This window comes from Passer montanus, unplaced genomic scaffold (assembly GCF_014805655.1).
Source record: "Passer montanus isolate IOZ18808 unplaced genomic scaffold, ASM1480565v1 scaffold40, whole genome shotgun sequence".
Taxonomy (NCBI): Eukaryota; Metazoa; Chordata; class Aves; order Passeriformes; family Passeridae; genus Passer; species Passer montanus.
Genome location: NW_024368819.1, coordinates 3,237,436 through 3,368,499, shown reverse-complemented (window position 1 = coordinate 3,368,499; position 131,064 = coordinate 3,237,436). Strand labels below are relative to the sequence as shown.

Here is a 131,064-nt window from a genome sequence, read left to right as displayed (position 1 = left end):
ACGGGTTTCCAACACATCAGTGCTTTCACTTCACCCTGCCTGCCAAACGTGGCTCCCTGAGGGCAAGCATGTGGAGTCTGGCAGGAAGGTGAAGCATCCTCTTGGCTAACGAGGATGCGCCCTCTGCTGACATAAGAAATTTGTGTATCAGATTTGATCAGGATTTAGGTTTGATACCGACGGCTCCCAAAGCTGTCAAATAGGCACAAATGGATTAGACCCGTGCATTACATAAAGCACTGACCACAAAATGCTTTCTACAATCATCTTTTACTTGCTGCAGAACGTTTTTGGTTTTATTTGGGAAAAGACAAGGCAAACCCATAGTTTTTTATAAATACCAGAGTCACAATCCCTCTTCCCCATATGGAAGAAAGTGGGGATATATAGGAAGCAATAAGAGACTGCTTCATGGTGTCTTGAAGCAGCCTCTTGTGTTCTTCCAAGCACAAGATTCCAGGTCACTTTTGCAGCTAAGCTCATTCAGATAAATGTTGATTGAGCCCAGGGTGACTCCATCTGTCACCTTTACCAAGCATAAAGATCCCTAAACAGGGACTTTTTTCACAGACAGAAATTCCTGTTCTCCATATGACTCTGTCTCAGCCTTTACTCTGAAGGAAGTCTTACTCAGAAGTCTGACCAGGTCTGTGATAGAGGATCAGAGGGTTAGCAGAGCCCTCAGAGACCTTTCCTAGACATTCCTCACTGATGCCTGTTTGGTGGTATTCTCACAGATGAGACTCCACTCCTTCCTTGGTTATCTGTATCAATGTTTCACTATCCCAACTGCTGGGTGTTTTTCTTCAATGTCTGAATGGAGATTTTCCTTTTCCGGGTCTTTCTCAATGAGTTGCTGCTCAAATGACACATCCAGTCTCTCTACAGGCAGAGCACCTGTCTGTGCCACCTGTTTCAGGTTAAACACTTTAACCTGAAACATTCTGGTTATGTCGTGGTGCATTCTTTCCAAAGCATACCTTTTTGTGATGATTTAATCTATCACTATGTTGTTTGGGGTTCCTAAAACCTGCAGTCTCAGTACATTGTTCCTTTGCTCGTATAAGTCATACTGTTGTAAGGATCTTATTGCTGTTAGAGGCACTAGTTGCTGATGAAGCCAATCATCCATCAGTTTGCAAATGAAAGACTCCATGTATTCTCTGGCTGTGAAGCATACTTGAATTCAACAAACAGATTTTAAAATTATTAGAGACAGAAACTCAGACCTAACAAAACTTCATGGTCCTTGAAACTAAAACTAAAAATTTACCACTAAAAAGTGATCAAAAACCTTGTCTAACATTTACAGTAGAAAATTTGCCTACCAGGTCTAAGACTTGGAATGAACTGAAGATGCTCTGGATTCCCAGAGCAGTGATGATCTAACTGGATTTCTGAGTTATATTTCTTTGGAGGTTCTCTTCATCCCCCATAAGTCTTAAAAGGATGTTTGATGGACTGAGTAGCTTGTAGAATCCTCCAGTACAATGTCTTTTTTGGTCACTAATTATTTTTGCTTTAAGAAGGTGAATAGTTTCCTTCCCTTTCATTTCTGTGGTTCTATCTTCATGAAAAGATACTTTTTTTCCTTTTCTCCAATTAGATAAACCAAAAATACTAGTCACAGACAACAGTAACTCTTAAAGTGTAATTTGGAAGTCAAATTATCCCTTTATTATCTGCCTTGAGGACATAATGCTTCAGAGCTTGGAGCTGTGATTAAAGATCAAGAACAGGATCACAGTTATCTCTTCCTTCTGTCTCTACTTTGCTTCCACCACCTCGGGTCTGAGGAAAGGAAGCCCCATCCCGAGCTGGAAGGCTTTATGGGGAACAAAGGCAAAAGAACCTGCCAGGATTTCCCTCCCTGCAGGCATCCTTTGTGCAGGTTTTCCTGCACACCTGCTCCTGCTGACTCAGTGTTTGTGCTGAGTCAGGATGACAGGGCCCTACACAATAAATTGGTGATATGAGATGACCAAGGACAGGTACTCCTCAATAGAATATCTATATATCCCTATACTAACAAATGGTTTAATGAAAACAGGATGCTGACTCCGCAATTTCACAAAAGCTCTTTTTTCTCACTTACCTGCATGAAAAGCCTTTGGAGGTATGAAATGTAAATCTAAACACAGTGGCACCTAGCCAAAGGCTCCAGAATTTACCACTACTTCTTATGCTACTCAGTGTCAAAACACAAAATAACTTCCATGTAATGTTAGCTAAAGGCAACCACTTTTATAACACTTCTCTATATTGTTTCTATTTCATCCTCAAAGCTCAGCTGGTCCTTTTGCTGTTCCACTTTACAAGTCTGGTACAATCCTGTTCTTTAATGCTGAGGTTTGGTTTCATTTACCACACACCACTGCAGCGAAACCAGCACTTCATCCCCCTCAGACAGAAACATGCTGATGTGGCTGAATCATTCATGCGAGGCAAAATGGTCCTTAAACACACAGTAGCTGTGGCAGGTGCAAGGGAGTGTGGACTGTGGATGTGGGTCTTTGTCCAGCCATTCCTAAAGAGCAGCACCAGGCACAAGAGAGAGGAAGAGCTGCATTTCTTTTACCTCTCCACAAAGGGGAGGAAGATCTTTGTCAGAAAGAGAAGATAACCTGCAGTGTGGAAATCTGCTATAACTTACTATGTCCTCTTCATTTCTGTCTCAAGTAGGTAAAGGTGCATGATGTCAGATGAGCAGAATTTGTCACAATATCACAATCTGCAGCAGAGCTGAATATGTTAGCTCAGTTTACACTTCTTGTACAGGAGAATTTACTGCTGCATTTCTTCAGAAAATTCTTCTTTATTTCTGCTACTTCAGAATACAAGTTCCTGCAAGCACTTGAAAAAAAATTGATCAACGACATTTATCTAAGCAATAAATGCTTAGCAAGAGCAATAAATCTAAGCAAGAGGGACTAAGACATGTTTATACCAAAAATTGGAACCATACAGCAGCTGCAAGGAAGGCAAAATTCTCAGTTACACCCACTCCATTGCTCCACAAGCCCTTGCAGAGATTGTTCTAACATGTTTGCTGCACTGTAAATGCCACAAACCACCTAATCTGCTGCAAAAACACATGACCTATCCATAAATATATGTCACTACAGCAAATCAAGCTGCATTTGCAGGGGAAATTATAACAAATGTTTTATGTTCAAAATGATTGTCTGTATGGGAAAGATGATACACTGAAGTGATTTCCAAACAAGATAAAGACTGTCCAGCTGATATTTTGGTAAAAAAACACTTCTCATTCTGCACAGAGGCAGAGGGCTCAAAAGAATCAAAGTTTTAAATTGAGAGCTGGCAGGTGCAAGCCTTAGCACAATTCCCTACCTACAGAATCACACATATGGCTATTTTTAGAGCATGAGAGATTGTGGTTTTGCATGCCCTTCTTGGAAAGAAACCCCAAACCACAACATTTCCAAATTTAGCACTGTGTTAAGAAATTAATCAAAGAGGGGCAAGCATAAAAACGCTAATACAGATATCACATGTCACCTTAGAATCTAAATGCTGTGGTTTGGCCACCTTAAATGAACCATCCTGTTCTGCCTCAAGGTACATTTTTCAAATTTAATGATTGTTAATTCTTTGCAGCAGGATTAATGCATTAGTGAGAAGGTCTGCATAAATGTTAATACTTGAAAGCTTTGACATATCATGCCTAGAGAGATCATATTGAGTAGGTGCAATCAAGAGACCAAACACATCTCTCCAAAATGTTTTCTAGATAATTTAGACCTGCATAAAGTATAGGTCATGGTTCATCTGCATGTTATCTCAGCTTTCATTGAATACATCCACCCTCACCTCTCTCCTACAGTGGCTCCCCATCAGTGACACATGCAGGTTATGCTGGTGCAGCAGGGAAGGTCTGTGCACAAGAAAGAGGTCTTGGAGGATGCAGCTTGTATGGAGCTCACACATCTTGCAGGATGTGTGAGACTTTCATAGTCTTAGGGAGAAAAGGAGGTATAGAACTGCTGGGTATGAGTCACTCACCACTCCCTTCAAAAGCACTGAGGCATCTGCCAGGGCACAGGTGAGTGCTCCAATCTTCCTACTCAAGGGAAGGGAATTAGCTTAATGTACCTTGCTGACTCCACACAACAGACTGGAGCTGTTTCCCTCAGCTGCCAGGGGAACGAAAAGTAGATTTGAAGGACTGAAAAAAACCAAACCGAAACACAGACACACACAAAAAGAACCCAAAGACCCCCCACCCCGTCCCAACAAACAAACAAAAAACCAGAAAAAGTTTTGTAGTTTAGAAATATATTAAATATTGTAGCCCCACCCCTCAAATATAGGTGTAGAGAATGGAGGAATTGACACAACTTTATCTTTTTGTTCCCAGAAGCAAATTGCTGCTGTGGCTTAAGAGAAATAGGACTTTGTCCTAAGTCTATGATGATTTATTTAGCTTTGAATCTTGTAAATGTCAGCATGTTTACTCTGTGCTCCTGGAAAAACCACACTAACTCTTCTTCCTTCAGATATTTTGCTTCCTACAGAAGATCAAGTGATTAACATCAGGTAATGTAGCAGCCTGAGATCTGGGACCCATACAAGATCCCCATGGGGACTGGAAGGGCTTGTTTTCTCTAGCCAGGGCCCATCCCACAGCATCAAGCACCTCCATCCTTGGGCTGAGGTCAAGCCAGGTACTCAACATGCAGGGCGAGGTCAGGAGCATCCATGGGTGGAGATGTCTGTGGTGGAGCTGGAGAACAGCTGCCCTGAGCATAATTCAGGAAGGATATGGGAACCAATACTAAACTAAAAATAAACCATGGGCAGTCTCAGGTGATGCTGGTCAGGGCCATCAAGGTGGGCAGCAACAAAACTAATCTCCCAGAAGGACTTAGCAAAGGCAACCCCTCCCTTGATCTATACTGATAAAGGGCATCTGGTGGGATCAGATAAGTAAATGTATTAACACAAGTGAAATTATTAGATCAATCAAAAGAAAGTCATTGCCTAAATTAAGAATTTCTTCTTCAGAAATGTTCTACTCTCACCATGCTACACTTGCATATGGTAAGACAGTTGCTATGCATACACATTCCATAATATGATGCTTTTTTATTTATCCCTCATGTTTTCCCAATACTGGTCAGGGATAAAGTCCCAATCTGAGCTGTGTCCATAGAAAGATAATCATTCAGGCAGAAATGATGAGAGAAAAAAAACCCTCTCGTTATAGATCTGACCTCTCATGTACTTAGGAAGCTAATTGCAATCAATGTCTTCAGCTACACACAATTTACTACAACATATTATGTCTGGCCCATGAAGCATATAAATCTGATCCCTGGCCATTACTCTTCACACACCACTTTAAGTGATGGTATCAGATCCTCCACAGGTTAGGCCTCTGTGATTTCATATGGAATTACATTTAAACTTACAGAAAGGGCATTCACTGCCAGCAAAACTGCCAAGAAGCCACAAAATACAGCAGTTTTTGCAGAATACAGTGCAAAATGAGTGATGAAAAGAGATAAGGAGAAATGCACCAGGGCTGGGTATTGTTAATTTTTGTTTTGTTTGTTTAGTATTTTTGCAGAGCTCCACAGTTCTGAGAGGCAGAGATCATATCCTGCCCCTATCTTTGTGGAAACCTGAATGGCTGAACACATTATAAAGTCTGTAGTTAGGCCTCTGTGATTTCATATGGAATTACATTGAAACTTACAGAAAGGGCATTTACTGCCAGCAAAACTGCCAACAAGCCACAAAATGCAGCAGTTTCTGTAGAATGCAATGCAAAATGAGATTTCTCTTGTAGTGATGAAAAGAGATAAGGAGAAATTCACCAGGGGTGGGTGTTGTTTGTTTATTTTTGTTTGTTTGTTTAGTATTTTTGCAGAGATACACAGTTCTGAGAGGCAGGGATCATATTCTGCCCCTATATTTGTGGAAAACTGAATGGCTGAACACATTATAAAACCTGTGTTTAGCTGGACCCTAAGCAAGGGATATTCAGTAGGATTTGGTGTTTTTTTTTTTTCCAGAGTTTTTCAGCAGAATGTATTGTTTTGCTTAAAGTTCATAATAAAAGTAAATCACTGAATGCATGCATAAGAAAATGCAGCTGGGCAATGCTGTATCTACAATTTACTTTGTTTACATTACACCACCACATGTACATCCCAGGCTTAGAGAAACAAAGAACAGGTTAGGTCCAGTGCAACATGGATTAACCTAGATTCTCCTAACAAAGCCATTAACTATGCCATAATGTCCAGGCAAAAAAAATTACTTGTGGCCCAAAAAAATTACTTGTGTCAGACATAAGGGTGCTACAGTTTTAACAGCAAACAAGAACGAATAAAAAAGAATTGAAAAGAGGCACAAACCTGCCTGGGTTAAAAGTAATCTCTTTAGAGATGGGAATGAGACAGGCTGAGAGTTGAATTATGGTAAATTGTTCAGTTTCAAAGATCTTTGTTGTTGAACAAAGAGCACCAGCCATGTGTAAACAGTAGTATTGGACTTCAAGACAAGAGTCTGGTTTTATAGTGCAGTTACAGTGTAGGGGGTTTTTTTTCTATTTAAATAAGAGGATTGCCATGAAGTGATTAAAATAATCCCAAGAGAAACCTTGGCCTGCTGATGTTGACTGTTGACCTCAGGGAGCAAGACAGTGACCCTCAGTCCAGGCACGATGACTCTGACAGTCAAGAAAGCGACCCTCAGCCCAGGCATGGTGACCCAACAAAACCTTTTGCTGCACCGGGAGAGAGAAGAACCAGAAAACCACATCTTTGCTGCCCGCCCTCCCCTCTCTCTCGGGCAGCTCTGGCTCCTCCGTGCTGCCACACAGATGTTTCAGCCCACCCCAGAGGGCTCGATCCACCCTCGGGAGGCCTTTCCAGGATGGGATATTGGAGGGTGGTTTGGCGGTCTCCCCCCAGGTGAGGGGTCGGGGAGTGGTTTGGGGAATAGTTTTAGTATAGCATTGTAATATAATATAATATCCTGATACAATAAATCAGCCTTCTGAAACATGGAGTCAAGATTCTCATCTCTTCTCTCATCCTGGGACCCTTGAAAACAACCTTAGGGAGGCTCCCCTTAGGTGACGGGTTGGGGGGTAGTTTGGGGGAGCTCCCCCCTAGTGAGCTGTCGGAGGGTGATTTGGGGGGCTCCCCTCAGATGAGGGGGTCGGGGGTGGTTTTGGGGGGCTCCCCTCAGATGAGGGGGTCGGGGGTGGTTTTGGGGGGCTCCCCTCAGATGAGGGGGTCGGGGGTGGTTTTGGGGGGCTCCCCTCAGATGAGGGGCTCGGGGGGTAATTGGGGGGGCTCCCCCTAGATGAGGGCTCGGGGGTGGTTTGGGGGCTCCCCTCAGATGACGGGTCAGGGGTGGTTTCGGGGGGCTCCCCCCACATGAGGGCTCGGGGGTGGTTTGGGGGCTCCCCTCAGATGACGGGTCAGGGGTGGTTTCGGGGGGCTCCCCCCACATGAGGGCTCGGGGGTGGTTTGGGGGCTCCCCTCAGCCGGGACCCCAGGCGGAGCCCGCGGGCCCTGCCGGCCCTTGCCGCTGTCCGCGCCCGTGGTGCTGAACGGCGGAGCCCGGCCCGGGCCCGTCTCGTTTCCTCCGGGGCGAACTGCGGGATTAAGGCTGCAGTAATCGGGGCCGGATTAACTCCCTGGAAACCGGCAGCAATCTGAGCAGCTGCAAATGTCCCCCAAACCGGGATATGGGGCGGGGTGATGAAGTGGAGGCGAGGGGGGAGAAGAGGGGGGAAAGACATCAACCTCCCAGATGCTACGCCGCGATTAATGGGAGGGAAAATAACCAAGTGTCTCATCCGCTGCTTTTGGGAAGGGCTGGGCTGGCTGGAATCCGGCAGCCCGACCTCTTCCTTCTCCCTCCTCCTCCTCCTCCCCCTCGCTCCCGGCCAGCCGCCTTTCCTCGGAGGGGCGAGACGCGCGCAGAGCCCGCAGGCCCCTCCGGCCGCAAGCGATGGGCGACATCCCCGGCCTCGTGAAAATCAGCGTCTCGCTCAAAATCCAGCCCAACGACGGGGCCGTGTATTTCAAGGTGGACGGGCAGCGCTTCGGTCAGAACCGCACCATCAAGCTGCTGACAGGGGCCAAGTACAAGATCGAGGTGTCCCTCCGACCCGGCACCGTCCAGGCCACGTAAGTGCGGCTGCCCTCCTCAGGGCGGCTCCCCCGGCCCTGCTCTCCCTCCCCGCTGCTTTATTTTTAGGCGTTTAATGTTTTTTCCTGGCAGGCTGACAGCGCGGGGTTTCCGTGATTTCTCCCTCCCCGCCCTTTTCCTTCGGTGGCCCCGTTTCTGGGTCCCTCTCCAGCTGTCCCCTGTGCTCCGCCTGGCTGGCCGGGGATGAGGCCACGGCTGGGAATCGCTGCCTGCCCTCTCGCTCCCCACCTTCTCCCGGAGATTGTTCAAGCCCAGCTCCTTGTCTCCCTCCTTCCCCGCGGCTTTCGCTGGAGGAAGAAGCCCCACCTACACAATGCCCAAGCCTCGCTGCGGCGTGGCAGAGCAGAGACAGGGACCAGATGGGGAACCAGCTCTGGGTGGAGGGGCAGCCCCGCCGAAGAGATTCGACCAGCCTCTCCCTGCCCATTCGAAATCAGATCCCGCCTGCCTCTCCTTTCTACTCCTTCCCTGGGTGACTGCAGAGCCCTGGCATATTTCAGTAGCCCCAATGAGTCAGCAGCACATGCAGGTCTGCTAAAACCCCTGAGGCTTTTCCCCAGCACAGAGGCTACCAGGTTGCAAACCCGTGTGCTGGCTCCAAACTGCCAAGGAAGGGGGAATTTGGGGCTATGAAAGGCTTGATCCTGTCTTTTTGTAGGACCATGGGCATCGGTGGTGTTAATGTCCCACTGGAAGAAAAATCACGGGATGCACAAGTGGCCTCTTACACAGGGATCTACGACACAGAAGGGGTGCCCCATACCAAAAGTGGGGAGAGACAGCCCATCCAAGTCAACATGCAGGTATGTGGTTCTCCAAGCCTGGCATGACAGGATGTGGGAGGGCAGCAGGGGGTTAACTCCCAGAGAGAGCGTGGTGAAATATTCCAGGGCAAAGTCTGGTCACAGCTGCTGCCTTCCTCTTTGCTTTATGTCACTAAGGTTGCTGGCCAGAACATAGCTGGAAAATACAAATCCTGCTGCCTTCTCTCCCAAGAAAACAGCAAGGGCCAGGAGGAGGAATAAGGTTTTCTAGAGATTTGCAAAACCCTTTGGGGTGCTGCAGCAGGAAGAATTGTGAGCTGATCCCACCCCTTCTATAGGACATCCTATACATATCAGGCAGCTCCCATCGAGGTTCTTGGCTAGAAATCCAATCCCTTGGCATACAGGGACTCTCTTTTGCCTGGCAGCACCAATTTTTTTTGGCACAGAGCATGCCCCAAGCACAAGGGGTGATGGCTCTCCCCTTCTATCTGTCACCTGAGGACTTGCCACAGACTAGAAGCATGCAGGAGGACACCCAAGGCTGTCTTCTCTCTTTTCCCATATGTTTCCATCAAGTGCACCCACAAACCTAAGTTTCATATTTAGCGGCTCTTCACCCCAGTCTTAAAGAGAGGCTCCATGACCCCAAAGTGAGATGACAAAAGCTCCAGCCCACAAGACAGCAGAGCTGCCAGAAGACATGAAGAGCAGCAGGCAGATTTTCACAGCACTCTTTCAGTGGTATGCTCAGTTTTGGCAGGTTTTTTTTTCCTTCTCCTGATTATAGCTATGAGGGATTCCTGCTGTTTATTCCATGTCCTCTCTACCAAAAAAAGGAATCAAGGCAGTAAACCATCTTCATCTGAAGCTCTCTTAAGAGTCTGTTCCAGCTTAAACAAGCCCACCAGATTTCAGAATTTTATGACATTTGCTTACTGCGCACAAGATTTCATATTGCTCTTCAGTATTTTTTTTCTAGAATCATAGTTCAGCATAGTAATCCCCTTCTGCATAAGAACTGTAACATCTCCATCTGGTGTTTCTAATAATTACAGTGTGCCTAACTTAATTTTGGAGACCCACATCACATTACTATTTCATAGTCTTAGGTTATTAAGACTAATATGGAGTATTATGTTAATCACTTTTATATACAGCCACCTCCTTTTAAAACCCAGGAAAACCAAACACAGTATTATTTCACAACAAGCTGAACATAGCTGCTGGATACCACTGTTGATCATTGTAGTTATAGTTCACTTTGCACCAGGAGGAGGAAGGACAGCATTCCCAAAAAAGCCATCTGCTTTGACTAAGCCATCCCTGTTTGCTGGTCACCTTTACCCTTAAGTGCAGCACTGATGTGAACTCTGAAAATCTAGAAGTTTAACTTTTCCTTTGGAGAAAACCAAGTCAAATTATGAATGAAATGTAAGGGGGGGTCTGACTTTCAGTTACAAGCTCTGACATGGTTTGTTGCAGCATCAGAATGAGTAGCCACAATATTTGCCCAAAGAGCTGCTTTTACAGATCAGATCCTGGGATATTAACCATGAAGCTAATAAGATTTTCAAGCATTAAGCAGGTCCTTAATTCCTTTTAGGAATGGATCTTGATAGATAGGTTCATCAGTACAGAATTAGATACCCACAAATGATACTTTTAAGTATTAAATATAGGCAACTCAACAGGGATTTACATGTTTAACTCATCATTTAGCTGCTTAGCCAAGCACAGCTGTAATAGATTTAGGGAACAAGCCTCAGATACCCCAGTCTGAAAACTGCTTTGGATTCCTACTTCCTGAATCTTCAAAACTGAGCTTGTTGCAAACAGCTTTAAATTTTCCTATTTCCTTCAACTATGAGGAACTTCTGCCTCCACTTCCTTTTCTAGAACAGACAAAATCCTGATGCCTCCTATGGCGATAAGGACACTATTTTAGGCACAAAAACTAAATTCACATTAGAAATACATTGTGAGATCAGTCCTGCAGTCAAAAACAAGTCTGATACAGCCAATCTAGTGTCTGAATGACTTAAAGTCCATTAAAATCTATAAGAACTTATTATCTGCTTTGAAACTTTAAACAAATAATTCTTTGTGTTGCTGCTTTAACTGGCTAGTAGACATCTGACCCATGACAGCCAGAGTTTATACATCTTAAACAGCAATCCTGTTTCTGAATTCCAGACTCTGATTATATGTTTCTGTTACCTGACTGGTCAATCATGCACACTATCCAGAAACTGCTAAACTGTCTGGCAAATGGTGCAAACTAAGTTAGAAGCCTGCCTTTGGGCCTCATTTTATTCTTGATCAGACTAGTCTAAGATTGAATAAAGAAGCTAGAACTGTATCCACAGTATAACTATAAAATCATTTCAGCATGCAAATGTAGCGGGAGTGATTAAATAACTATTTACTCCTACAGCACCAGATGACAGAGAAGAGCAGACAGGGAAATACACTTAACCTGAAGCCTGAGCTGCAAAGAGCAGGGCTATTCTTCCTCCTGTAAGCTCAGTGGAGTTGGCAGGATTCAACTGTAGGAGCTGTGGGAATTCAGGGGAGCTCTGAGGATGCAGAATGTTCATTATTCCACAGAGCTTCTGCATGTGCTAACTACCAGGCTGGAGGAGCCACATGGTAGTAGAAAAGCTCTGCTATTAATTTTTTCCTTCTCCTGGAAACCCAGAGCAGTCAAACTGCTCAGGGTAGCTCAGCAAACTGGGTCACTGAAGGAAAATTAAATTTGTTTTCTTCATCTATCTTTTTGAAATTCAGATCCTTCATACATGAATGAAATGAAATTATACTCTTGTGTCATATCACCTTCTACAAATGCTACTAGAAATGCCTTTTCTTCCTTAGTTTCCACACTGAGGGTGGCTGATTGTCCTCTCTGATAAATTTTGTGGGCTGTGCACAGTAATATCCAATGTGCTTAACCTTTACTGTCTTGCATTATGAGTGTAACAGGACTACTATCAAAGATGATTGATTAAAAAAAAATCCTTAATTAAGGTTTTAGTTGCTGCAAGAGATAAAATAGCCTGTACATCTGATTCTTTCTTAGTCAAAGGAAGTGGCAGAAATGTTTCAGTTACTCCTTCAAGGTAACACTGTAATTGGAGCCGAATAAAACCCCTCCACTTACAGCACACAGCAACTTCTGCTATTATCAAGGCTAAATTTAACTTACCACGATGGGTGGAGGGAAAGTTTAAAGTAATGGCTGGTACACAGCAGCACCTCACAAACCACATCTTGAATTTCAAAAAAAACAACAGTTGTGTCCTTCTGAAAAATCTGGATACAGAAGACTCTGCTTGTAAATCAGGAACAATTTCTCTGTAAAAGGGCTTTGATACTGACTTTGCAAGTGTGATTATAGCAGGCAGATGATCAAAGATCAGCTCCCAGGCACATGATAAGAATGGAAAACAGTCAAGTGAAGAAGCTGTCATTAAAGTGAGTGATGGAAATACTGAAAGGGAAAAAATACTGAAGAATGGTGCCATTCAGTAGTATTAAATTCACTATCTAGTATCTTCCAACAACATAACACAATCAAAAAGCCATACTGGCTTAGGACCAATTGCAATACATACAGGCTTCACACCCACACTTGAGATTCTCTGCTATGTCTTAAGGCATAGGAACTCAAATTTTCCATTACCATTAAAACTGAAATCAGAATTTATGCTTGAAAGCCTCACTGAGGTTTTTCTGCCGTTGTACAGGTGTCTAGGAATGACTTAAAAAAAATATTTTTCAGAATTTTTTATTATAGCCATAGAACTTTTATTTCAGCCACAGTCTCATTCACTTCAAAGCTGCATGCACAGACAATTTAAAGTCAATGTCTCACTACTTTGCTGTATTAGACACTTATCTGCTAAACGGGCTGAGTATCTCTTTATTACCTATTACTCAGCTGCTGTAGCTATGATATTGTATGGAAAATCCTCTGCTAGGATTTTTCCCTCCTGAGAGCTGAGGGCCTCAGGAAAGAAATGTAAACAATAACTATCGGCTGCTGTGGAATGCAGCAGGTGCATCTTCCATTGCTCCATGTGGATTGTTTTCAATTGATGACCAATCTCAGCCAGCTGTGCCCAGGCTATGAGCAGTCACAAGATTTTGTTATGCATTCTATTCTATTCTTGTTCTTTGTAGCCTTCTGAGCATCTTTTTTCTCTGTTCTTTTAGTATAGTTTTAATGTAGTATTTTAATATAATATATAACATAATAAATCAGCCTTCTGAGAAAATGGAGTCAAGCCTCGTGTCCCCACACATGGAGTATCCACCGCAACAAGCTGCACTATCACAATCCAACTAGCCGTTACAGATATCCACGCAGAAATTCTCTTGCTGAAGTCTCATTTAAAATGTGGAATAGAATCCCAGGAAAGTAGTAAGTGGTGTGCAAGAGCAGCACATCTCAGGCAATACAGTACAAATACTAGACTCCAAAATACAGACAAAATTAAAGTTTCAGACTGAGGAAAAGAAGCATCTTCCCAATCCGAACTGCAGCCTCTAGGTAAGGTATAAAGGTAAAGTGATGGTCTGTATCACTGCAGATCACTGGTACATGATCTACAGTGTATACAAGCTGTGTCATCTTAAGAAAGATTATGGCTTTGATTCTTGTTGTTAGTAACATTTAGCCATGTGGCAACTTGTATATTTTTCCTCCCTCGCCTATCCCAAATGTGAGTACAAGAGGACAGTACATGCAGGATCTGAGCCTTCAGGTATTATGTATGACTAAACATTTCTGATTGCTAGAGCAGGTTTCACAGGTCTTCAGTTTATTGATCTGAGGAACAATGATCCTTATACCAGGTGTTTTATGTTCTGCAGCTTCACAAGTGTTATTTCTCAGGATGAGAGAGAAACCAACCAAATAATCAGCTCACTAACACTGGTATTCCCTCTTCCTCGCAGTTTAATGACATTGGCGTTTTTGAGACAGTCTGGCAAGTCAAATTCTACAACTACCACAAGCGGGATCATTGCCAGTGGGGAAACAGCTTTGGCAGTATTGAGTACGAATGCAAACCAAACGAAACACGCAGCCTCATGTGGATCAATAAAGAGACCTTCCACTGAAGAGATGGGACACCAATACTGCTGGACAATATCCCTAAAGAAAAATCTACCTTTTTAAACCAGCAAGAAGCCTTAACAAAGGCATACTGTAACACTGCTTTGTCCATAAGGTTCCAGCAACTACATTGTATATACAGGTGGTGCCACTAAAATGTTTGCCTATTACTGTTTATTTAAGTTTACCATGGCATCTGCAACATTCTTTATCTGTCACCCTGAGAATACTGAAAGGTTCATGGTAAAGGATTGTCTGATAGCTTGGTAGGAAGTCATATCATAATACTGTTGTAAGTATTTGGATTATTCTGACTAGATGTAACAACTTTTGTGAAGTGTTTTGCTTCATTGCTTAGAATTTGGATTAACATCACATTGGTGATTTCTGTATTTACATTTGTGTTTGCTCCAAAATCGGTGTGTTCCTTCAAGCATTTTGTTGTACTGTCCTCCCTGTGGACACCAAAAATTAAAAATATGGTTACTTGTAGGTTTAGCTAAATGGCAGCTAATGCACTGTTGGTATTGTGCTTTCATACCAAGGGATTTGGGAACTCATTCTCCCTTTTGTTAAGTGCTGTAAGATATTCTGTGAAGTTTGCTAATTTACCAAATCTCCTAAAGAGGATTCTTTTATGTTAAGTTTCCCAGTCTTTGAAATAGCATTAGGAAATGGTGTAAAACATGATGAAAAAAAAGCAATAAATCAGTTGTGTTATCCAAGACATATAACAACGTGGCTAAGACCTATCTTAAGATCATATAGTATCCTTGAGAGATACAGCAGCTATACTTAATTTATTTCCTAGAGAAAGAGTTCTGATATTAAACTCCATTTTTATTTTAATGGCACATTGCTGAGATCAGTTAAATCTTACAAATCAACATTTTCAAGCCTGACCACTGTATTCATTGGCAAGATTTCTGACCAACAAGCACTCAGTAGTGTGAAGGGTGCAGATCCCAGTGCATGTTTATACATGCACTACAGTCTTTCAAATAAAGATAAGCATGCAAGCATTTGAATAGTTATAACTAAAGGTGCTTCATAAACACTACATCAGTGTTTAACACAAACAGACTACACAAAACAGATATATCTTTTATTTCTGTAAAGACAGGGAAGCAAGGAAACAACTACACTTGTCCTGTCCCCAGCTTGGTTTGAAGTAAGCTGTCAGTTCCTGCATATCTGTTATTCCCTTTGTGAATAATTTGTAAATTGTATATGTAAATGGTAAACATGACTTTTGATCTTTGTAATAAAGGACTTAAACAATTTCTTCTCTACTATGGCCATCTAAATGAGCTGAAAACACTGTATTAAAAAAGGCAGTGGTTTTAGAGAATCAGACAGTAGAGGGTATGTAGCCAGTGCTTTCTGAGAATGCAGTCCAAAGTACCTTCTGTTCTTCACCCAAAACTACTGTTTCTAAGAAACACAGATCCAGTGTGCTAAAATGCAGATGGTTAATGTGATAACACTCACAAGAACTTATTAATATGCAGTTTGTTCCAGTAATATAGTGTGAAAAGTAATGATTTAAGACAGAATTGAATTAGCAAAGAAATACTTTCTTCCACTGAATTATTAATCAAAAAGCTTTACTAGTTTTCTAGCTTTACTAGATTTCTACAGCCAGAAGAACTGACAGCGGCACTGAGGTAATGCAGCTGTGGAACAGTGCTAGCCAGCTGCACCTCCATTCTAAGGCAACATTATATGGGCAAGTTTTACTGAAATGAAAATCTAGAAATAATCTTCTCCATTAACTTCTTTCCTAGACTTTTCCTAGCAAGAATTCTTCAAAATGAAAAAACTGACCAAATTGAAATCTGCATTTCAGGCAGAAGCACTACTGCCAGCATTTTAGCAGAAGTTTCCAGATAACATGCTTTAATGATTCTAGACTTCCAGCTGTGAAAGCTGTGAATCAGTTCTGTCTCTACATTGCCAGAAAAGTGATTTGATTCTCCAATAATTTGCATACTTTGGTTTATTTTGTTTCTACGTGTGAACACATATGTACACTGGCACACATGTGACACATAAATTCACAGACTTCTGTCCTAGTGAAAAACATGTAAGACCCACAGTGTCCTAGCTCTTCAGCATTTAAAAATGCTGCAATGAATAAATCCAGCCAATCCTGGCACAGGAGGATTGTTATTCTCAGCCAGCTGGAAGTGTACCCTTTCTAAGACAAATTCTCATGCCCACATTAATGCCAAATAGGGCATTTTCACTTGCAACCTAGCAGGTCCTGTAGCAACTCAGTTGAGAGGATGCTCAAGAAAAAGGCTGCAGATTGAGCGAGCTGCTTTTTAGAGGAAGGAGAGAACAGCAAGAGCAACTTTTGTACAGGTCCCATATCCTAAGACTGAACATTGCTGCCCAGGATTGCAGCACCCCTTTCATAGACAGAAGCAGGGATAGAAAGGATGAGAATTGGTTAATCACTTCTCTGGGGAAGGTGTAAATAGCATTTATCAGCTCCTATATCCTTCTCCCTTGGGTGAGGTTTAAGCACATAGAAATGTGATTTGCATTATCTTAAATAGAAGATTATTCATGTGATGTTCATTGAGTATCCATACCACCAGCTCTGATACTCCAGACATGTAAAGCAAAATAGTCCTATTAACTTCCTCTTGCTCATCAAGTGCTTTGCTAACAAAGTAAACATTTGCTCCTAGTAAAGGAGACCCAAGACTTCAGCCGTTCCCTGAAAGTAATGTTTTGAATTTCATCCAGGACAACTCTGTTAAATATTCATAGAATTTGAGTCACTACAAAACTGTTGCTGTGACAGTTTGATGCATTATTCAATCAGCAGCACTTAAATCTCCAGACAAGTTTGTTCTTTACACAGATTTTTCTAATTAATATTTCCATTTTTATACAGAACTCAGTACTATAATTCAGGACACAATACACTAGGATCAAATATATATGTCAGAAAATGCTGACAATGTGTCAATCCAGCTGAAACCAGAAAGCACTCATAGCTGGAGATTTTATAAATAAAAGACATCAAGATTTTTGTCATGAAGTGTCCAGCTGTCATTTTCACAAGAAAAATGAAACAAACATTCCAAATCTTTGTGTCACTTTTTCATCTACGTTTAGAGGTAGCAGATAGCTCTTTGATACTGCTGAGTAACAGAATTCAAAAGCAAGTTATTAGTCATGACTATTACAGTTGTGATCCTGCACAGGGCTTTGTATTAGATCATTAGATTTTTCACAACGCTTTGTGTTTAGTGCAGCTACTACAGACTTTGGTATCTCCTACCATCTGACTGTGTATGAAACAGAAATAATACACCTCAAGTCTCACTTGCTCTACTTTCACATGGTAAAGAGGTTTTACTGGCTTCAGCTGAAGCTCTGTCCATTGGTTTGCAGCTGCAATGACCCTTACTGATTCCAGACTAGCAAAGAATCAGAAGACCTCATTTATATAATTATTTGTATAAAAGATGTGAACACAACTTCTGTGCAATAAAGGTGTAAGTTTTGTAATACAAGGCTTTTGCATGCCAGGAGAGGTTCTTTTTTGCTTGGTTAAGAGCACTGCCCTTACTTGCTGTGTAAAATTTTAATGTATGTGCTGTGTGTTCCATTCTTCTAAATCCTCATGCAAAGCTTTGATTAAATAAGGATGTGGCATGTTGTAAATGCTAACCTCTTTCTGAGTTCTGAAACAAATGCTATGACTTTCAAAATTCAAAGCAGTGAGCATTGCCTTAATAGCTGTGTCAACCCTGAAGCACAAAGCAGCAGTATAATGAGTCTTTCAACATTGATGTTTTGCCTTAACAAAGCTCACAAGCAATGACTTGCAAAGTCCTCTTTAGTGTAGCTGATCCAGACCTTTGGCCAGGAAAGACACCCACTCCTGCCCATAGGCCTTCCCTGCTGCATGCTTGGCAGCTGTCACCAGCATTCCTTGGATCACTTCCCTTTCCCCCTCTCCCTGATACCAGGATTTAAGGCTTCAAATCCCTATAAGCCTTGGCTTTCAGCTTTAGGAAAACAAGGTGGCATCAAGCTGGGAAGAGACAAACCAGTTCTCTCTGCATTGTTTGTCTGTGTCTATCATAAGGTGTTGTGAGTTATCCCACTGCAGTCATTGGAGTTTGTTACCTTTTGACCCACAGTGAATTGCACTATGAGCACATAGACAAACAGATCTCCATTGGAGACATGGCTTACAAGCAATGACGGACAGCCTGACCATCAATTTTTATGATAAAAATTATTAAATTTTAAGAAACAATTCATGGCAGTACATCTGCATTGACCAGGTGTAAGGCTCTGATATTCTGTTTGTCATCACTCAGACAAACTTGAGTCTTGATGCTGCAATCTATGCACAAGTGCTTTGCACACTCTCTGCAACACCTTCGTTCCCCTCCCCCAGAGAACAGCACTCCTACTTCCTTTATTCCAATAGTGAGGAACAGCCTGGTTCCCATCTAGGATCTGCAGCCTTTGAACAATCCTGGGAGAAGAAATTACAAACTATTAGTGCATAATGATGAAGGCAAGAACTACATGACTGTGCTGGTGGTTAACTGGACCTTCTGCTCATTCTCAGCATAGTAAAGACAAGGTTGGGAGCCTGCTGTTACAGGAGTGACTGTGACAACACTGTCAGTAATGTCCACATGAAACTACAGTATATGTACTATGGGGACCAAATGCTCTCAGAAGTTTGAACTGAATCTTTATGAGTTTAATGTGAACCCCAGAGGGTCTGCAAACAAGTAGCAGTAGTGCAATATCACAACATACACTCTTTCCTGACTGTGATGGATGGCATTCTTCTGCTCACTAAGTTGCCATGCCAACAGATTCACCTCAGGCACTTCCACATTTCAGACTTACTGGAGAGAACAAGCTGTGGCCAATTGTGTGCATAGAATATATAGTCTGAGTTGGTGCTTTTTAAAATTTGTTGGGTGTTGGAGTTTTTTTTTTAATTAACTGTATAATTTTCACTTCTGGCTTCTGAGACATCTCTGGCTAAATACTACGCTACAGGTAAGCTGAGCAAATGTAGGAAACACCAGGGTACGAAAATACAACTGCAGTCATCCCTGTTCTGCATGGAAACTATATGACTATCCTCCAAAGATTTAAAAAGCATTAAAACAAACAAAGTCCCAAATGCACTACTGCTACAAAGTCCCACCAAAACATATGGAGTAAACATGAGAAACAAATTTGCCCTAATATGTTAAAATGTGAATGAACTTCCTTTGCTTAAAAGAGAACTGTAAGAATTTAGACCTAACCATTTTAATACAGATTAAGTATAACTTAAAGAAGTTGAGGAAACACTTCCAGAGAGGTTGTTTGTTATAAATACAGTGAAAATATTTCCTCTACAGATCATTTACCCTCTCTTAGAAAATATATTCCTTTTTCTCCAGGAAGCAAGAACTAACATTTTGCACCTGGGAACAGGTAGAGAATCAGATGTACAATGAACTAACAGAGCTGAAAATTTCCTTGAAGGGTTGGGTTTTATTTCTTTTAATAAAAGCAGCTATCAATTTTGACTTCTTTCTGCTTCAGCCCTGTAAATCCAGCAGCAGCCCTCAAACACAAATAAGTAAGCAAAGAAGGAATGCTGCCATATACTTATCTCCAGAACAGAGAGATTATCTGATCAGCACAAGAAAGGGAGATCATTTGCCACTTTGCAGTCTGCCTATAGCCTTTATTGTCAGAGAACCATGACTAGGACAGCTAAGTACACAATTTTTTCCTTATACTGTATTCTACAAATCCATGAGGAACCATACCTCATATGTCTCATAATCAGAGACACCAGCTTCTGTCCAGATATCAAAGGGAAAACACTGGAATGGCATGGGCTTGGAGTCACACTACAAGAAACAGACAGGAGAATCTCAGAGTGTGCTTTTGACCCACAGGCACTGGGGGAGAACAGCCACTAGGAGTCTCCATATGAAAATATAACATTAGCAGAGAACTCCCAGAAAATCTCTTTTGGTAGTCTTCATTTCAGTCACCTTTAATACTTCCCAGTTCTGCTAGAAAGACAGTTCCTAACCTCAAAAATCTCCTACTGAACTCCCCGTGGTTTTTATTGGTAAGTAGCTTTAAGCTTCTGGCTCACTAAGCTCAGTGTCAGTAGCTTTCCACAGATTTCATACTAATCTCAAACTTCTCAGGTTTCACATCCTGTCATTGCTTATCTACATCCCCTCTCTCTCATCTTTCATCCATAATGGAGAGACAGAAAAGCCTTTCTCTTCTCTCAGCATTTGCTGTTCAATCTATCACTCATTTTCCTTGAAGGCTCTGGACTAAGTGGCAATTTCCAAAATATAAGACCCTCAGTCATTCAGGAACTTTTAATGTAATAATCCAAGAGGGTGGGAGAAGCAGCACTATATTCCATAGGATGGAATGAGCAAGGAACCCCTTATACCTCCAACAGAGAGGGCATAGCAACTGAATACATCAGTACCCTGTGGAGCAGCACTCCTCAAAACATTAGAGGAAGTACTCCAAGTAGAAGTTGGAGTACATGCTGCTCATGTACTCCAACAACACTCAAGCTAGTTTTATACTACTCAACAAAGAATTTCAATTGAGGAGAAAAAAGGGTGGAATCAGTTTTAGCCCATCTCCTTCTTGCCACCTGGGCTTTTATTAAAATCTTACAGAAATGAAAAATTAAATGAGACAATGGTCTTTAGGATGCAGTGGAAAAAAGTAGGCTGACTGTCAAATCTCAGACCAGCTCTGAGTTACCTGTTGTTTAACCCCTTTAACGCAGAATTCCTGGAAGGAGGACAAGGCTTTAATGCAATCTGCAATAGGTGATACAAACCAGTGCTTTAAATTACTTCAAAACCAGCAGAATGTCTCTGAAATAGTTTCAACCATAATCTACAATTTTTCAAACAAGACTTCATTTAAAGTGAGCAGGTACAAATTCCAGTCACGTGTAAATGTCCATTTCTGGTAAGTTTTCTCCTCTGTATGGTTATCATTATTTCAATTCCCACAGCTCCACTAAAAGAAAATTAAGTGCTGAGGATTCAGAGATTTAAAGCCACTCCTTCCAGGTCACAGTTGCTCTGCAGAAATCACTGCCATGTGAATACTAAAAACAGTAAAACTTTTATTCACTTTTGTTTTCTTAGTGTGTCATGGTGAACCATGGGACTTATAGAGATTTATATAGATTAACTTTCCTGTCAATCTCCTGTGGATTCCCTGGTGTTATAACATTACAGTTCAACTCATGATGCAGCCCCTCTATCATTAGGGAAACTAATTTCATCCCGTGTACTGTGTTCAGATTCATAATTGCATAACTAAAGCAACTCAGTAGTCGAATTTCATTTAAAAAGTTTAATATTGGGGGTGGAGGGGTGCAGAGGAAGGAGAAGAGCAAGACAAAGTGTGCTCAACACAAGCTTCAATTTCTTAAGAAACCAGACAAAAATTGCTGTACGGAAAAAAGCAGCAATCAGAAATACTCCAGCCACTCAGTAGATGGAGCTACTAACAGGAAATATAGAACTGTATAATTAGTTAGGTTGTAAAAGACCTTTAAGATCATCGAGTCCAATTGTTAACTCTGCCAAGTGCACTGCTGAACCATGTCCCCAAATGCCACATCCACACATCTTAATCCCTCCAGGTACAGTGACTCATATGTACCAGGAAGGAGCTTTCAATCCTAGGAGCCACTAGTGATCTGTAAGCCACATGTGAAAGCCTCCCCATCCCCATTTGAGCTGCACAAACCACTTCCCCTCCCACACAAACTCCAGCCTTGCAGAACCCAGTGCAAGTACTTCTGTGTGAAAGGGACTCCCCTCTGCTATTGCTGATTTTCTGTAATCTAAACTGGCACCTGAAGAGCAGCAGCCAGCGAGTGCTCTGTGGTCCAGAAGGAGATCAGAGAGGACCAAGGGAGCTCACACAGCACTGAACCTCACTGATAAGGCACTTCTGCCAACATCTCTCATGACCCTGACTTGAGCCTTTGTTACATGGGGCCTCATGAGAATCTCTGCTTGCCCACAAGTTTGGGAACTTGCATTTCTTTGCAAGCACAATCATTAGGACTGCTCACCCAATCTATAACATCTTAACAGCTCTCATAAATGAAGATAATACTACCTTAACACAGAAACCATTCCCTACTTCAAAGATGACTCCAAACTCTATCAAAACAAGCAGGTACACCATAACGTTTTAAAGACAGAACCAAATCTCACTTCACCATTCCATACCATTGCTAATCTCATGTTTTTGTAATCAAAGTTATGCTGCTATGTGCCACAAACTAGAACCCAGCTCTCTTTGAACAAGATGACAATTTACCATTTGGCCAATGCACACGATTCCAATACCCAAATAAGTTTTTTGCAGTGGGTCAGAGCACTCAGTGCTGTCTCAGTCCGCTCTAGCTGGCAATGAATTGGAATTGGTAAAATTCAAACTCCACTGGAATACTAAAGATCCATCTCCCCCTCCCCAAAAGAGCTTCATTCTCAGGGGAATAACATTAGCATTTATGGAAGCAAATGCCTCAGGGTTTTGTTAATGTGCTAATGAGCTAGAGCCTTCTACCTTCAGATCACAAGCATGAATCATATTCAGCTCAAAGGTAAAAATACTGTTTCTAGCAGGAATTTTATATCAAGTTCTACTTCCAGCCCCTCCATCACAATTTCATCTTTATGCTTCCTATGCTGTTTTATTTTCCAAGTCACACAAGGCTTTGAGCTCAAGGACCACCAATCACAAGATTCAAAACCATTTTAATACAGATCTTCTAGATATACAGATTATCAAACTTTAAAAAAAAAGGAAATGAAAACTACTTTTTTAAAAAGTAAGCTCTACAAACTCAAATTGATATAAATGTCCAAAACACTATGTTTTTTCAGCAAAGAGCTGAAAGAAAGCAAAATGTGAAAACATATCAGCTGCTTTAGATCCCTTTAACACTACAGAGTCCACAGTGGCCACATTATAGTATTTAAATGATGCAGTTTTACTTACAGCAAACAGTTATTTCTAAAACTGTATCTCAGTTATAAATCATACAAAACATGAAAAATTTACTTTGAGAAAAACAATAACAGGGAGCAGGGTTTTGCAGTCCAGTATTTTCAAAGTCCCACAGTGCTTGTAACCCTTTCTCCTGCTAATTTAAAATCACGGTGTGATGCCCTTGTGGTTGCTCCTTGTCACAGCAGAGGTTCATGTCTTCCACAGGAGGGAGCTTTTCTCTTGCTAAGATGACACTCTGTCGCAGTTCTCAATTTGGAAATGTGTAGGAGCTCTAAACATGCTGGAGTGCCCCACGCCTGACAGCTTCCACACAGGATTACCAAAGAAGATTCAAAAACTGAAAAAAAGGAAAAATAAAAGGCCCATAAAATGAAAGAGCAAGCATTTACAAGCTAACCTCTTTTGCACCCTTGTTTATGTCACACTATTACTATCCCCTAATGCAATTACTTACATAGTGGAAAAATCTGAGCACATCAAGACATCAAGTCCAACACCATTTAAATCCAGATGTATCTGATGTATATAAATATCACTCATGTGGCTAAAGGTATCAGCTATGCAGATAGTAGTATAAGAGGAACAATAAATCACAATAATATGGAGAACTTAACATCTGGCCTAATGACTGAAAATAATATTTGAATACTTGAAAATATATTTTACACAACACAAAAAGAAGGAATCCTCTCTTTGGTCAACTATTTATGAAGCCAGTAAGTGACAGTCAGTTTTTACTAGGGTCAACCTCAATGGCTACTTTTTCCAGAAAAACAGCTCTGAGCTGCAATTTCCATCAAGGCAACACTGTGCTATCATCACATTCCCCAGCTGCTACTTCCAGAACTGTTTCCTTAGCAAAAAAAAACCACCACCACCACCAACAACAACAAAACAAAAAAAAACAACAAAAAAAACCAAAAAAAACCACCAAAACAACAACAACAAAAAAAATCACAAAATGCGTAAGAGTAAGACGTAAGAGTGATGCTTAAACTGTCCAGTTTTAGAGATGAGAGAGTTTCATATTCTCTGCTGTCTAAGTTTCGTCCAGTGGGTAAATCCTACTTCTGATGTGTATAGCTAACTCCTATCATTGGCACTGGGAATAACACACGTACACAAAGGGGACAAGGAGTCCTTGAGGCCTGTTGTAGTATCAAACTGCAAAATATCAGGGGAAACATATGTGATGGGTGATAAGCCTGGGCATCATTTTCTGTGTTGAAGAGTGTATTATGGGTTTGCACATTCAGAGAACTAGAGACAGCATACCCACCCTGTTTCCAGGTTTGCAGGAACTTCAAGAAACCATTCTGCCCTGAATAAGCAAGTGCTGTATATTTACAGATCTATACACACAGATCTAATCCCAGATCAAAACTGTGTGGAGCAAAATGCAGTAGAAAAGGTAAGACAAAATACAACTTCTGCTCCAAAGGTCTTCCATGCTGCTCAGAACCCCTTCCTCCTATTGAAGAAATTAGTGAAAAACAATATTACAAATCTTCCTTGTCTTCAAATGCTTGCTACTATTTCAAAGCCAACTATGATATAATCATGCAGGCTATGTTTTGGCTTACACATAATCAACACCTAGTAAAAACAGATTCAGCTGCAAGTTGTGGTCAGCTCCACAGAAGGCTAAAGGTCAAGTCAGAAAAGCCAGTTCTGACTGATAACTTTGTAATGTTAAATTTTCATTAATCAAACCCTTATCTAAAATATCTGCAATATGCAGACCACATCAGATCACACTCTTGAGGAAATTTTTCAGAACAAAACTGTTCCTATTCACCAGTAATTAACCCTGAAAAATTATCATGCTATATGGTAAATGTAAATCTAAAAAAATAAAATAAAATAATGAAACAAAACAAACCAGATAGCATAGTTTGAAAAGAGTCTGCAAGGCAATCAGAATCTTGTTTGTTTAACATTAATAAGTCCCAGAGGGAAAAGGGACAGCTGTGTAAAGCCACCTTAGCTGTCCCTTTTTTGTCATCATAATTACATCTGTTGCTGATGTTCCATACAATGAAATGTCTGAAGAGTCTTTTCAAAGTTCAGGCTGAATACAGATAAAGCTTGGACATAGAAAGCAGATTAAAGAGCATCCTCAGTGATACATTTTGAAAGGTAGCCAAGGTCATCTTGGAAAATCTCCTTAGATCCAGTAAAAATCTTTACTGAGGGACACTGTGTATCAGCACTCACTTGACTTACTGTGACTGCAAGGACTTAAAGTGAACTTGACATCAAGATTCCCACTAGGACTTGCAGTCACTTAATGGCAATAATTACATTCATTCTATGACTTCTGTTCAATTTCTTTAAGTAGGGGTTTTGATTGTTTGTGGTGGGGTTTTTTTTTGGTTTGGTTTTTTTTTTTCCTTGCATTTGAAAAGAAATTATGGAGTTTTTAAAGATTCTGAAAACAGTCATTGTTTTACAACTTGAAACTGCAACTGAGAAACACAAAATGCTGAAGTCTACTCTAAGATAAAAAGCCCAAGGACAGAATATAAGGTAGCTAATTAGAACTTGCCTGGGAAACAAGAATTACTTGGTTTCATGTAAGTTCCAATATTATAAACTGATCCACAATGTTTTAACCAAAACTAGATACCCAGATATGTAGTTTGAATTTCAGAGTTGCTAAGCATTTACATCCTTTACTTGACTTGAAAGAAAAAAGAACATTAGAAGCTGTAAGAAACAGAAAAAAATTTGGAGCATTCTGAAAAAGGAAAATTGTCTCTTGCTATTTAAAGCATTACCTGATACTAAAGATTCTTCAAAAATTACTTTTCAAATAAGGACTGGAAAAACACATGCCAACTAAAACCTTAACTAAAAACCTTTTTCATTTTCAAGCAGATCTAATGAAAATGAAATATATATACACACACAAAGAGTCAACTGGAATTTCGGGATGCTTAATTTGTTTGATCTAGAAGGCAGAAATTTTGTGACATAAATTTTTTTTTTCTGTGAAAACCTTTTTTGATTTAAAGAGCTCTGTAAGTAGTATTTCATAACTAAGACTGTATATAACTAAGTAAATTATATAAACTACTTATCTCTATCATACCTGTAAAGTTACTATGGCTTATAGACATAAATGATCTACATCAAGTGTGATATTTTTTTCATTCAAAGTATTACTTTCTAACAAGAGGAAGGGTTAAAATAATCATTTGGCTCTCTAAGATTTTATTTCCCTCAATCCTTTCTTATTCTAAATTAGTGAAAATAAACTGTAGGGTACAATCCTTTCTAAACTACATATCTACTTAAACCTGAACATTAACGGGTCCCAGATCTTTTATTCCAGTATGGTTCCTTTTTGTGCTACTCTTGCATAGGAGGCATACCAGGATTTTGACTGGAGAGTTGAACCACAGTCTACAGAGGACACGAGTGCCTGGCAAAAAAAGAAGCAAGCACAGAAAAACAAAATGGTTACGAGGACTCTTCTGCTTCAGTTAGATTTCTCTTTGAAGGTGAAACCTGAACTTGGGCAACTACAGCGCCTCCAGCTCAGAAGCAAAACAAACACATTGTTTTGGAAGCTCACTTCTGTGGAAAATGAAATACTCATGATCCCTGGATATTATTGCAACATACACTCAGCTTCACTGAATTAATGAAATAATTTTAAAAGTTTTACAATCCAAAATGGCTTTCCTTAAGGTATTTGGCCTGTCTGATAAAAGAGACTTATAACAGTCTATGTGACGCACTGCCATTTCTGAGTAATTTGTATCTGTGAAATAGCAATGGACACAAAAGTGTTCATACTTTCAATACTTTGAGTACAGCAAATAAGAGCAGGAGACTGCAAAACTGCATGCATTTTGGGAGTTTGTGAGAAAAGTTAAGCCTGGAAAAAAGGAGTGTGTGTGGGAAGGTGTTTTAAGATTTTTTATTTCTCATCATCCTACTCTGATTCAATTGCTAATAAATTAAATTGGTTTTCCCAAGCTGAATCTTTTTCCCTGTGGCAGTAACTGGTGAGTGATCTCTTTCTGCCCTTACTGCAATCCATGAGCCTTTGGTTATATTTTTCTCTCCTCTGTCCAAATGAGGATGGCTGCAAATAAACTTTTGGTGGGCACCTGGTGTTCAGCCAGAGTAAAGCCATCACAATAAGAATAAGAATTATTTCAAATTAGTTTTCATCGTGTCTATAAAGAGAAATAATACTAAAACAAAAACAGATCAGCAAAAATTGACAATAGAAAAAAGAATTTACTCCAGGTATGAGAAAAATGTTTCAGGCCCCACCCAGATTCACTGAGATTTGAGAGCACACAACCCATACTGAGTCAGGCCAAAACTCAATTACATTTCCAATCCTAATAGTGTTCTATGAACTTTTGCATATGTATTTGCAATACCTCACAAAGATAGTATGATCATATCCCCAAATACCAGCTTCAAAATCAACTTTTCAGAAAAAGAAAAAAATATATGTTTATAACACCAGAAATAAAGAAATTTGGTTTCCTGCACACTAATATTCTGTATTTGATTGACTAGTCTTTAAAAAGTTGAGAATTCCAGCTGAAGCTTTCATACCAGTGGGACAATAAGGTGTTGGTCCTCTATGGATTTTTGGTGTTTAACAAAAGATATAAACCTATCTCTTTCCTCATATAAAGATACTACAAAACTCCTTCTCCTCTGCTCTGTGGTCTGTTTTTACACAGAAAATGTAGTATTTTGGAGAATTTTGCTTGTCAAATGCAGCTGATCATCACTGCATATACCTCATTACTTAAAGCTAGCTAAAAAAGGCTTGTCAAAATGTCAGTGGTAGCCCTTCCCCACCTATGGTTTTTGGGTTTTTTAAAGCTCAAAAACTGGCATTCACACCAGAAAAAAATGAATCTATCTACACAAATTTAAAACAAAAAAGAGGGCTATAGGTGTGGGTGTCTTACCCTGAAGAGCTAAGTCATAATGAAAGCTCCATCGCAGCTCATTTGTAGTATACTGAAACCCTCATCTGGGAGGACCACATTTAGCCTTTAGCCAGGTCCTCAAGAGTTCTAGCAGCATTCTTTTCATGAGCAGTGCCAGAAATTTAATGTGCATGGGGTTTTTAGGAGGCTCCTCACTCTGGCTGATAGATGAAAACCTTGCACCATTCCAACACCACATATGGACAGCAGCAGACTCCAGTTTTCTTACATCTATGTTCTTTTTAAACAGTACTCAGAACATGCACAAGTTGTTTTTATTAGAGCTGCAGTCAAGAACACATCAGCTATAATGAAACGGTAAAATTTAAATGCTGCCAAAAATATTTGGCTTTGGTCTCCAGTCAATTTGAGCTTTTGCCCAACATCCACTTGCTCTCTAGTCCCATAGAGAGCTGCTCCTCACACAGTCCTAAGTTTATTTTGTTTTTCAATAGCTCTTCACTATGCAGCTGCGCAGTAGTAAACATGACCTCAACATTGAGTGGAAGTTTGGCAACAACTTGATTGCAAATGTAATCTACAACAGCCATGGAAGTTAGCCAAGCCAAAAGCAGAGTTACAGCTCTTAAAAACTCAGGCTATAAATGGCTATACAATATCACACTTCACACTGCTGTTTGCAAGTGTGCTTACCCGCTGTACAGTGCTACACCTGCAAATCATTTCTCTGTTTGCAAATACTGCAGAATTAATGCTGATGCCCCAGGAGCTGATTGTCTCCAAATCAGGTAACAGCAAATGAAGAGTAATAAATCAGTAGTATTGTTTGAAACACGCGTTGTTAAACAAGTGTGCAAGTCCCCATGGGATCAGGACCTTGGATGGAGAAGTGATGATCTAAAGTGCACTGGAAAAATACAATGGCAGCATATTTTTTAAGGCTCAAAATGATGGCCTGGTTAATGTAATAGATAAAAATTAAATGCCTTCATCAAGTTTTTAGGATAAATGTTTTAAAGTCTGAGTTTTAAAGTCTGAGTTTCTAAAGCTTTGTAGTTACAAAACACATTGCCATATTTTATAAGATGGAGGGAGGATCAGAAGCATGAATACATTTGAGATTTACTTACAAACAGGCTACAGAAGTAGCTAGTACTACTCTTGATGCTTTTAAAATGAAAGCTGAAGTAAAAAGATGAAGTTTCTCTGACAGCAATTGTCTAGGTACATATAAAAAGAAGATGAAAATAAAGAGATGCAATTAAGTTAATTGCAACAGAATCTCTGAAGTGAACATTCTGAAGAAATTCTCTGGCCAGCTGTCAGAGGTCAGCATATGGAAGAGACACCACAAGTCAATCCTGACAGCATCTTCCATTCTCAAAACAGCACCAAGTAGATACTTGGCTCAGGGATATACTTCCAAAGTCTTCCAAAGCACTTCAAGTTAATATCCGTTAGACAATTTCCTCACTTAAACTGGCTTAACTCCCAACCCAACAATTTTTCAACAATTTCAGCTACAGCATAGTCAGGCCCTAAACAAGTGGCCTCCAGGGCAGCTTTGTAATCAGCTTAATTTGTAGCTGTCTCTCCATACTTATCACATGTTCCTGACTCTCCCCAGTGCCTCACTAGTGGCCATACAATCACATGCTTGAGCAGATCAGAAGGATGATTTGGTGCACACTAATTTCCAGGGAGGTTAATTTTCAGACACATTAACTCCCAGGATTCTGCCATGATTGCAGCCCGGGGAATAGAAATAATGGCACAAGGTCAAAAAGGTGTAGCAGGGATTAGCTGTGCCTCAACGAAATGTGAAACTGTATTTTCATGCAGAAGTTCAGGCCCTGGCTCACTACAGCATTTGCAACCCTGCTCAGCAAAGCACACTGACTTGAGGCCTCAGTTACTATGGTGATAACCATGGAATAAATGTTTATACATAACTAGTTAAATTATCCCTTCAAGAAAGCAGTCGTCCTTCTCACAGGCAGCTACTCATATTTTTTAAATTAAATAGATGTAAAAACAAATTAAAATTTTAAAGCTTAAGAATCACTACTATACATCCACAAGTTAATGAAAATTCAAATCTATAGCAAGAAATTTAAAAAAAAAATTAGTCTATGAGAAACCCATCTCTTCTGAAAACTACACTGTAAATGCCCTACAAAATAAGCTAATGCTTGGTTTTAAACATTTTAGGGTTTTGCTTAAGAAAAACAGCAATGAATAATAAAACTATCTTCTTGTTTAACAAAACTTAAAAAATACTTACTGAATGAAAAACTAACGTATGAATCCTTTTCATCTGTGCAATCACTAAATTAAGTCAATCCCACTTATAAAATATAAGCAGTACTTTCTAACTGTAAGCTTACTGCAAAAGCCATATGCTGATATAAACAATTTAGTCAAAATGCTCAGTCCATAAACTCATGAGTAGCTTACTTCCTTTTTCAAAAGACTATGAATCAGCAATTACTGTAGAACCATCTGCCACAAAGATGAATATTCTTCTCACAGTTTTGGAGAACTCTTTGCCAAAATATTTACGTGTAACTTGAGGGTTTTTTTTGATTAAGAAAATACAGTCCTAAAATGTGAACACTAATCATACTACTTAGGATATAAAATGGCCTTAAATTAAAGGAATACTAAATTCAGAGTAGACAAGATGATTTCTTAGGATCAATGACTATAAAAAAATAACAGCAAAACTTAACCAAACACTGAATTCTTCCCTGAAGAAAAACAAATAATTGACAAAATGCAGTAGAAACACTGCCAGCTGATGAGCTGTTTCTTTCTTCCCACTATGATACCATCTGTTGCCAGCTCTTGCCTATCCACATGCACTACACTCCTCTCTCAGCCGGACCCTGATCCAATCCTGGTCTCAAGTGTGATAATGAAATCAAGCTTTATCCACCCAATGGGCACCAATAACTGACTGGTGGTTAGAGATGGAGTTTTGGTGACAGTGGGCAAATAAAGAGGCTTCTAGTCCCAGTCACCTAACACAGCTCTTATCTTCTACAGAAATTTTACTCATTTTCCAGTCTGCCAACATAACTGCATGTGTATTCTCCCCCCAGCCCAACTGCTTGATAAAATAATTTTAGAAAAACTTCAGCTACCTGAAGTGTTTAAGCTAAGAGGGATAATATTTTAAGGACTGAGTTAGGAAGCAGATATGTGCAGGTTCATACAAGCAGATCCTACATGGGAAACTCCCAGTAAAGAGGGCAAAACCAATGGTATATTCCCTTTTCCTGCAGCATGGCAGGAGCCAACACACACACCTGCTATCTACCCACATACTGCAACCTACTGCTAAGGAATAGTGAGTTCCTAACCCTAATAAACTCACAGAGTAACATTTAGTTGTCCTTTAGATGTAGGCTGTAAGTTCCTCCAAGGCAAAGAGCTTCTTCAGTGCCCTGCACTTGTTGACACACAAGATATAAAGGGAAGATGTACAGCTGATCATGAAGAAGCAGAACATAATTTTGACTTGCTCTAAGAATAGGCCAAATGCCTTCCTCCAGTTTGCATGCAAATGTATTACTGAAGACAATGCAGGTATTTGAGGGAAGCAACTCAGCTTAGAATCTGATTATCTCTTCAGAAACCACCCAAATTTTAAAATACCTTCTTAAACACCAAGGTTTACTGCTTTAGCATCAAGAGAGTTTTAAGCGACAAACAGTTACATATTTATATAAGCCATCTTTGTTTCAATTGAGTGTTTAGCTGCAGGAAGCTGTGTGTTATTGCAAAAGGCAGTAACTAGACAACTAAGTCAAACTAAATGTCCTTTTATCATTAAAAAGATGTGTTACTATTAATTCACAAAATATTCATTTACAATATAATCCATAGCAAGGAACCAAACATCCTCAAACACAGACACTAGAGCTGTTGGTTGTGCTGATTGACTATTATGCAGTAAAGCAATTTCAAAGTGGGGGTTCTTTTATTGATACCTTTAATATTTTGAGTTGTTTCCAACTTCTATGGCACACAGTCTTAAGGATCCTGTTTTCATTTAACCATGAAACAGTAAAGACAGTAAAAAGTTTAGCTGAATACCTTTACTGTGGTTCCACTGTCAATTTAGGTTGCAGCACAAAAAAAAAAAAAGAAAATAAAAGGAAAAAAAAAGGCAAAGAAGGAGCAGCTTTTAAGATTTGTCTTGCTTTTAATACCAGAAATTTCATTAGTGAGTTGGTAACTTCTATGCAGATACAGAAGTTTAGCTAACACTGATGACATTGCATTTTGAAACTTTTAGAAGTCATTAAGAATCCTTTTGTTCTTTCCATTTTTCCTCTACAAAAAAAGTATTTAGGGTAGACATATCAAGCAAGGTTGAATTTACCATATTTTAGTATAATGTACTTTCCAGTAAGTTAAATATGGATATTATGTAAATAACAATGCATATATAAACACACTATGCATTCGTATGAGAATTTCTGTATCCTCCACCTATTGCATTTCAAAAAGGACATTTCAAAAAAGGGCCTAAAGTCTACACATCCACCTGAGATACCTACTGTGTAAAGTCACATAGAAAATGAATGACAAATCTGTTGTTAAAAATCCTGTATTTCAGCTCACTGGTGTAAACTGAGTATCAGTGGAGGTATTCCCAAAATGACATCCAGAAGAGCATGTGCACTAGAAAACTTGTCTTAGACATCAGGATTGCCATTTACCAACCTCACTGATGCTTAACTAATGGATTTGTTCATACTTGTAGCAAAAAATCAATGTGGTCATGACCAAGATTTGGCATCCCAAGCTCTACAAGAAACTTAATAATCAAGTGCTTAGTGATCCCATAAACCAGAAGAGAAATAACACAGCAGAAGCTAAACCTTGTGCAGATAACAATGTCTGGACCTCTTCTCTGGTCTTTATCCAACAGCAGCAGGCCACAGCACTTTAAACAGTTGAGGACACATTTGATCAAGGTGTCATTCATGATTCACAACCACCTGGGGACAATTAAGGATGCTGTGAAGTCTACACATTAGCTCTAAGGGACTGGGCGAGAGAGGCTGCCCACAGCAACAGCTTTTCACTCAGAGATGCAGCATGCTTCCAGCTCAGCCTCACTGCTCAGTGAAACTAGATTCACTCCCAGTGAAATTCCTGGGAAACTGGTTTTATATCTTAACTGGAAGTTATCCACAGAGTCACCCTAACCCAAACTCTCTCAAAATATAAATATCCTAAATCTGTCATGAGATACACAGGAGAAGCCTCAAAGCTGGCTACTCATGAATGTAGATCTTGAGCAAATACTTAAACTGGCTACTGTGATGCCAAGAACTGAGTACTTTAAGCTTTCATCATATCCTACAGCATACATCTACTCATGTATGCATTCAGTCAGAATGAACACCCATATGTTCAGAACAAGATAAACAACCATCATCACTAACAAATTAACCATTTTAGCAGCAAAATGTGTGCTGTCTGTTACTGAAATACCAATAAACCAAAGGATTTACACTGTGAGGCTAGTTCTTCCTTAATGATTATGCAAAATAGATACATAATTGAACACTGTAAAAACAAGATATATTCTTAAAAGGGGAGTTCTGACTGCTTCAGCAATGCATGATTTTTATCTTAACACCACAAACTTTGCTGGCTTTATACATTCACTGCTCGTTTTTAGCACCTTCAGGGACCTCGATCATGTAGCAGCATTTCCTCTTTAACAAGTCCATTTGCAGAGTCACTCAGATTTGCAGGAACTGGGAGGCTCTGAGAACAACACAGCTCATATCTGGGGAAGTTTTTTGTTTTGTTTTTAAAACACTGCTTACTCCACACAGCTATTTCTTACTTCCCAGGGTTTGCAACAGCTTTAGGGTATACCCAACGATTTTTGAGTGTTGAAAACCAGGTTATACTGAAATTTATTTCTCTGTAGAATTAATCTAAAATTGCTCTATTTATTGCACTCAGAACAGCAGTGCTTAAAGCTAACAGCCCACACAAGAAGGGCTGCAGGTGGTTCAACATTAAATGTAGATCTTAATTTACATCTGTGAGAAAAAGTGGAATCCTTCATACACACCAGAGAATTCTATCACTGTGCCAGATGTGGGCATATCTGGTGTGCTATCCATATAGACTGACCTGGTCAGGAGAGGCAGATTGGGTTTCACCACCAAGAGGATTACAGATTACTCCTTCACCCTAACAGCATCCCTTCTCTCGTCCCTGACCTTAGGCTAAATCCAGTGCTAACTGCTGCTGCATTTGATCAGCAAAAAGACTGGGTATGTAGTCCCAGGTATTCAGACATTAATTAGTCCCTTCCATCCCAGAGTATGATTATAGGATGCAGACACAGAGAATGAAAGCTTTCAGCTGCCTGCTCCTGAGGTCTTGGTTTAACTACTGCTAGAGCTGAAGAGGTCATATCCAGCAGCACAAGAGAGTATTGATAACCGGTGTTTATTCTTTGCCACAGATGTCAGAATCGGGCAGTAGCATGTTGCCTCACTGTGCCATGATGTTATTGCTCAGAATGGTTTCTATTTGCAAGAGGGACATAACATAAACATTTCCCAGACACATCCTACACTTTTAGCTCAGGGGAGGTAGCAAAATACTCCTGTGAGCACAAGTCAGCGAGAAAACTGCAAATTATGTTGACCAAAAAGCCACTACAGTGCTGTTTCTTCTAGTCCAAAATTGGTGTGAGCTATAACAGGAAAAAGACTGACTGCAATCCCACTGAGGTTTGTCAGAATGGCAGTAGCACCTCATCCACAGGCTGTGCTTACCCTGGGAACACTGGGTCCCAGGGGTCCAGCAGAACTGGATATACCTCAGTAAATCTTTTTCAGTTCTAACCCATGGAGTCACAGCATTAGTAACATGCTTATTACAACAAGCTTTGAACAAGCTTCCATATTTTTTTTTTAATACAGGGATTTACATGCAGCACAAAGGTCTCATGGTATTGTGAGGTTCAAATGCATACCTTACTTTCCTGGGCATTAGCTCTCCTCTGCAAATTTACCAGCTGTTCCTAAATCTGCAGAAGGAGTCATATGGCAACTTCAACTGAATGGGAAAAGACGAACCTGAAGTTCTTTAAAAGATAATACAATGTTTTTTCAGCAGAGTCTCATCCCATGAGTACTATCCTGAAACTATATCTGCACTATTTATTTTTTCTTACACTGTTCTCTTAAGCCTCTTTTTGGTTATTTATGCATAAACACATGATCCAAGGTCATGGAACATCCAAAATGTTCCATTGCATTCCCTACCAGCTGAAAAGCATTAGAATCATTACTGGTCTTACTGTTCCTGCCACAGACAAGGCTTACAGAAGTGGGTTTTTTGAAACTAGATTTCATATTGAAGACAATCTGGAGTATCTCTTCTCATATAAACATGCTGCTTAAACTAGGAACAGTACATTTAAGGGTATTATCAGCCAGTGGAAAATTGTTTGGGCTTCAGCAAAATTCCAGTGGTGGTACTTTACAGTACAAAATCTGAAATTGTTTTCAGCCTGCAAAGCAGCCTGCAAAATAAAATGCACAATTTTCAGCGAGCAGTATTCTTCCCTATTGAGAGAGGAAAAAAAATAGCACTGTATGACTAAGACACCCAAAAATTCATGGTATTTACTTAGGAACCTCACTGTCATTATGCATACATTTTGTCTGCAGGGAGACAGAATCGGGGGGAATTTTGATAGGAAAATAAGAGACAATGTCTTTATTCTAACTTTTGAAATCTTCTCTGGAAACATTGCAGCTCCCTTCAGGAATGGAAAATTTCTATTTTTTTCTTGTGGGAGAGTTCAGAAACAGCAGGATGGATCAGAAGCTGATATTAAATCAAGTTATAAATCAATTCCACACCAGAAACTTGATGGTACTTTGCCAAATAAGTAGGAGGCAGAAGCACCATGACTTAACACTGTTCCAGGGTAAAAAGCTGCACACCATCCCTGGCAAGCGCCCCTTTTAATTAGACAGTCTTCTGTGAGATGAAGGCCCAAGGACTTAAATCACTCAAAATCTGCAGATTAACAGGGATTAACAGCAAGTCCCGCCAATTTTTAATTCCTGTAATAGATTCTTTAACTTCAGTGCAAAGCAAGAGCTCCCAGTAGCTTTAGTGACACAAACACACTTGCAAAAATGTTGCAGTCTGATACCTGCAGTCTATTACTTACCTCTAAGGAGGAAGAGGATGCCAGGGAGCTAAACCTATTTATGATTCCTTGGGTAACTATACCATGCTACAAGCGCAAAGAGCAAACATAAAACCTAGAAAGTCTAAATGCTTGGGATTCAGGACCTGAACCTGCTTTATGTGAACAAAACACAGACTCCCCATCCAGCAGCTTGAGTGCAATTTCACTTTCTACTGAAATTTCCACACACCACCAAAGAGCTGAGGGGATTTTCTAGTGCTGTGCTGCAGGTGCATAATACCTGCATAATACCATTAAAAGAAAAAGGTGGTATCCAATGTTGATCCAAACACTGACAGACAGGCACAGTTGATAGGCCAGGTGTTTTTCACCTTGAGAAAAGAATATCACCTTATGAATTCCCTGGGAAAGGAAAAAATCCCATCCTGTGGCAAACATATCTTATTGGCATAGGGGTTTATACTCCCTCAATGACAAATGACACAGTCCTCAGTCTGCACTCCCAAGAGTCTCTGCATGGAACACCAGCTCTGAGCAGAGAATTCCACACACAGGTGACTCTTTTACTGTGGTCTCATTGCCTCAGCTAAAGGGCTCTGAACATTTACATTAATATATGTGATCATGCTGCGTCATGTTTTCCTTGAAAGCTCTAACATGCTACTTAATTTTTCATACTGCTGACAGCACTGCAAATGAAAACAGATTACATGAGCACAGAGATCATGACAGTACAAGCTGTAGAATCAATGCACAAGTAAGATAGATGCAATTTAACATATCACACCACAGACAGCATTTGTTAATGCCATTGTTTTTGTCCTCCATAACAACAAAAAGAGGGTAATAGACACAGCACCTTGCACTAATTAACTCCCTACAATACATACGGATATGCTAAAATGTACTGCACAGGAAAATATGTATGCTGATTAGTTTTGAAAGTGTCAGGTTACTAACATGTATTCAAAATTTGTCCCCAGCTCAAACTGTTAGAGGATCAGCAACAAAGCAGTTCCCTACTTCTCTCTTTACTACAAGAAAGTCAATGAACAAATAAAGACCTTTTGGCATAGTTTCAGTTCAGATTGTTGTTTTGCCATTAATCATTGGTCTAGTTTACTGCCTGAGTCATCACCTTCAGAATTTGCACTGGCCCAAACCTGAACCAGTCAGCCAATGCATGACCAGTGATAAAACAGTAATTCAAGAGATTCTGCAATATTGGAGTTAGATACATTAATAGCTCACTAACAACCTGTGCAGCCCAGTCTCTACAGCCTTAGTCAGTTACTGCAGGAAGGTAAGAACTTCACAAGTCAGACTGATACACATATATCTCTAGCAGAATTAAGCAAAATAAGTGAGACTTCACAAAAGTTGTAAACAAGCACATAAGTGGGGAAAAAAAATTAAACACTACTCCAGCACTTGCTTCCATTTCTTGCAAGGTCTTTGAGCAGTCAGCCCATAACAACTCCCCAAAACAAATGTCTTCAGGAAAAAAGCAGCCAATTATACCAAACCCAGCTACAGCTGGATGCCATCAGGAGTTCTTAAAAACTGCTAGGCAAACAAGAGCACTGCATGAAAGTATTACACTAACAGCAGAGTCTCTGGAAAAATACAACCTTTTAGTCTCAATCTTTCTTGCAAATTGTTTCCATATTGTTCTGCAGAGAGTTATCTGGTAATGTGATTATTATAGGCACAGAGACAAAGATAAAAAGAATAATTTTTATCCTCAGTTCATCCTAGCCAGAACTGGCAGTAAGTTTAGGAAATCAGAAGGTTACTCTTCATAACGCAGTTAAGAAAAAAACAAAAAGTTTATTGTAATGATTTTCAGTTTGTGGCTTCAAGTCCTTGGGGGCTGTTAATGACAAACAAGAGCTGAAAACAAATAATCCTACTATCAGGTCATTTAATTCACAGCACCTTGGGCAGCGAGATACACAGATCAGAAGCATTAACAAGCACTGTTTCAGTAAATGCACATATGCAAGAGACAACCATACATCTGCATCCCTTCTAGCAATTTGAAATCCAGAATCCCACAGTGACACAAAATAAACCAATGGGTAACTAAAACTCACCCTATGATCTACAGCTTCACAAGGCTTCTGTACCCCACAGCATTCTTCTGGTCTTTCATTAGATCAGTTTTTTCAGCTGTGCCTTACTGGAACTGAGAAGTATCATCTCTCTTTCCTCCCAAGCCTTGGCACTTTATACATGCTCTCACAAATATGCCAGAAAAATAAGGACAGGTTCCCTTCGATTTCTTTCACCTGAAAAGACCGATGTAGGAGTAAGAGAGATATATGATGAGAGGCACATTATCCTTCCAACCATTTGTCAGTTCTCGTCAGTTTTGTATCTTTAGATTTGCTTATTATTGGTTTATTACAATTGAAATGATGAATCAATATGGTGCATTGGTTTTACAGATATTAAGCGTTCAGGATCTGCACCAACCGGGCAATTCAAACATGTTGAGAAAGGACAGTTTTCATTTCTATCTGAAAAGGCTTCCTCTTTTGCTGATAAAGTACATCCTCCCTTGCCCACTGTAACTGAAAGCACTTTCTCTCAAAGCCAGTTCATAAGTTGCTTTCCTTTCTTCCTTATACAGAACTACAGAAAAATAAGAGTTTATTGATTTTTAGAAAACACTACTTCATATGAACACACAACCATGCTTAAAAATACTGTATTTCAAGCTTTATTGCACTCAGTCCCAAGAGTTTACCTGCCTTGCTGGGAAAGCTGCTTACAGCCTGTTAAGGGTCAGGGCAGAAGATTATTTAATTAGGTGGCAGCCCTAACCCTGGGTTAACAGAGAGGGGAATGCTGACAAATTGCATCCAGCAAGGTTTGTGAGTCAGGAATGTTTATATGAAGAGTAGCGCAAAGCAAGACAAAGAAGGATATGCTCAGGACACCAAAGGCACATGCTATATTAAAAAATCCTCAAAACCTTGAGACAGTTAGAGCATCACAAATAGCACTTTAAAAGAAACATGCTAGAGCTCAGACACATAAGCAGCAGCACGAAACTTTGCCTGGGCATTAGGTCAAGCACCGTGCAAGCCACATCACAATGGTTAACATCACTGAAGATCCCAAACAGATACAGAGTTTACATATTTACCTATCTATCTGTAGCTTAATCAGTCTCTATCTACTTGGAGACTGATGTTTTTTACAGTGAGGGTGGTAAATCCTGGAGTAGGTGGCCCAGAGGGGTGGTGGAAGGCCCATCCCTAGGAATACTGAGATTGGACTAGACCCTAAACAACCTGGTATAGTTGAAGATGTCCCTGCTTATGGTGAACACAGGTGGCCCTTGGCTGGACTAAGTGGCCTCTAAACGTCCCTTCCAATCCAAATGATTCCATGATGTTATGATCCTAGTTTGAATGGTTGCAATTATGCTGCAGCTGAGCTTTACTTCCAGCAAATAATGATAAAGCAATGTCTGATTCTTACTCTAAAATAAAAATCACATATCAATATTTTCAAAAATATTAGTCAGAAATACAGGTACCATAATGCAAAGCATTAAATGCAAGTCATGGTTTTCCACAGACTCTTACCTACACACCAACAAACACCATCTTTCATTTTTCACTTCTTTTAGAAGTTATATATAGAAGAAAAGCAACTTGGACACAGTCAAACAAAAGAAGAGAATTAAAAGTGCACTAGTTCTCTGTACTGCATCTAGAGGTTGAAAACTATTAGGAGTGACATAACTGCATCATGAGATTAAAACTGTATTTTCCTAAATTCTTGGCTCTGTCTACTTGGAACTCAAAAAGGTAACAAATAAGGTATTATGTTCCTCATTTCTGTTTATTTTAATCTCATTACATTATTCAATAGAAATTCTAGCTTCCTTCAATTTAATTTAGTTGATTTTTTTACTCCAGATTTACATCTGCTAGATACAGCTGCAATGACAGAGATGCAAGGAGCTAGACTGTTTTACATCAAAATTCCTTTCCTCTTAGAACTCTCAAGTTATTATTTTTTGGCTAGAGGCCAGTCAGTTTTAATGCTAGCTTTTAGTGAAATCTAGGGATATTTTATACCTAGACATCCTATCTATTAGGGTTTTTTCCCCCCAAAGAAGAGACATCCTAACCATCCGTATCTGTTAATAAAAACAGGCAGAAAATTCCTTCCCCGGACCAGATAATTTTCTGATGTACATCCTCCCACTGTGGCCAGGCCCAGGCTCTTACCAGCCTGTTTTGCTGATTCGTTATTAACTCACATCTTACACTTATGTTTTAGTGCTTGTTTTGTTTTCTTCTGGTGCAAATTACCACCATTCACTTTCAGTCATCACCACCACCTTCACTTAGTTACTTTTGCCAGACTTTTCTGTGCCATCTCCCTGACCCACTCTTGGCTCTTCCTGCTGAGGCTTCCCCCTTGCTGCGTATCTCTTTGGGAACAGAACATTCGTCAGTCATGAACAGTTTCTAAGAACTGCACATTTATTGTTCTGCTTTGCTTCAGTCTTCTGGAACAGAACAACTTTTGATCTATTCTTGAACTCCGTAGTCACTCTTCATTTATGTAGGTCCCTGAGCAGACTTCCCTATGGGATTCCCATTGCTCTTAGCATTTGTGCATTTAATTTCAAGATTCCAGGTTTCTCCTTCTGCACTCTGAAGGTAACCTTTGCTAATCTTAGATCAGCTCAGACTCCCACTAATAGGGCAACATTAATGAGGCAGTTCCTCTTCCAGAAGGAGCTGAAGGGAGGGGATATTACCATTTAGATTGGAAAGCTCATGCTCTCAGCTGTGGTCCTAAAAAATTAACCTGGTTTTAAAGCAACAATCCAATCTTCCCTTCTCCTACGAATTAGCTCACCATTCACCTTGAACTTGACAGAATTAATTTGCATTTCCCTGGCAAAGTGTCTGGCTATTGAGAGCCAAGGAACAAATGCCTGAAAAACATCAACAGGGCACTGAGTCTTCTCTTTGGCAGTATCAACACAACTATACATAATTATTATTTTCTCATCACCACCTCATTTGTTACAGTGTTATGTGCTGTGTCATGGTGCTCCAAAATAAACCCATTTAGCAGAGAAAGGACAGAAAGGCAAAAACACCAAAGGAAATGTGGAACCACACCCTCTTTATTAACTATTTTATTTTACCCTTTCCAGAGGTTTTTAAAGGTGTCATCTGGCCTATTTAAAGCTTCACAATATATAGAGATCACTCCCTGAGGGTCAGCCTTACTTATGCAAGCAGTTGCATTGCCCTAAATTTTGCCTCAAAGGGGTTACTGAGACTACATCCTTCATCTGAGTTTGCATTCAGCTCCAGTAACTTTACTTTGTAGACTATGCAGGGTACAAGGCTGGCATGAAACAAAGATACATGCATACACTTTTAAGGATTATCTCATCACTGCACAATTCCTTTAGTTTTGTATAATTAACTATTAACAGTACTGAAACACCATACTCAAAAAATCTGTTAAATATGGGGGTTGGACTAGATGATCTCTGGAGGCCCCTTCCAACGCTAAATACTCTCTGATTCTTTACCAAGCAGCTTCAAGCCTGGATAGCCTCTTGCAACACAACATTAAAAGCCTGAGGAAAATAACAGCCAGAACATAGGGAGAGCAGCCACCTCTCAAAGGCATGCTTCTAAATGCTTCCTTGTACAGAACTTCCTCCCTGCATGGATTTTTTCCCCCTTTTGCAGAACACAGAAGTCACATGAGGAAGCTCAAGCAGCAAAGCTTATAAAAATCCATATATACACACACAACACACATATATATATATATAGATAGATATATATAGTTATGCATATAATAATTATATATGTATATATACAGGTTATAGCTGAGACTCCAGCCTAAGCTAAAGGTGTTTGGGAGAAGAAAAGACAACCAGCAGCTCTGGCAGTTTTCCTGAGCGAACCTTTCCCTGGGCAGAGGCCTGAAGGAGCAAAGATAACAACTGTTAGCACCAGGAGCCGCAGCAGCAATAAACCTTGAGTTTATTAAGATATTTTTGTGTATCTGCTGCACAGGTCAGGAAATCTGCATCCTTGGAATCCTTTTCAAGCCATTCACTGCGGCCTTACAGTCACATTTAGCCAGGCCTAGCACTGAAAATGATCACACGTTCATCTGTCAAATCATACAAGGGGAAAAAAATGTGTATGCCATCACCCTGATCAGTCCTGGTTTAGCAGCAAAAAAGAAAGGAAACAGTTGTGTTTTATAGCTAACATTTAATACAAAAGGCCTACTAAAAGGGACCTTCTGGCAGCCCCAAAAATGGCTTTTCCCCACACGCTCATGAGGGGCGGCTGAGGGAGCGGGGGCAGTTTAGCATGGAGGAGGCTCAGAGGGACCTCATCGCTCTCTTTGAGCAACTGGATCTACCCTGCCTGCAGTGGGGGGACCTGAGAAAACGGCCTCAAACTGCGACAGGGCAGATTGGGATCAGACAGCAGGAAAAAAGATTTTTTTTCAACTGGTCTGGTGGCCAGACATTGGAATGCACTACCGACAGAAGTGGTGGAGTCACCAACCCTGCAGGTGCTTGTTTAAGAGGCGCCTGGACTTGGTGCTGGGTGATGTAGTTTAGTGGTTTCGAGGCTTGAGTTACAGTTGCTGCTGGCTGCACGCAGTGATCTCAAAAATCACTTCCGCCCCCGACAGCCCCCGCCGCCATTTTGCGCTCCCCCCTCCCCGCCCCGCCGCTGATGTCACGACCTCGCCCCGCCCCCGGCGCAGCGGAGTGCCCGGATGTGAGAGCCCCGCCCCCTCCGCCCCGCGCCAGCGCCGCTCGCGCCCCCTCCCTCCCTCCCTCGCTCGCTCGCTCGCTCCGTGCGCGGGTCAGCGGAGCCTTTGCCGCAGTGACGGGAGCGGCACCGGCGGCGGCACCGGCGGCGGACTGGGAGTGGCAACGGCGGCGGCGACGCCGGACAACGCACAGCGAGGCCGGGGTCGGCGGATTCATCTGCGGGGGAGACGCCTGACGCCCACCCGCCGCCATGGTGAGGACCCTCCCTCGCTTCCCCTCCCTAGCTCTTCCCCCCTCCCCGCTCCCGCCCCGCTGGAATATTCCAGACCGGGCCGTGTCCCCCACCCCCGCGGCCCCACCGCCGCTCCGCCTCGGCGCTGCCCTGCCCCTGACCCGGCTCCTCCCGCCCCCGGGCCGTCCACGTCCTCCCGCGGGCGAGCGTCTCTGTGGGCTTCCTTCCCGGCTCTCCCCGGCGGCGGGCGCATCCCCCGCTCTCCTCCGCCGCCCACGGAACCCCGCTGGCTCTCCGCCTCCTCCCTCCGCCGCCTTGGCAGCGCTTGTCGGGCTCGGCCCTTCCCTTCGCCGGCACCCTCTCACCTCACCCCCACCCGACCCTCCCCGCGCTCCGGGCATTCGCGTCGCCCGTGCTGCGCCTCGTCCGCTCCACGGAGGCACCATGGGCGCCCGGAGCCTTCTCCACACGAGACCCCGGCGATTTGGGCGGCGCTGCCGTGCGGGGGTTGTTTCGCAGCTCCGCGGGGTTCTCCCCCCGCCCCCGGTGCAGCAGCAGCAGCGCTGTGCTGTTGGTGCGCGGACCGGAAAGCTGTAATGCACGTAGCCCAGCGGACGGGATAATGTGCGCTGTGCCTGCGCCGGGGCGGAAAGCCTCGCCCGGGATGGGTGCTCGGGGTCTGAGGCTGCCGGAGTGCCGTGTGCCCAGGTGTGGGAGTGTGTGCCAGAGTCGCTCTGGTTTTTCAGTCATGACGGGTTTAAATTTCCTCTTTTCTGCCGGAAAATTAACCTGGAGATACAGTATGGAGTCCTGTAGTATTTTACGTCGACACTAGGGGTGTCTCCTGCTTTTCACCGCTGCCAAGAAATCAACGCCCTGTTTTTTAATAAACATTTATTTTAGCCTAAATTATCCAGTGGCCTGGCTGCAGGAAGACCTGGCAATATTTTGGTTTTACCGCTGGAGAAATACAAGTAGTTTAAATTTTTTGGTTGCTGTTTTTAACCCTTTCAGAGCGAGGCCAGCTGGTTTTCACATTGCACATTAGACCTCACAGGGCCTGGAAGTCACAAATGGGTTTCCTTTTGTTTTTAAACAGGCATTGCAGTCTTTCCTTTAAAAAATAAAGTTGTGGCAGAAGCTAATGTGCCATGCTCAGGCTGGTTTTGTGTGTACACTTTAATAGATGTGCATTTGGAGAAGTGCTTTGAAGTGTATAAAGCTTTGGTTTCAGTTGGGAGCACATCAAGACTGGGGCGGGAAAGAAAAGTTCATAATTTGAGAAAAAGGTATTAATGAATTTAAGGTTTAAAGAAATTATTATCACTTATCCCATGGTTGCAGTACTGGTAATTACTTTGAATGTATAGATCATCATGAACAGTGATAATTTTCCACACAATAGTTGTGCTCATCCTGCCAGCAGCTGGATCTTCTGTGAAAAATTTGTTCTCAAAGACCTGTCAGATGTGATAGACTAACATATATAAAAGGAAAGAAATATTATTGAACTGTGATGCCCATGTGCGTGTCAGTGACCTTCAACAAACTTAGCTTTCATGTATTATTACCTTTGATTATTTTTCATCCATTCTGTTGTAATAAAGCTTTCCTATGATCTTTTGATGGTGTAATCATGTTGATCATTACTTGATTGCTTCCTGAATAGTGTTTGTGTATGATGCATTGCAGTGTGGAAATGCATATACTGGGGAAAAAAGGTGTTAAGTTATGAATGTTATCTCTGCCAGTAAAAGTACTTGTTTTCTCAAGTAAGCAGAGAACTACTGTAGCTGTATCACTACACTGGTTCTGGTACTACCTGATCTTAGGTGCCTTTTAGTCTGAAAATCAGTATAAAACTATGCATTAACAAAAAACCAAAAAAACACAGCCAGCATTTAATTTAAGTTGCCTTTTTTTTTTAATCATTAATCAGGGGATGTTTTCATTTAAAGAGTTCCGTTTTAATGGAGTACATCTTGTTTCAACCCTTATGGTATTAGAGAAATTCTTTTTTCACAGTCTAGAGCACCATTTTTTTTGTGTTCTTGCAGAATGAGAAAGCTGACAGTAATGGTGAAAAAGTGGTGAATGTATTGTTGTGTTTGTAGTAGGTAGCTTAAGATAAAACCAAAACATCTAGTGAGTCAAAGAATGTTCTTCTGGATGTTTAGGTATAACCAGTTCTAAAATAATCTGTCAGAGCATACGATGACGAGTCCATTACATAATGCTGGAAGTAATGTTGATAAGCTATTTTTGTCAGAGTTGACTTAGCAAGTTTTTCCTATGAGTAGTGTTTTCTAGGAAAAGGTAAACAGCACAGATAAAGATATGAAATAATCATAGTTTTAGGTAAATTCTGTCTTCTTGGGATGGTCTGTGTTCTGGTTCATATCCAGTTCTTCAACTTCATAGATGTAGCACAGAAGCCGCAGAATTCTACAGAAATCACTCAAAACATATTATATCGTCCATCCATCTTAACTAGTCTCTTAGTTGTTTTGACTCACTTCACTTGAATACTAGTGCCTCTGGTGCATTTTCTCCAGCTGGAAGTGATCTAACACTGGTTCTAAATTACTGGAGTAAAGAACCTCCTAAACAGTTTTTGTTTTTTGCAATAAAACAAAAAAACAACACCAAAGACCATCTTAAACAATTCTTTACTATTTAGCAGGGAGGGTGTTACATGCTTTGGTTATTAGCTGAACAAAAAGCTAGTTATTCCTAAACAGGAAGATAGAGCCTGTTGGTGGAGAGGGAAGAAGACTTTTTAAAAGTAATTATATTTTTTCACCATTCCTGTGGTAGAAGTAGAATTCTGTTTTTGTATGGTTTAACTGTTAATTTAACAACAGGGAGAATGACAGTTGAGTAGTTGAAGGGAAAATAGTCTGTGGTGGGCATACCTCAGAAGCTTCAGTATATTCATCACCTAAGGCATCTGGCTTAGCAGGTGAAAGGAAAATTTTAAGGGAGTGGATTAATAACACCTACATTGTGGGGTTTGTTCATATCTTAAAGTAGATGGGATTGTCTTCTGTCTATCAGTGGCAGAAAAAGAGAATTCAGTAATTCTGGTATTTCCGAGGAAACGAGATGAGGCAGAAATGCACATTTTTATGCCAAACCATTTCTCTTTTTCTGCTTCTACTTCCTCACAGAATGGGTCAGGTTGGAAGGTGCCACAATGGGTCACCTGGTTCAGCCTCCCTGCTCAAGCAGGGTCGTCCTGGAGCGTGTTGCGCAGGTTTGTGCCCAGATGGTTCTGAAATATCTCCGGGGAGGGAGACTCCACACCCTCTCTGGGTAATCTGTTCCAGTGCAAGGTCACTACACAGTAAAAAATTCTTCCTCGTGTTCAGGTGGAACTTCTGTGCATCAGCTTCTGCCCATTGCTTTTGTCCTGTTGCTCAGCACTACCATGCAGAGCCTGGTCATCCTTCTGGAACCCTCCCTTCAGATACTGGCACACATTGGTTGGGTCCTGGCTCCCTCAGCCTTTCCTTCTAAAGAGATAGTCCAGCCCCTTAATCTGGGTGCTGAATTGGTGCTTACCTGGCAGTGATACAGAAGAAATAGCTTTTTTAATTGTAAGTGTACTTAATAGTGTTCTACTGTAATTCATAAAGTAATCTTGCATAAGATTTTTCAACATTGCTATGATTTTTATTCTTCTAGTTTGAAGAATTGCTTTGCTTTCCCTCCCCATTTTTGCTGCCTGTATTTAGATGTGTTTCACTACAGAAAACTGTATCCTCTCCTAAAACATTTTAAATCTGAGTGATGGTTGAGGATAAAGTTCTGTAGGTTGGACTCTGTGATCTCATAGGTCTTTTCCAACCTAACTGATTCCATGATTCTGAAGATTTTGGTTCAGCTATATGAAATGATGATGAAAAATTGTTTTCATGGAAAACCATTTTTGTAATGTGAGCTAATATGTGACTTGTTGAAAGCGGTTTGCTCTCGATTTCCTTGCCATGCCTGTTTTCCCTGCTCTGTGTAATATCATTTTTCAAGTTGTAATTGAGAGAAAAATTAGTAAAAAATTAGAACAATTCTTTGTTCATTAGCACCCAATTAATATAGTGACACGTTTTCCAGTTTTCCATTGTTGTGTTCTTCTGGACTGTACGTTTTTCTGTTTTCCTGACCTTGTTTATTCCTATGTGTTCCTTACAGAAGGACCATGGGGTAAAGGGGACTGGCTGTTTCCATACTTCCTACATGTTATTTCTTTGCCAGAATCAGCAGAAACAGAGAGGGTGCTACTGTGTGGTGTCCTTGTCATGATCTAAGTCTTCTGCTGCTGGAGGAGTGAGCACTGCGAGGATGGGGGAGTAAAAATTGAGGTGGTGGGGAAGGAATGATGACAGGAATATGTCAGCATCAAAAGAGGAGTAAAAGGTGTTGTGCTCAAAGATTACCCAGCTGGAACCTCGGAGCAGGATGCCATTAGAAAATAAGCATCTTGTTTGACTCACAGGCCCATGTTAATTAAAATATAGAAAAGTTGGAACTCCTGAAACAGTTGGAATTTTATTGGCTGACATGATTATATAAATTACTTAAATATGTTCTTTCTTTCCCAAAGACTTGAATTTAAGAATTTAACTTGCTGTGCTCTTGTGAAGCTGGTAAATATTGCCCTTGTTCTGCAAATGGAACAGGTCAAGGTCATGGCATGGTAATAAACTTATCCTAGGTCCTTGTTATTGTTTAGAAGTTAGCTTTAGTCTGTGGTACTGGCAACATGTGTTTGTAGCTTTGAAAATAAATACAGTTAAATCAAATTAACTGTTACAAATTTAGGGGTCTTGTGATTTGGAGTTAAAATGCAGCCACTAGAAAATGTGCTGTGCGTTGTCCATTTGGCGTAGGGCATGTGATGGTGTTCAGTAGTTACTGGCTGCCTTCTTCCAGCATCTTTGTAACAGCATTTTCGCTGCTTAAAGTGACTGCTTTTAGAGATTAGAGCTGGAGATAGGCCTTTAATATCTTGCAAAAGCTACTCTGTTTCTTAGTTGTCAGTGGCCTCAAGTAATCTTGACACCAGCAGTGTCAGAAAGATCAGCTACAGAGATTGCCTTAATGTGCTGAACAAAGTGGGAAAGTCTTGGACATGCACCAACATCTTTTAATCTGTAATAGATAAATCTATTTAAATCTATTTAAAATAAAATCTTTTGATATACCAGTTCAGGTATTCTGGGAAAGTCCAGGACTAGCAGCAGTATATTCTACTTGGTATAGAATTTGTGCATACAATTTGTGCATGCAATGCAGTGATGTAGCTAGATTTTTTTGGTCACTGGATGAAATAATGTATTTAGTAATATTGAGGGCTAAGCTTAAATTATGTCTTGTCTTTCTATTCAGGTCTTACATACATAATTTGAGTGGCAGAAGTCTGTGGAGAGTTGGGTTTTTTTTAAATTTCAGGTGTGTCTAAGAATAAAACCCCCGTCTTTCAAGTGAAGTAATTTCTGGAGCATCATTTCTTCTTAATTTTGACTTTTTGTGTAGCTTGAAAATTTTAATTTGATGGCTATACTTTTTATCAGACTTTTTCATATAGACAGTAATTTTGACTTTTTGTGTAGCTTGAAAATTTTAATTTGATGGCTATACTTTTTTCATATAGACTGTTTTATATGTTGCTACAAGCACTTTAACTGTTTGGGCAGAACTCTGTTGATGATACAAAACAGGCTGGAGACTATATCTGACTCACTTGTAACTCGACAGTCATTTGGCCCTGCTGGATACTCCCTTCCACAATTAAGGAAGAAATCTAGTGATATAAATAATCCTTAACTGCATTAAAGAAGTCTTGGAAACCTGTTAAATGTGTTGGGTTAAAGGCAGCATTTCTTATGATCTGCCAATAAAAATCTTAGTTTTCGAGCTGTAAACAGGTTGTGTCAGTGAATATTTGCAAAGTCTGTTTTGATGAACATTTTTAAGCAAACTTAAGGCACAGAACTGAAGCCTGAGTCAGCTTAAAGTTACAATAGTTCCTAACTTAGGTAAGGTAGGAATTTTAAAAATGTAGTAAGACATTTACGGAAGCAACTCAGTCAGAATTTGGGAGGGCGGGAGAGTAAGGAATGGGACAACAGATAGGAAGAAATGAAGTCCACGGTTGATATGTTCTGGGAAGAAACCAAGCTACTGGAAAAGTGGATTCAGCTGTGATTCCCACTAGAATACAATCCCAGTATCGTCTTTAAATGTTATGGCACTATTTCTTCCTCTTATGTATTTGTGACAAATCTTGAGATTTTTTTACCCCTTATTTTCATCAGCTGGAAACTACAGGACTTTTTTGCTACCTCTTCTCTGTTGTTACCCTGTGAGTTTCTCCTCTGTGTGCATTTATCAGATGCTTTGGGATTTTTTAGTAATAAGTGGTAGAGGACAAAACCAACTGTTGTTTCATTGCTGACTGTGTAGGTTCTGAATAGCATCACTGAAGTTGAAAAAAGTCTATTGAATTCCCTCTGATGAATGACACTATGGCTGGCAGAGAGGACTTTAAAAGGAGTTCTTTGGTTTGGTTTGTTATTGGGTTTCTTTTTCAATAAACTCCATGGCTATGCTTCAGGCCTGAGCTTGTGAAGGAGAGCTCATGTGCTTTGCAGGCACGATGGCTGAACAGCTTCTCAGTCTTGTGTATATAAGATGTTCCCTTGGGAAGTTTAATTTAGTATTGAGCCACTGCTAACAGGCTTAGCACTGTGGTATTTGAGCAGCCATGGGTCGGTTTTGTTGATAATGCTAAAGTGACACTTCACAGATATTTTTTTTAGATTAAAACTTGATTGCATGTAGATCTGCTAACAAGTCTATAAAAAAATCTATGATCAATAGCAGAACTTCTAAGCAGCAGTAATAAAAATGTCAGATGAATAAATAGACTTGATTTTTATATTTTACTAAAGTAGCCTGTCTTGGCACTCTAATAACTTTTCTTCTCAGAGGTATCAAGTAAAATACCTGTTTGCCACTTAAGAAATTTTTCCAGTGATTCTTATAAAAGCAGTGTTAGTTTTCCTGAGATATTTTATTCAAAACACTGTTGATTTTATTAATAAGACTAAGGCAATTGCAGTAAGTACCACTGGTGTTAGGGTTTTTATTTGTTTGTTTGTTTTCAGACAATGCATTGAAAAAACAGATAAACGTAATTAGTAAAATATGAAAGGTTAGTAAGTTTGAATCTTGGGTACTCTTGAATGTTATGGTGGAACTGCACCATAGCTGAGTTTTCCTAAAGGTCAATTCTGAATAGTTCTCTTTTGAGAGGCCTTGAAAAAATGAGATGGTGAGTTAAAAGGTGGCCAGATGCCCTTCTGTGGTGAGAAAACAAGTCTTGTGAGTAAAGGGGTCTAAAATGGAGCAGAATGAGAAGATGGTGGGTTTAGATGTAGACATTTTTATCTTATGAGGTAATAATAGTGTACTGCTCTATAGCAGGGGGCAGAACAACTAAAGATTTGAGAAAAATTTGTTTTAAAGAAAGGATGGGTTTTACTAGTAGTTTTATCTACTTTCTCGGAGATATTGTGTAGCATCTGTGCAGTGCTTTAAATGTTGTGTCAAGTCAAACCTTGTTATCCAGTGTTTAACAAAGAGCTGCTAAAACTCTTTGCTTAAAATTACAAGTGTTCTTTGATTTGCAGTTTGTATTACAGACTAGTATGCAAATGTATCTGCATTATATACTGCCTTTAATGCTTGCAAACTGCAAATTTTCGAAAGTGTGGCACATAAAGAGATAAGATGGTGAATAGCAGGAAAATGGTGGCCTGTGGTTCTGTGGATTACATGCACAATTGAGTCAGTCTTTGCATGGCGCTGTGGACTGGATTCTTGATTGTGAGCAACTGGTAATTATTACTGGAAGTCCCTGGGGCTCTGCAGGGGTGCAGCTACTGGACTTCTTTTGGAACCTGTAGACCCTATAAATACCAGTAATTTTTCTAGTGCTGCATTGTGTGTACTCTTATGCTTGCTTTTATGTACATTTACAACTTTATGTACATTTACTACAAAAGAAAATTTATGGCTCTTCAGGACATATGGTTGTATTATCAATTTATGTTGATAATACATCATGTTTATGGTTGTATTGTCAATTACAACCATAATTTTGTTGTATTTGCTTAAAATTACAAGTGTTCTTTGATTTGCAGTTTGTATTACAGACTAGTATGCAAATGTATCTGCATTATATACTGCCTTTAATGCTTGCAAACTGCAAATTTTCGAAAGTGTGGCACATAAAGAGATAAGATGGTGAATAGCAGGAAAATGGTGGCCTGTGGTTCTGTGGATTACATGCACAATTGAGTCAGTCTTTGCATGGCGCTGTGGACTGGATTCTTGATTGTGAGCAACTGGTAATTATTACTGGAAGTCCCTGGGGCTCTGCAGGGGTGCAGCTACTGGACTTCTTTTGGAACCTGTAGACCCTATAAATACCAGTAATTTTTCTAGTGCTGCATTGTGTGTACTCTTATGCTTGCTTTTATGTACATTTACAACTTTATGTACATTTACTACAAAAGAAAATTTATGGCTCTTCAGGACAGCTGTTTATGGTTGTATTGTCAATTACAGCAATTAATAAGCTTTGAGTTCTATCAAGATTAAGCAACCTTTAGCAAGTGCTATGAATCTTTAGTTTGGATATCTTAGAACTATTCTGGTAATGAGCTTTTGGACAATTCTTCAAACATTTGACATGAATGTTTATAAGCTACTGAAATTGGTTTGGACTTCTAATTTAATCCTTTGAGTACCCTATTACTAGCTTGTAACAAAAGTGATACTCAATATTTGCATTCCTGTATGTGAGAAATAAGCCAGTTCCTGTCCTGAAGAACTTAACCTAAAATATTCTTCTAAATAGCATTTAAATATTACTTAATATAATAAACTCCTGAATGGACATCACCTCAGTGTTAGGACTACAAATAGTCAGTACTTTGTCTATGACACATGTCATAAAAAGAAAACTTGTTTGAAGGTTTCAAATACTCCATACCAGGGAAGCCCTAATTGAAAGCATTTATCTTGTTGGTTTGTTGTGTTGTTTGTTTGTTTGGGGTTTTTTTTGTGTTTTATTATGTTTAATTTTGCTTTCATTTTATTGGTGAATCTATGATAATTGGAAGACTTTGGAAATTTAGAATGCGTCTTCAGAACACCAATTTCTAATTTGTGGAAAATTGTTGAGTGCTGGAAATTAAGTATTCATTTTAGAATGGAAGCTGGTAATGCCAAAAAGACCTGTTTAATGTTTTGTAAATTTCTTGATAATTACAGTGGACTTGATCCCTCTGTTTTGGATCATAGTGTTGGTAGGGCCTGTTTTCAAACCATATGATTAATTTTTATTCTTTGTGAATCCTTGAATAGCATAAACTAAACCAGAACTTGTTAAAATATCTCCATTTATTAGCTGACAGCTCCAAGTTCTGATTAAGTTATTTTCCTTTAATGAAAAAGCAAAAGACAAAACTAGATTAGTGCTAACAGGTTGAGAATACAAACAATCTTTATATTTCAGGTTCTGTTTCTATGCAACAATTCCCCTTCAGCACAACCTGCTTCTTCCTTTATTTGCACATCTTGCTCTGTCCTGCATCTTTGCCTCCTTGATTGTTTTTTGTTCGTGTCAGTTTGTGAAATCAAATCCCGTTTTTGAACTGTCTTTTCTCTTTTGAGGTGTGTCATTTTCACAGTTCTTCACAATGTTCTTCAGCCTCTTTTGTGATGGAGCCTGAAAGACATTTGGCCTGCTTTGTGATCTTTTTTTTAATCATGCTGTTTCCTCTTTCTCTCTTCTTGTTGGGTGGCCATTGGGGAGTAAGTAATTTAATCATGCTGTTTCCTCTTTCTCTCTTCTTGTTGGGCGGCCATTGGGCAGTAAGGCATTTATCTCCTTTCAAACTTAGATTTCCCTTTCTGATTTCCTAAGCAGTATTGAACTGTTTATAGGTTTCTTACATGGGAAGAAAGGCTGGTGACAGCATCTACTTGTGCAGCCTGTTTCTGTGCAGTGTTGGATGCTGACTTTCCTGAGTCTGTGTGACTTTACTGACTCTGTTCTAACCCCTTGTATAGAGCCTTGTGAATTACTGATGCTTTCTGAATTGGTACTTACACTTCCCTGCTCAAGGGCGTTTCTTAAAACTGGCACTAAACTGTTGTATGCAGTAGAGCTGCATCATCTTGTTGTTTTGCTTCAGGCCTTTTCAGATTAATTTATAATACCTGTGCAACTGTTCCTAAGCCTTTCCCTTTGCAGTAACACAGGACTGAATACACTGTTGAAATCTAAAAACTTAGGAAAATCAATTGGAAGAGGAAGATGTGCAGGTCACGTTGTTCTTGACTGTTTCTAATCTCACTGTTTCTGTGAATAGGGAATTATGTTGAACTGCAGTAGAGTCTTTTACATTAAGTATCATAATACTGTTATATGATGAGGTATAATCTGTTAATGTATCTTTGCTATTTTCTTTGCCCTTTATAAATACCACTTGCAGTGAATCTACTGTCTAAACTTCCATAAAAAAAGAAGGCCATCTAAACTTATTTTCCAACTGATACTTCCATACTTTCCTTGTTCAAGTTTGTTAACAGTTTGTGGCAAGGGACCTTTGCTAGCTACATGAGGAAGAAATACATTAATTATATGACATTAATGAATATATATAACTAGTTAGAGAATTACATATTAACAAATATAGTAGTTTGTATGTTCATCACTTGATGTCAGGACAACATGCTACATTTCATTTCTAGCTAAATTCTTATTCTTCATATTTGTCTCAGCCTAATCAAGCACAAGGATCTGTAGCCATTTCTTGCAGAAATTAGAGAGGAGATTTCATTTCTGCCTAAATTCTTATTCTTCATATTTGTCTCAGCCTAATCAAGCACAAGGAGCTGTAGCCATTTCTTGCAGAAATTAGGGAGGAGATTTTTTTTTTCTTTGCTTGGGGTTCTGTGACTGCTGTAGCTCCTTTTCTGCTTTCTGGAAAAAACCCTCTGCAAAGAGAAGTGTTCTTACTCCTTTCTAATGCTCGCTGCATTGCTGAAGTGTAATAGTAGGAAACTGATCTAATGGTTATGGGTTTTTTTCCTGCCTGTAGAGTTCAGGCTTTTGCAGTTAAATGTCTTCTTTGTACAAGCCCATCCAGAGGTTCAGAAACTTCAGAAGATTGAGCCATCCTTTAATTTACTAATTTCTTGTATTTGGAGTATCACAACTCATATTTTTAAGAGGTAACTTTTGATTCTATAGATATTGATAGCCTTTGGGTTTTTGAAGGTTACTCAAAAAGAAGTTTAAATTTGCAAGCAAGTCCTATACCTTAAGTGACTCTGATTTCCACAATCTACTAGACATGGTTGAAAAACAATGCAGAGAAAAGAAAGCCTGTATTTCACACTCCTCATCATTCCAGCAGCAGGAGTGCTTGACTTGGAAGTATTACAGAGTCTAAGTCTTTGACTGTTAATTTTGGAGGGATATTGAAATACCAGTTAACTTGGTAGAGTTTTTACAGGGATTAGTCTGTAGAGCTGCTTGCTGAAACACCCTAGTTTGGTTTTTTTTCAATCTATAATCGCTGGAAATGCTGAGAATTAAATTGGCCTAATTAAAAGCAGCCTCATGAGAATATAGATAGCAAATTATATTTCAATATGGCTTTAGGTCAAGTGAATATCTTCTTGTAAAGTAATTGTTCTGTACCTATTTATATGTAGGTCAGCGAGCGATGAGGTCATTACTGCTTTGTGTTGAAGTGGAAGTTTGGAGCCTTGTCTGTTTTCTGGGGAAAATTTGATTTATCTTCAAATCGTTGTGGAGCAGGAGAGAAGCTGAAAGAGCTTAATTACCTACTAAGTATTTTACCTTCAAAAAATGAGTGTTTTGACTCTTCTGGGTAGTTTTGTCTTTTCTTCATTTGAGAGAGTATAATATGCTAAATAACAGCTTGAGTATAATCTTAATTTCTGGTGAAAACTGTAGGACTCTGTAGTTCCTCCAGGTTCTTGGTGATGCTTTCATGTTTTGGCCTAAGGTTTTCAATGAAGTTTTGTTCTGTTCCTCTGTTCTCTGTGTTAGTTTACTTTTCCAAATTTGAAGTCTTTCTATCACATGACACAATTTACTTTTTGTAGTTGCTTGGATTTTCTGTGTTCATATTCACCAACAAAGAGGGAAAAAGTCCTTCCTACTAATGAAGTTATTAAATTGGTGATTGTAAGTGTCTGATATCCAGTTTATATCCATCATTGTCCCAAGAAACAAGATCACTTGTGATATATTTTGGTTTTTTATTTCTCTTTAATATCTTGTTAAATGTAAGTTAATGTAATTTCTTTGTTGAGATGTTGGCTCTTAACTCTGAAAATCCCAGGACTCATCAGTCACTTTATCAAGTCTTCAGTCCCATTTTATGTTTTCTCCCATACTCTTTAGAGAAGCTTTTGCACTGTATGCTTCCAAAGCTGCTTTCTTTGAAATGCTCTCTGAAGCTCTTCAGCTCTACTTTGTTATGCATAAAGATTTGTGGTTTGTTTCAGGCTGGGGAGGGGGGCTGTTTGTAACTTGTCATTGGTGTGTCTATTCTTTTGCAGTCGTTTGCATTTTCTGTCTTGTTTTGTACTCGGATCACAAATGTTCTGCATGGTGTGGTCTTGGTTTCATTTTTACTAGTGTGGGGTTAGTCCATGTAACAGCACATGGGGCCATGGGGTGGATTGATTGAGAAACTTTACTGGGATTGTCTTTAAAGCCCAAAGGGACCAGTTGCCATGGTCCGGTCATTAGCTGAGGGAATTGAATAAACTTCACTTTGTGTTGTAAACGTAGAAAGAAGTTTTGTAGGTGAAACCCATATATTAACCTAAGTGGAACAAATAAATTACTATCTTGTAAATTTTTCTCTGACTCCTTCAGAAGCAGTGGAGGAGCAAACTGTTAATCCCAAAGCCTTCCCATTTCCCAGCACTGTGAATTTTTCCTTATATAGTTGTATTCCTTTTGTTGTATTTTTGTCAAGGTTTAATAAACCTTTTTAAATATTCAGAGTGAGTAGTTGTTTCACACAGCATTGTGAACTCTTAATTGCATCAGAACTTCATTTAGTGGTGGCAGAATTTTATTCTTTCCCTACTAAAGGTTGTGTTGCTTTAGAATCCTTCTGGGAAACTCCTTTCCTTGGCTTTTTGAGAGTTCATTATTTATGCACTTAAAATTGCAAGGTTCTGAGAATTTTTCAGAATGATGCAAGCTCGAGAAATATGAGCTTTGAAGTGATTGGATAAGCAGCTTGGGTTGTTGCTGCTAAAGAGTGGCAGCTAGGAACTGCCAAAAATGAAATTGTGAAATGTACCTTAGCTCATAAAGGTAACACTTTTGTTCCTGTCACTGTTTTCTCTCAAGTTTTATTTACAGATTGCAATGTTTTTACAGTGAGAGCTCTTACTGTTTTCTGTGGTTTCTCATACATGTGAGGTTTTGCTTTTCTCCTTCAAATAACAAGATTAATTTGTTAGTTTTCTAAATGTGGCACAATCTATTCTCTGCCTTACCTAGTTTTAAAAACTCACTATGTTTGTTTCTAGCACTTTTTATTATCTGACATACTGCAAGCTCTATTATGGAGATCATAACATGGAACAGTGAATAGTCTCACATGTTACAGATGGGACAATTGAGTTAAGTTTGTAGTAATCTAGTTATCCTTTAGGTTTTTATTATGTCTACATCAGAGTTGGTGAGATGATTTGGGGGAATACATACATACCTAGTAAATGATATTATCAGTCTGCGCTCTGATTTCATGGCTTCTTTTGTCCTCCAAATTCAGGAAAAGGACTTTGCAGTAAAATTGCTTTTATCCTTGGTCATTCTTTCTTATTCAGCAATTTAGCAAACTGCTTTTCGTTGTTTCTGCTGGGTCTGTATGTCTCATTCTGTCTTGGGTGACTTTTTTTTCTGGGAGACACTGCAGGTGAGTAATTAGTGTTTGCGTCTGCATGTAGAGATCTATGATTAAACCAACTACTTAATCATACCTTCAAGATCATGTAAGTCTAGATTTTTGCTGGAAGCTGAGCAAGTGTAATGGAGTTCAGATAGGGAATGCTATGGGATTGACATGTATGAATATATGTCATAAAATCCTTGCTGTAAGTGTACAGACTTCATAGATTGCTTTTCAGTCCTGAACACTTGAAATTCAAAATACAAAAATTTTTAAAAGTGATTTTGTCCTGTTTGAGTAGATGCACTTTTTATTGTTATGTTTCCCTTAAAAAAACCAAATGGTGTATTAAAGGCTGAATCCTCTTACAAATTACACTCTTGATCCCTTTTTCTCTCTGGTAGAGGCTTTGGCAACAAGAGCCATCACTAATGTTGGTTTTGCTTTGTGCTTCATTGGTTTAGGGCTTCCCTGTGATATCCTAGAATAGTTACTTGACTGTGATGGCCTTAAGCCATTAATATCTCACACTGGAGGAGACCCGTGGACAGTGAAGGATTTAAATAAAGTGTAGCAGAAGTTACTGGCCAACTGCCAGCCAGGGACAAGTGGCTTCCCTTAAAATGACTGATGAAGCTTGAGCAGAGACATGACTGGATTAGATGGTGACTAAGGAGTAAACTGTGGGCTTTTCCTGAGACTTGGACATTCTTTCTTTCCTCCTATGTCCAGAAAGGGAGTGTGGTAGAACCTGATATACGTGCAAGAGGGAAGAGTCTTCTAAGGAATCACCACTTACTTAAAATAAGTTGGTGGTGTTTTGTTTTTGTTTGGTTTTTTTTATTTGTTTGTTTGTTTTTAAAATAAGATTTTTTTTTATTGTGGCAAATGGAATTATAACACTCGACATACTTGAAAGAAGTGATGCCAGAATGCTGTAACAGCTTTAACCTGACTTGATCTCTACTGTAATCCCAAATCCACCAATCCCCTTTGCCTTGGTTCATTATCTCTGATGTCTGCAATTTAAATATGCTGAAGAATTAGGTATTAATCTTTTTTTGAGTTCCTTCAGTACTGAAGGTCACAGAGTATTTTATTCAGAGGCAGGATTAAAAGTTTAGGCTGCTTTTTAACACATTTAAAACTTAAAATCTTCTTTCCAAGATAGGTTAAAAGAAGCTGTGTTTGGTTTTGTTCATGCTTTCTTTTGCCTGACATGCTCTCTTTTCTCTATATAAAATGCTTACAGCCTTCCTTGATGTTTGCTGTTGATTAGTATTCAGGTGATGTATTGAGTTAAAATATTAACAAGAGCTGTAAGACCTGTCTTTTTTTACCTTTATGGTTTCCCCTTAAAGATCTTACATAAAAGCTGAGCACTGATACAAGTTCAGTTGTTTATCAGATTTTTGGTAACCTTTACAATAAATGTATCTGCATGTATCCACAAAAAGTTACTGTAACATTTCTAGGGATGATGATTTGCAGATATAGGGAAGAACATAGTTTATGTATTTTAATGGAAGTTTCCAAACTTAAAGGTGGAATGGAATAGTATGTTGACTGGCCTGCTTCACCGGTTTTAAACTGCTGGTTGGAATTGTAACAGAGATGCTAGGGAGTTGTGTATGTATTATGCTAGATAGTTGTGGTCTCTTTGAAATTTTGCCTGCCCGTGAATGGAAATTGCCTCTACCTATTTAAAGGAAACCTTAAATTGGTTGGACAGCAATGTGTGAATTAAATGTAATTGTAAGATTACTTTTTAATCCCAAATACACAGTGAGATAAACTCCCCTCTGAAACTCCTTTATCCCCAGCTAAACATCCCCAGCTCCTTCAGCTGCTTCTCATGGGATGTAGGTTCCAAACCTTCTCTGGACTTGCTCCAGAACCTCAATGTCCTTTTTGAAGTGAGAGACCCAGAACTGGATATAAGTTTTGAGGTGTCACCAGTGCCAAGTACAGGGGAAGAATGAGCTTCCCGGTTCTGCTGGCCACACTATTCTTGATCCAGCCAGCATGCCATTGGCCTTCTTGGATACACACTGGCTCATGTTCAGCTGCTGTCAGTCAACACCACAATGTCATTTTCTACTGGGACACATTCCAGCTACTTTCCCCCCAGCCTGTGGTGCTGTCTGGGCTTCTGACCCCAGGGCAGGACCTGGCACTTCACCTTGTTGAACTCATACCACCAGCCTGTCCAGATCCCTCTTGCAGAGCCTTCCTACCCTCCAGCAGAACACAACTCCCGTAGTGTCATCTGCAGCTTTCCCCCCAGCCTGTGGTGCTGTCTGGGCTTCTGACCCCAGGGCAGGACCTGGAACTTCACCTTGTTGAACTTATACCACCAGCCTGTCCATATTTGCAGAGCCTTCATACCCTCCAGCAGAACACAACTCCCATAGTGTCATCTGCAAAATGACTGAGAGTACCCTCGATCCTCTTGTCCAGATCATTGACAAAGATATTAAATATGACCTGCCCCAAAACTGAGCCCTGGGGAGCTGGTGTCAGGCCTCCAGCTGAATGCAGCGCCATTCGCCACCACTCTTGGCTTGGCCATCCAGGAAATTTTTTTTACCCAGTGAAATCCTGGCCCACCTGAGCCATGCACAGACAGTTCCTCCAAGAGAATGCTGTGGGACACAAGTGTGAAAGGCTTCCTAAAGTGCAGTAGATGACATCCACAACCTTGCCTTCATCTGCTCAGTGGGACACGTTGCCATAGAAGGAGATGAGGTTGGTCAAGCAGGGCCTGCCTTGCAAGAACCCAGGCTGACTGGGACTGACAGAGACACTGATTGCTCTTGTTGTCCTGCAAGCACTGTGTGATTGCACCCAAGATAATCTAAATACCAACATCTCAGGTCAGTTCATAAATTTCATGGCTTGGTTTTGTAGCTATATCTTCAGGGGTCCAGGAGAAAATAACTATAATATATTGCTGCAATATGCATCTCATTGCTGGTTGACTAAAGAATTAAAGAAAAAGTGTTGGATACTCTTCCATAAGAATACTATTCATTTTTTTGCATATAGACCGTTGAAAGACTGATTTGGTTAAGAAATACCAAAACAGATTTCTTTCATGACTTGTGCCATTCTGTGAGTTCAATATATGTTGCTAGTTCTAGCTATTAGAGATGTGTTCATAATAATAGTTACTGATTTTGATGGCAAGTTTTATTCGGAGAAGTGCAACTCCTACATGCCAGTGGAATTCCTAAGTCCTTTACTGTCTCACTGCTTGTCTGTGCTACTTACCTGCTACCATTATTGCTGCTTTTCTGTTTTCCTGTCTTTTCCTTCCTTACTTATTTACTTTACTTTAATCCATGACTTTTCTGTATAACCTGGGAGAATTTGTACCCTCTTTAATTCTTTCTCTTGCACATGTGGATGACTGTAGGCTCACACCAAAGGGTAGCAAGATGTCCAGATTTGACAGTCCAGTGCCAGAAAATATATTGGATTTTTGGATAGCCAAGGTAATAGCTATGAAATGTCACAGGCTTTGGTTACATCGATGAATGAAACATAAGCAGAGCTGAGGTGTTGAAAATTGCAGTGTAGTCCTCATGGCTCAATGAATTATCATTTGAGCTGGAATTCAGCTTGGAAGTCTTGGATCTTAAACCACTGTCATACTATCCTAGCTTCAGGATAGACTGGACTTGTTGGTGACCTGAAAACATAATGCAAGATTGGCGACTGTAGTCTAGCTCACTGCTAGGAGATGTTTAATTTTTGATCTTACTGAATGTGAGGGGGGTGTCACCTCACATGAATTTTTATGTATTTCTTTAATTCCTCTTAGGACATGATCTTAGAAGACAAGCTGAGAATTTGGGGTCAGCAGTGGAAGTGTCACTGCTGATAAGTTTCTTGAACTTCCACAAGCCTTCTTATTCAGTGTCTTCTAATTTCTTGGCTTCGCTTAATTTTTGCATTGCAAAATCTAACTCAACATTAGTATGAATGTAAGAATCTCAGAGGTGGATTTATCTTCTTTGAGTAGAAGTCTTGTGTTGGAGAACTGCTAATTGGAGGAGGAACTATTTGGGAGAGTTGCACTCTCTCTGCCTGGAATACTTTCAAGCAAGGCAGGTACTTTGTAGCTGGTTTGTATAAAACAATACAGAAGTCACCAAGTTCTTTTAAAAATGGTACTTTCTAAATTTTGGCAGTTAGTCTGCCCTATTACCAGTTCTTCAGTTAAGTCTTGCTTTCAGGTAACCATGTTTAGATATTTAAATTTTAGGCAGATTTGTTCACTGCCTGCAATAAAAAGCCTAAAAGGTGACTTACTTACTCCAAGTCAAAACACAAATTCCAAATTCCCTGGTGATCTAGAACATTTCCTTTACAAGTTTCCTTTTGCAGTGTATAAATTGAATATTCCTGTTAAATAGGAGATAATCAGTGACAGATTTTTCTTGATTCATAGACTCCTCTTGGACTGACAACAGTGTTACTGTGTTGAGTAGTTTGTTCAAAAGTTTTTGAGGTTTTTTTTCTTCTTCTCATAGAATTTAACAAAAAAGGCCAAATAGAAGTATATTTATACTCTTTCTGAACAGGGTCGATTAAAGTATTTTTCTTGCTGCTTTTTTGCACTGGAATCTTGCTCTTGCTTTTCTTGTTTTAAGCCATATTTTTTGTGATGTCTACAGAAACTTTGTGTATGTCTTTCACTAGCAATCTGGTAAACTCCTTTGAGTGTTTAATTCTCTAAGTTCCTTATAAAATGTATAAATTACAATAGGTGAGATCTTCCATATTTTTGTGACCAACATTTAATTTGGAAATTCATATATTAAAATGACTTAAAGCTTCCTGGGCTTTGTGTGAAACTTATTTTAAACTACTGTAGATGTGTCTATGTGGCATGTTCTATTCATGCAGAAGTTTTTAGAGCCTTGAAAACACATGCCATCGTTTTTAGTTTGACTACTTGCCTGCTGTTTTTTGATGAAGAATATGAACCTCTGCCAGCCAAAGCCCTAGTAATTTGTTAAACAATGATCATTAAAAAAAACCACCCAACCAAATCAAACTTCTTTTCACCAAGCAGTTCTTCACTGTTAAAGCTTTATGAAAGTGACAATACATGGAAAATGAGCTTGAAGGAGGAGGAAGAATTCTCTGCAACAGGTAATTGTCATCAATATTAATTTTGGTGTTATGGAGAAGAATGAGAAAAGACAGTGAAGCATTTTCTGTGTTTGTGGAACAGGGAGAAGGTTCTTATGTGTAGGCTCTTCCTAAATGTGAACTGCCAGCTGCTTCCATCTTTAATACTCCCATTCTTTTAAGTTATGGTAGGGTATGGTGGAAAACAGCTTTTTGTGTAATTTAAAATTGAAGTTGGGAATCTTGATAATGCATGAGGCATTATCTGGTCCCCAGCTGACGTGGCTTGGACTCTTTCACTTGGCCGCTGAAGTTCCTTGCTTTTGCTAACAGTGGTAATTAGGAGTGTAGAAGGAGCAGGAGCAGATGCAAGAAGCACAACATAGTGCGTTGCCAGCACCCCAGGAGGTGCCTTTGCATCAACAACACTAATGCAGGAACATCTAGTGCAGAGCTGGAACAGCCAGTGCTGTAACAAGGTGGTTTGCATATTTAAGGCAATTTACAAGGATGAACATTTTACATTGATTTTGTATGCTGCTGCAGAAGGTATCAAATCTTGGACAACTACTCCTGTACATGTACTAAACAGATCAGGAGACCACTCTTGCCCCTTGTTGAATTAACTGCCTGGCTGTGGAAAGAACCTAATGTTTTAAACTGTCCAGGGATTAATTTTCATTTGTAGTGACTCATACACACCCCACCCTCTTTGGAGAACTAAATTTGAGATTAGTCGTAGGATGAAATTGTGGCCTGCTGACATTTAAATACATTTTCTGCTTTTATAAAAGCAGAAAACTAATTGAGGGCTGATGCTGTAATTTAGCTCTCTGAACTATTTACAAAAAGATTCACACCATGCAGAAAAGTTAAGCATAATTAGACCTAGAAACAGTGCTCTACTAATATATGCTGAAGAACTGCTTTGCAGTATGATGTCTATGTACAAGCTATTTTGTATAAACAAATGCAGATAAGAATTAAAAATCTGTTACTAATTTTGCTAATTGCTAATTTCCTTTTTTATTTTCTATCTACAGATCTTCATGTCTTTCACTAAAAGGAAGCTTGTCAAGATAATTGCCTCAACTATTGTACCTTGGAGCAGCTTGTACAAAACTGATCTTAAGATGAAAGTGATTAGTATTTGAAATAACTGCCAGGGGAAAAAAATCAGGAAATACCTTTTTTTTTAAAACATAATTTACAGAAGATATAATGACTAAAGTCCACTAAGAGGTTATTCTTACCTAGTAAAAAGGCACAGCTGCTGAAAGGAAAAAGAATACTTAGTAGAAAATTGCAAGACCCATTTTTGTTCTTGAAGGAACATATTACTTGTCATGTCAACTCCTTTAGTGATGTGTTTTGACTTTTCTCTAGGAAACTGGCATTTCTGCAGTATTCAGAATTGGGTCAACCTTCTGTTAGTAGATTTTGGACTTCTGTCTGTAATTATTTCTGTCAACAAGTTATGATTTTGTGCCTGTTCAACTAGGAATTAACTCATAGCCTTGTAACACCATTTAAGAAAATTTCAAGACTCTTCTAAAAGAATAAGGGTATTCAAAGTATCTGTAGTATTTCATCTTCTTTTTCTACTGGTGCAGCTTGAGAGAGAGCAGAGTTCCAGCAGCCTGGTAGTGATACCCAGATGCAGCTGGGGAAGGCATGTTTTACACTGGACATAGGTGCCAAGTAAATCTCTTGTGGAGTGTTGACTCTGCAAAAGATGCATTTCTTCAACAAACCATGTGCCACTGGTGCACTTGTATAAATGAACTTTTCTGTCAGCGATGAAATTACATCTTTTGGAGTTTTACACTGGCTTTGGTCTTTACAGATTAGTATAATTTAAAACTATAAAGTGTAAGTGCTGTGTGATTTTAATGAAAAGGTGTATAATTATAGTGATCTTTTTCAGTAATTTTCTGTTAGTGCACTTAATCACAAAGAATATTTTAAAGCATTCTTTAGAATGCTTCCTCATCTGCTGTTAAAATCAGTTAAAATGCATTAAAACTGTACAGATGAAAATGTGTATCCAGTTTCTTTCCCTTTTCTTGATCATGTCTCATAGCTGTGCTTCACTCCCTGGTTTTTTTCTGAGCACATGAATGTGGATATAGCTCTACACCCTCCATTTCACTTGCTGCCTGCCTATTAAACAATCCTTGCTTCTTAAGCAAGAAGAGTATTCAGCCTACTTAGTGCTTCTGTTTCAGGGCTTATCTCCTGTCTATAAAGCATATACACATTCTGATTGTTTTTGTGGACAAGTAAGCAACCTTCTTGTACTGCTGCTTATGGAATATGATAAAAAATGCCTGCTCCTGAGACCAAATCATTCCTGTTAATGTCTGAAGATCAAAGCTTTCATATAGAGCACCATCTTTGTGTTTGTCCGGGTCACAGCAGTGCAAACAGGAATGTTGGCATGAGCAATTCAGTTGCTTATTTGTATTGAAAAACCCCCTCCCTACCAACATCCTTTGAAATCTTACAAGAATTTTGGATTCTCCTGTGAAGATGAATATTCAACACATCAGTAGCAGGTAACTACTTTTTAAAATACTTTACTTAAATACTATATGGAAAATGTTGAATAATCTTGTAATTTTTACATTGTCATTTACTACATTTTTCTGCCTTTTTAGATGTCCAAGATCCAGTCCTGGATAGGTAAGTATTCTGAACACTTTTATTTTAGCAGTAACTGTTTCAAAGAAAAATTAAGCTGAAGTTTATTCACTTTTTGTCTGATTTCCAAATATCTTTTAGGCTACTCCATTTAGATAACTTGTTTATGACTTAGCATGTGCATCTAAATGCATAGTAAGGCTCCTTATAAACATTACACTTATTCAATTCATGAACTGAAAACAGTTACTCCCATTTTTTTTTGTTTTGTCCTGTTCAGTTTTCAGAAACATTTTATGTGTCTTTAGGCAGATTGATTTTGGTAGCCTGTACCAGAAATTAATTTTCTCCCAAGACCTGAACAAGGATGTAAATGCCCACAACAGTAGTAGTTAAGATTGTATATTTGTGTGCATGTACATAAATGCACTGGTTTTAATTCAACTTTCTCCTTTAATTTGCAGCCTTCCAGTCTGGTGTTTTTCTTGCCTCTTCATGACCTCGTGTCTTGAGCAGCCTAGCTGGATCCCCTGGTTCCTGTTTCTTCTTGTTTCAAAATTCTGCTTTCTCCCATTTTAGATTCCCTACCCTTTTATATTCATATGCATACACTAGCCTTTTGCTACCTGTTTTGGTCTTTGCTGTTTATCCTGAGACTTTGGTTGGGTTCCATGCAGTATTTTCCATGTGGCACTGCTCTCCTGGATTCCCTGCCACAGTGCAGTTAGTTTGTCTGAAGAACGTCCCTGATGTACTTCCGAGGTTTCAGTGGCCTGATGGTCCTCATCTACCTTTCTGTTCTGCTTCTTTGTCTTGCTCTAAGTACACATTGGAGAAGACATTAAGGCTGTACTTTTTGCTGCCCTACTTACAAAGCAAATGCATGAACATTTTTTAAAGAACCAAGAGGGCCTGTGGATTGTGGGGGATGATAAGCAAAGTGAAAAGTTCCTGAGATAAAAAAATGCAAACAGCTCCTCTCAACAGCAACAACACATCTCCTCTTGGACATGTTTAGATTCATGAGATGTTTGTTCTGCTCCTTTCTGCTCTAATTAGGAAATGCAGTCACATTTGAGCTTCTAGGCTAAATGCAGTTCTTCCATTTTTTCCCCCTTCTGTCAAGTAATCTCTCTGTTTGATTTTGTATCATTTTGACGAGCCTTTCTTTGCAAGTGCTCAGCTGTGGAATCCCTTATAATTGCTGCTGAATAGAGTATCTTAGACTTATCCAAAATATGTTTTGTTTTCTGGTGTAATACACTCCCTTAAAAACATTTGTTTTGATTGTGGTTATGAATCTCTTCAGTTATCTGTCTGCTCCTTTGCTAATGGATTCAGAAAAGTCATTAAGCATGTGCGTATTGTGATCTCTGGCTCAAAGTAGGCATTTGGGGGAAAATACCAAGTTTGAGTGGTTTTTGGCGTTCCTACTGCAGTAGTTCATGTTGATTTCCATAAGTGCAAATTTAAATTGTTGATGCCCTCACAGTTTTAAGTTTTTTGTGCTATTACTGTGTTGTTGTGTAGCAAGGATTTAAAGTCTTAGTTTGACTTGCCGTTCAGTTACAAAGCAGGAACATATTAACATAGTACATTACAAAAATATTAAATGTAAAGCTATTATGTCTGAGTTTCTGGTCATGTAAAAGTCTTCTTTTGCATAATTCTTGCTGTGTGAATCCTTTTTCGGGGGAACGGGCAGATGGTTCAGGAAAGAAAACAGTTTTCTTAAGCAAATTGAGTAAGGTTTGTCATCGGAGTTTATAAGGACATGTCTGTTTCTGCTTATGAAATAAAATGGTAAAGCAGGTTTTGTGAAGTTTTGAAATTAAATACTTTTAACTTGAAAAGTAGCATTTCCTCAATATATAAGTAGTGAGTTTGTTTTTCTGAGTTTAGAATACGGGATTGAATTTCTTGTCATAATTATGTGAACTGACATTTTCATGGAAATTGTCATTTAAGGAGACCTCTTAATGGTTTTTTATTTCTTTGTATGTTTTGGCAACATAGATGTATTCAAATAAAACACTGTCTATGGTTGTTGGGTCTGAAATATATATTTTAAAATAACAATGTAACTTGTATTGCCTGAGATTTTTGCAGTGCTGAAATTTAAATAGTTGCTTAAAGCTAATCTAGGAGTAATTGCAACTTTGTTCTTTTTTTCTTGTTGTGTTTCAGGGAAATGAGGCAAGCTACCCTTTGGAAATGTGCTCGCACTGTAAGTTTTTTTTAATTGCTACACTGTATTGTTACAGAAGTCAATTTTGTTTGGGAATTGATATGTACAGTTTCCATGTATGATATGCAGTTTATATACTAACTAAAAGAATAAAATTAAAAGGTTAAAAATTACCTTTGGAAATAATACAGCTTTTGCTTTTAGATTGTAAAATCAAAAATCAATCCATCTTTAAAATAAAAATCACTTAAAGTTTGAGGGTTTTCTTTGAGTCTTCCATTAGAATATTAAAAAAACCCTTATGATAGTCTTGATGTCTGTAGGGTGAAGTGTAGTTCAACCAGTGGGGCTTTTCCATCAGTCCTGGTGCCAGTTCCTCAGGGCTGTGGAGCAGTCATGGTGCAGTCTGTGCTGTGTTAAGAGTGAAGTATATTGCTTAAACTGCCTTTGTGCCCTCAGAGGAAGGGAGAGGTTGAGACTAAATGAGCTCTTTTTTCCCTTGTGTATGTTTGCAGCCAAGCAGTTAGGTGAGAACCCACTTGGTGTCACTTGCTTTTGGCCATGTGAGAATAAAACTCATTGCTCCATCTCATGGGGTTAGTCTATCCTGTAAAAATGACAAAGTATTTTTCGCTTAAAGCTCACCAAAGAAAGGGTTGTCTTGTGAAATGTCCATGTGGTGTTGTACTAAGTGTACCTGTTCTTAATTGCTTTTTCTATTGAATGATTTTCTTCAGCCCTAAAGTGTGTGTAGACATGTGTATGTGTCTTCTGAACCACTTGATAAAATTTCTTATCTTGGGTGAATCGGGTCTTGTTTTTACACGGGGTAACCCTTCAAGAGAGGGACTGTTTTCTAGATTCCTTTCACAGTGCTTGTCATGTTCTTGTGCTGGCCTGTGGCTCTTGTAACTCAAACTGTAATAGAAGATAAATGGTCATGAAGAAATCTTTGTCTAAATATGTTTTTTCAGAGAAATGAGACTTCAGCTGGGAACTTGCAAGTCCTCTGTGCCTAATACAAACATCTACATGGATTCCAGTTTGAGTCATAAGTTTGCAAACACTTGGGAATATCATCCACAGCAGTGCATAGCTGTGTAATGCTCTCAGTATGTTTTGTTAATACGTGGTTGGAGTTTTGTACTTTGTAGTTGATGAAGACTTCAGTAGTGTGTTCCTGAATCATATATATTTCTCAATCTTACAATACTGCTCCATTGGTCAGTGTTTTGTTATGGACAAACTGGTTTCTGAAGAATTATTTTTTTAGCTAGTTGTGTCAATGTCAGAGATGTAAGCAGTGTGTTGCCATCCTTAACTTCTGATTCTAGTACAAACTATATTCATTGGTAGCAATGGGCAGCCTAAAGGTTTCTTATTGAGCTTCTTCGCCCATTTTTATTGCACAGCAATTGATGATTTTTTGCATAATATTCTGTTAAATGATGTGTTGAGGCTGTTGTTATTTAAATGTGAAGTTTTGCATAATTCAAGATTGTTTTGCTCTGATGGCCTTTCTCACAGCAGAAGGTTGGCTGTATCCCTGGGCAGCATATCTCAACACACCGGGAAAAGGAGTTACCAAGGTTCCTTTGCCTGGATGGGCCCAGCCACTGCAATGATAGTGCTGTGCTTAAAGATCCTGAGTGCCTCAGTATCCTGAAAGCCAGGGGTTTTGGGCACGGGTGTGCACAGCTGCATGACTGGAAGCAAGCTTGCCAAGTAGATGTTTACGCTGTTCCTCAAGTGTTAAATGTTCCTGCTCCTTCCCAGAAATTGTTACTGCAGGTCTAAAGTTTTCAAGGCAAGGCCAGACAATGTCTTTGAAGATCATCTGATATGGTGTCTTGGTTTGACAAGACAGGTGTCTGCTAAGGAAGGCAGGTGCCTCCCCTGAAATGGAAACTATAAACCACCTCCCTCCAAATTGTTGTAAATTTGAAGTTAAGAGGGGCTCTCAGGCGAAGATATGAGAGCAGGAATAGCAGTTCTTTATTGGGAAGACGTTAAGAGGGGCTCTCAGGCAAAGATATGAGAGCAGGAATAACAGTTCTTTATTGGGAAGACAATGAAAAATAAAATAAACAATGCAGTAATACAAAACAACACTGACAGAGTCATAATGCAACCTGACACCCTGTGGGTCAGGGTGCTGGTAGCAGTCCAGTTGGAATTGTGGCTGCAGTCCTCCTGGAGTGTCAGGTGTGGTTCTGTTGGAGCAGGGATTCTGGAGGAGGGTGTAGTCTTCTTCTGAGGATCCAGCAGAAAAGGCAACTGTTCCTCTGGGAATCCAGTGGAAAGGCTGTTCTGGTGTGTCAAAATTGCAGATTATATCCAGTTAGGAATGCTTGGCTCCTCCCTCTGGGCGGAGCATCTCACAATGGGATGCTGTAATTTTTATCAGTCATGCATTGATACTCAATAGCCCATTAACAGCAGATGTCTCCCCAGAGGGAGGATTGGTTTGTGAAAGAGATAAAGAAAACTGCCCAATTAAGAGAAGATAACTGCCACACCTCTAACAGATGGCAAATAGAATACACACATTGCCTTGCCATCTAAGACATACGGACTTTGAATTTTCACCGTTTGGAGATTGCCAGTTAGTAATAATGTATTAATGCTGTTTGTATGGAGGCATTGGGTCATAACCTCTGCTTGGTGCTACAGTTCCTATTTTGGTGTCTCATAAGAAGAATTTTGTGTTAAAGTAGGCAGTTACATGAAGCAAATCCAGGATACCACAGAGAGGATGCACACCATTAGATAGTCAAGCATATTCTTTTAACCTTTCATCTTAGAACATTAGTTCTTCTCAGTGGGTGAATTAGTGTTGTTGGATTCCTTAATGTGGTTTGGTTTTGTTTCTCAGCTGTGCTGTGCCAGAAATTAATGAAAATCTACCAGTGCTTTCCATGGTGAAAATTTGATGTCAGCCAGAATCTGTCAAATTGTTCATAGCAAAAAGATGTAGAGAAGATTGTTTTGTAATCCAGAAATTAATGAAAACCTACCAGTGCTTTCCATGGTGAAAATTTGATGTCAGCCAGAATCTCTCAAATTGTCCATAAGAAAATTTTATCATAGCAAAAAGATGTAGAGAAGACTGTTTTGTAAGAGAGTAAAGAATGGTTTATAGTACAGTATTTTTAATATAAACACTCTTTTGTAGAGTGTTTGGATTTTAGGATAAGAAGACTAGTATCTCTTTCCTAACTTAGAAAATTGTAATTGACACATCTGAAGTCATGAAAAGGATTAGGCCAGCTGTGTGTAAGCATATACAAGACGAGTGGTTGAATGTGTTCTCAAGGGTATCATCTTTTTGAAATCTGATCTCCAAAACTGAAATGGCTGACGTGGTTGCTACTCTGAAACGTTATATTCGTGAATCAGATGAGGCTGTAGGTAGAGGTGCAAGTTTTGCTGAAGGTCTATTTTATTTTGAGAACTCTGCAATACATTCTTCTGGGGGAAAATTAGTGTGGAAACATTTCAAATTCATTTCAGAACATGTTTGATTAGCAAAATTTCTCCTAATACCTTTGTAATATTCTTGTCTATAATGATTTCATGTTTGAAAAGTTAGTGGAAATGGGGCTCTCTGTGAGCATGCTCTGATCTGGCTTTTGTTAGTTAAATCTTTGAGCCAGTATTCTAAGAGTATCTGAAAAGCCAACCTTTTAAATACAGGGGTAGACATTTAGATTTCAGAAGTGCTCAGAACCCAGTTGCTGAGATATACAGCTTTTCTAAGGTCTGTACCCTTTGCAGATGCCTGTGTGTATAATGTGTGCTCTGCAGCAATGGGTGTACCATGCTTCTTAATGCATATTATCCTGTTAAAGCATCACTGAATGTAGTGGATTTCAGAAATCTGTAGTTTTAAGGCATTCTTTACTTTTGGCTCTCAGATTAATAAAAAGTTAGCTGTGTACCTTTATGTTAACTGTAAAAAATAGAATTAATTTTTTTTTCTGAAATTATGGCTTCAACATAGAGCACACTGAAATTGGCTTCTAATAAAGCATTTTGAGTTTCCACTTGAATAGTTTTCACAGTCTTATCTGAGCATCAGTTACATGCCTAACAATTTGAAAGAGAATTTGTTTAAAATCTAATAGATCATCCTGTACTGCTGTGTTGAGGGGCAGAAGTGAGGAACTCAGCAGTGTGGGTCAGCATATTAGAAAGTGAGCAACTAAGAGATAAGATTCCTGCATTAAAATGGGAGTGAGGCAAAGCATTTGCATGTAGTTTCTTGGAAGCATTTTAACATGATTCATCATATTTTTAGATGTATGCAGATGAATTCAAGAGATGAAGCAGGTGTTGGCCCTAAGAATTTTAATACTTGGCTAGAAGAGGAGTCTTTTGAAAGTACTGATAGTTCTTTAACAAAAAAATCCTTAGTACCAGAACTACTTAACACCTGCCTTATGTTAATTACAAGGGGAGCAAAATCCAGAATGGATTATGAAATAAACATAAATAATTCCAAGTGTTTTAAAACAGTACAAAATTTGATGTTTGTGCAGGGCTGCCAATAAAGCATTTTAAAGAAAAGCACTTAGCAGTTACTATTTCCGGCCAGTTAGTAAGTTAGTGAGCTCAGGCATCAGTGCCAGGGTGAGGGGATGCTGTGTGGTTCTGCTGGAAAGCAAGGGAAGCACAGAGCACCCTGTCAGCTGGGGAGCTCAGGCCCATTTGGATCTGAATGCTCAGGGCTGCTGGGAGTGTGGTGATGAGTCACAGGCAAACTCTGCCTCAAACGGTGTAAACAAAACTCAGTCCTGATTTTCCTTAGTGGTGGTATCACTCTTTTTACACTACTATGGACTTGGACTTAGTAGGAGTTCCTAGTGTTTTTATCTGGCCTTGTCTCCTAAGCTGGTCTTAAATTCTGTCTGCTACTGCCACCATCAGTCCTTTCAGCTCAGCTTTCCCTTGAGCTGAACTATCTTGTACCTTGTGCAAGTTTCCAGCAGAACTTTGGAGAGTTTGTATGGACATGAAATCATATTTTTTGTTCAGACACTGAGAATTAATTTCAGTGCTCTGTTCTTCAGTGAGAGCTATGTGGAATTTCAAGAAAGTCTATTGATAAGGAAAAGGAAGATACAGGCATTGTAAAATAGGGGAGCATTCATCTTAGATGGGAACTGTTGTATATGTGCATTCTGGGAGATAATGTCAACAAAAAATGAATAAGATATTATTGAAATCTGCTGTTATACATAAATGTATGCTGTTTCCCTTTAAAAAATCCAAAGGAGAACCAAGAAGCAAACATTAAGCTCTAGGAGACTTGCATAGTTTTTAGGTAAATTCAGCATAGACAGGGAAAGTCATCAGAAATGAAGACTGGGAACTGAAGAAAGAATAGACAGAAGGTATGCCAATCTAAGGCATATTATACTGTGATGTATTCATCCCTTATTTTATATTTGTATTCTTATTTCTTAAAGCTGTTCTATGAAGACAAAGATGCTACTGAAATACAAATTTTTTTCAAGTGTATAAGCTTTTTAAAATTCAGCTTGTGGAAAGGATTTAATGGTAGATGAGGTGCCTGCAATATATTTAAGGAAAAATAATGAAATTCTGATATTAGATTCTCATACAGTCAGTTATGAACACAGTGATCTCATGTTTATCCACATAGTTCATTAGGAGTATTATATGCTGATGAACTATTAAATGCAATTTTCTTAGCCCTGCATTTACTTTGCTTTTTCATTATTTCCTCCTCCAAGTACTGTCATTCATGCTGTATCAATTGCCAGAAACAAAACAGAGGAAGAGTTTTCTATTTGGTCAGCTTTTGGCAGAGATGCTGATTTTTTCAGTACTGTTTTTTGACTTGTTTTGACTCCTGTTAAGAAAAGAACCTCTTTCAAATCTCCAGGGCAGGCAAACCCTTTGCTTGAATGTTTCAAGGTTTGGAATGAGAAATTTTAATCCCATTTCCAGTAGAAATTGCTGCCAGTTATTTGTACTTGGACTGTGCATTGAAGTTTAGCTGTTATGAGCTATGAAATGGGACATGTGTGTATATGTGGAGAAAGAGTAATTAACATTTTTCAAATATTCTTAATTTCATAATTGCAGCAGCTGTTGCTTTGTTACAGTTCAGCAAAACATGTTCATTACATGTTCACGTTCATTACATGTTCACGTTCATTACATGTTCACGTTCATTACATGTTCACGTTCATTACATGTTCTTACATCCATTTGCAACCTCCTCCCCTTCCTGTGATCTGATTCTTACCTTTATCATCCATAATCTTGACCTCTTTGTCTACCATCTTTAAAACAAAACCAAAAAAAGTTATTCTCTTACACTTGCTAGTTTTGGAATTTAAGGACCTTGTTAACTGCAGGTGTGAGGCTAGTTAACCCAGCAGTGGTTCTTGTGCCCAGCAGATGATGGCAGAGCAGTATTGCTTTTTAATACTGTGTCCAGTGGATCAGCTTCTCAATGCTGCAAGAAAATGTTTGTTTCATAGTTCATATTGATAGTTCCTGCTAAAGATATATTAACTTGAGATAAAATACCTTTCTGACAACAGTTTGTTTTCTTAGCACGTCTGTGCAATGGCAGAGACAGTCTTGTCTGCTCTTTTGTGCCAGCTTATGCCAATTTAAGCTGTGTAGCCTTGTGAGTGACTTGTATATGTGGTAATTAACTCCACTTCATAGCAGAACATTGATAGAACCTGGGTGTCGCTTTCAGTCTTTGCTCTTATATTTGTGAGGAAAAATGGCATGGACTTGAGCTCCCAAACCAGGAAATGAAACTGAATGAAATAAGACTTTCTTTAATATGACCTCTGGGTTGTGAGAAAATGGTGTTACCTAATGATCAAAGGTCTGTAGTCCTGCTTCAGGCAGCTCTGTGTTTCTATCCTAATTTGTGAAAATGTCATTGCTGTGTTTTGGTACTTGGGAGTTCCTTACATGTTACTTAGAAATGTTATAGAACTTGCAGTTCATTAACTCATTAGTTTTTGTGGCAAGGGAGAAGAGATCCAGCAGTGTTAATGCTTCTTATCATTTTTCTCCATTGTGATTTTGTAAAGTTGCAGAACTATGAAGTATTTCAGGTTGTTTGGGAGGCTTTAGAACTGACCAGAATGGAAAGATTAGTCTTTCTATTAATACTGAAAGTGTGATTCCACTGATCTGGTAAGAAGCTGACAGTGCACTATATACATCATAGACAATATTATTAGTTTGCTGTTTAGTTGTTTTAAAGTGAAGTAATACAGGTATAAATTACGTTGATTCATGTACTTATTTTACAAGGGGAAATGTGCTTACATAGGTAGTGTGATGAGTCACCCTTAATATTTCTATGCTGTGAGGCTTTTTTGAGGGTGTGAACTCTTTCTATGGGAGTTGCAAGTAGAGCTTGCACTAAAATGAAGTTCCCACATTTGCAGCTTGCCAAGCTGCTGTCTGCATTAAAATGGGCTGGGCCCAGTAATTGTCCAGTGGCAGGTCTGGGAGTGAGGATGAGTAGAAGCAAAAGAGTTTCTGTGCACAGAAGCAAAAGCTGGCAAACACCTTTCAGTGTATTGTTGAGAAGCAGAATTTTGTGCTGAGGGAACTCGTAACATTGCCCATGGAGCTCTGTTTTGTCATTCCTCTTTAACACTGTGTTCTTCTAATGCCACGATGATGTTGTACATCCAGGTTACTGTACTGTCTCCTTCTGTGTCATCTGGAAGGGTTCCTGGGTGGCTGTGCAATGGGCTGCTGCCACTGCTGTGCTGTTGTACTGTTCAGGGCACACCTCCAGTTATGGTCAAGGCTTTTGTACAAACTGGGGTAAAAGGAATATTTCAGTGCAGTTGAGAGGTTAATTATGTGAGATACCACATTGCTTACTAGAAACCAAAGAAAGCAAATTATGTTCAGTCTCACTTTTGTAGCCCTAGAGGCAGAATCAGGTCCATCACTTTCTGGCACAGCAAAGAAGATTATTCTGGGAGTGCAGACTGGTTTTTGCCCTTTGCCTCTGCAGTTGTAAGCAGTAACTGAGACTGCAGAATGTCAGAAAATCATCTTGTGCCTTTGGACTTCTGTCAGGCTCTCTTTCATTCTGAAGTAGTAGAGTCCTGAGGACTCTCTGTTTGTGTCTCACTGGTTTTTAGACAAGGATATCAAGGAACTCAAGTGGCAGTTGGTTACTCTTGGTAGAGGATCAGGTCTTTGAGTTGGCTACAATTTCTAAACATCAAGCTGTGCAGGTTGGCTGACCTTATGTATTGGAAAGACTCATAACTATATGATTTTTTGCTGCACTTTTACAAAAGCCTAAGAAGGTACTGCTGGAATGTGAAATGTGAATGTATGTGTCTTGTAGAAGATATGTAACAGATACAATTTCTGTTACTATTGGAGCAAACACACTACTAAATGGAGCTAAGAAATACTGAGGGAACTGCTCATGTTAAGGAGAAAGTTGGTAGGGCAAGCTTGCAGCCTTAGGTTCTGCAAGGAATGTTTGCTGTGGTTTGCTCTGTGCTGGGCTCCTTCTAGGCTTCCTAAGAACCTCAGTTGCTCCTTTGTAGCTAAAAAGGGTGAGCAGCATGTGAACAGACTCGGATCTCGTAAGTGAGGCTGCTGACAGGGTGTTCTCAAGTTGTTAGGGAGAAATTTGTCAAGCTCTTCAGCAGTAGCAAAGTACATGATTGCTTTTAATTGTTTTTATGGATTCACAGGTTTAGTCCATTCTTGACATAATCAGATATGTGAAATGGGGTACTAGATATATGTTTTAATTGAGATTCTCTATAAATTTGAAAAGATTAGATGAAGAGGCGCTTTTGCAGGACCTGAATCTACTTTAATTTCTGGGACAAAAAAAAGAACTGCATGCAGGTTGTGGCTACAGGTGTGTCTGTTTCCTGTCTGAGATGGAGAGGAAAAATGACCTGAGGTCAGTCAGAGGGGTGTTTTGAGTAGGTGAGAGATAACTGTTTACCAGTAGGACTGTTAACCTGCTTATCTTGATCTCCCTGGAGATCTTGTGTTCCGTGTGCTGAAGAAGCAGTACTTTTGCTAATAAGTTCAATGTAATTGTCTTTCTGGCATATTATGTTAGTCCAATCTAAACATAATGCTGTCTCCTTCAGAGAACGCTTGGTCTCTTCCTCAAATTCTTCATATCTGGTATTTGTAAGAGCTGACTAAGAACTAGCTAAGCATCCTCAATCCTTCAAAATGTTGTGTCAGCGTGTGGTATTCAGTGAGTCACAAGGCTAATAACTGTATTATGGCAGGTGCAGGGAGGAAAAAAGGTAAGTCTTATTTAAAATAAAATTGTGTTTGTCTTCAGAATTTCATGTTATTTTTATAGGTGTTTAATAGTTAAAATAAAGTAGGAGAAAAATTTGTAGGAAAGCAATGAAATGTGCCTTGTGTTTAACTGCAAAGGGTTACTGAAACCTCTTACTGAGAATAAGTCTGGGGTTGTTTTTCATTTCAGTTGATGCTGATGAGATAAAAAGACTAGGAAAGAGATTTAAGAAGCTTGATTTGGACAACTCTGGTTCTCTGAGCGTGGAAGAGTTCATGTCTTTACCTGAATTGCAACAGAACCCGTTAGTCCAGCGAGTAATAGATATATTTGACACAGATGGCAATGGAGAAGTGGATTTTAAAGGTAAGGCACAGTGTCCTGTGACAGGTGCTGGTACTTCAGAATTCCCAGAGCTTTAGAATTCCAGTTTTTCTTCATCTGAGAGAGGAGAGGTGAAGAAGACATGTTAAAATAAGGTGCTAAATCCTAGTGGAACTACATACCAGTAAAACTAGTTTCTCTGCATTAGGGCACTTCTGAGTGAAATGTTTAAAAGACCAGATTTAGTAATAGCTTTCAAGGTCTGGCTGGCTGAGGACTACGCATTAAATATCTCTTAAAGTATACCAATTTAGACTTTTAATTTTAGTGCTGAGGAGAAACTGAAGAAAGTGTGGTAGGCTACATGGTGTGTTTCTGCATAAGTTGTATTTGTCCAAATGAAATCTCTCCTTTCGAGTATTTAGAAAGCAGGAAGGAGCCCAGGTTTTTCTCTTGATACTTCTTTTATGGGGTTATTTTTAGGTAGATCTTAGATTGACACTTGAAACAAAAAAAAAACCAACAAATTCCAGACAACACAGAAGATTTGATTTAGTACATTTCTCAAAATTTTAGATTAATTTTAAATATTCATGATTAAAAGGGCCATGATTAAAATCTTCCTCACTAGTTCATCTTAAAACAGTGTCTGAAATTATAATGTTTGTAACTTCTGTTCAAGGTAAAACTAAGTTTTTTCTTATGACTAGAGAAGGTTAATCAGTCTTGCTTTTTTTAAATTGGAGAAAGTACTTAAATCTCATTATACTGACAGACTAACATTTTAAATAAAATATTAATATGCAAGAGCTGGTAACCTCTGCAAAACCCATTAAATGTCTACAGGGTAGCTATAGTATAACCAGAATGTTGAGTTTTGATCAGAAGCAGTAATTGTTGCATGGAAGTATTCAAAATTCCCTTGTAAAAAATAGATAGTCATGAGCAATGATGATCGTGTTGTCTGTGACATTGAGCTGTGATTAATACAGTCATCAGGAGTTGTTCCTCTTGGAAGGAAACAGGAAGTTGGCAAAACCAATTTTCTTTTATAGAAAAATATTGTTTTAGTATTTATTCAAAAGCAGTTTTCAGTTTCAATGTAATTATTTACATTGAGAAACCAGTATTGAGAGGAGTTGTACAATTAGAATCTCAACTGGAGTAGCTTTAGTAAAGATCTTAGAGGGTCTTGTGAAGAAAGAAAATTACTTAAATGCTGGTGTGGCATAGTCTGTTTAGTGAGTGCTGCATTGGATTTGGGGCTCCTCCCACTAAAGAACATTAAATATCAAACTACACAGACATTTAGGTGTCACAGGGTGGGCAGTATTTTAAAGATCAGATTGCTTTTACAATTTCTGAAATTTTCTGAATATTGATTTCTTTGTTTATTAAAAAATGTGCTTTTTTTTACATGTTTCCCTTGCATTGTTTAGAATTTATAGAAGGAGTCTCCCAGTTCAGTGTCAAAGGAGATAAAGAACAGAAGTTGAGGTGTAAGTATTTTGATTTTCCTTAACAAAAATTTTCTGATCCTCAAAAATACACTTTTGTAGGTTAAGATTAAGAAATTGGCAAATTCAAATTGTTGCAGAGTGGAAAATAATGAAAGTAGATTGTAAGCTTTTTGCACATTTTGTCCTTTATTTGTTGTAAAGATTTGTTAACTCTCTTTTCTACAGGGAAGGTTGGAGAAGGTTGGTTGCTTTCTGAAGAATTTCAGTTGCTTTCTGTTTTTTATAAAAAGTAAATTCATTTAAGAACAGCTTGCTATATAGTTCTATAAATTTGCAGGGTCTGAGAATAATAGTCAATTATTTGCTATTACAGTAGGAAAGCATGAAATTCTTCTTTCAGAGCTGCATCTCCAGACCCTGGCTTTAGGAGTAGAAAAGAGACAGGTTCAGTTACGGATGTAGCTTCCAATAACTAAGACTGAAATGTTTAAAAATAAATTCAGTCTTGATGCCAGGTTGATTGCAGCAAAATAACCAGATGGGATTTTAAGTCATCTGTTTCCTGGAAGGTTGTGATTTTTTTGCTGGCTGGGTGCTTTACTTGTGGTGGGGAAGATTTTCTTTTTTGGTGTTCACAGAATGCTTTTATTGCTGGTGCTATAACAATTTCAGGTGTTTTCTAAAGTGAGTATATATTGTTTTCCAACCACAGTTGCTATCAAATGGTTGGTTTATTTTTTTTAATGTTTTTTTTTTTTTTTACTTCTGCAGTTGCTTTTCGCATTTATGATATGGACAAAGATGGCTATATCTCAAACGGAGAGCTCTTCCAGGTGCTGAAGATGATGGTTGGGAACAATCTCAAAGACACTCAGTTACAGCAAATTGTAGATAAAACCATAATTAATGCAGATAAGGACGGTGATGGAAGAATATCCTTTGAAGAATTTTGTGCTGTAAGTAACTTCTAAAGAAAAATTGAGTCATTTACAGAGAGAGAAAAAATAATCTCTCAAGTGCTGCTCAGGAAAAAGAGTATACAGTTAAAAGGTGCATTTTTAGGAACTTACAGGTTTACTGAACAGAATGCTTAAATGTAGCATTTAATACTTGAAGGGGTTGATTTCAACCCGTGTGATATATTTGTTTAATTAGTTGACAGCAAGTTTTAAATTCTTTCCTCAAAAAAGTAGATGACACATTGAATCTTGATCCTTTGAAAATTGCAATAATGAGTGTTTACACATTGATTTTAAATGGTACATTAAGGAAGATACACTTGATAGCATGGTTTGGGCATTGCTTTTTCCCCTAATCTTCAAATTTACAACTTCAGTTCAAAGATAACTTGCTCAAATTAAAAAAATATTTGAGTTCTAAAAAAAGAGGGGGAGGGAGGGTGGTGGAAATCTGCCATGCTGCCAACTACTAAAGTGAAAAGGTACTATTGTTTGCATTTTGGGGATTTTTTTTTAAGTTTAATTATTTTTGTGACATCATGTAAAAAACATTTTGTCTGCTAAGAAGTTAGAGCTACAGCCTGCAAATGCCTGGATTACTGCATTACTTGTTTATTTCTTGTACTGGGCTGTCATCTTCCAGCCATCCATCAAATGTGATGTTGCCTCTTCTTTTGTCTTTGGGCTTCTGCCCAGGCTTCTTTCCTTGTGCTACTGATGGGTTTTCCTCTTCTTTACTTTTATTTTCTTCAGTTTTTGTTGACCTCATGACAAGACACTTTTCAGTTCTACAACATGTTATTCTTTTTCTTGCATTTTACCCTCTCTGAATCTGGTGCCATGTATCTATGAAAATGCTTTTTAATTTGTTGTCTTTGGCACATACCATTTGGCCTTTGAATTTTGTTCCTGTATTATAAAATGTTCCTCTGACATGGCACCTTTCCTTTTCCTGTGAACACTGGTAATTCTTTCCTGGGTGTATGTTCTGTCAGAAATCTTGCTGCTGTTCCTAAAGTACTTTCCTTTTCCTGGGAAGGTTCACAGTTTTACAGGTGTTTTAGAAGTCACCATTTTATTTAACATGCACAAACATACTACAAGGTCATAACATGAGATGGAGAGGAGTGCCAGAATGGTTTTCAGGCCCTTGAGCGTGTAAATTGTACTATTTGTACTGAACTGCCTTGGTTTGTACATAATTAATCTCATCTCTAACAGTACTTGTAAAATGTAAATCAGTTTGGAGAGTCCAGGGAAGTACTGCCTTTATCATTGACCTCAGTGCATCTATTGAATGTGTTCTTTGCACTTTGCTAATTTTCAATTCTCATCTTTCTGAATCTTATTTTTCTCCCAGGTTGTAGGAGGCCTAGATATCCACAAAAAGATGGTCGTAGATGTGTGACTCTGTAGGGCACCACCCAACACTTTTGCTTTCTTCTCCATCTCTGAAGATCTGCTCCAGACGTCCAGCAATGCTCTCTGTGTATTTAAATGGAAGTATTTTTCTCTGTGAAGCCACATTTTCCAACATGAGCCTCATGAAGCCAACTAAGTGTTATTGAACTTTTATTCTCTCAATAACTCAGTGTAGCACTTTAAAGTCTGAAGGACAGCAAAGATGGAAAGAGCATATCAATGTGGCGGAGAAAGGGAAGGGGTTGGCTTTTTAATTTATTTTTCTTCATCTTTTATAACAAGGAAATATCTATCTATATATATATATGTGTGTGTGTATTTATATATAGATATATATGTAGCTTTCTATATGTAGTAGCTAGGTGGGCTTTAATTTAATATACTTGACTCAGAAACAAAACTAGAGTACAAAGTGCCAAGCAGAATATTAACAGTTCAATATGTGGATATACATCCTTACTTTTATTTCACACAGTTTTATATATATAGTAGAAGAATGTAAAGTTTTAACTGGGTCTTAGGTCAACTCTTTTCCTTTTCCTGTGACTGTTCAGATGTTTCTATATATTGAATGGCTGACAAAGCATTGCTTCTTATTAAATCACCTTAATTACTTTTTTTTTTTTTGTAACACGGGAGACTAAGTTTATTTATACCTGTTAATATATTACCAGGGACTGTGTCTCTTTGCTAAATAACTTAGTACAGTTCTACTTAATATGAGAATATAGTTTAATGCTACTGCCAAGAACTAGTCCTCGTGTGCATATAGTGACTGCGGAATGCTTTGATGGCTGTTAGATTCCGTCACCCAGGAATTGGGAGCAGCTGCAGCTGTCCTGAAGCCAAGACAACTCTGCTGTTCTGGGTTCAATTTAGATACAGCTGCTTAAGGTGATAGATGCATATATGATTTTCTCTTGTGCTTAGCTTAATGAAATTAGGATCAAAATAACTGTGCAGGATTCCCATCTACTTATTTTATACAGTACTTAGATTATAAAATATTCTTGCCACTTAAATTCTGTTGTTTCACCCATGATAGTTTTCCCCCTTGCATTTAAAAAATACTACAGGTAGCTAAATAACTGGTAATATTTTATATATATATGTATATATGATTCATACAGGGGGGGAATCTTGTTAACCTATGCCATAGAGGAAGAAAACTTCACACTATCTAAATTTATACCTCTTGCAGTTCTCCAGTCCTTTTCCTGGAGAATTTTTTTTCTTTTCTAGATTTGTCCATATCATAATTTGTAATGGAAGGTAACTTGATCTGTTTGTGTGATATAAAAGTAGCGAGCCATGTTTTACAACTTTATATCATCCCTTCCCTTTTCTGCAGTGGTACTATTGGCTGGAAGAAAAACATTTGCTAGATTTTTTAGGACAGTACATCTTTCCTGTATAGTAGTTTTTCTATTTAAAAAAAAAATTGTTTTATAATGAGCAGTGGAAAGTGCAGGTTGTCTGAACCTCTTCAATCGAGCACCTGTCTGCCATAGCTGTTCCTTCAACTGAGTGCTGCACATCATGGGCTCTGTCTGTGAGAGAGAAATCCAGGTGCTTAGTGTCCTTGCATGACATGAAGTTTTGCATGTAGATCGATTTGAAATGTTCCTCTTGTTTACATAATTTGCATAATTAAAAATATAATGTTGCCAAACTTTGGTAAATGTTAATGTTCAAAACAAAAATCTCCACTACATGTAACTTTTTTCTTCTTCTGGATCAGTACGTGGTTTATAATCCCAGCCAGTGGTTGTATCTGTTCCAGTGTCAACTGCCATGTGCTCTGCTTCAGGGGGGGAATTAGTCTTTTGTGAATTTTTTGTACATAAGTATTTGTTACAAACATTTTAGCAAATGCTTTCAATTTTTCTTGCTTGTGCATATCTTGGCTGGCATTATAGAAATTAGTGCTAATGTTATTTCCTTAGGGGGACTGGAAGGGGAGGGATGAGGTTTTTTTTTTTCAGTTTGTGTGGGGAAAAATGATTTATGTTGAATGTTTAGTTTTTCCTCTGCATGCTACATCATATATTGTGGGAACTATAAGAACCTTCATACTGTATGAATACAAAATAAAATATTTGAACCTTAGCTGGGGTGCTCAGTACCTTTCCTGTTCACCTTAAAGCAGCTCTGCACCTTGCTCTGAAGAAAACTTGTTCATATTTTTTTGTCCACTCCTTGATTATTAAGATTTACTGAAAAACTCCACAGGGTGCAGTCTGCTGAAAACGTTCAGGGCTCATTTCAGCATTTCAAGACATGTTGAGGTTGTTTAATGGCACATCTGGTTCTCTTTGTTAAACATTCCAAGTGGATAACCTACTTCATTTGAAATCCCTGTTTTAAAGTGGTTTTAAAAAACGAACCAACCCCCCCTAACATTAATGTAGGTGGAGAATAAAAGGCAGTTCATGTCTCAGGAAATGTCTGAGCTTTGTATTGATGATACCAGCCCTCCTTGCACAGGTGTGCCCTTCACAGCAGCTCTATGCTGTGCTCTTTGGGGTGCAGGTGTTTGGACCTTCTGCGTGCTGCCCTCTCCCTTCTGCTGCTTCAGGTCAGTGTTGGTATGTACCTAATTTAGGATAAACATCAGTTTTGTGTGCTCTTGACTCACTCTCCGTTGTCTTCCAAGCTAATTGAAATAAATGACATAAGCAGGCAAGGAACAGAAAATGTAGTAAGCAGGTACATGTGCCTGGAGCTGCTCAGAATGCACACACTGTCCCCTGTATCGCTCAGACTGCTAAACTGTGTGTGCTGAGGTAACTCCAGCAGGTCTTAAATCTATTCACAACTGAAGGCTCCACTCAATTTGGCTGTAGTGATAATCCCATACTGTGAAGCACTATTCTGGAAACCTGGACATTGACCTAAATGCTTACTCAATTTGCTTGTGTGTTTGATAATCATATTTCAGTTTGTTTTCACTCCCAAACCTGAACTGATTTATTTTGCAAGACACTTTGCAGAAGCTTGCCTGGCAGGTTTAGAAGAGGGTCCATTATTAAATCATGCTGGGACTGGGCACTCTAATTTCTCCCCATACTTTTGTTGCATTATGCTACTTACGTAACATTTTAAGGAGACACAGAGGATCTTACAGTTGTTGGTGCTCTGGTACACTGGAAAGTACTTCACCTGGTGGCTCTTGGCTTCACTAGGCTGTCCTTGCAGAACATTTTTAGGAATTAAGAAATCTATGTGTGCAGATTCAGGATTCAGTTTAAATATGTTATTTACCCCTTCATCTTACTCTTTTCACATGATGCATTGTTCCAGCAGCAGCACAGACTCAGTGGACCGCCCACCACTGAACTCTGGATTCCAGCTGACTCCTTTCAGGAAGATACTAAACCATGATGTGTGCTTATAAATGCTTAACTCTGCCAATTCCTTTAGGCTCAAAACATCAAACACCAAGACTTTCTGAAGAAGTAGCCTCTTAAGTCTGATAGTCAGAAAATCTGTAATGAAGCAGGTTTTTGTTTGAGGCTGTTCAAGTAAAATCATGGACTTTTGATATAGACACAATTTAAAACCCCTTTTAATGACTAGACAGAAACATTAGGTCTGTTCAAATCAGACCACATATCCAAAGTCAGTCAGAGTGCACAAACAGTTGTGGTTTTCTTCTGGGCTTCCAAATCCAGCAGAAACCTAATGGCTTCTGTAGCTCTTGGCTTCTCCTGGACTTCCAGCCCCAGTCCTTGCTGGTGCAGCTCAGAACCTCTCAGCTGTTCTGCTGGCCACTGCCCTAATATTGCCATAAACTTTGGATGGAGGACTTCCTGCAAAAGAAGGCACAAATGTAGTCAGGAAACGTAATCTGCTACAAAAAAATGGATGTGTTGTGCTCACACCTGTGTTAAAAGTGGAGAACTGAGCCAAAGGGTGAGAAGGATGGGCAGGATCAGTCACCATCTCTGCAAGTGCAGAGCTCAACTTCTGCTTACAAAGTGGGTTGCTCCCTTTGGCCTTTCAGACCCCTTAGGGAATGCTGCAGCTAAATCGAAATGCAGAACATCTCTCTGCAATGTGGTGAGGATTTTGGAGCCAGAAAGCAAGTCCTGGAGTCCCTGCTTCTCCCCCAGATTTTTCTCTTAAGAGCCATAAGCCAACTGCCAGCAAGCTATTTGCTCCAAATGGAGGTGTGGACAGGACAGGGAAGAGGGTGAGTGCCTCAAAGCAGTTTCTCAAACTGCAAGATTCATATGTAGTAAAGATTAGATAAGAGGACTTACCTAAAATTAGATTGCAAATTGCTGTTCGTGCCATTTTAATATTCTGAAAAGATCCCAAAATATGAATTTTTCTGTAAAAAGAAAAGTAGCAGTAGTTAACAGAAAGTAACTTAAGAGATTGCACAGTTAATAGAGAATTGGAGGTTAGAGGTAAATGTAGAATTTTGTACCAGTGTAATAGTTTCTTTTCTACACTTGCTAGCAAAAAAAAAACCCAGCCAAAACCCACAAAATCTACAACATAAGACTTGTGCTCTTCTAAATGCTTTTAAAATAGATTTTACCATTTGCAAATTTAACAGTGTAGCAGCTTCAGGAAGAAAACATTGCTGTGTTGGTGAGTTCCACTTTGATTATTCGTAACAAGGAATTCTTGTGCTTTGGGGACTGACTGAATTCTAGATGCACTGGTGACACTTGTATTCATTAAAATATTCTCTTAAATATTTTTTCTTACTACTACTCTACAACAGTTTCATAAAATTTAAGTTCTCTTTGTTTCTGGCACAGGGCATGGATTTAGCTGAGGGGTTGTGCTTTGCCTAGGAGGAAGTCAGTCTGTACTTACGTGTCAGCAAGAACGATGCGTGTCCTGGTCACATTTTCTATGGTGAATTTGGTTTTTCCACCTTTCCCTGCTATTCTCCCTATTGCTCTTGACAGATGATCTCCTTTCAAAGGTTTGACTGAAATGAGAATAGCATGCTCAGGAAAACAGCAGTGGTGTGTATTTCTGTTAATGCTTCCCTTGGTCAAGTTGCTGGAAACAACTCATGCCAAGTACTACAAAAGCAACTTCACTGGTCAACACAGATCCATCTGGATTTCAGCTTTTTTGACTAGTAGTGCACACTGCAGGCAGTGCTGACATAGGCTGCAGTTTACAGCACGCAAAAGTCTCCTTTAGAAGCACAGAGGAAGGCACTGCGCTTGCATTGAGGAAATGGAGTCCAAGTGCACCAAATTAAGAATGAAGTAGATCAGGTTTAGATGCTGCTCTACAGGGGACTCCAAGGAGTCCCAGTACTACATAAACTTAGATGTTCCTGACTTTCCTGATCTGTGAAGGCAAGTGGTAAGTGGAGCAGGGAAAAGAAAAATCCACAGTAGCAGGATGCACACATGACTTCTTGAAAGCTGCATCAGAAAATACTCACCGTCTGTAACTTCAAATGTCTCTAGAAAAAGATCATCTAATCTGATGAGAGCAAGGGCATCCTGAAAGAGCAGGAGATGTGTTATCAGCAATTATTTTGTTCCAGTAACACAGCTGAAAGCTGCTGTTCTCTTTATACACACAACCTAGCAAATAACAAAGTTAAATCCAATTTTTTTCAACAGCAATGCAAATATTTCCATCTGGAGAACCCTACACAGGTTTGGATGCCTGTGCATTCAGCCCTGCCTCCCCAGTGCTAGTGAATCCAGTAGAGGCCTAGAGCAAGGAGCAGCCCTTGCCACACTGAAAGAAGTAGGTTTGTTTTCTCTACAGGCCCAGTCCTATTTAGTGTCTACTGATAATCTGGATGAGGGGATTGAGTCCACCTTTAGCAAATTTGCAGATGACACCAAACTGCAAGTGGTGATCTGCTGGAGGCTAGAAAGGCTCTGCAGAGGGACCTGGACAGGCTGGATAGATGGGCTAAATCCATTAACACAAGGTTTAATAAGTCCATGTGCCGGGTCCTGCACTTAGGCCACAAAATCCCCTCCAGAGCTACAGGCTGGGGACAGAATGGCTGGACAGCAACCACGCAGAAAGGGACCTGGGGATTCAGCTGGCTGAACACAAGCCAGCACTGTACCCACACGGCCAAGACAGCCAATGGCATCCTGGCCTGCATCAGGAACAGCGTGGCCAGCAGCACCAGGGAAGGCATTCTTCTCCTGTACTGGGCACTGCTCAGGCCACACCTTGAGTACTATGTCCAGTACTGTTTTGGGCACCCCAATTTAAGAAGGACTTTTATATGCTCCAATGTGCCCAGAGAAGGACAGCAAAGCTGATGAAGGGTCTGGAACAGAAGTCCTGTGAGAAGTGGTTGAGGGAGCTGGAGGGGCTCAGCCTGGAGAAAAGGAGGCTCATGTAGACCTCATCATTCTCTACAGCTGCCTGAAAGGAAGGTGTAGTCAGGTGGGGGTTGGTCTCGCCTCCCAGGCAACCAGCAACACGACAAGAGAACAGTCTTAAGATTAAGGGGAAGTCTAGGCTGGATATTAGGAAGAAGTTCTTCACAGAAGGAGTGACTGGGCACTGGAATGGGCTTCCCAGGGAGCTGTTTAAAAAATGACTGGGTGTGGCACTCAGTGCCATGGTTAAGTTGATAAAGTCATAGGTTGGATTTGATGATCTCAAAAGGTCTGGTCTGACCCAGTTAATTCTGTGATTCTGTGAGTTTTGCACAGACTGGAAGTTATTCGCTTGGGCTTAAGAAAAATGAGCAGTCTCTACCAGTGCAGAGGACCTCAGAGATTATTGCTTTATGCTTGTCTCACACAACCCATGTTCTCTGTTTATGTGCTGTTTGAAGGCCACTTTTTTATCCAGCATTATACTGGATGTCTACTCCAGTCACAATTTCTAGAAAACACTGATTTCTAGAAAACCACCTAAGGTTTTTTCTCTCTTTATTTCTTACTGTAATTTGCAGAGAGGCCAGGCACAGATCAGTAAACTGGAGCAATCTTACAATCTGGCTGTTGGGAGACTCACCTCTACTTGAAATCCAAGTATAAAGGCTTTCACAAAATCAGCTGCTTTCGTCAGAGCACTGAGATCCTTTGTCTCTTGACAAGTCTGCAAGACAAGAAGTTATGTTTGCAAATTAAGACCGAGCAAGTTAGGAGCAGAACTTAAAAGATCAGCCTGTGCTTGGAGGGGGCAGAAGAGAAAAGCTGCTGAAAATCTTAATATGCCTTATCAGATGAATGAAATTAATTTTAAAGTTTTATATTCATGATGGATATGGCCAAAATGAAATCAGCTTGATTAAGAACAAAACTAACTTGCTTTTCACCAGACATCATTTCATATCAAAAGGTGCTATTAAAATCCCAGGGTTTTCTCCTGCAGTTATTAAGTGAAACTGCAGGAGTTCCTGCTCCTCCCAACCTTTCACCTGAGATTGTTTCTAGGAAGTAAAGTAAATAAGGGATAATTCTGTCACCTTTCCTCCAATTCCTGCCATCAAATTTGTGACAACATTTCATGGTTAGGAAGCAAAATTCCTGTTGTATTTTCACTATTACACTGGAAGATCTCATGTGTCAGTGTTGCTAATACAGTGAGTCGTATGTCAAATGTTTAGACATGCCCTTAAAAACTCCCAGTGTGAACATTCCTCAAGGAGGAATAAGGATAAAGAATGAGCATCTACAAGAATTATGGGTTTATACTGGGGTCTGTGCCCTAAGGTATTCCACTGCAATCCAGTAAAGAAAAATCACATGCTATTAAACTATGGGCCCTTACTGTCTGCCACAAACAAAGGCGTTCAGTGCCCCTTTATAAGATCCTGTTTACTGCCAGGTCAGTATTGGGTAACCTTAAATAGCTGGAAAACACTGAATTACAAAATTGTATCTAAGACATGGATGAAAATTCTTCCTTAATGTACACAACTTTCTATAGTACTTAACTTTCTGCTACAGAACACTCCCCAGTTTCTGCTGGCTCCTTCTGGAACACAGCTCCAGTTTTGGATTTTACTTGCAGTAACTATTAGTTCTAAGCAATAATTGCCAGATGTGATCCCCGGGGAGGTGACACCACACAGTTTCCATTTTTCCAAGCATTATATGGGACTTACAACTTCGCTAGTCTTTAATCTGTGGACCAAGAACACCCATGAGGAGAGGCCCTGTTTTTTTCAGGAGGCAGAATCACAGAACGGTAAGGGGTTGGAGTGGACCATAAAATCATCTAGTCCCAATCCCTGTACCACGGGCAGGGACTCCTGTCACTAAGCCAGGCTGCTTGAGCACTGCCAGGGTCGGGGCACACCTGGGAAACCTGTTCCAGTGTCTCACCACTCTCACAGTAAAAAAATTCTTCTCAACATCCAAACTAAACTTCCCTTCTTTCAATTTGTAAACCTAACTCCTTGTCCTGACACTACAGTTCCTGACAAAGAGCCGTGGAGGCCCCTTCAGGCACTGGGAGGTGCTGCGAGGTCTGCACACAACCTTCTCTTGCCGGGCAAGGCCCAGGAAGCTGCTCCCCTTACCTTGATCTCAACATTTCTCGTCTTCAAGTTGAACCTGATCTGAAGCTGCAGATGCTCCACGATGGGCGTGAATATCTTCATCCAGTTCTCCTTAAGCGGCGTGTACCTGTTGGCCGGCACAGGGATCTTCCTCAGCTCGCCCTTCCCAACCTGCCGAAGGGGGCGAGACACAGCAGGCCGTGAGCCGGGGCACGCCGGAGCCCCAGCGCCCTGCGTTCCCCCGGCGCCCCGCGTACCCCGAGCGCCTCGGCGGCCACGGGCGGGAACGCCGGCCGCTTGCTGGGCCGCGCCTCCGCCGTGTCCATGGCAGCTCCCGCCGCCGCCTCCTGGCCGCCCGCCCGCCGCTTCCTGCGGCTCCGCCGGGACAGCACGCTGGTGAAGCCGCCGGCCGCCGCCTCGCTCTCCATGTTGGCCGCGGAGCACGCGTGGTGCGGCTGGGGCCGGAAGGGGCGGCGGCGCTTCCGCCGAGCCGCCGGGACGAGGGCCGGAGCGGGGCGGGATGTTGGCGGTGCTGGGGCCGGAGCGGCCGCAGGTGGTGTCGCACGTCCAGCAGGCGCTGAGCTACACCGTGTTCGACTGCAAGTGGGTGCCCCGCAGCGCCCGCCTGCTGTGCCTGGGCAGCGCCGCCCGCGGCACCGGCGTCATCCAGCTGTACGAGCTGCACGGAGCGCGCCTGGAGCTGCTGCGGGAGGTGGGTGAGCCAGCCCCCTCGGGAGCGGCTGCGGGGCGCTCGGGATGTAAAACAGCAGCTGATTCGCCTGTTAAATGTGCCGATGCCCTGTTGTTTCTTGGTAACCTTGCCGCCCGCCACAGCCCCCTGAATGGCTGTAGCCGGGTGGGAGTCTGCCTCTTTTCCCAGGCAACTACTGGCAGCTTAAGCTGCTGAGGTTGCTATTAGGAAGAATTTCCTCACGGGAAGGGTGGTTAGACACTGAAATGGGCTGCCCAGGGAGGTGTTGGAGTCACCGTCCCTGGAGATGTTTAAGGGAAGACTGGATTTGGCACTCAGTGCCGTGGTTCAGGTGACAAGGTAGTGGCCGGTCGTAGGTTGGACCCGACCATCTCAGAGGTCTTCAGCTTAACTGAGGCTGTGATCCTGTGATTTTGTTTACTGCTGTGTTTTGTAGGTTGTTTATGGGTTTCTGGTTTCTGCCTGTGTTTGGCTTTTTTGGGGGTGTTTTTTTCGTTTGTTTGTTTAGGTTTTTTTGGTTTTGTTGTTTGGGTTTTAGGTTCGTTGGTTGGGTTTTTGATTGGGTTTTGGGCTTTTTTTTTTTTTTGGCTGGTTGGTGGGTTGTTTCCTTTTTTGTTTGGTTGGTTTTTTCTCTCAGATTGCCCTTTGAGTGTTCTCACTCCTGAGGTGAGCAGTTGCTCAGGTGCATAAGGCCCCCCAGGCCACCAGCAAAGTGTTTTCTTCCAGACCAGTAACCCGGACCCTGCTTTTCTGTGCACAAGGATGAAACTCAAAGTGCAGCTTGCCTTTGATAACATTTTGGTAGTATTTTGCACCAAATATCCCATGTGTGTTTCGCTGCCCCTTGCCCCCGTGCACTCCTGAGAACTGTGTGGCCTGTGGGTGTTTTTCCCTTCTCCGTGTGCTGACACAGACATTTCCTTTCTTTACAAGATCAAAAAGCCCAAACCTATAAAATGTGGAACTTTTGGTGCTACATCTCTGCAGCAAAGATACTTAGCTACAGGAGATTTCGATGGAAACCTTCACATATGGTAAGCACAGATATTCTCTGGAAGCGTTTTCACTTGATGCTGTCCATGTCTGTCTGAACAGAGGTTTCTGTTCGTGGATTTTGCTTGAGATGCTCTCCATGCTGCCTGTGGTTGGGACCCAGTGCAAGCTTTGCTGGCTACTGTATTTGGACCATTCCTGATTTGTAGAAACAATTCTGCTCTGTGTTTAATTCAGTGCTGCTTCACTCCCATCTTCTGTGTGCAGCTACAAAAACCTGTTAAAGTTCTATAAGGTTGTCCTCTGAAAAGAGGCTTTTGAATGGATGCATGAGTACAAACAAGATGTTGCGGTGAACCTAAATTCATGTCTAGATTAAATATATATTTTTGATCTTGACATTTCAAATGTTTCCTCTGGGTCCCTTTATTATTGGTGTAATTAATGTCTAGGTACATTTATGATCAAAATAGCAGTGTCAAAAGGGGATTTTTATTATCATTATTATATTGCCCTATATCAAGGAACTACTGGTTCCTGTTGGAATAGCAAGAATTACATGGACAGTTACTAGTTGAAATGTAAAATAAAATTCTGAAGGCTTCTTAAAGAATGGGAATCAGTGGGAAAGAACCATGAAACTCATGGCTGGATACAATAGTCACCTGAAGTTACAGAGCAGTACTCAGAGCTAGGTGGGGATCAATGAATCAAGTTATTTTACAGACCTACTGAAAGTAAAGATACTTGGAGTATCTTGATCTGTAGTGTGATTCGTTTTTGAGCCCAGCATATAAAACTGGGTCTGAGGTGGTTGGTTGCTGTGGTGAATCTCACAACTCCCTTTACAAACAGGGAGGTCAGAACAGAGCCAGATCTTTTGGAGCAGTCCAAAGCAGTAGCCAAAGAAGGAATCAAAGACTCATGGTTCTTAATGGTGATATCCATATTTGTTCTCACTGTTAATCTGAGCTTTTATGATTTGTGCTCAAGTTTCCTTTCATTTTTATACAAATCCTGAGTGTCAAGGAAAAATGCCATGTTTTCTGTTCTTTTTCTCTCTTGCCTAGGAATTTAGAAGCTCCTGAAATACCAGTGTATTCTGTGAAAGGTCATAAGGAAATCATAAACAGTATAGATGGTGTAGGTGGCTTAGGAATTGGGGAAGGTGCACCAGAAATTGTGACTGGCAGTCGAGATGGTGAGTTAGTGAACTCTGCAAGTCTTCCCAGTTCCTCTGAGCCCGCAAGCTCTTGATGGCAGGGCACAGTCTGCCATCTGAACTAGTTACAAGCTGTTGCAACTAGTTCTTTGTACACTGTCTTTTGAATCTTGCTTGGGACCGATTTTCTCTAATTCTTCTAGAAGCCACAGATAAGCAAAAGGTACTGTTGGCACTGGGCATGAGACAGAAGGAACATAAACCATGATAAATGCAAAATATCAGCTAGAGAAAATACACCCTTAACAAATGCTTTCACTCTGTTTCTGTTTGGTTTTGTGGCTCTTTCTTATATCCACAAAACTCAGTGAGGCTTGCTAGAGTTTAAAGAATTGCTCCTGTCTTTTGAATGATTAGGATAAAAAGTGAAGGGCTTTCCTGGGAAGGTGAACACAGTGTGACAATGTATTCCTAATACAAAATCTATTGTCTTTCTTTCCCAGGATCTGTGAAGGTGTGGGACCCAAGGCAGAATGACACTCCTGTGGCAAATATGGAACCTGTGGAGGGGGAGAGCAAAAGAGACTGCTGGACTGTGGCATTTGGTAATTGATCAGATTATGACCATTCCTCCCTCTCACGTGACTGTGTTTTGATGATTGTCAATGTATTTCAGGATGTTATGGAATGCTTTATTTTGTATGGATGCATGAGTAGCAGGTTTTGCTTTTCCACACTGTTAAATTTATGTGTGGGGGTTTTTTCTTTAAAATAAACCAGTGTTGTGGGTTTATGATAATTAGGTTTTGGAGTCATTCTCTAATCACTTTTGGTCACTGTCTGTAGTTGGACTTGATCGTCTTGAAGGTCTTTTCCAGCCTAAATGATTTGATGATTCTGTGGTTTTACATATGAGCTGTGCAAGCTCTATTTGTGTCTAGAAATGTATTCTAGCTGTGTGGTCTGAAAGGAATGTAAATGTTGCCACGTACAGGGAACTCATCACTGTTGTAGTGTAGTTGCAGCTACCAAGCATCAAGGAGTTAATTTAAGAGAAATCCCTTGAAGCTTAAGAGCTAATTAAAGAAACAGCAATGCTTGATGTGAGCTCTGCATTTTTCTTTGGAGAGAGCAAGCATCCTACAAAAGATTTTTCTAGACCCTTCAGGTTTGAAAACCATCTGCTTCACCACATCTTAGTATCCCAAAAACTTTTTGTTGTTGTTGTATAAATGGAAGTTGAAACTGCAGGCCTGGGACTTGTGAAATTTACAAGCTAAAGAGGTTTTGTGTTTTCTGGTTAATTCTCTCTCTGTGTCCAGGCAATGCTTACAATCAAGAGGAACGTGTTGTATGTGCTGGATATGACAACGGGGACATTAAATTGTTTGACTTAAAAACCATGTCACTGCGATGGGAGACCAACATTAAGAATGGGGTAAGGAAATCATAGAAGTATTTTTAATTCCAGCTCCTGTGTAGGATGGAAAAATTAAAAGGACTCTTGTCTGTGTGAAACTTACCCAGAAGATGTTTCTGCTGAGATTGTATCAAGGAATAATTTTCTTTAGGTTTTGCCAGTACTCCTCACATTCTTGATCGGGACAGGATGGGGTATTTCTCAGTGGATTAATGTTTTCAGATGAACATGTTTATTTCCTTTTTGATGATGATATTATTGTGGAAATAACCAATTATTAATACATATTTACAAATGACAAAACACCGTGTTTTTTTTAACAGTGACTAAATTACAAGACTGAATTTATCTTGTTCTATATCCAGGTTTGCAGTGTGGAGTTTGACAGAAAAGATATAAATATGAATAAGCTGGTGGCCACGTCGCTTGAGGGAAAATTCCATGTCTTTGATATGAGAACTCAGCATCCAACCAAAGGTTTTGCTTCTGTTTCAGAGAAGGTATGGGGAGACTGAGAATTTCTTAATAAGAGACAAACTTTTTAAATTCATGTTGTCAGTTATTACAGGTGTAGTACAAATAGGTAAGAAATGCCCAGGTTACTTAATAATTTGTTTTGTTTTGTTTTTTGGTGGGGTTTTTTGGGAGTGTGGGGGTTTTTTGGGAGTGTTTTTTGGGTGGTTTTTTTTGTTGTTTTGGTTTTTTTTTTTTTTGTCTAGTGAATAAAATCAGGGGTAATTCAAGAAAAGGCACTTTTGTGGTGAAGTTCTTTAGGACTTCCTTTTTTAGAAAAGGCTGAGTTTCAACTTAGTATCTCTTAGTATTTTCCATACTATCATTCAAAGCAGATAAGGTGTTGGAGGTGCTTGATTCTGAATCAAAGAATTTTTTTACAGAATAAAACAATACATTTATTTATTTACAAATAATTTTGTAATAAAATGTGAAAATAGCATTTGTTGTTCATTAAATGCATTTAAGCTTTTCCTTGTGAACATTTTTAGACAGATATACATTAAGCCAGAGGATGTGTTGAGGTTTTTCCCTAAGTGATTTCTGTTGCTGTATGACCTTAGTGCCCTGGCTGGGGTTTGAGTTGTTGACTGTGTGTTTTGTTTGCACAGTGTTTGTAATATATTCCCTTCCAGTAATGATTTTAAGAGATATCATCCAGTAAAATTAACCATCCACTGTGGGAAGGCTGGACTCTTTTCATACAAGTGATCTCTGTTTTAAGATTCTGTGTCCTTTCCTATGAAGTTAATCTCCAAATGACTTCTGTACAATGCTGATTTCTTTCTATTAGGCACAAAAATCTACCATTTGGCAGGTCCGGCACCTGCCACAGAACAGAGATATATTTGTGACAAGTGGAGGATCTGGGAGCCTTCATCTCTGGAAATAGTAAGTGATCACTTCTCCAGCCAGGAGTAAGAAACCAACCATTTAATGTTTTAAGAAAGAATCTTTCTGAAAATGATCAGTGGGGTCCTGCTTCCATCCTCAGAATATCTGGTTAAAATTATTGTTTACAAATGCAGTAGAAAAAGTGATTTCATTGTCAGTACTTGATCTGGAATCTTGAATTAATCCATAAGAGAATGTTATAGCACAGCTGAATCTTGCCCTTGCTGTCTTCAGAAGATCTAATTATATCCTTTTTTAACCAGGTGATAAATGGAAAAAATTGGTTTTCTTAAAATTCTAATATGGTAGCAGTTACATCTGAGAAGAATATTGAAAATCTTGACTTCATCATTCTTATTGTTTACATTTTCTTACATTACATGGAAAAATAATTTAATAATTCTAAAGGCAGTGAAGTTGTTGCATTAAGTTTCAGAAGCATAGTTGTGATGAAATTTTTCTGGCTGTGGTAAAAGCCAGAAACCCAACCAACCAGTTAAATGAAGAGCTATAGGATAGGGGTGTCAGGATTCAAAATTTTCCACCTCCTTTTTTGTATCATGAAATGTCTACTAAAGCATGCAGCGTAGATATAGCTGGATATGATTATTAATTACTTTTAAGACATTTACTTGCCTTACCTGTAAAGCAGGGAATAAAGAGGATGGTGATGTGTTTGTATCAATACATTTCTAAGTAGGTGTTTTTGTTTAATTTTCTCATTGGCAGTGAGTACCCAGCCCAGCGCTCGAAGAAGGATTTGGAAGGATCTGAGATGGGGGTGGCAGGGTCTCTCAGTCTCTTGCAGAATGTGACTCTGTCAACACAGCCCATCTCCTGCCTGGACTGGAGCCCTGACAAGAAGGGACTTTGTGTCTGTGGGGCTTTTGACCAAACTGTGAGGGTGCTGATAGTTACAAAGCTTAACAAAATTTGACAAGAAAACTAGAATTTCTGATGAGAAAGCAATATAGTTTGCAGTCTGTAAATATGGCAGGGAGAGCCCTTCTATTTCTCATTTAATTTCTTCTTTAATAAAACTGGATTAAAGAAATAGAAGCCAGATTTTTCTATTGAAAGTTCAGATACGTGCAATCAGAGTTGTTTGGCTGATTGTGCTGTCATGACTTGAAGTTTCCTGGGCACAAAATTTAACTTTCTAGAAATGTGAATTTACACTGAAAATAAAATGTGCCTTTATGTTAACACAGCTCTGTAATTTCAGAGTTCACTTGAGTTTGTGTTCAGTTTATTCATAGTGCAAATCTCTTCACACTTGTTGAATGGTTTGGCTTTATTATATATAGTGTTGTCCATGTGTATTCATGCAGTGGGAACTACTACAGAAACTTGTTGTGTTTCTGGATTTATTAATTAGAATGTTTGTTAAAGTGACTTAGGATTCTTTATTACAATAGAGAAACAATAACAAAGGCTAAAATACTCAGGTTAAAGGAGTAAGGTTTTTTTTGAAGATCATACTGAAATCAAACTATCGAGAAAAATGCACTGTTTTATTATTTTAGTTGGGTTTCCTATTAAGTTTATATGTTCTGTTGTTTTTATATCTGTTTTCAACTTGATATTCTACAAATAAAATTATATGTAGTGTTTTCTTAATGTGAACAAATTATATTATTCAAATATCCGAGATTTAAATAAGTAATGTATAGAAAAACCTCACAGGCTATTAAACCCTAAACTTTCTGGAATGGAGAAATCCTTCATGCTTGTGTAGCAGAGGTGGGCAGGAGGAACATTACAGTAGACCATAAACAAAGTGTGTTTGTGGAAGTCCTTGGTTTTAATAGGTTACTGATACTCTCCTCTACAAACTTAGGTTCCTTGTATTTCAGATTTAGCGAGGGCCAGCAGAGATGAAAACACAGGCAATGTGGGCTAAATATTTTGTGGAAGAAAAAATTCACCTGTCTTCCCCTCAAGTGTGGACCCGAGTAATCCCATCTCCTTTTGTGCACGGTGTAATGTTGAGAGCATATTCTGAAATTATTTTAAATGTTGTCCTTCTTAGGGTGCATTCCAGCAGGAGGGAATAGGGGGAACCATTACTCTGTACTCTTGGCTGCAACTTTGGGGGTGCAGAATTCAAAGAATTGAAGTGCTTTGAGTCTAAAATGCACTGTCCAAAGATGGCTTCCATTAGCTTTGTGCTGTAAATAAAATATACTCACTGAAAGGTGTGAAAGGCTGTGGAAACAGGTAGAAATACTTTTTCTCTTTAATAGTAACCGAGTCAAGCACAGAGTAAGGGAAGAAAAAGCTCTCAGTGTAGGTACCTGCAAGGGAAAACAAAAGTCTCCTGAGCACAGGACTGGGCTCTTGGTGCTATTTGTATGTACTTATATTGCAGCAAAAATGTCCCTTTATTCAAACAATTCCAGGGAGATCTCCTAGTGGGATACAGCTTAGAGCAAGAACTATTAAACAACAATTCTTAAAGCTCCATGGGCCTCAAAAATATGAAATGTGTGTTACCTCTGTGCACTTAATTTTGAGACTCATTTTATTCCTTGTTTGGTAAATGAAGGAATGTGTTCCCCTTGTGAGTAGAGGGGAACGCATCGTTTCATGAAAACGTGACAGTTTGCATGTAAGGAGCTTGCAAAAAACTGAGAGCTGGAGGAAAGCAGAGATGGAAGGTGGTGTGTCCTTGTTCCTTAAATGTAAGTGGCTGTACCTGTGTACCTACGAAATGAAAGACAGTTACTGGTTGGAGAGAAGAGCTGCTGTTTGTGCCTGTACTGTGCATTATTTCCTCAGCAGATTGGATTTCTGCTTCTTCCAGGCGAAACCAGAAAAAGCTGCCTGTGGCAGCCCAGCCTGCTCTATTTATAGTCCTTCCCCTTCTTGCTGAAGCGTGGCACCTTGCCTCTGCAGCCTGCAGAGCTGAAGCGTGTTCTAAATAAAATCATCATGCATCTGAGATGTCATGCCCAGACCAAATGCTCTCTGACGCAGCTCCGAGGAGTGCTCTGGAAAACCCCTGCCTCGCCCAAGGCCAGGAAATGGAATGTGCTCCCAAATTTGGAGTGGCTGCATTTAACAAGAGTATCTGCCTGGCAGCTCTTGCTTGTTTCCTGTGCAAACCGTCCCTGTGTGCTCATGGAAGAAACAAATCTGTTTACAGGCATGACTGCAGCCCATGTACGGGGACATGTTACACATTTTTTGGGTTTGTGCTTTGTGTTATTTTTAATGAGATGCTGCGCAAATCCCCAACAATCAGGTTTGGGTCTTCTGTTTCACACCAGTATAGTTCTTTTGAATTTCACCATTTGTACAATTTGTACAGGTCCTTGGAGATTACAGGCCTTCAAGGTTTCTGTGCATGAGTCAGTATTTGCATACAATATATAGTTTTCATCACAACAAAAAAAGTAATTTACAGTTGAGGCATGACTTGGACCAAATTTTTAGCAACGTAAGGCAAATTGTAACTTTGTGTGGGAAGCTACAGTGCTGTGCTCTCGCCTCTTCACAACCACTGATTCTGTTAGGGACATCATGGAATTGGTACAAAGAAGGAAGATGGGGAATTGCACAGAAAAAGAAAGATGTGCTCTTCAGTGATTCCTTTAGAGACAGCAGACACAGCTTGTCAATACAATTCAGCTCATCTTCCCTAAATTATTCCTTTCAAATAGATTTGATAGCAGAGAGGGATTTTTGGTTAAGCTGACTGCTCTGTAAGTAAGAGGCTTGTGGCCTGCATATTCAGCTCTGTAATGAAGTTGTCTAAAGTTGCTATTGACAAAGCACCAGGAATATACACTGATTTACTTCTTTTTTTACCCCATTATTAATCCTACATTTTCTTGCTTGTGATGCTGTTACTGATGAGTTTTCAGTAGCATTCACTTTAAACAGAACTGCCCACTCCTCAAAAATGTTCAGACCACAATCTGTATGTCTAGCATGTATTTAAAGCCTTTATACGTGCAAAATATTTTGCAGTAGCAAACCCAAATCCCATTACATTGGGCAGGGGCAGCTGCTGACTCAGGCAGGAGCCAAGAGCTGTATTACTTGGAGTGCAGTGCCAAGCACGGCTGTGGGACTGCCTCTGGCAGTGCAGGATCAGCCCAGAGGAAAGACCAGATGGGATTTCTGTGGAGCTGGGCCAGAGCTATTTGGCGACTTGGTGATGGTGACCAGTTCTAGCCTTGGCTGTGAAATGTTTCCATTACTTCTGGCCTTTTTGGGAGGACCTGCTTTCCACAGCACAGCCTGCCTTGGGAGGTGCACAACATTGACCCACAGAGGACACTGGAACTGGATTAGTGTTTCCTCATGGCTGCAAGAGTATCCAGGGTCTCAAGGGCACTGAGTAGCTGCCCCACATTCTGGCCTGTCTCCTCCTCAGCCACCAATAAGGCAATTGTCATGGAAGTTCTGCAGGATCCTGCAGGAAAGGTGACCACAGCAGGACATCTCTTCCCAATAGTAATCTTCAGTATTACATTCTTAGATGGTTGATCTGGGCCAACTGGCCCAATACTTTGCTGGTGTGATTCAGGACTGTAGCATGAGCAGGAGCTGCTTCCAATAGGCAATATGTGTGTGGCAGCCCTGCTTTGGAGACTAGCTCAATTTCACAGTATGGCCCCACATTTTATCAATCAGTCTCTGAGCCAAAGAGCGAGCCCACTGCTGTTTAGCTTAGTGCAACTACAGCCTCTGGGACAGATTTCTCTTCAGAGTACTTTTCTCTTTCCAAGAGATCTCCCCCTCTTCTGCCTGTACTCCCCTGCCTCTGCAATCTTAGTTAAATCTTCTGTCACCAAGTCCATGTCTGGGGATTTGCAGAGGGAGCTGAGGTGCAAAACCATGTAAGGGCACATGTAAGTTCCCTCTTCTGTTATGCCTGGCAGTAAAAATAGCCTGTGCAGAATGTATGGATTGGGGTTCCCTTCCCAGAACAATGGCTCTTTCTACTCCTGTTAATGTGCAAGAGGCCACCCAAGGCTGACAGTCTCTGCTTCACACCCTGACTTCCTTCTGAGGTAGCCATGTATGTTAAGGAGTGTTTTGATTTTCTAGAGCTTAATGATGGTGACGGAAGAGTTGAGCCTTTATAGGTGAAAATCAGGGGGGCAGGCCAACAAGTCAGATAACCTGGTGGGAATCTGTTAGAGATCATCCATCCAGGGTGAAGAGGCAGATGAAAGACTCTATAAGCAGCTGAGAATTTCACAATTTCTAGTTCTTCTTCTTGTGGGGGACTTCAACTTACCAGATGCCTTCTAGAAATACAGCAGAGAGGAAACAGTTGAGCAGGTTCCTGAAATGTGCAGCTGAACAGAGAGTGTTGGCTGGAACTTGGGAAAAAGAAGAGTTCATGACCTGTGGAAGAAGGGGCAGGAAACTCAGGAGGACAAGAATGTCATGAAGTTTTATGGAGGGAGAAAATTAGAAGGGCCAAAGCCCAGATAGAACTTAACCTGTCAAATGCCACACAATAAAAAAAATCCTTAAATATATTAGCAACAAATGGAGGGCGAAGGAGAATCTCCATCCTTTATTGGATGCCGGAGGAAACACAGTGACAAAGAATGAAGGTGAAGGCTAAGGTACTTACAAGGCCTTGTTTGCCTCAGTCCTGAGTAAGACCACAAGTCTTACAAGGAGCAGCTGAAGGAGCTGGGGTTGTCTAGCCTCAGCTCTGGAGAAAACAAGGCCCAAGGGAGACCTGAAAAGAGCCAGATGCAGGTTGGCGTCTTCTAGGTAACAAGCAACAGGATAAGGAAATGGCCTCAACTTGTGCAGGGGAAGGTTCAGACTGGATATTTGGAAAACTTTCTTCACTGTGGTGAAGACATGGTAATCAAGCTTTGGAAAAGCCTGTCCAGGGAAGTGGTGAAGTCACCATCCCCAGTGGCATTTAAAAGGACCGTGTAGATGTGGCATTTAGAGACATGGTTTAGAGGTGGGCTTGGCAGTGCTGGGTTAACTTGATGATCTTTCCTAAGGATTCCTTTCTAAACAATAGTGTGATGATATGTTCTTCAGCATGGCAATGAAGCTGTATATTTTTCATCACTATGAAAAGTCCATCAGCAGCATAAATAAGCACAAGCAAGCTCTCCTAGTTTGCTTGTGATTTTAAGCTTATGAAACATTGAAAACATTCTCTGAAGCCAGAGGACGTGTGGGCTGCAGAGGAGCAGTAAAGCCCACAGAACTGCACAGTAATTGAGACACAATGGGACCTTTCCATGTGACAGTGGATCAGAAATAGTAGCTCAGCCAGTTCACCACATTACATTGTATCAGTTCCTCACTATTACACTGTGTTACAGCTTTGCAGCTGAAATTACTCTTTCCTTCAAGTAAATTCCTGGTTAACTCCCTAAGTTCCAGCTGCTTTTGGAGTGTCTACTTACAGTAAAACTCACCACTGGGAAAATTCAGGTAGATGCAGCTAATGAAACCAGTCCAGTTGCCTCCCATGCTAAACCTTTCATTTTTAGGTCGTCGGTCTTCCTGCAGAGATGACGGAAACCCTCCTTGTTTCTTTCCAGCACAGCTCATCCAGACAGGACTCTGTGGCCTGTTCAGCAGATGTGAGGGACAGTCACTCCTGCCTTGCAGAAGAGTGTGATGGCACAGGCCTGTGGCATCTTTATATCCAGCAGTGTTTTCCCTTCCTGACGTTCGCATTCCCTTCCTCCCACATCCTGCTGTTGCAGAGTGCATAAGGAACGTAACAGCAGCCACACTGGATTAGGCCAAAGACTTCTATCCTGCTTCTTCCGAGGGCATGTGCAGATAAATAAATATTAAAAAACACTTTAAAATGACAACTACAATTTGGGTCCTAAGTTTAATTTACTCCTAAAGTTGTCTTAGGCTTTCTGCTAAAACAGAGTATAAAATATATGGTTCTACTGAATTTAGGCACAGAAGCTAACAAGTGAGACAGGTGGAATTCTAATGCATTTAAAAAATAAACCTAAGTTTCTAATACAATTTACTTCCAATCTTAGTAAAAGAGAGATAGCTGTAAAAAAACCTACAGATTTACATACTGATTGGAAGAAATACAATATTAGAATAGTATCAGAACAAATATTCTACACATGATAAATTGCTTTCAATTTATTTCTACAGTTTCCATATATAAATGCATTTAATCTAATAGATATATACAGATTCAGTAAATAAGGCTTTGTATGTAAAGTAACTCAGTACTTCACCACATCCTGTCATTTAATCTAGCTGGCATGAACACAAGCTCTTTTGATCTGTACCAACTATCACTATCTCAGTGTAGATCTCATACTCCCTATCTGTTATGCTAAAAAAGCTGTAATTAGAGGACTTAAGCTAGTCTTATTGAATTATATTATTTTTCCTCCCTAAACCAAAGATACATCAGTCTCAGTTTCCTTCTTTCTGTGTACTTTTGCATCTGTATTTTGATTAGAGATCCTATGTTTTCGAAAGAGAAAAGAGTCTGTTTTTAGTAGATTTAAAGTCATTATAATTTAATCTGAGTGCAGAAAAAAAAGGCATTTCCAGAGCATTTTAACTGAAAGGTCAGTCTAAGTTCACTTGGGCTCAGGCTGCCACATATGCTGCCCCTAAGTTCAGCAAAGTGTGTGCTGGAAAGAACATGGAAAATTTTGGAGGTTACATTTCTTTTCCACTGTGCTAATGTCACTACTATAGGATTTTTAGTTGCTGAAAATGTGGATTTGCTTCAAGACTCTCTTCCCCTTCTCACCCATCTAGCAAGTAAGAAAAACAAACCTGGCAGCCAGATAGATACCTTGGTCTCTTTTTCTGGTCTCACCATGTGCATTATAATAAATCACTGTAAAATCTCTATCCCTGCCCTCCCTCCCTGCATACATCTGGTCTCAGCAGAATTCAGGCAGAGACATAATTTCCCATGAACAGGGCATTGAGCCAGGCAGCTGCCTGTCACTGTCCTTTTAGGAATGTCTGTCTTCTGATTTACCAGAGGAATCATTGGGTACTCGCCCTTCTTCCACCAAGGAACAAGTGCACGTCGGGTGATACTGGCAAGCAGATGGATGTTTGTGCTTCAGTTTATTCCTGCTACACCCTCTTCTGGTAACTTGATGTCTGCCCACACTTGGGATTGCAGATTCATTAGATTACACTGCAAAGAAATTAGATTGCAAATTCATTGGATTACATGCCAAGAAGTGGGCCTCACAAAAACAAAATGCCTATTCCAAAAGGCCCAAGGTGCCCTTCAGACACATGTGTACCACACACACAAACATCTCCCAAACTGGTCTGCTTGTCAGATTTTTATTCTGATTTTAGAGTCTGTATTTTTATCCTGCCAGTGGTTTATTAACCTTTTTGTTACAAGCAGCTTCCAGTAATCTTTGTTATATTCACACCAGATTCACAGCAGAAGAATCTAGGCTAAATTTTTTCACTTACATTGTCTTCTGCATGACATCTCCCAAAGCTTTTTCAGTGGCATTGTTTCAGGGAGATGGAGTTGCCACGACTGGTCTGCACATCAGGCTGTGGTGCTTTGCAAGACCCAGGCTGTACAATGATTCCAGTGAGGCCAAGACTGCAGGATTTGGCCTCCACTTTGCTCCACAAAGAACACTGACTTTGCAGGAATCATTATGTTGTATGTACAGTGGATGAGATGCATCATAATAATGCAGTAATTATTTTAAAGATGCCTGTCACTTTGACTACTTTGGCAAAAATATTCAGGATTGTTTGCTCTTGTTTCGAGAATGATAGAGAAAAATCAATAATCATTCATACTCCTCTCAAATGAAATGGTTTCCATTAAGTACCAGATGCCAGTACAGCTTTTTGTGGATAGACTTGTCTATAGATATCCACGTATAAGAGAATAATATATTTTCAGAGTGGCACTAGCATAAACCATTTTAATTATATGACCTGTATCTCAATCAGATTTTGGCTGGGATAAATGTGAATTCTTAACTCCTCACTCACTGCTCCTGAAAACCAAAAAGGCAGTGCAGCCATTTTAGGCAGAAAATGAATGCTTTTATACCTAATAATCTCCTGAGTGAATCAGTTCAAGAAATTCCAAGACTTGGCACTCAGTGTAGGCACTCAGTGTAGGAACTCCAGTTAACTGAACAAAAGTATAAACCTGTAGTAGTCCAGAGCCAGTAGGAGCAAATCTACAACAAATGTAAACCAGTAGAAGGAGACAGAGCCACACTGTATGACCAGGGAATACAGAGCACAATCTGCACTGCATTAATGCTCTACATGGTTACAATCTTCTACAAACAGAGTTGGCTGAATCTGAACATTGATCAGCACATGCTGCATTTTCCTTTGATCTTGTAATTGAAACAAAATATTGGGTTTAGGAAATAAGACTCTGGCAACAATTTCTACCTAACATTTGGTAAATCAATTAGTCTATCAATCAAATCCCCTCTCTGTATTTCCTGGTCTGTGACATGTGAACACTGAGGTAAGAATGAACTAAACATATGTTAAATGTTCTGACCTCCTTGTAGACATTTGGCATACCAGAATTACAAAGTATTATTCTATTTAGGATCGCATGTCTTGCTAATTCTCTGTTACCCTTCAGATTGTTCCATTTCTGAACATTTTGAAAACTCTCCTAAATTCCCTTTTATTTACAGTGCATAATTTTGTACTTGTACTATTAAAAATGAACATGAGAAAATAATTAAGACTGTGTTTTTTGAAAATAAGAAATGTCTAGGAAAATGCAGTGAAAAATTTTATTATTACACCACAATATTAGCACACAGTAGAGATACCATTCTCCACCCCAGTGATTCTACCACCTGTATGTGTCCCACATATGGCTGAAAGGCTCTTAAATAATCCCTGTATTTGCTGCTTTTATAATACTCATAAAACCCAAGCTTTTATTCATTTGCAGCCACTTTTGATTGAAACTGAAAAGTTAAACCTTCAAATCTCCTGAAGAAAAAGGAGACAAGATGTAAACAAGTAACAATGTCATCTGAAGATCTTCAGATATGCTTCCAACTGGGACTAGGGAGAGAGACTCTCATTTGCAGTACACAACTGATCTAATTAGAACTGACATAGTATAGCACTTAGATTATGTAAACCAGCTTATTAAAAGGAAGCTCACTTTTGTGGTATTTTTAAAAGCATTGAAGGTGCAGGGAGGTGCACTGAAGCTAGGTAAGATCCCCAAGTTCTACTCCTGTTTCCCCTAGAGATATAACTCTACTTTTCCCAGTCTTGAACTTGTCCTTCTCCAGACAGGACCTGTTTTTCTCTTCCTCTAGACACTCTGCTGCTGAGCAAGCCAGCTCAGCACATTCCCTTCAGGCAACCAGCCACAACTTAGTCAGCTCCTGGTAACCTATAGCTGAGAGGAGGCCCTCTTCAACTATGATGAACTCCAGTGATCTTATCTTGGAGGGGATAGGCTGCAAAACCTGTTACAATAAGCTTCAGATGAGATTGTGAACAGGAGGCAAAAACAGGTCTTTGGCAAGTAATGTCAATGCTGTTGATGCAGATACTGACTTCTGCTTTACTATTTATCAGAATGTAAAACCTGTAAAATGTGGATCTTATCTTTGACAGCCACAGATGTGTTGCTACAATCTTCCAGTCGGTGAGCTCTTGCAGTGGAGAAATATTAATCACTGCATTTTGAACCAAGATTTATTTGCTGAAATCTTACAGAATCTTAGAATGGTTTGGGTTGGAATGGACCTTAGAGATCTTCTAGTTCCAATCCCCTGCCATGGGCAGGGACACCTTCCACTAGACCAGGTTGCTTAGAACCCCTCCAGCCTGACCTTGAACATTTCCAGGGATGGGACATTCCCTTCCCTGGACAACCTGCTCCAGTGTCTCACCACCCTCACAGTCAATAATTTTTTCCTAATACCTGATTTAAAGCTACACTCAGTTTGGATCCATTCCCTCTTGTCCTGTCATCACATGCCCTTGTAAAAATCCTGCTCTTTCTTGTGGGTTCCCTTCAGGTACTGGAGGCCACAAATAGATCACCCCTAAGCCACTTCTTTTCCAGGCTGAACAACCAATTCCCTCGTAGCAGAGGTGCTCTGTCTTTCCAATCCTTGTGGTAGCCTCCTCTGGACTTGTGGAGAAACACAGTGGGAAACACAGACAATAACACAGCTGGAAACCAACTCTCACTTGAGGGTGAGGTGAAGATGTACAGAGTCAGGCAGGAACCAGTGTTGACTCCCTGGGATGACTCCATGCAATCTCTGGCTTTAGGAGGCCATCTCTACACACAGTTTGTGCCTCCCTTTTTCCAAGAAGCAACTGCAAGAGCTTGGGAACAGCTGGAGATATGTCATGCTGGCTGTTTACCTTCTCCACTCAGGAGCCAGAAGCTGGAAAGCATGTTCCTTTAGAAAGATGCTTTAAAAGAGCATCTCCTTCCCCACTGTAGAATCTCGAAGATAAGGGCCCAATGTGTGTCTCAAACATGATAACTGCATGGCTGTGGAGCCAATGAATCAGACAGAAATCCCATAAGACAAGAGTTCTTGGTAATAACAAAAGACTGTTGGTATTAATACACTGTGAAGAAGAACAAGTTGTGAGTGGAGAAGGGGGCCACGAGGAGGCAGAGCACCACTTTTCTCGGACAAACATCCTTGCTTAAGTTCATGGAGATAAGCACAATAAGCACAGGAATGAGGCCAAGACGTGGGCATGGGCTGTAGGAGGGATCAAGGCCACTCAAGACCCTTGATAGAACAGACTGTGCATGAGAACTAATTTACACAGAAAGAGAGAAACGAGGCTTCAGGGCAGGGAAACCTAGCCATAAAACGTATCCCTGCCCTGAACATCAGCTGGATCCCTTTCGCTCTCTCTTTCCCCTTTAATTCTTCTCTTCCTTTCTCTCTTCCGTCTCCCCCTTCCCCTTTACGCAAAACCCCCTGCCGTGCGCTTTTCGTGCATGCCAGCGACTAACTTACACCAGCTCCTCTGCCGAGCGCATGATTCCCTAATCAAATCAAATCTGCGGGCCCTAGTGCCCGGCTCCCTTCCGACCAAGCGCATTTACGAGGCTGGAATCGCTTCCCCTGCAGGCCAAGCGCCGCTTCCGCATCCCGCTCCGCTCCGACGTCACCGCCGGTGCCGGGCCCCGCCCCGCCCGCTGCCGCCGTGCCGGGAGCGCTCGCCGTGCCCGCCCGCCCGCAGGTAAGCGCGGCCACCCCCGCCTGCTTCCCGTGCCTTTGGGCCTGTCCCGAGGCCTTGGGAAGCGGGGATCCCGCTGTGCACGCGTTGTGGGCGCTGCTGCCGCTGCTAGCGAGCATTCTGAACGCGGTTTGTGGAGGCGCGGCGTGGTTTGGGGTGGAAGGGATTTTAAAGATCGTGTCGTTCCATCCCCTCTGCTGTGGGCAGGGACGCCTTCCGCTACAGGCGAGGTTGCTTAGAGCTCCATCCGGCCTGGCCTTGAATGTTTGACGTATGACATGTTTACGACTGGCTCTCACGTGTAGGTGAGAAAAACAACATGGGCTGTAGGCTTTTTTTCCTGCTTTTTTTGAGGATGGATGTTTACTGTAGGCAGTAAACGGTTACATTCCTGTTAAAAACTGGGAAAATAGTGTTGCGATTTGAGGAGCCTTGGGAACTTAGCAAAGTTTTTCAAAGAGAAGGTGCAGTGTGCATATACAGGCTGTGAGCGCAGTTAAGCAGCACCTGACAGAAGGGCAGGTGGCACTTAAAGTTATGAGGACCCTGTAATGAAACATCTCTAGCTCTCCTGTTGCTGCAAATGTCAAAATGTCCCCTTCCTTACACTTTGTCACAGCTTTCTGACCACAAGCTTAGCTGCTGCCAGCATCGTGGAATTGGGCTTCCAGTAGCAAATTAAACTTTAGATGATGCCGATTGAAAGGCCTCATTTTTGAGACAAACAGAAATGGAAGAACTGGATTTTAGAATCAGCATTGAAATGTGTCTGGCACATTCTTGGTTTTAAAAGTACAAAAAACCACTTCAAATCTAAAATACCTGGGCATTGATAATCCTGTGGCAGTATGACCATTGGTAAAGAAATGAGTAAACACTCAACCCAAAGCTCTTCTCCAGAGTGTGAGAAATTTGAAAGTAATTGGTAGAATTTTCAGGCTTCATGTCAGAAAAGCAGTGTACAAGTCACACAAACATTTATGATAAGTGCCTTTCTCTTTGAAGTGGCTTAAGATTTTTAGCATTGTTTTTTTCATCTGTGGTCTGCTTTTCCTCTAAATAAATAAACAAACAGTACACCAGAATGGACTGGCCACCATAGCTCCAAGAGGGATGTTTTTTTCCTGAATCAGTAAAGTTGATGCTAAGAGCACAACGAACATCCCACAATTACAAAATTATATTGAACCAAAAAATATTCACTTCTAGTAGTGAACAGCCAAATAAAAATAATAGTTAGCACAGCCAAATAAAAACCAGCCAAAAATACATGTGAATTGCTGTTCAAAATGGTACAGAGAGGCACTACACAAATTGCAAATACAGAAAATTACATTCTAGTAAAGGAAGTGCTTTTTCATGTGTTGTGGAACTAGTGGCTAAAGGAAACTAGGTCAGCAGTTTAAAGGGATTGGAAAAACCTCTTGGCTTTAATTCTGGATATTCATATTCATGGTGCTGATATCAGTGGAAAGTGGCAGCAGGTTTTAGAAGCAGTAAACTCTCCATAGTTTGCAAGTATACAGGAGGTGCACACTGCAGGCAGGTCACTCCCTGTTGCTGGAAATTTGTAGGACAGAAGTATTCAGTATTGATTGTTGTCCCCACTGTGTGTAAACTGATTTGTCCAAAAAGACAGTCTTTTGCTGCTCAAGAAGTTCCTGGTAGGCTTTTTTCCTCTATGCATGAAAAGAAAGAAACTTGATTTTTATTAGGTGAAAAATCTGAAAAAAATAAAGGATCTGAGCTAAGTATGAAGAAAAGTCCTTTTAGTGCTTAAGGAATACGCAAGAATTAACATGATGAGTGGATTGCAATACTTAGCAGAATGCTAAATCGCTTTTTTGTCTTCTGTTTACTCATTACAAAACATTTCAAATACACAATTTTTATCCCGAACTTGCAGTTTTAATTCCAGTTGAAAACCACGTGCATGATGCTAACACTGAGCATTTTTCATTTCTGCTTAAGTGGTTTCCTATTGCCATGTTGACATATGCGTGTAGCTTCCACTGTGTTCACAATGTATCTCCAGCAAAAGATACGTAGAGGTACTTCTCTCACAGAGGTGCTTCTGGCCTAATTACAGTTTGTATCTTTCAGTGTGACTGGGCTTTGCTGGGGTGTGAGCAGCAAGGGAAGTTTGGTGTTGCTTTTTAAGCCAGCTGGCAACTGCTTTTGAAGGCTTGTGTTAAATCACCTCTAGATACATTAAAAGATTATTCATAAAAGCCACCTGAAAATTGACTGCAATTTCTATTTTTCCTGGGTATGCTTTTCTTAAAAGGGTCTGTAGTTCTTCTCTTCTTTCTTCTGGAAGATAAATATAGCTAATTTTGCTAGTAGTATTGTCCACAAGCATCTGTATTCTGTTTTTATTTAAAATACCTTCATATGGCATTTAACTTGGTTGTATCTTGGATCAATAGTCATGTTAACACTACAGCAAACTGCCTGTGATTGTCACCTGTGTAGTTGTTTTTATAGTCTGCAGAAGATGACATATTTTATCTTTCTCCTTTTCATGTTTGTGTCTTTTCCGTGTTCATTAATAATGTCTGATATTTCCCTCCCTTTTTGCAGTTTGTATTACCTGCTTTGGTTTATAGTATATTGATATGTTGACTACAAAGAGAACAAGGTGTTCCTTGTGTTCTAAACAGAAAATGCAATCCTTTTTCTGAATAAATGAGAATTTATTCAGAATTTTTCAGAAATTTTACAATATTCAGAAATTTTGCACCTATGGAAACTAATAAACATTTTTTTAACAGACCTAAATGCAATGCATACATTTTCTCATGAAAATGGTTTACTTTTGCAATCTAAAGTCCTCTTCTTCCTCAAATACATATTCTTATGTTTTTTTTTTTCCCAAAAATTACATGGCAGCTCAGGGTTATTAAAAGGGAGGTTTGTTTCTAGTAAGTTGGTGTCAGGAAGTTGTGCAGCATTTTTCATCACAGTTTTTTTCCCCTCAGTGTCCTTAATCAAAGTAGTAAATTTCTTTTGTATTTTATGTTTATGGGTTATGAACCTTTTTGTGCATTCTCAAAATTTAAGATCTTTGAAGTGTTACCATTGTAACACAACCACAGGTTATGTGTTCTGCATCATAGGTCTTACTGCTTGATAATGAAAATTCTGTCTTATTTCCTTTAAAATTCCCCATTGTTTGCATTACTTATCTAGCTAGAATTTTTTATTACTTCTCTTATCTGAATATTTCTACAATTGTTAATTTTTAAAGTGAGAACTCAGTGCCAAATAAAATCTGGTTGAAAGTCAGTAAATTCAAATCAGAAAAGCTGTCTAACTAACATTGTCTTCAGGGACTGACTTAAGTTTTTGCTTATTCAAAATACAGAAAGAAACACTTGAAGAACTTTGAGGAAAAATTTGTTTGTTATTTAATAACTGAAACATAACTCCTGAGGGCAGTATAGCTTTTGGGTATGTTTAGAGAGTCGTGGAGTTCCCTTCTGTCCTTGGCTTTGTCATTGTGCAGGTGTGAGCACACAACCCGTGTGTTGATTTTGGCAGAAACAGTTTTGTGGAGTTTCTAGTGTACACGTTTTCTAATGTAGTTTGCTCTTGCTAAGGTTACCAAAATTATTTTAGGCTGTTGACTTTTGCCTCATTGTTGGCATGTATATCCTTCTTAGAAATTAGTTATGCTGAAACAGCAGTGTAATGAAAAGACAGAGGTCCCTACACAGCAGGAGTAGGAACTTGCTAGTTCCTGTTGAAGTGAACAGAAAACACAAGTTTAATAAATTCTTCCCGCTCCCCAGGCAGAAGCAGCAGACTTAGCAGTGAAGGGTTCTGTACACTGGCTAAAGGGCAGCCTTGTTCCATTGAAGTTCGATTGTTGGGGGTTAAGATTTTTCCTTTTCTTTCTTTTTTCTTTCTCCCATGGAATTTTGTCCCATTTGTTGTAGGAGACAGTGACAAGTGGTACTTATGAGAGACAAAAGAAATGGCCAAGGTGGGGAAGGGTGCGGCTGGCCACTCTCTTACCTGAGGGGCTTTTTCTTGGGGAGGGCAGAGATATGGTGAGATTCCGGCTGGGGTGTGAGGGGCTGGGCTTCGCCCCGGCTCTCTCCCTGTCGGAGGAGGGACAGACGGACAAGCCGGTCTGTGGTCGGACAAGCCGGTCTGTGGTCGCTGCCCGGAGGATTTGCTGCCACTGCGGGGCTTTTGTCCTCCCACTGCTTCTCCTACCGCAGGTGAGCCTGTGCTCGTAAGAGCAGCTGATGAACTGGGACCTAATTAACACCCGATCCGACTGGAAAGGACCCTCACACCTACCCGGGTGCCTCAGGGCAAAGCCCAGGACCCCGACCCTCCCGCATCCCGGAGGGCGCGTCTCCCCGGCTGCTGCTGCCCAGCCTCGCAGTTTTCTGACGCTGCCTCGGGCTTTTTTGCTACACTGCTGCGGGGGTTTTGTGCTACATTTTGTTTTGCCCCCGGGTGTGCCTGCCCCTGCAGTTCCCACTGCAGCTTCGCCGTCCGCCCCGCCATCACGGCGTGAGGGGGACGCGGCCGAGCTGGCGCCGCAGCGCCCCCTGCAGGCGCGGGGCAATGGCTGCGCCCGGCCGGCAGCCAGCAGCGCCCCCGCCGGCCGGGAGCGGAACTGCACCCCGGGACAGCGGCTGCGGCCCTCAGCGGCCGGGCCGCGTCTGGGCTCTGCCGCTGCTGCTTTTGTGCGCCTTGTTATCCCCGTACAGACCAGCAAAGGTCTGTTAGTGCTTTCCCATGTTTTCATCCCCATGTTTTCAAATTTATAATAATTTGGAGGGAAGTGGATCGTATTTTTCCACTCCGAAGGAGGTTCCTGCCTTCTTTGGCAGACACCTGTCTTTCAAACCAAGACACCGATACAGATTTTTCCCTTCCCTTGCTAATAGTGTCGAGTAAATACTCAGTAAATGTGAGGATAAACATAATTCTTTCTGGTTCATGAGACAGCAAGGATAGCAAAATGTATTTCAGGCTGTATTTGTTATCTTTTCCTTCTATGTTCCTATTCTTATTCTGTCTTATTCCCTAAGTTAAGTTATTCCCTAACTTGGTATACTGAAAAGAATTTCAAATATGTGACTGTTTATCCTTGTAAACCACCTCCAATAAATTTTGGTAACACATACTTGCTACAGGCTTTTGTTAGTTCTCTTTTTTGTTCTTGCTGGTGCTGGATACACTGATTAAGGGAGAGAGAGAAGTTGGAATTTATCACTATGTTCATGCCTGCCTGTCAAATCAAGACCATAGTAGGAAGGTTAAGTACTGCAGTGATGGAAAGATCTGTAGGTGATTGTTGGGTTGGATTACCTCTCTCCCTGTTTGTGAAAGTGTAGGGAAAATGTGTTGACACACACCTTTTAACCAACTTGGCTGTATTAACGACCAGGAAAATCTAGTTGCTTTTGTAGTTTTGAGGGTTTTTAATGCTGTATTATATGACCAAAAATTAAAAACAAACATTGTTTCTGAACCTTTTTAATCAACCTAACATGGCAGATTATAAAGCAAGTGGCCAGGAGGGTAGAACGAAACACAAACAGTGTTATTGTAAATGTCAGAAATAATTGTATTGGTATTTTGCCTTTCTGTGGGCAGCAACTTGTGGATGCAGCTCAGCTTTCTTCCTTGGGTCTGCCACAGCTGACAGAAGTAATGCTTATGTGTATGGTGTGTGGGTTACGTGCTGGGGTGGGGAGGGGACCTTTAGCATGGTTGGCACTGTGATTCTGAACTCGGTGTGAAAACCAGCTCTGACCAGGATGAGCAGCCATGCAGCTGAGTAGGATTATAATTCTTAACTGTGCAAACAATAGTGGTGAAACTGGGCTTGTTAGCTGCCTGATCACATTTCTGAAATCACACGGTGTGGTTAAACAACTGAAGTTGCAGACAAGCTTGAGTAGCTCCACACCGTTTTTTCTCACAATCATTCTTTCTTTTTGACCTGCAAGAGACAATATAAATAAAAAGAAACCTGTCTCACACATCCCGTGCTCTTGCCAGGGAAAGGGAAAGATCAAATCGTTATCTAAAACAAACTGCAAAGATGTGACAGCTCTTTGCTGTTTGTACTGACTGTGTGGCTTGGTGTTCATAGATAAAGTGCAGCCTCTGTACTCAGCACCTGGAGAGTGGGATTATCACTCTGAGTCTAAGAAAAGTCTGCAGTGATCCAGGTGCTCCCACTGTTCTTGATGCAGCTCACCAAATAGGCAGGAAAACTACATATTTCTTCTCTTCTTTCCTTAGAACATTTGAAAAGTTGCTCAGTAGATGATGTAGAAAATAACATAGCTATAAGTAACATTAACTCCCCAATATAACACCTGATTTATAATGTGAGAGGAATTAAAGATATTGATTATAAACCAGCAGCCAGATGGCTTGGCGGTAGCCATACCATGGTACTGTGAATTCTGGGAACAAAAAAGGGGTGCTTTGGGACTTTTCACATCTTATTTCCCAATTGCTGTGCACTGATGTGTTGACAAGATTGCAAGAGTATTTTGAAATCCCAAAATCAACTCAGCTTTGTTACAGGTAGAGTTATATATACAGGGTTCACAAGAGGAATTTTTTGGACCTACTCCTAAATGAACTGACCATGACATAACTGGTGCTGAAGTACTGCCTCTTCCTAAGACAGACTGAAGCTGTGTCTCCATTGGTTTGGTTTGTGGTTTGGGGGTTTTTTTGGTTAGTTAGTTAGTTTTGGTTTTATTTTTCCTGGTGTCCTGCCTGCTGCTTGGTGTAGCTCTTTCTATAGTGTGATTTATAGAGCACTTATTTTAAACATGAAAATAATTTCTTTCTATCACAGATCATAAAAGCTAAATACTGTTTTAGGACTGTTGCAAGAATAGGTACTAAAGTCATGTAAATTGTAATGCTCCTTCATGCCATTTTGCACAGGAGTTAGGAGATATCTCAGATATTGCAGGACCTTTAACAATGTTGCTGCTGGCATTACCTGCTAGAACTCTTCATATGTAGGCTTTTCTTATAATGTTTAATGAATGAATGCTAATGCTTTTTGTTGTAAATTGCAGTCTTTTAAGTATCTACAGTCTGTAGGTACTTAATGAAAACGATTATTTTTTTTGTTTCCACTTTCCAGATGGAAATGTCAGAAGATGAGAATAACACGGAAGAATACCCCACTGAAATTCATGATTATCTCAGAGCATTTGAAAAGTCTCTTGGTTCTGTAGATGAGATGCTGAAGACAATGATGTCAGTTTCTAGGAGTGAGCTTTTGCAAAAGGTAACTTATCTTCCTTTTGAAACTCTTTTCCTTGTTAATACACAAATACTTGACAGCCTGAACTGAAATAAAAGGGTCTGTCAGGCCAGCCACTGCGCTGAAAAATAACAAAAATTACTCCTACACTTGACACTTACTGTTAAGTCCTTTCGTTTCTAAGAAATCCAGATGCATCAACAATGCAACACATGCTCTTCCAAGCTGATAATTGATAACTTTACCGGTGAGTCATTTAGTTCAGGGACATTATAGCTTATTCCTGACCTTCCTAAACATGCTTGTCCATTATGGAGAGGTCACTCACATTTTTGACTCAAAACAAACTTGTGGAACTGGTGTAGCCAGCAGATGTGAAGGTGAACTGGCAGAAGTGAGAATTGATCTGATTCCAGAAGTCTAGACTTGCACAACCTGAACTGTCTCCTCTAGCTATGCCATAAGCCTGCAAAATGTGGCTTTTTATCAGAGCAAGGTAGTGCCTGAGAATTTCATATAAGCATCTCTGTCTTGTAACATGTAAAGCCTAATTTCTGTCTGAAGGGCAAGAAAAAGGCAACACATGAGGGAACTTCTTTATCCTGTGAGGATTTCTTACACAAATAAATTATAAAGAAAACAATCTTGACAACACAGATCTTTTGACAGTATCCATGTTAGAACTAGTGAGCTCTACAATGATGTTATCAGAGTTTCTGGAAGTCATGTAGGACTAAAATAATAAATTGACTTTGACAGTCAAGGGAAACAACACCCTTTCATTACCTTTATCCTTCCTTTGCTTTATATCCATAAGTATTCTGACATGCATTGAAGACAGAGTCTGCCATGTGTAGTGTTAACATTCATTGATTGTGTATTGATGTTTGTGTTTCAGCAACTTTTAAGCTTTTTTTCCCCTTCCATTGATAGCAACAACTATTTTGAATTGAGTTTCTGTGGAAAAATGGGGACTTAATTTCTGATTATGGGAGCAGTAGTCCAAGAGCTTCATGCTAAGAGATTTTACTTTTGGTTGTATGGGACTGTGGCATTGAACTTCAGAATGGGAGAATTACATGAATGCTCAGAGAGGAGAGAATGAGTGGTCCTGTGATGGCATGGAAATAAGGCATAAACACAGTCTTGGTGAACTTGTGATGCAAAAATGTGCTCCTTCAGTGTGTATTCTTTTATTAATACATTTGCAATTATAAAATGTGCACATTACCACAATCTGTGCATATCTTGCTTAAAATTCTTCAAATATGATATTTTTTTTCATTCTAGTTAGATCCTCTTGAGCAAGCAAAGCTGGATTTGGTTTCGGTGTACACATTAAATTCTATGTTCTGGGGTAAGTATGTGGTAGAAAGGAAAACATAGTATTTATGATTACCATTTGAACAGCTAGACAGCCACAAGCACTAAATAGTCATATCTCATAGCCAAATAATTAAAAACTTTTAATTACCCTGAGGACCCACATTATTGCCATCCATAGGGTAAATGATGTTGAAATTCCAAATAAGAAATCTATATTTAGAAAAGCTAATTTTGTACATGTGTGAGTGTGTTTCTTGTTCCTTTGTGGCAACCTTTTCTGTTCTTTAAAGGACTGAAAGTTTAACCATTTTAGTTGTTGGGGGTATTTTAGCTGCAATATTTAATAATAATAGTTTGTCAGATACTTAATGACACCGTTAAGAATTCTTATTAATGATTTTGTGTTTTGATTTTCCTATGTGACTGCTTGATAGGATCCTCAGTCATAGACAGCTTTTAGTTTCAAAACAATCTTGTTTTTTTTCTTTAGTATACTTGGCTACCCAGGGAATCAATCCAAAGGAACATCCAGTGAAACAAGAACTGGTGAGTTGCTTACCCTGCATGCATCCTACTGTGCAGAATGGTTAGCCCAAATAGAAGTTTAAAAATGTTTATATCTACATTTAAAAATGATGCATTGCTCAAATGGCATGCATGTGCTACATGGTGTTATATAACTATTTATATGCCTGCTGGGCTCTCTAAATTAAGAAAGTAAATTTTTTTTTTGCTTTTAAACAGTACTGTTTAAAGTAAAGTTGTAGAGTCTGCTGAAATTAGAAAAGGATGATGAATGATATCATCTTTTCTTTTTTTCCGCTTTTGGTCGAGAATTGGATTCTGTGCAGAGCAGCTTTTCACTTGTATCTGTTAAAAGGAAAAATGTTGCAGGCCTGATAATAATTTATAACTTCCAGTATGGCATTTTTTATTTCTTATAAATACTTGGAATCATGTTAATTTCTGAGGCTGCCTTTTCTTACTTTTGTATGACTCTAAAAGTAGTGTGGTTGATTTACTACCAAAGACGGGAAAATGCCCCCTCCCCCTTCCAAGCCCTCCAATAATTCATTTTCTCAGCAGTAAAGAATCCAGTTCAGCAACAAAGCTAAAAGCTTTTTTGGCACCAGTTGTATGTGTATTGTCCAGTAATTCTGCATTAGTGACATATTTACGACCTATAATAAATCTTTAGTTTTGTCTTTATATTCCATTTAGATGCATGACTACAGTATAGAAGGCCAGCTATCTTGAAAATTCTGCTGACTGAAAAAAACCAAATCATTTAGCCTGAAGAAAAAACAGAGATCAAAACTTCTCACTACTCATTTTAATTCCTGAATAAATGAAAATATTAAATCTCAGCAGATGTAAAATAGTTAGCTTAAATGTAATCCTTATATGACCAGTGAAATGGGAGAGAGAACTAAAAATGTGGAAAGCTAGCCTGAATATCAAGAATAGTTCTATTTTTAAATTTGTGAGGTTTTTCAGTAGTCTAGACTGTATCATATTAAAAATGCATCAGTTAATACTTCACAAGCTTTCTGTCAGTTTTTTGTTCCTCCTATATTATATAGTGTCTGAATATCTTGTTAATTTAGTGATACTAAGAAATTTTATCTCTTCTGCTGTGGATATTTTATGTTTGTATTTTGCTTCACAACTGTTGTTTTAACTCTGAAGAAAGAGTGAATGTTTTCCTAGCCTAGATTGTTACTCAGGTCTCTTTTCCTTTTGCAAGTATCGAGGTTGAATGAATGCACATTTCTTCCTTCCAAAGGCTTTGTGATGTTTTTGTTCATGTGGAAAGGGAATTAAAAAAGACTGTTCTGTCATGATTATTTTGTTTGTAGAATTGCTCTCCTGGTGTACATACAGGTATTCAAACTGTATTAACAAAACTCACACTCAGGCTATCAGAATTCATTTCTTATGTCAAGTTGACATTTTCCAGCTCCTTTTTCCCATGTTAATACATGTAGGTTTGCCATCTGTTCTCATTAGCCATCTCAGTCACCAAAGAAATATTATGGCCAATCATGATTTCAGACCCTGTAAAGTCCTCCTTGTTAAAGCTGTGTTTTTGATTCAGAAAGAGTGGCCAACTTTTTGACAGTTGCTTAAAATGATCACTGAAGAGTTGAAAATCAGTTCTGTAGTGTAAGTCTTGTAACTTTTGTTCCAGTTTCAAAGAGGTGGCAGTGGCTGTGAGAAATGTGTGGGTTACATATCAAAATTTATTTTAGCAGTATCCACAAGTGTTCTGTTAATCCACATTTGTAATTCAGGTATCAGGTAGAGCACTACATATATGTGTACATATATATGTATATTACTGTTGTTTGTATGACAGTAACATCCAAAGGCCCTATAGTTAAAGGCCATATTAGGCTAAATATGCATACCTGAAATCTGTAAACCAAATTGTTAAATATTTTGCAGAGTTACTCTGAGTGTACTTCCTTATCAGTGAAGAGAAGCAGGCACTTATCAGAGGGGGATTCCCATCTTAAAGCTGCTTAATACCCTCTCAAAGTAATTTTCTTTATTTGTTGCAGAAGCAGATGAGGATGAGTAGGCACATAAATGACATTGTTAAGCTGGGAGTGTATGCTTTTGTGGGGCTGAATCTGGGTCATAGTTTGGTCAAAAAAAAAAAATAACCCCATAAACACCATATAACTGGTAGGCCAAGATATGATCAAGTAAGCGTGCCCTTTTCCCTGGATATAGGCCTGTATTGTTATTTATGGCCATAAAATGAACTTCTGATGTGGCTGGAAATTCATCAGGCTGTCCTAAATAAGTTCTTTGATAAGACCCTTTGACAATTTCAGGAACTTAACCCCTAGACTTCTGGGTAGTTGCATGTGTGATGCTTGTACCACCTTCAATTTTGTGTAAGATGCCTTTTTAGCTTTGCTTGGACTTGCTGAATTTTTTTTTTTTTTTTTTGTGGACAGCAGTCAGGCAGTATAATGCATCCATAAATGTGTCAAATACCAAAATATTATTTTGGCATCTTTATGTAGGTCAAATTCCAAACTGAGTTCATTTTCTGACTTTGCTTGCAAGAACAGTTCCCATATCTCTGCAAATTAGATGCAGAGTCTGCATCTCTGTAGGACTTTGTGTTCCTGTTATAGCGGGTGTCATGCAGATGGTGTGGTAGGTACCCATTATGGAAAATATGCTAAAGGGAAGTCTCAAGTTTGCAAAGGGCCTGGTATATTTATTTAAGTAATACTATTCTTCTAGTTATTATAGTTCTAGAAGTGTACAGTGTGGAGAACTTCTATTCATTGATTCATTTTAGCAGTAATCTTGAGAGAATGGTTTGAAATACTTTTTTTTTTTTCTCCCTAGGAGAGAATAAGAACATACATGAACAAGGTCAAAGAAATAGCAGACAAGAAAAAGGCATCCAAACTCGATAAAGGAGCTGCTTCTAGATTTGTAAAAAATGCACTCTGGGAACCAAAAGCAGAAAATGAACATACTTCGAAAAGTCCTGCTAAAGGAAAAAAGAGACAGAGGGACTAAATCTATTTTTGCCCTCATAAGAATTGCAGACACCTAGAACTTACTTGGAAATGTTTTGCATACTGCATGCATCTCATAGAAGTGCTGTATAACAGATTAATTTACAAATTTTAAAGGATTGTATTTTGTCCAGAACACTTGTCACTGAGGTGATCACATTTAATGTGTATCAAAAAGTGCCACTTGATGCACACTGGACATTTCATTACTCAAATGATAATGACCTGACATATACTTGCTGGTAAAAAATACTTGTGATATTTTGTTTATAATGCCTATGAATTCATATTTTTAATGATTTATTGACGCTTTTTTATATGTCCTCAATCTCCTCAGTATTAAAAAGTTTTAAACACTGCTATCCAGTCTGTGGTGTTTATGACAGAGCATTGTGTGAAATGCCATATTTTTAGAGTTTTGTAAGGTTTATTCACTGTGTTAAACTCTTTTCAGCTTGAAGATGTGCAATTTTCCTTTTCTTCTGTTGCCTCTGAGAAAGCAGGGCTTCAAGGGCCACAAGCTGACACCCTGGATTCTGCTCTAAGCCTGTGTCTAGTCAGTGCAAAAGTTTGATATCTCCTAAGGGCAGTTTGTAGGGTCCAAAGAAAAGGAGCAGGCTGGAGGTGGCTATTAGGAAACTGCACATGCAGGAGCTTGATGGAATTTTGGCTGCAGTTCTCATCCCTTAGTGCTAATACTGGGAGGAATGTGCTCTGGGGTGGCCATCTATTGGTGTTTCTCAAGTCTTCATTAGGGAAATCACCCTCTGGTGCAATAAAAATTATGGCTCCATCTTGGAAATACCGTGTTTTTCCTCAAAATGTGAAGATTAGTTGTTTAGGAAGGGCGGGGTGCTAGGTGAGTTCAGTTTTCAATATGCTGCAATGCAAAGCTCAGTTATCTGCCCAAAAGCTATTTAACAATTATGAAGGAAAAATAGATTATTTAGCTCAACAAAATGCAGTATGGGTAGCAGTCCATGCAAATGTTTGGGAAATGTTGTTAGTGTGAAGGACTAAATGATAAGAACAAAGCTCTAGCACTGCAAGCTGAATGATGTTCAGTGGATGGTTGCTGTCCTTGGCATTGTACTGCAGCAGGCAATGCAGAGTGTGAACTAAACTGAATTAGGTATTAAAATGAAGGTTTTTCCCTAATTATTATCTAAAAATACACATTGAAAGGAAAAATTCAATGCATTGACAAGTTTATTAAACTCATTACATGTCTAGAAACTTTTTTAGTGACAGGTGTGAGTTTACATATTTCTGTTTACAATAAACTCTTCAGATAAATAGCAATGCCTTCAAGCCATCTAACAAGAGAACTGTTTAGATGTGGGTACCTAACCTTGCTGCCTGAAATCCACAGGACTGCTTATGTGAGTATACATGTCAAAGGCCTATAAAAACCTAAAATGACAGTGCTTTATTTCTTCAGGTTAATGTCATGGTTGTGAAATACGAAGGAGGTCCTGGACTTGGATTTCTTTTTTTTGTTTTTGTTTTTGTTTTTTGGGTTTGCTTTTTTTTGGGGGGGTGGTGTTTTTTGTTTTGTTTTGTTAAAGTTAAAAATTCTCAAGACCCAAAGTGTGTTCTTGTCCGAAAGTAACACATTTATGTGAAGCAGTTCTTCTAAATATGTTTGGATGGTGTTTATTTGGAAGTCTGTGTGCCCTGTCTTGTACCCCTTTCAACCTGACACTGCAGATGGCAGTGTTAGACTGTTATAAATAGACTTATGGACTAGGTGTGAGTGTTGAGGTCTGCATGTACAAAACATGAGCTTCAAAATGTTAATCTCAAACACACTGATCTAAAAAAAAGAAAAAAGGTCAGGTGTTCTTTGGACTAGTGGGGAAGACGGTTGGAGGATAGAAGTGGTCTGAAGTAGCACAAACCAGAGCACTTTAATATAGAAATTTTCTGGGAGATAACATCTTCTGCTTTGAGAGGCATTGTCTTGAGGAAATGAGTAGCTCAGCTTGTACTTATGTGCAGTGCTGTTAATTAAAAGGGATTGGAGGACATTTCCATTACATTATTTTCCTCTTAAGCTTCAATTATAGGTTTTGTTTTAAAAGGATAATTTCTGAAAAGGATCATAATTCATTGTCCAGCAAAGTACACAAGTTTCATTGGTAAATGTTTAAACAAGAGTAATGCAAGGCTATTAGCTGAGACTTACTGAGGTAGAAATGTTGTGGCATAATTAATTATATGCAGGTATTTGACATTTGTAATAGGACAGTTTAAATAGACATAGCATGTGCAATTTTGTACTTTTTTTTCAAGCCTTGCATCATTCAGTACAGCTGCTAATGGTGTGGATTGCAGCTTTGATTTTCTGACACAACACAACCCAGACATATAGCCCACAGGCAAAGAATCCTCACCCTGTGCTTATTGTTCACTAACAGCCCTGTTTGAAAGAAGCTTGAAATCATGATTATGGATGCTAAGTGGTTTTCATATCATTGAAGTGATTACTTTGTTAAAGATTTTGTTTTGATTCAGACATTTAATGAGTGCTTGGAACCTTTCTTTCTTTCCACTCCTTGCACCAAGGAAGTGATGTGGTTGGTGAGAGCATGTGAAGTTAGCAGCTGGAACTAGAATTTGGTGTGAGGTCACATGAGGAATTTTTCAAGTTCACAAAAATATCTTTCAGAAGAGAGATGAAAATGCAGGTCAGGATGTTAAATCCCACTCTTGTTAGTGGCAAATAACTACATAAAAATAGCAATTTGGCATTAACTGTCCTAGCCATTAAGATTTTTACTGTAACAAAATGAATAGCTGACATGAGGAACGAGGTATTCTCTGAGCTGTGTGAAGTTTACACAGATCTACTCCGAGAAAACATTTCTCTGACAGAGAGTTTACTGTGGCTGTGAACAAAAAGGGAATTTTCCTAGGGCTTAAATTTCCTGCCTTAAAAGTGCTTGCCATATGACTTGGGAAGTCAACATATCAACGAGGCTCATTTCTACTCCTTCAGTATTTTTATTCCTGGAGAACTGCATTCCTAAGAGTTTGTTTTTTATTTACTCATCTTATTTTTCCTGGCCTTGAAAATCAATGCTAGCATAGAGCTTTGTGAAAAACTGTCAGTGTTGCAGTTATATTGAAAATCTCCTCAAACATATTTATCTGGAATAATAAAAGCTAAGCAAATAAAATTCTCCCAGGATTAGGAACTTTCTTGGATTTAAGAGGGTAGACTGATACTCAGTTTTTAACTGCAGGGCTGGGAATATTACAAATGTAAAGGGAAATCCTAGTTTTCATAGTAAATGACATACATTACCCAGGAAGTGATGGTGACCTGTTTCTGCAGCTCTGGAGGGAGAGACCTTGGTTACCTAGATCAAGACCTGTATCAGCCCTTGGGAGCCATCAACAGCAAACTCTAGTGTGTAACTGGAAATAGGGTTGGAGTTACATTAGTGGAATTGGCTCCTGTGGCACAAGGTTTCCAACTTAGAGGTCCCATAATAATTTAAATAATTTAAATTGAAAAATTGAAAATAATTGGTTGCACCCCAAATGTATACATGTTATTCGTTTCTCATAAACTCAGATGTAAAGATGTCAAAACAAGGCATTATTAGTTTATGCTATTATTTCTCTTTCTTAGACATTCACTTACTAGTAACTAAAAAAAAAGTGTTAAGCTTCATCAGTTACAGAAAACAAATACAATTTGTCATTTTAGAATCACACATGATACATATTTGTTAAAAAATGCATTTATGTTCTGCAATGGGACAGTGTAATTTTCTTTCCCCTAATATGCTTTGAGTAGTATTTCTTACACAAAGTTTCAGAAAGTCCACATGAATGCTTTTGTTTGCAGAGCACTCTTAGTATCTTAGCATTACTGGTTGTTTCGGGTTTTTTTTTTTTTCTTCAGTTTCTGCTTTCCAGTGGGATACACTTGTGATATTTTATAGATAAAACCAACAGTTTATCTTTTTGTTGACTTTTAACCTTTCCTGTAGCAGAAGATTACAGATCTATGGAATATTTAGTGCTGGTGATCTAAGAAGCAAACCTTGAACTGCACCGTTTTCATCAGCTGTACCAAAGGGGAAAGAGCAAAAGCTTGTTTTTACTACTAAGCTGAGTGAATATGGCATGGAAATATTGTAATGGCAAGGTATCAATTTGTAAAGTGATATATTTCAGAAGGGATACTAAATTTGACTGTGAATAAGAAGTTTTATAAATGGAACATTTAAGAGGCTATCTTTTACTTTTCAGTGTAGGGTTGCCTTGACATGCATCATTTCAATTTGGCAGCCCCGGCAAATGGATGGAAACAATTCAGTATGATAATTCAGTATTGCCAAGAGGCTTCTTCTGAGTCTAGTGTGGACACATTCCATGGACAAATTTAAAGTCTAAGTGATAGAAAATGGATTTAATTCGGCTCTATATTGTTCCAACTTTACATCAAGACAGTCTTGGTATCAAAAGTACCTTGAGAGCATATCCAAAGAGTACATGAAGCACAAACTAATTTTTAAGTGAAGGGTCACCTCCAATTTATGGTGTTATATATTGCATAATAGACATAGACAGAATAGACAGAAAAGAAGTAAAACTCAAATGTGGTTGCAAATGTACCTTATTAGAGTACTGATTCTAGGGGTAAATTCTTAGCTGCTGGTTGCCAGCAGAGTCTGTTAAAGTAAATGAGCAACTGCTGAGTTCTGCAAGTGAAAAAGCAGACTTTGATATTCTCTCACATGGCATGGATATTTCCATGAATATGGTGTAGCATTTGTTTTCTAGAATGCTTTTTTCCCTTGTCACCTGAGTGTTTTTTGCCCCCATGGGAACACATGAGTCATTGTTTAAAGTAACAAAATTCCTGTCCCCATTATTGAAAGGTGAGAAGGAGAAATGCCTGGTAACAAACACTGACAAGTTGGATAGCATAAACAATCTTTTTAATTTGTTGCCCTAGGCTGAAAGACCTACTCCCCAACTCATACACAAGACAAAACATTTTCTCCTGTGAATTTTCCATGGAGAGAGTGATTCCTTAAGGCAGTTAATCACATGGGATGCTGCTGTCTGAGGATGTACCCATTACACATTCACCTGTGTGTTATAGATCACTTGGTTGTCAGGAAGTTGAGTGTTCAACAATACAAAGTGCATGTTACTGAATTGCTATTGTTGGAGACTCTGTATAACATCACAAGCTTAATTCTCTTTGCTTTAAGTCAGTTTAGCTCTTGATTTCATTAAGGTCACAGTAGCAAAAATCCAGTACAAAAGAACTGAGAATTTGTCTTAATGTAAGTATGAATGTCTTTATGTAACAAAACCAGCACTAAGATATTTACTTCCAGTGAAATTTATTTGTCTGGTAAAGTCTACTTCCTCCCTGCTTTGACAGTATTTGTTAAGCTTTGTTTACCTTTTATTATACACAGGGCTTACTGTTTGTAGTCCCACACAGTGCCTCAACTTCTTATGGTAATATGTTCCCAGATGTCTGTAATTTTGCCAGCTTTTAACTACTTGTATTGGACTTTTTCATGTTTGGTTTCTGCCATGAGTGAATTCCACAAAAACCAGAAAGGTTGAGTAGTTCTTAGAGTTGTTGAAGAACATGGTGTGCAAAGTACAGGCCACATTGGAATGTCAGCTTAAAATTTCCAATTATGTTTTTCTAAAGATTGTAACTCTCCTTCACTGAGGTGAAAATTCAAAATGCATTGTTAGGAGATTAAAAAGAAAAGTTATCTCAGTGAAAATTTACCCAGATAAGGGCTCTGGGGAACCTCACAAACTGGTTGGCCCTTACTCTGCTCGTGTTCTGGTTTTGCCATGCACGAGAAACTCCTGGCACCATTCTGAGGTCACAAATTTCTTAGGGAGGAATATGAGCTTGAAAATTAAAGTTCAATACATCTCAGATGATGACAGGGCTCTGTAACATACTATATTTGAAGAATTGCAGCTCTAGTACAACTTTGCCATTTTTAATGGTATTGTTTTAATGTAGCTTTATATTAATTTCTGATTTTAAAATACTAAATGTAGACCACAGATGCTCTTATGTGTATCTGATTGATTTACATTATGATCATGCTGGGATTTAGTTTTGTGCCAGTTAAACTAATATGGAATTAACTCACGTGTGGCATCTCCCTAAGTGGTAACTCCAGTGTAAGAGTGACTCTTTTCACTGTTGAAGTATGTTGAATGTATTAAAAATCTGAAATTTTGATTTTGTCTCACCTCAGAGCATAAAGAAGAGTTACAGTTGTCATACTGAATTTATTTGTTTTGTAAAAGGAAGTGCATTCATTTTTATAAGCTGTGGGACCTGCTCCTTGCTTGAGCTGGTAAAATGAAGACTAGTTCATTTAAAGTATTCTTTTTAATAGGTGTTCTTGTGATGTGTAGAATGAAGTATCCTATTTTTTTGGAAGATACTCAGATCATTAAAGACTAAGAATTCGACCTCATCCCTTATATATAGGATTACACAGAAGACCTTTGGTAGGTAAATGAGTAATTTCTGGGCATAGGTTGGTATTTCTAGGTGTACCTGTACTCTTTCCCCAAATCAGGGCAAACTGCTCAGACTGAGACTTATGCACTTTGCACACTTTATACCCACTTGCACAATTTGAAAGGAAGAAAATAAGCTTGGAAAAACCTTCTTGTTTTGTTTTGTCTTTTGCCACCTGCGTGAGGTTGTACTATGAGAAAAATTAAGGGCCAGATTTTGCCCAAGGATTTTCTTGCAAAAGTTTTCAGAATGTAAAAGGCCAGATTCTGATGTTAGCTACAGTGACTTCTGACCTGCAGAATTATCTGATGCTTAGATTCTCATGGCAAAAAGGTAAATATAATTGAGCCAAGCCTTCAGTTAATGCATAATGGTAAGTTCATCTGGTCCAAAGAGAATTTGAGGTTCTAAGTCATTTAAGACAAAGCCTGCGCAGGGTAGCTGGCTGGCTTCAGCAGCCTCAGTAGTCAGTACCTCAGCTGGCAGAGTTTAGTAATTATTTACTCTACTCAAGCATCAACAACAAGGAAAAAACCAACAAAAATCTGAAAGCTGATCCTCAGCTGGCATTGCCTACAGTGACTTTGCAGTGTGTGTGTGTAACACATTTGTGACCCCCATGTTGCTAAAATATCTGAATATTTCTTTGACCTAATTGTAGAGCACAGAGCTTAGGTTTTGAAAAGTACCTGGAAAATGAACCAGTCAACCATGAGCTTAGAAGTTTGTCATTTTTCTCTATCTAGTGTATCTTGTACTTCTTTATTTCAGTAATTTAACTTATGTAAGTCATAAGTTTGAGGTTTTTTTCCAGTTTGATTATGGCACAACAGAGAACGTGGGCCAATTCTCATGTTTAATTATGTTAGTGCTTAAAGACCATTTAATCTCTTTTTCAGTCTTTCAGCTGCCTTTCCTATGTTCATGTTCAGCATAATTCAACCGTGTGGCTCTACGTTCTTCCTCTGAAATTAGACTGAATGAAAGAAATGCTGCCAGAAATTCTTCAGGGTTTCTCACAACGCTGTGCTCTTTGAGCACATCTGTGTGATATTACCTAAAAGACAGTAATTGCTACAAAAACAAGATGTATGAAAATGGGGAGAATATCTTACAGTACGTTAAATTAGTTTAAATTGAAAGCAAAAGTGAATGATGTATACATCCCTGGAAACCAGTATGAACTGCTGGACTCCTTGAGAGAATCTTCACCCAAGTGTGTCCCTCAGCAGTCTCCACAGTGTCCTATGCACCCTTCCAGTATGGACAGCATTCCTGCCCCAAAATCCTCTGTCCACAATACAATGAAACAGATGTTTCTTCCTTGAACCACTTCATTCATCTCATCAGCAGAAGGGATTAGTGGTGCTGCCTTAAGGGGCACCTTCCCTCTCCTGAGCAGGCCTGTCAGATGCTGCGTTGCTTCCCAGCACTTGTTGACCTTCACTTCACTTCCTCTACAAGAAAAAGTGTAAGTAAAACATCTACTTCTCCTGGAATGTGTATCTGCATTAAACACGTGCGGAGGAGCAGCAAAGGGGGGACACGCTACTGAGGAAATAAATTTAATCCCTGAGGAGACCCTTGTTTGCAGAGTCTATTGGAGGTGCTGTGTCGTGCTGCCCTGCGTTTGTTATTGTCACGGTCTCTCTTGGAGTGTCCCCATTCCCCTGTGAGGGCAGCGCCGTGGAGGCTGCTCGGGGTGGCATTGCCGGCGGTGGCCCTGCGCTCACCGCGGCCACTGCCATCCCTGCAGGCAGCCCGGAGGGGTGGCACTGCGACAGGAGGGGATACAGCTGGGACAGCAGGTCGGGAGGAGCCCTTTGGCCTCAGCTCCCGGCGGTTCCCGCAGGTTTTTGCCGCCCCGTTTCTTTTCCACGTGGTGGCAGCAAAGGAGCATCAAAGAGGCAGCGGCGAGAAGCGCTTCAGTCACAGAAACTGCTCCCGCAGCTCTGCGGGGGAAAGACAGACCTCCTACAGACACCCCCTACCCAAAAAAACCCCAAAACAAAAAAACAACACAACAAAACCAAGCAACTCCCCAAAACCAAGCTCTGAAAGTCTTTAAAAATGCAAAAATACTGCATTTCTGAGACAAGTGAAACTGCTGCTCCACCCATCGAGTAGTCTAGTTTAAAATGATGCGCTTTTTTTTTTTTTTTTTTTTAATATACTTTTCCCCTTTTTAACAAACCCCTGTAGCAGACTGCACCACGTCTTTTGACTTTGGCAGATATTAGCAGCTTTTTTATGAGCAACCAGTTAAATTTCCATATGTTCTGGTTAGTTTGTCTGATTTCCTGGAGAGGTTTTAAAGATGGTGTGTGTATATGTGTGTGTTTATGTACACACATAATGTAATGTAATTCTGCAAAATTGGAAAGTAATACACTGACTTCTAAATTCAGCTGAGTTTATAGAGCTGCTTCCACTCTCACTTACACCTGTTTTATACTCATGGAAGGCTGCTAATGTGGATAGCTTTGCTCCTGATTTACAGTGGTGTAAGCAAGAAGTAGATTGGGTCCTTTATTCTCAGGATCCTGATAGTGGCAAGTATTGAGTGGAAAAGGGCAGCGTTTCTCCACTGCAGACTGGAGAACAGAACCCCAGCTGGTGCTCTGGGGGCTCTACAGGCTTTGCATGTCTTTGGGGAGGAATGATTTTCTCAGAAGGGCTAAGCAGGTGTTGCCTTGTGTTCGGTGGTTCTGCTGGCCTGCTGTGTCACACTGGCTGTGTTTGAGGTGAGCACATCTGTGCACTGCCCTCTCCAGATTAAAGCCGTGTCTTTCCCACTGGATGGGAAAAGATAATCAAGGGCTTGTCCAGTAAAAATAGATGTTCTTCTCTTGACAGAATGGTGTTGAGTTTCACCAGCACAGAATGGTAGCCCCAAATTTTTTTTTTGTGACTTTATCTGGGAAAGTCTTTCTGAGGCAAGGTCTAATTTTTGTGGTTTTTTTTTCTCTACTTACCATCTAGTCACAAATTAGCCTGTGCCTAAACTAGCATATAAGCACATCACGGATCCAAGAAACTTCTATGTTAAGTCTTAAATCTTGCTTTAACTTTTACCTCTGTATAAATCCTGGGTAGCCTAACTGATTCCTGTGGATTTACACCACAAAAAACATTAAGATATTAATAATTACTTAATTTAAGGGTTTCCTTAGACATAAACTTTGATTCTGTTTTTTAATAAATCAGGTATTACTCTAATGAAATCACTGGTATTATGTGGTTGTGAAATCCTGATGGGGGCAATAGAGCTTGAGTTCTATTTTACATTCCATGGGCCAACCTTCTGGTAATTCACTTCTCCTGCCCAAGTTTGCCCACAGAGTTTAGGAGGAATGCAAAATCAAGTCCTTTGGGTTCAGTCACAGCCCACTGACCCATGTAGTTATCTGCACACTGGTTTTTCTCTTTTTCTGTCCAGAATTTTGGCAGCTGGAGTCCCTTTGAAGATTTTGCTCCTGAATCAACTTACTGGTATAAGATTGTTCTGGCTGAATTCCAAGGTGAGTTCCCTGTTTAAATCTTGGAGAGTGAATGCAAAATACTCAGCTTCCAGAAGAAACCCTGTAAAGAATGAATCTGGTTACCAAACCCTTTAGCCCTTTTTAATATTTTTTTGTTTTTCTTATATCTTTTTAGAGGGAAAACACTCTTAGCATATCCATTGAGAAAAAAAAAAGAGCTTTTACTCTTTCTCCTCCTCCCTCTTCTTCTTAAATGATGTGTCTAGACTTGTTCTGCTTCTTACAACACTTCTGAGTATCACCATAAAGGGCATCAGTGTAACGATTAAGATGGATTTTAAGACAGGAACATAAAGTCCTCCATTAGGCAACCATGGTTTCTGCACTTCATTAGAGTTGCCTAGATCTGTTAAAAAATCCTGTCAACATCCCTAATTAGGTTTATTGGCCCCCAAAAAGTTGTTCCATAACTGTATTCCTGTATTGAAGCTGTTGGTTTAGTTATAGCTTTCTTATTTCAAACCAAAATGTGCCCATGTGCAACTTACAAGCCATTTGTTCCTGTGTCTAGCTACTGCTTTAGTTTAAATGGAAAACCCAGTTTTGCTCCAACTGAAGTGGTTTTCTTCTGGTTTTGATCCATTACAATCTTTGCTATTCATAGATTTGCTTTGTGATGGAGGGAGTAGGACTACAACTCTAGAAACCCGTCTGTAGGTGCTGAAAATACCATACTAGCACTCTGATCTCAAGTCCCAAGCAAATTTCCCAGTGACTTCGGCTCAGCTTTTGCTATTATAAGTTTCCTTCTGTCTTCTGGATCTGAAGGTGAATCTCTGCCATGAATGCAGAACTTAATTTACCTTTCTACTAATGAGTGCTTCTAATAGTGGGTGCTATTTTCTAGTGAAAGAAGTAATTAGTCTTCTCAAGCTCAGTAGGAGGCCCAAACTTCAGACAGCACTGGGTTGTGCCCATTGTCATGAGTGATTGGAAGAAGGGAGGATATTAAAGATTAAATTTTTTTTTTTTTTTGAGGCAAATTGCCAGAGGGAAACAGCAGTTTGCCAGCTCATGACTTTGCAATGTTATTTACAGGTGCAGAGACCTAACCCTTTTTAACTCCTCAAACCCTCCTCAAACAGCAGCAAAAAAACCTCCCGGGCTTGTATTCCAGCCAGTGGCAGGGAAAATAGAACTGGAAAAAGAATATGTCCACTCTTTTCCCTGCATTTCCCTGAAAGGGCAGGTAAGCTCACTTCTGTCCTGTGGGGATAAGTGCCTCCATGCTTCCCCAGCAGCAGCTGGTACACGCAGCACTTTGCCATGGGGGAAGAGGTTGGGATTTTTTCCCACAGTCCCTATGAATCCATTGTTACTATTGTTGTCTACTATAGGCAGGCATGGAAAATTTTTAAAATTTTATTAAATTAAATCCATTAAGGAAAGATTGGCAGAATCATTTAAATTGATATAATTTTGATTATAAGTTTATTATGCCTTGATGATGGATGAGTCAAGGAAACAGGCATTTTTCCTGACAGAATCAGGTTAACTTGCTGGTTATAGTGAAATATAATTTTCTAGTTGCCTTTAGTGTTTATGGCAGTGAGGCCTTTAAGTTTGAAGCCATAAGTGCTCTTCACATCACTACTGACTGGAGGAGCATTATTTTGAATTATGCCAGCTGCAGATGTGGACCTCCATGTGTGGG

General features: G+C 39.8%; 5 protein-coding genes and 1 long non-coding RNA gene across 8 annotated transcripts; 4 read left to right on the top strand and 2 right to left on the bottom strand.

Annotated features, from left to right (window-relative positions):
- The first annotated feature begins 7,875 nt into the window (after nt 1–7,875).
- CNRIP1 (cannabinoid receptor interacting protein 1) lies at nt 7,876–15,365 on the top strand. Its single transcript, XM_039719075.1, has 3 exons — nt 7,876–8,174; nt 8,855–8,999; nt 13,923–15,365. The coding sequence occupies exons 1-3, from the start codon at nt 7,996–7,998 to the stop codon at nt 14,085–14,087; spliced, it is 489 nt and encodes a 162-aa protein (XP_039575009.1). The 5' UTR covers nt 7,876–7,995; the 3' UTR covers nt 14,088–15,365.
- A 10,956-nt stretch (nt 15,366–26,321) lies between these two features.
- On the bottom strand, nt 26,322–46,311 carry LOC120506891. Its single transcript, XR_005628625.1, has 3 exons — nt 43,502–46,311; nt 38,406–38,600; nt 26,322–26,590 (listed from the first exon to the last, which is right to left on the bottom strand). It is a non-coding gene; the product is annotated as an uncharacterized LOC120506891 (long non-coding RNA).
- On the top strand, nt 43,228–82,924 carry PPP3R1 (protein phosphatase 3 regulatory subunit B, alpha). Its single transcript, XM_039718990.1, has 6 exons — nt 43,228–43,361; nt 67,337–67,376; nt 76,840–77,016; nt 78,414–78,473; nt 79,206–79,390; nt 80,754–82,924. The coding sequence occupies exons 1-6, from the start codon at nt 43,359–43,361 to the stop codon at nt 80,799–80,801; spliced, it is 513 nt and encodes a 170-aa protein (XP_039574924.1). The 5' UTR covers nt 43,228–43,358; the 3' UTR covers nt 80,802–82,924.
- A 1,429-nt stretch (nt 82,925–84,353) lies between these two features.
- On the bottom strand, nt 84,354–89,809 carry PNO1 (partner of NOB1 homolog). Its single transcript, XM_039718989.1, has 7 exons — nt 89,543–89,809; nt 89,307–89,456; nt 87,794–87,877; nt 86,238–86,298; nt 85,649–85,766; nt 85,081–85,151; nt 84,354–84,627 (listed from the first exon to the last, which is right to left on the bottom strand). Exons 1-7 carry the CDS (start codon nt 89,711–89,713, stop codon nt 84,560–84,562), a joined length of 723 nt encoding a protein of 240 aa, XP_039574923.1. The 5' UTR covers nt 89,714–89,809; the 3' UTR covers nt 84,354–84,559.
- DNAAF10 (dynein axonemal assembly factor 10) lies at nt 89,776–96,605 on the top strand. Of its 2 annotated transcripts, XM_039718987.1 has the most exons (8): nt 89,776–89,997; nt 90,931–91,031; nt 92,061–92,191; nt 92,656–92,757; nt 93,475–93,590; nt 93,938–94,072; nt 94,879–94,976; nt 95,709–96,605. In XM_039718987.1, the coding sequence occupies exons 1-8, from the start codon at nt 89,806–89,808 to the stop codon at nt 95,914–95,916; spliced, it is 1,083 nt and encodes a 360-aa protein (XP_039574921.1). In that variant the 5' UTR covers nt 89,776–89,805; the 3' UTR covers nt 95,917–96,605. The 2 variants fall into 2 exon arrangements, with proteins under 2 accessions (XP_039574921.1, XP_039574922.1); XM_039718988.1 differs by lacking the exon at nt 92,061–92,191 and having other exon boundaries at nt 89,858–89,997.
- A 10,447-nt stretch (nt 96,606–107,052) lies between these two features.
- On the top strand, nt 107,053–119,692 carry C1D (C1D nuclear receptor corepressor). 2 transcript variants are annotated; one of them, XM_039718991.1, is made up of 5 exons: nt 107,053–107,192; nt 114,334–114,480; nt 115,747–115,813; nt 116,273–116,328; nt 119,155–119,692. In XM_039718991.1, the coding sequence occupies exons 2-5, from the start codon at nt 114,334–114,336 to the stop codon at nt 119,329–119,331; spliced, it is 447 nt and encodes a 148-aa protein (XP_039574925.1). In that variant the 5' UTR covers nt 107,053–107,192; the 3' UTR covers nt 119,332–119,692. The 2 variants fall into 2 exon arrangements, with proteins under 2 accessions (XP_039574925.1, XP_039574926.1); XM_039718992.1 differs by lacking the exon at nt 107,053–107,192 and adding an exon at nt 107,240–107,494 and having other exon boundaries at nt 119,155–119,652.
- Nucleotides 119,693–131,064: the final 11,372 nt, after the last annotated feature.

Bases quoted from the DNA above. Each gene is read 5' to 3' on its own strand.
- CNRIP1 (XM_039719075.1), top strand. From the start codon at position 7,996: ATGGGCGACATCCCCGGCCTCGTGAAAATCAGCGTCTCGCTCAAAATC. The intron at 8,175-8,854 runs GTAAGTGCGGCT...GTCTTTTTGTAG, and splicing joins CCCGGCACCGTCCAGGCCAC to GACCATGGGCATCGGTGGTG. The intron at 9,000-13,922 runs GTATGTGGTTCT...TCTTCCTCGCAG, and splicing joins CCATCCAAGTCAACATGCAG to TTTAATGACATTGGCGTTTT.
- PPP3R1 (XM_039718990.1), top strand. The intron at 77,017-78,413 runs GTAAGGCACAGT...TGCATTGTTTAG, and splicing joins TGGAGAAGTGGATTTTAAAG to AATTTATAGAAGGAGTCTCC. The intron at 79,391-80,753 runs GTAAGTAACTTC...TTTTTCTCCCAG, and splicing joins CCTTTGAAGAATTTTGTGCT to GTTGTAGGAGGCCTAGATAT.
- PNO1 (XM_039718989.1), bottom strand. From the start codon at position 89,713: ATGGAGAGCGAGGCGGCGGCCGGCGGCTTCACCAGCGTGCTGTCCCGG. The intron at 87,878-89,306 runs GTAAGGGGAGCA...CTTGTCTTGCAG, and splicing joins CGAGAAATGTTGAGATCAAG to ACTTGTCAAGAGACAAAGGA. The intron at 84,628-85,080 runs GTAAGTCCTCTT...CTTCTTTTGCAG, and splicing joins AATTTGCAATCTAATTTTAG to GAAGTCCTCCATCCAAAGTT.
- C1D (XM_039718991.1), top strand. From the start codon at position 114,334: ATGGAAATGTCAGAAGATGAGAATAACACGGAAGAATACCCCACTGAA. The intron at 114,481-115,746 runs GTAACTTATCTT...TTTTCATTCTAG, and splicing joins GGAGTGAGCTTTTGCAAAAG to TTAGATCCTCTTGAGCAAGC. The intron at 115,814-116,272 runs GTAAGTATGTGG...TTTTTTCTTTAG, and splicing joins ATTAAATTCTATGTTCTGGG to TATACTTGGCTACCCAGGGA.
- DNAAF10 (XM_039718987.1), top strand. From the start codon at position 89,806: ATGTTGGCGGTGCTGGGGCCGGAGCGGCCGCAGGTGGTGTCGCACGTC. The intron at 92,192-92,655 runs GTGAGTTAGTGA...TTTCTTTCCCAG, and splicing joins TGTGACTGGCAGTCGAGATG to GATCTGTGAAGGTGTGGGAC. The intron at 92,758-93,474 runs GTAATTGATCAG...CTCTGTGTCCAG, and splicing joins CTGCTGGACTGTGGCATTTG to GCAATGCTTACAATCAAGAG.